The following is a 117,445-nucleotide window of genomic DNA, read 5'->3' on the forward strand; positions in this document are numbered from 1 at the left end:
CTCTTTCAATTACAAATATTAGATTACCTAATAAAAATATATTATTTTGTTTTAAGAATGGAATGATAAGTATTTTTTATATTCATTCATATTTTAAAGCATGATTCATCATCACTCTTTTCAAGTATTTACTTGCAAGTAAAAATAATAATGTACGATATTAAAAGAGAATCGAAACTGTTTTAAAAGAGCAAATGTACATGTATTATGTTGTTGTTTGTTAGAGAAATAAGCAGGTCAATAGTTTGATTTGATTCAAGCGAGAGTTAAAGATGATGTGATGATTTCTTTTAATGAAATGGTTTATTATATTTAATCAACGTAATTGTTTGCATTAACGTGTTCGACAAAAAAGAACATACATTCAATGAACTATATTGTCTTATTTCTGCTAAAAAAAATTCATCGATCGATTTTATATTCAAGGTCATTCACTTTTTGTATGTATTATGTCACAGGAAAAAGGCTCATTATAAGTTAGTTCACGTACTTTTTCTTTTGATGCAACCCAACATGTAAAATATTTGTTTAAACGTGTGACATGTAACAGATATTGATCAATTTCCATTTCGCTCTTCAATGTGGTCAAGAAGCTTGTTCATTTTTAAAAATGACACAAAATGTAAAAATTACTTAGACTTATTGAATAGTTATGGCGATTTCCAAGTTTTTATCGGTTTTTATAATTAAATGGAAAAAGGTTTCGCTTGATTACAAATCTTTCTTTAAATGTAATGTAAAGCAACAAGACACAATTGAAAGAGAATAATATAAACATTTTAAGTGAAAAGCTAAATCGATTTTTTTTTATAAATTATCAGTTAGTAATTAATACATTCTAAATATTAAAACAAATAATAATGTTATTTATCAAGACTTTACAGTTTTCAATATTTATGAATATGACTCAATTCGAAGATTTTATGGTTAAATTGAAGGTAATTTGTGTATATGTATTTGAATATTAATTTATAGGAATGTGATGAACAGATAACCCAAAGATATTGATTTGCTCATCTGTACATTACATTCTTTGTAAAATTTGACTTCGATGAGACGAATCGTCAAAAATTTTTTCTATAAAAATTAAATTTTGATGCTTGTTGAATGAACTCGCACTCATAAAGACATTTAAGCTTGCACAACATTTATTACTCACTCATACTATAAAATATTTAAAAGGACATATAAATGCACCCTTCTTGCATTTTCTCTTTAAACCTATTCACAAGTCATATTATATATACCCAAAAAAATAAAGCAAAAATAACAAAAATGTTAGGGTGTTCTAATGAAAGTCTACAAAGGGGAATGGCCTTCAAAATATAAATATTGTATTTTTTGGCTGTAAATTTTGCTTTCAGTTTGAAAGAATAAAAATGCGTTCGTCAGTAAATTTTTTTTTCTTGATTTGATTAAAATAAATAGCATGATAATAAGTTAAATTTTACATATTTTTTTTTAAATTAAAACCGACAAAAATAAATCCTCTAATAGCTTTGCGTCTCAAAAATGTTTATCAAGTACAACGAACTAAATATAAAATTTTGTTATGCTTTGGTAGGTTACATAATAAGTGCACTGCAAGAGAAAAACGATGAGAAAAGAAAATAACACACCTGTGTCAATTCAAAAACAAAAAAAAAGAAAGCAAGAGTTCATTCTCGTCAGAATAAAATTGTATTTTATTGTTCTTTCGGTTGAGTAAAATGATACACAATAACTAAAATTACGTTAAAAATACCAAATAAAAAAAAGAAGCAACAAAAATTTCATAGCGAGTAATAAATTTAGTTACACACAGTTTTTTTTTTTGTATTTAGTATTGTAGTCATTATGATTGTACTTTTTATGTGAAGCGACAAGTTTATTAAAGAAGCATGAGCAACAACGAAGATATTATAAAAAGCAACTGTAGACTTTTTCATTCACGTTTCATACTGTATCTCTTGTGTTTTTATAACTTAACTATATTACATTGTTAATTTATAATAAAATTTTAAAATATGTAGGAAAATCAGTTTGAAATAATTTGTAATATTTTTTCTACATTTTGCTTATGGTAAGATTTTTTTTAAATATTTGTTTTTAAAAAGAGGTAAATATGCTAAAAATTAAAATTTTTGACAATAATAATTAGTAAATTAATATTATAAACTATAATTGTAATTATAAGACGGATATAACTTGTGTACTATTTCTATCATATTCGATTTGGTAGAACGATCAAAAAACGCTTTGTGAAATAATAGCGTTTATTCCATCTATTTTTGTTCCCAGAAAATGTATCTTACTGTTATTTTATTTTACATTCGTTTGTATTTCCCTAAAGCTAGATAGTTGGAGAGTAACGTTCTTCCCAATTATGTGTATGTGTTCAATATTTTGTGAGTAAAATGAACTTTGCCAACCGGCATCCATGTATTTACACAGCGATCAAACAACAAGACAAGAGCGTAGGTAGAAACTCGAAAGTAAAAATAGACCCGCGCGTTGTTAAGTTACATGCATGAATGGAACATTGCTGTTACAACAAATTAAATATACTATGTGAATCATGTTGGAATACGAAAACGCATAGAAGCACGTTAATACTTACTTACCTTAGTCTATAAACCGACATGGAGAATATTAACCAACGTTCGTTCTCAGCTGCTTGTGCTCTTTAGAATACAAAATGAACTCGTCGACGTTGTGCGTTTGCGTTGGAAAAATAAAGGGGAGAAACTCGGGAGTTGATACTTTTCAAAATAAAATTATTCATTCAATTTGAGTACGCATTTTGAACCGTCAACAACTACTTCGTTTGCAGCTGAATGTTAATATTATTAAATACAAAGTGTAGGAGAAAAAAAAAGTATATTAAATTCGGGAACGTGCGACGCGATAGTGTTTTTTTTTCTCTTTTTAAAAATAAGAAAACGAAGTGCTTAATTACCTTTTCACGTTTTATACACATTAAAAATAAGAAAAATATATTTATACAAAATTATAGTTAAAAATAGAGGAAAAAAAGTATATTTAAGAACAAATTATTTATAAACAAACCTTAAAAAAATATTTTGAACCGCGCCTTTACTGATCCATTTACTATTTTTGAAAAAAAAACAGAAGAAAGTTATATCTTTATACATTTTTATTGCCAAAGAAAGAAGTCAAAAGGTTGTACCTGTAAATTGATTTACCAAAACACTATCAAAAGTAACAACTATGGAGCAATCAAAGAAATTTTTGTGAGTATCGTTGGCTTCTGATGATTTTGTGAATATTTGCTGTACTGTACTATAAATAGAAATAATGGTGAAAATAATGATTGATATATAACGTTGAGTAAAATTGTTTGATTAAAAAAATGAAAAATCAACAAATATTTTTAAAAATTTTCTTACGTATTTATTGTAAAAAAAAATAAAAATAGAAAATATATGTTTAAAAAAATGCCCACAATTCATTCAAGTGTCGTACATAAATTTATAACACACTTCAAATCATGATAATATGTATTCATCAAACGACACACAGGCGCCCTGGTTTCTGTTCATGTTATTGTATTTACGAGACCAATGCTTTATAGTAGAAATATAGGACAGACAACTAAAATAGTAACAACAATTGGGGCTTTTCTTCGGGATAATCGCTGTGTGCTGTTTGCAAATTATTATTATTATTGAATGTTTTTTCTTTTCAATATTAATTTGTTCGTTTTTGCTTTCTCTGTTTCAGTACCTTTTTGATGATCTTCATACAACTTTTACACACAATCACAAGCAGTACAAACGACGTTTTGCGTTGCACCAAAGTACATAATGACAATTACTATTTGGGACAAGTTTGCATATTGATTGACAAACAAATTGATCGGAGCACGGATTGGAATGCACAACGTGTCGAAAATAATGCACGTCCCGAGCAAATTCGCACAGTTGTTTTTCAGGAATCGACGGTTACATATGTTCCAACCCAACTTTTTGAGAAATTTACACATGTAGATCGCGTTTACTTGAATGCAACGGAATTGGAAAGCATTGACAGTGATTCGTTTGATCGTGCGACAAATTTAAAGGAAATTTATCTAAACCAAAATAAACTTGCTGAATTAGGAGCTCGTTCTTTTAGTAAAGCTAAAGCTTGTCACATTTTGGATTTGTCGCAAAATAAGTTACAGCATTTAGACGATGCAGCATTTGAAGGATTGTCATCAGTGCGGAAGCTGTTGTTGAACTTGAATCGCATTAGCAGCCTTTCAGAAGACGTTTTTGCTCCGCTTATTCAGCTAAATCATCTTGATTTGTCCAATAATAACATAGAAATGTTTGCTGACAATGTTTTCGAACACAATCGTGCATTGCAATTTGTCGACCTCTCATATAACTCTATTAAAGTACTTAACATCAATTTGAAAAACAATCCGTTGTTGACGAAATTCCATGTATCCAGCAACGTTATTGAAAATGCAACAATTCTCCGCAAACCTAATGTTACAAATTCATTAGTTATTTACGCAGAAGACAACAATTGGCAATGCGATGTCTTGAATGCTACAGCAAAGGAGCTTGAACCACTGAATGTTCGCTTTACAGCCCTCCAAATGGAACGTGTCATCCGTGAAAACTCATTTGTAAATGGTATCGATTGCCATGCAACTTCATTCTTCGATTCGGCAAACGTTAATTGGCCAATTGTTGCTTTTGTCGTAACAGCTGCGATTGTATTCATTATCGGTGCTTTTGTAGCAATCTTCTGTTGCAGACGTAGAAGTAGATTATACAATTATATTCATGTGCTAGCTAAATAAACTGATGTCAATTTTTTTTGCTTGATTTTTTTTGCTTTTTATTTTTATTTCTTTTTCTTTAGGACGGCGTGGATCATGGTCCTCCGCCACACAATCCCATGCTACAGTAATTAGCGCAACATCGTAAATAGATTTTGAAAAATTTTGCAAATATATATAAACCACCGAAATTCGCTCATCCTATATGCACAATGAAGAAAAGAATTATAGAAATGCGTTATTGGATGGTAATCGCAGGCACAGACGTAATTATAATTATAATTGTTTTTTTTGTCTGTATAGTGTCAATAAATAATATGCGCTAACCATAATATTCTTAATTTCTCTCAAAATTGATACTAATTCTTCTTTAATATTTTTGTGTATTTAACAAAAAAAAAAAAAATATATATATATATATATATATATATATATTTATATATATTATAACAGTGCCTGAAATCCAAATGTTTAATTTGCACCTCACCTTCATCTTCAAATATTATTTCAAACAATTGCATACAAAGATAAAATTGTTGTCCGCTTTTTTCTTCTCAATGTGTCTTACAAAACGCTTTTATGTTGAAATTTAATACATCAAACATACTAAATAAAAATATTTATACTATATATAAATAAATAACTTAATAAAATTCAAATTATTAAAATTAAAACCCATTTATTTTCAATAAAAAAAATTAAAAATATTGTACTTTCCAATGTTAATTTTCTTGATATACATAAATCAACAAATCAGCTAAATAAAAGTTCTATTTTTTTAAGAAATTAATTAATTTTTTTTAAACATTATTCGATTATCATGTCGCGTAGTTTTTAACTTTTTTAGTAAATATATTTAAACAAATATTTGTACAAAAATAATTTATGATAAAAATATAATTATAATAACTTGAAGAAAAAAAGAAGAAATAAATATAAAAAGTGATTCTTGGTTCATTATATTATTATCAACATTAACAATTTCGTTACACAGTTAACTCATTGATCACACGAAAATGTTATTTGGTAAGTAAATTATAATTTCGTTGTAGCAAAGTGGTTTTTATCATTAGATCCGTTCAAAGAAAACTGTTCTTCACAAAAGTGAAAATATTTATTTGATTCTTATTACATTTTCAATGATCATTACATAATAAGTCATATATTTTTTTATGTACTTTGGATTAAAAAAAAGTTGGGCTCAAAAGTTACAATCATAAGCCGTAAAGTTTTTCAACTATCGCACTTATTTCTTCCATTTTCATTTCAGTATCCAATTAAAAATTAAAATGTTAAAGAATTTAAACATTTATAGAGCTTTATGAACTTTCAGTCTGATATTAAATTTTCTTGTATCGTATTTTTATAGTTTGAAATTTTTTTCTAAATAACATAAAAAGATTTTTAGTATTTGTTTCATTTACAAACCAACAGAAACATTTATAAATATAAACAAATCAAAATAATATTCATTATGAAAATTGTTATGCATGTTTTCGACATGTCTTTTATTATTCATAATACGGAAGGAAATTCGTGTTTACATTTTTATGAATATTATTCATTAATATCTTATATCAAGTTTTTCGTTTGATCAAAGTAGCATCTGCCGCGATTTCTATCGAAGAATAACTTTTAGATTTTCATCAACATGATTTAGATTTGTTTATTTTTATTCCGAAATATATGAGATTACCTCCGAAAGATGTAAGTATATCTGATTTGATCTAGTAGTTTGAAAATTCATAATTATAAAATAGTTTTAGGAAAATATACGATACATTCATTTTCTTTAAATGATTACTTAACAATGAAATAAAATGTTGTCTTCATGGAAAAAATTATTCGATCAGAAAAAAATCGTTTCTCTTGTATGATAAATAAAAAAGGAAACATACTTAATTTATAACATTAGGTTACATGTAAATGAAAAAAAAAAGAAATTATATTTTAAATTTTTTGACGAAAAATATTTGTATTTTTATTCTCAGCACACATTTGGAGCCTTAATGTGCGTGTAAATGAATCGACGACTTTTACAAAATAAAAAAAAGTATTTAACTGTAAGGGTTTTTATTTTATTCAATTTAATACTCTTTTTTTACAAATGTACTCATATTTTTTTTCTGAAATTAATGGGGGAGGAGGCAAGATACAGACCTCGACGTCGTTAATGGATGGCGTCGGAACATGAAAAACAATCGATCTGGAAGTCATGAAGAAATCCAAATGATTGCATCACTTTTATTCGTCTCATTGATGTATTTGTTTAGTTGAATTGGGTTGGCTGAAATCGATAAAATAACTCAAATATTTACAAAAATTATCCAAATACGTTCAAGTCTTCGTTTTTGTAAAGCTGCGAGAAAAATTGCAAAAAAAAGAGGAAAATTCAAGATAAAAAGCCAAATAAATGGCTTTAGTGACTGTGCAACGTACTCCTAATGGTGTTAGTTCTCCTCAAAGCTCGGCATCAGTAAGTAGTTCATAAAAAAAGAGTGAAATAAAAATCTGTGCTGTCGATTTCCCAATACTCGACAAAAAAAAAATAGAGAAACGTACAGCACTCCATTTATAGCCGTAAAATCAGTACAACGCGAATACACAACCAACACACAAAGACGAATAATGTACGAAAAAACCTTATTTTCCTACCAAATTAAGAAATTCTCTGTGGCCTATTAATTTTTAGGTTGTTGTACAAAGTACTTTTACTTGATATTTTTTTTAAATCCACGGACAATTCTTGACTCTCGTTGTCGTTCGAATGGAGAACAAAGTAATATAATAAAATGAATAGGAAATTGTGCAAAAAAAGTAGCATATAAATTATACGCAAGTAAGAGACACAGATGATGATGATGATGAAACAAATAAATAGGCACAAATGTACATATTGCAAAAACCTTGTTCAACATATATAAAGTATATATTTGAACATAAACGAAAAACAAAAGTTCAAGAAGTGAAAATTATAATTATGACAACAAATGTGTAGTAAAGAATCAAAATGAATGAATGCAAGTGCGTATCTATAAAAAGAAAAAGGGATTATTTTTAGCAGTTTCTCTATTTTTGTGCAAATTTTGAGAGACGACACCATGACTGGGTCATTTCTCTTTGAGTTAAAGCAAATAAATTTCGTTCTGTAGGTTTAGACTTCATGATAATTTTTTTTAGAGAGGGACAATAATTAGAGAGGGACTATGATTCAATTTTACTTACACACGCATATAATAATTTACAAGAAAACAATTCCATCCTAACATTACATTGCATTATTCTTCGCTCCCGACGAGATGTGAAAATAGCTCATACATGAGTTTTCCATCTCTTTTAACGTTCTCATGGTTGAATTTTCAGTTCGTCGTGAGATTTTGAATTGTGCAGATTGTATTTGCATGTTAAATCAATCTATTGCTGTGTGACAACCGATAAAAATTTTGTTACAAAAAAAAAAAAAAAAATAGACCGAAATTGTTGATATCTCAATGAAATTAATTTATTATGTAGTACGAACAAAACGCCTACACATAGACACAGCAAAATTACAGACTGCGATACAAACAAATATCGTCTGGCCAATATTCCGTTTGAAATTTGTGCATGTTTAATAATTTTATGCACTTTTATTAATCCAAGTAGCAAAATACCAAATACAGACATAAAAAAAAGTTATTAAACTAAAATAAACAAAAATAAAAAATTTCGTTTGTAAGATTGTTCGTTGTTTTTTTTTCAATATAGTTGTAAAAAGTTGTCAAATGAAAAAGTGCAATTTCGTACTATGATAAATATTTATCAATTAAAACAACAACAGAAAAAAAAGATATTAGGGAAATCAAGAAAAATAGACTTAAAATTGAAGTGATGCCAATGCACAAGCTGTAAAACAAAAAAAAAAAAACACATACAAAGAGTTCTTTATATAAGAATGGATTCGATATCAATAACGAATCCTCCATCCGTATATGTTCCTATGCGACGATGTCCTGTACGAAAATTTAAAAGAACTATTTCGAATACAACTGCAAATATTAGTGACACCCAAACACGGACTAAAAAGATAATTATGCAATTTAAGAGTAATAGCATTGATATTATGTCACAGCAAGAAAAACGATTGTCACAAATAATATTGAATGATAAGCCAAATAATGCTGTAATAAAAAGTCGTAGACGAGGTGTCTCCGTAAGTCGATTATTAAATACAAAGTTGGATAACCGTAAGAATATGTTTCGAAAACCATACTTTGTTTTCAGTCAGTTGCCAAGCAAGTTGAAACGTCAAATTACTTAAATTTAAGCAAAAAATTACGGAAAATGTTATTATTGGCATTAGTTTGTTTATACTTCAAGAAAACTGTAAGAAACGCGCAAAAATTTTCTTTCTCGTGTTCTTTTTTTTGTAATTGCGCCGAAAATATATTTGTTTAAAATACATACATATATATAACAGAAGCACATGGAAATTCTTTTAAATATTTATTTAATTATTTATTTTGTACATTTTTTCTATTTTTACAGGAATCTGGAGGACCTGAAGAAGAAGATCGAAATAAATCAGGTATACGAAGGTATGAATACTTTTCTTTTTTTTTTTAAATTTCATCCTAAAAAGGAGAGGTGAAAGCAAACAATGCATCAAAAACAAACAAAGGACCTAAATATGTACAAATCTGATAAAGAAAGAATGTTTATTTATGAAATTTACATACAAAATTATCCGAATAAGAGCAGAGAAAATAAATGAAAATGTAATTTTTAATTGATACAGTATTGACTTAAAATTCATACGTTTATTATAATTATTAAACGAAATTTATTATAAATTATAAAACGAAAAAGTTGAAACATTAGGAAAACACCTAATACTAATGTAAAATTAAAAATGATCAACGTGTGTGTTTTGTTTTGAAAAGTACTACATAGGTCTTTAGGTCAATCTATCTTTGTATTGTTTTTTTTTATTATCACAAAACACAGTAACAAAAATATCGACACAAGTGTAGTATTGTAAAATGTGAATGTGTTATATATATTTTTAGAAAATGACTTATCCTTAGTATAATGTATAATGAATCAACAAAAGGGATGGAAATGGTGTAGTTTTCATTCAACTCTTTAATAATACTCAAAATCGCATATGAATGTCACTGCTTGTGATAAAATAAATTATGATTACATTCGCTTTCCTGTGTTTTTAATGACTTGAACGATGCTTTTTTATATTTTTACTGTACTTCATATATTTATATATATACTCTATTTTCTTGTTACAGTTTAAGTGAATGTTACTTTGCGGGAAAAGGCACAGTTTTGATGCTCGGTTCTAATGAACGCCTTGTTAGACCAAACAGCTCTGCATCATCTTCAAAATTAACAGAATCCTCACAGAAGAGAAGTAACAGCAATATGTCACAGTCAAGTGACTCAATTACAAATGTTACTCCAACTCGATCCGCATCTTCCGCAAGTCAAAGAACAGAAGACATGGCAGATGATAGTAATGGGATGGAAGAAACAAACAATACGAGCACAAACAGTGGAAATGACATACAAAAACATTTACAATCGATGTTTTATCTATTACGCCCTGAGGAAACGCTAAAAATGGTAGGTCATTTCGAAAGTAGCAAACATCTGTTCTTACTCGTGTCACACACCATAAAAGTCCCGAATCACGCATACTGTTTGTGTGTGTGTGTTTTTGTCAATTGGCAGCAAGCCAAGAGATTTGCTCAGTTTTTGAAACGACTTTTCCGCGTCACGATCTTGAACAATTTGGATTGCATTGAACGATGTTACTCGTTTTACGATAAATTTGTAAAATTTGTGTTTTTGTTTTCGTTATTTGACAATTTTTTCGTCAAAAGACCTTCATATTACGAGTTTTTTTTTGTTTTACTTTTAGGCCGTGAAATTAGAATCTATTCGCGCAGGTCGCACACGATATTTAGTTGTTGTTTCTCGTCCCGTAAAACGTAAAAAGCACACAACATCAACTTCACATCACATTAACAGTCAACAAAATACGCTTCATAAGCAACCATCTCCTGCAAATAATCAAAATGAAGAAACGTGTTCATGCAGGAAACATGGAAATGAAACTAATTGTGATAGTACTAACAACAACAAAAACTTCAAACCACCTTTCACACTGCCACTCGAAACTACAACTGATCAAAAGTCTTCGTTATCGTCAAATATTGCAGATGATAATGTAACGTGTTTAAATTGTCAAAAAAGCAATATTTTGGCGGATGAATTGAAGACAAAGGTAGATACCGAAGAAGAAGTTGAAGAATCTTGCTTATTAGGAATCGATTGTAATGAGGTTACGACAGTTGGTTTAGTTTTGAGAGTACTTGCAGACACAACAATTAGATTAGATGGAGATGGGTTAGTTTAAATCTTTATTTTATTTCTAATACAAATGTACTTTAACAAAAACTTTCCATTGTATTTTTAGCGGGTTCAGTGTTAGCGTTTGCAATAGAACTCACATCTTTAAACCAGTATCTGTTCAAGCAATGTGGTAAGTTAAATATATCATACTTCTTTAATAACTATATACATAATTCAAATTCGAATTAAACAAGTTATTCGCGAATCCCATCTAGAACACTTCTTTGTTAGTTTTTCCGACGAACTCATAAGAATCATCTACAACTGTGTGTCTCCTTTGAACTTTTGATTTTGTCAACAAATGTTTTAAATGCCCATTTGCTTCCAGTTGATGAATTATCATATTTACTTTGCTTCCATTATTGTTATTAACTTTTGTAGTTACTAATTTGGGTAGCTCTTCATTTTTCACATCATTAACTGAGTGTACTAACGTCTCTGATGTTGATTTTCGCTTTTCTTTCGTATCATTTTTATTGTTCAATTTTGTCTTAAACCAATTTTTTATGGTATATCGATTTATGTCTTTAGTAGGCGATAATGCAAATTTACTTGTTTTTGTTGTTATTTGATGCATTTTAATTGGAGTGAGAACTATGCCTTGTTGGCGAAGCTTTTCCTTTATTTCTTCCGTGTTTTGAACTGAAGAGCAAGAATCATTTTTAGAATTCGATCGACTATGGGATGGAGATGAGACATTCTGAACCAATAATGTTTTTTCCTTTTCTTCAGACTTTTTCTCTTCCTTCTTTGAGGGTTCATTTTTTTTCGTGTCATTCATAGAAACAAGACGATTATTCTTGGGGACATCATAATTTGGACAGACAACAATTTCAGAAGTTTTAAATATAGTTGTTTTAACAGGAATGAGAGGCATATCTTTTACGATGATCCTTTCTGATGTATGTTCTGAATGATGATCTACATTATCGTATGTCAAATCAAGTTTTTCTTTTTCTTCTTGAATTTCCATTTTTATTAAAGCTTGGCTAATATTATTGTCACGTGTGTTCAAAATATTATCTGGTTCTTCGTATATATCGTCACTCTTGTTTGACTTTCGATAAGTGATTGCGGGCGGCGTTGGTAATTTTCGTATGTTAACATTAACATTCACATAACCATGACTTTTATTTTTTAATGCATCTTCAATAACATTTATCCAGTTATCAGTTTGTTTTGAAGTCGAACATTGAAAATCTGTCGGCTTTTCTTCTTTTACTGAATAAATTCTGAATGCATTTACGTGATTTTTTTCCGGAATACGTTCAACTTTCTGGATTTTTATCCATTGATTCGGTTTCTTATCTGTTTTTGATCTATAGATGAGTATCCATTTTTCCACAAATATTGCAAAAATCTCCTTTGGCTTTCCAAAAAAGGATCGCCGTTCAATTTGCACTAATTCTCCATCAATTTTAATTCCTTTTACTTCCATTACTTCCTTTACAGTCATTTCCGTAAATGGACAACATTCGTTTTGAAAGTCTGTTTCGAATGAGCAATAGTCATAAGTTTGATCATGTTCATCTTTCTTTGAAGCTTCCATATTTAAATACGATGCGGATTCTTCATTTACAATTGACATGTTAAATAGTTTCCACAAATGATTACTTTTTACATAAAGTGATTTTCGTTGTTCATTCAACTTTTGTCTGTATTCTGACGTCAAAGTTGTTTCGTTGAAGAGATCATTTCCCAAAAACTGATTAACTCCCTCAAGAAACGACAAAATTTCCAAAAATAATTCACTTTTTGAAAGATCCATTGCTAAATATGTGATATCACTCTGTATTTGCTCCATTTAATTTTTACACTTTCATATATTCAGATTGACAAAAAAAAAAATATGTTTAGTGTTTTAACATTTGAACAAGACTGCTGATGACCGATTCCAGTTGATCTTTAAAATTAAATATGAGACCTTTAAATGAGTTAAATGTTTGTTAAAAGCCGTTTCAAGATGTCATAACGATTGTTAAACTTATGGCATTTGAATGGTTATAGAGATACCAAATTGCCCCCATATAGACCAACAGATGAGATATTTATGTTAGAGTGCGAACAATTACGTTCAATGATAGATATTTTCAATATAAAAAACTTAAAGAATGAGTAGAAACGCCTTTTTTTAAAAACTTATATAAAAATTGACCCTTTCTGATCTACATTTCTATACGAAAACGTGTGTTTAACTTATATGATCCGTTCATACACATACAAACTTTGTCACATATCTCCTGCGTTGCAATAATTAAATTTAACTCAACGCATCTAAATACGGCATATAAACACATCGAAAATTCTACATATAGATAATTTTAAGTTCCTGATATGAAAATACGATTATTGTCTTCTGAACCACATCTATTTATGCGTATTCCTCTTCATATTATAATTTTGAAGTGTGAATTATACTATCTTGCTTTATGATAAGATTGTTTCAAGAACTACTTTTTTTTTCATTAAAAACCATTATTAGTGAAATTCTCAAAAGGGATATCTAATATCGTGTGCCTTAAATTTAAGAAAATTGGTTCAAGTATAAGGAATCATTTTTAAGAATTTAATTTTCATTAAAGATTGTTAAAATCGAAAATGATGAATTAAAATCGAAAATAATGAATGAAAAATTGATGATCCTTAAGCTTGAAATTAAAAAAAAAAGTTATGAAAAATGCCTTTGGATGTCTTTTGGAAGGTTTTTAAGCTTGAATACTGACAAATAAAAAATACGTAAAAAAATACGTAAAAAATACGTAAATTTTATCTTGAAGGTATATTTGATGATCCTTAATGATCCGATAATTTTTATTTTGATGATTTATTTTGATGATCCTTAAGCTTTGAATACTGACAAATAAAAAATACGTAAAAAAAATACGTAAAAAATACGTAAAAAAATACGTAAAAAAATACGTAAAAAATACGTAAATTTTATCTTGAAGGTATATTTGATGATCCTTAATTGATCCTTAAGCTTTGAATATGACAAATAAAAAATACGTTTATAAAAAAATACGTAAAAAAAATACGTAAAAAATACTTAAATTTTATCTTGAAGGTATATTTGATGATCCTTAAGCTTGAAATTAAAAAAAAAGTTATGAAAAATGCCTTTGGATGTCCTTTTGAATATTGACAAATAAAAAATACGGTATATTTGATGATCCTTAAGCTTGAAATTAAAAAAAAGTTATGAAAAATGCCTTTGGATGTCTTTTGGATGGTTCTTAAGCTTAAATATTGACAAATAAAAAATACGTAAAAAAAATACGTAACAAAATACGTAAATTTTATCTTGAAGGTATATTTGATGATCCTTAATGATCCGATAATTTTTATTTTGAAGGTATATTTGATGATCCTTAAGCTTGAAATTAAAAAAAAGTTATGAAAAATGCCTTTGGATGTCTTTTGGAAGGTTTTTAAGCTTGAATACTGACAAATAAAAAATACGTAAAAAATATGTAAAAAAATATGTAAAAAATACGTAAAAAAATACGTTAAAAAATACGTAAATTTTATCTTGAAGGTATATTTGATGATCCTTAATGATCTGACAATTTTTATTTTGAAGGTATATTTGATGATCCTTAAGCTTGAAATTAAAAAAAAAGTTATGAAAAATGCCTTTGGATGTCTTTTGGAAGGTTTTTAAGCTTGAATACTGACAAATAAAAAATACGTAAAAAAAAATACGTAAAAAATACGTAAAAAAATACGTAAAAAAAATACGTAAAAAATACGTAAATTTTATCTTGAAGGTATATTTGATGATCCTTAAGCTTGAAATTAAAAAAAAGTTATGAAAAATGCCTTTGGATGTCTTTTGGATGGTTCTTAAGCTTGAATATTGACAAATAAAAAATACGCAAAAAATACGTAATTTTCATTTTGAAAGCATATTTGATGATTCTTAAGCTTGAAATTGAACAAAAGTTATGAAAAATGCCTTTGGATGTCTTTTGGATGGTTCTTAAGCTTGAATATTGACAAATAAAAAATACGTAATTTTCACTTTGAAAGCATATTTGATGATTCTTAAGCTTGAAATTGAACAAAAGTTATGAAAAATGCCTTTGGATGTCTTTTGGATGGTTCTTAAACATTTGAAAAATTTTATCTTCTTTAAATTTTTTTTTCGACAGTTTTTATAAAGTAACATTTTCAAAATGAATGAAAATTAATCAATACAATCTTTTTAATTAACATTTAGGTCCGCATTACAGACACTTCACAAAGTTTCTGGCAAAGCTCGCACTCAAAATTTATTTGCTGGAGGATCTTCGCATCAATGGGCACAGTATTATGAAGAAAATATAGGATCTGATCGTTCATGTTTGAACGAATGGCATACAATGGATTCGATTGAGAGTCGCAGACCTGCATCCCCAGATTCAATAAGATCAAAGTAATTTTATAATTTTTAATTAAAAAAATGATTCGTTATCGATTTTTGTTTTAATTATTACAGACCAACAGAACGTGAAGAAACAAAGAGAATTATTCGCGCACAACTGAAAGAAATAATCATGAGCGTTGATTTGGATGAAGTAACTTCCAAATATATAAGAAGTCGCCTCGAAAGTCAACTCAATATGGATTTTAGTGAATACAAGTCTTTTATCGATGAGGAAATGTTAGTTATATTAGGACAAATGGATGCACCCACTGAAATATTTGATCATGTATATTTAGGATCTGAATGGAATGCAAGTAACTTGGATGAATTACAGAAAAATGGGTAAGTGTTGTCTTGGCGCTTTGCTCTGAAGATTTTATTAAATCTTTGTATTCTTACCCCTTTTAGTGTTGGTCATATTCTTAACGTTACACGTGAGATAGATAATTTCTTTCCCGGATGCTTCGATTACTTTAATGTTCGTGTCTATGATGATGATAAAACAAATTTGTTGCGACATTGGGACGATACGTATAAATATATCTCACATGCCAAAGAAACACACTCCAAAGTGTTGGTTCACTGTAAAATGGGAATTAGTCGTTCAGCATCCGTTGTTATTGCGTATGCCATGAAGGCATATAATTGGGACTTTGAGACTGCATTGCATCATGTTAAGGATAAACGAAGTTGTATCAAACCGAATCGAAATTTCATAACACAACTTGAGACATATCAAGGAATGTTGGATGCAATGAAGAATAAGGAAAAGTTACAACGTAGCAAAAGTGATACAAATTTAAAGAGCACTAAAGATGCGAGACTTTTGCCGGGTAGCGAACCAACTCCGTTAATTCAAGCACTTACGGGAGATAAAGGAAAACGAGGAGGAACAACAATCAGTCAAACGGATGGAAGAGATCGAAAACAACGTAAATCATCAGAGAAAAAAGTAAAAAAACGACCACGAAGTTGTAGTCCGGAAAATAGAAAATCGACATGTACTCGAATGCACAAACCACATTCGATCTCATTAGAGCATTTGGCTGATCCAACTCGAAGCATTACGTGTAGTAGTGTGCATTGTAATTGGAATAAAACTGTGTTAATGCCGTGTGACAACGGACAAAATTATAGTGTAAGTCAAAACCAGATTGTTTATTTGGAGCAACAACGTGAAGAGAGTCCTGCATCAATTGTGCCATCTGTTAAATTGATTGTCAGCGAATTGGAGTCCAATGATCGAAAGGCAAAGGAAATCAAACGCAGTGCAAGTGTTCGAAGTAATGCAAGTGAATCGCAAAGTGCAGTAAAAGAAAATCTGGATCCGAGTGATGAAAGTGTTGTAAGTCAAAAACCTCCAAGTCCTATGTGGTCTGCATCATCACACGTTATTCAATCAAAATCGACTGTTGATGATAGGGAGCAAGTAAGTTTCGGTATCAAAATTTGTATGAATTACAATCTAACTTCTTTTTCCCTTTTTTGTAGGTCCTAATTAAATCCCCATCAGCTTCAGTTGTTACATTACGAAATCCAAATGATCTATTTTCCGCACAAGTTGATCGTGTCTTTGATCGTGAAGAGCGAAAACAACAACGTTTATCTCATATTCCTCCAAATGTTTTGGCAGAGTTGTCGGGTGTTGATGTATCTCGCAACAATTCATGGAGTAGCGTTGATTCTGCTGTCGTTATGGGCGAAACGCCTCGAGATATTCCAAGCCGTCACTCTTCATGGGGCTCGGGCGATAATAGTAGAAACACACCTTCACGAAACAGTTCTTGGGGATCATATGATATGCGAAATGCTATTGTCGGAAGTAATATAGATTCCGGAAATGTCAGTAGACAACATTCTTCCATAACAACTGAAAAGACGTCGGAAAAAGAAGATGTGCCATGGACTATATCGGGAACTGTAAAACGAACAAAACAAAAGATCGAAGAACAAACGACAGCATCTCTCGTAAAACGAATTTGTAATGATGAGGCGTTATCTAGTAATTCTGTATCGAACAAATCAAAGAAAAATAATAACAATAATGCTCGTAATCGTTGTTTAAGTGAAGAGGTTTTGTCAAATACGAAGTTAGATTCCAATGTCTATAGGATTCGAGGACTTTCAGCATCTGCACCTGAAACAGTTTCCGTTGGATTTCCATCAATATCGCCAGCATTTAGACAGAAAACGTTTGGTTCTGTCGATGAAACAGACGAATTGATTCAACAACAGCAATCTAAGACTGAAAATAAGAAGGGAAGTCGCCACGCTGGCATGGTAAAAAATCTAAAGATGAACTTCGAAGCGAAAGTCAGAGCTCCCAATGCACAAATGACACAATCAGCAGATAATAATACTTCCACAGATATTTCTACTTGCTGTAATAAAAAAGGACGTTCTTTGCCATCATCTCCTGTTCACACAGATGCAAATCAAAATAAAAGTACTCTATGTGAATCTAAACAGGAAGCTGAAGAAAATAATTTGGAAGATATAAACGTTCGCAATCTTGTCGATCGTTATGAGGAAACAAAGATGCGATCTACTTTGTATCGTAATTCATTTCCGTCATCTAAACGCAATTCCAGTATTGATCAACAACAAACACGTCATATAACACGACAACGCCCAATGTCTGTCCTCGAAAACACAAGACTGAATATTAACAACACATCTATAAATTCTGCAGCAAATATTACAACTACAAAGCCATTAATGATTAATCATGCGACAATTTTTTTAAAGGATGAACCACGAAGACCTCCGATGCCAAAATCTGGCTCGACAACGGGCAAATCATTATCTGTTCTGAATAAATCGAACAACAATAATGGAAATTCGGGAAACTCCGCAGCAGGAGGTTGCAAAAAGTTTTTACAACATGGAAGAACACATCCACTCGCAAAGCTTGAAAAGCAAAAACTTAACACAACAACCCCGTTCAATACGATGTAGTTTGGATGGCTCCTTATCAATCTCTCAGATTTTTATTTAAATTTTATTACTTGTACCAAAAATTATTTTGTAAACAAATCTGTAATATCTGCAGAAATAAACAATTACTTTTTCAATATTATTTAGTGTAGTAGGTATATTGCACATAATGCCTCTGATTTTTTTTTATAATGCTTTTCCCAATTTTTGAAATCTTTACTACTGAATACATTTATATGATCCATTTATAGTAATTGCTTACGATATAGCTAAAACTCTGATTTATTAATAAAACTATGAATTGTGTAAAGCAACCTTTGCACAAGTGAAACGTTAATAAAGGAAAATCAATATGTACATCAAAAAACGAAGAATAATTGTTTCAATTCTATATATTTATGAATTTGTTTGCTTTTTTTTTTTAATTATTTTGTAATACTGTCTTTTTAGTTAAAGTTTAAAATGATTCTTATTTTCTATATCTAAACATAATTCATTTTTAAATATTTATTATTCTGATTCTCTACTATTTTCGCCGCTGCCTCCTTGTGAGGATGATGTAATCAACGTTGGATTAGGTGAACTACAGGAACTTGCTTCTATTGGAACAAGCCCTTCTTTTATTCGTTTCTTTTGTTTCATTCGGCGATTCTGAAACCATATTTTTACCTGCGTAAAAAAATGTTCATATTTACAACAAAATTTCGGCAATACATATCTACTAAATGAAAAAAAAACTTACTTGCGTCTCATTCAATTGCAAAGCATTTGCAATTTCAATTCTTCTTGCTCTCGTTAGGTATTTATTAAAATGGAATTCTTTTTCCAACTCCGTTAATTGCTTATTTGTAAAGTTAGTACGACCTGTATTGTTGTTATTGTTCATGAGAACAGCATTTGTAGCATTACCTTTGTAAAGTTATCAAAGAAAATAAAACAAATAAGAAAAAACACGATTGATAAGGTAAACTCACTTAATAACGAATTAGGATATCCTTTGCACATTTCAAGTTGATGTACTGGAAGAACGTAATCTTGCATTACGGGTGATTTGGAACCTAAAAGAGAAAAACATTTTTTGAGGTTTGTAGCTTATTGATGCATTGAATGTTGATAAAAGTTGAATTGATTTTATCGAATTTCTAAAGAAGACTCAATAATAAAGAAAAAAAATCAATAATCTTTCTTGCTATTTGATTTTAAGTTTTTTTTTTATATATTAAAATATAGTATATATAAACCAGCATATGAAGACATTTGCAAGTTCGTAAATAAATAAATTTATATTTTACGAAAATTCGTTTTGTCGTTTTTTCCTTCATTTTTGTATGTATGTGTTTTCTATGAGGTACGAAACCCCATATGAAATGTTGTTTAGAAAAGATATTAAATATTACAACAAGAGAGAGAAAGTATATAATGCAATGTGTCTGTCAGAATGACTGATCACCAAAATTTATTTTTTTTATCATCATAAGTCACCACTGTTCACATGTAAGTTATTCGCATTTTGAGTGAATGAAATAGAGATGTTTAATTTTATATTTGTATGTGAGGATTTTTGCGAGTGTTGTCAATCTGAATTACGAAAAATTTTGAGCTTTAATGCAAGATGAATGTCAAAAATAATGGAGATGTTCATGAAATTCAAATTGTGAGTGATGATTAACTAATGTACTTGAAGGACATTAAACCCTTTTAGATATGACTCCAGTTTGACCACCCATTGAGAATTTGAAGCGCATTACTTGAGCAAACAATTACGTAATCTAATCTATGATATACTTAATATCATCAAATATATATTTACTCATTCTAAATGACGTAGGCTACATGGAATATTTTTTATTTGCATAATATAACGTGATACTCTTATAATAATTGTAGTATCTGTTTTATATACTACTTTGTTTTTTATACGAAAAACAATTTTTGATTCCCTATCGAAAAAACATCTAAAACTTGTCAAAATTATCAACAAGTAGGTGCTAAACGACAGTAAACTTTGAATGACTATTTGATGGTTGTAAAGCTTGAAAATTAAAAATATGTTTAAAACCCAAATTAAAAGAGAGCATTTAGACTTTCAGCATATGCTACAATTCGAATTTTCTTGCTAATTCAAGGTATGTTTTGATTGAATTTTTAGATTCTTTGGCAAGATAACGTACATCTTCTTTCCTCTGTACTTATCATTCTTTCGTTTGTAAGCCATTAAATATCTATATAGTTCAATAATTTTTAAAACTGACGTTAGAATCTACAAAGTATTTATTTTCTGATTTATTTTTGTTTGTTCATAAATTTGATATTATTTTTATTTATATTTGTTTGTGATGTAACCGCAAAACACATTTTTATATGATATAAAATATGAAGAGGACAATCACATTTTTTTTTTTGATAAGAATCAAATTTCAGTTCAACTTTTGTTTTGAATTTTTTTTTTAACTTCCTAATGTTATGTTCAAAATGAGTCATATGTCAAATAAGTCTCGTTCGTAAACATAAGTAGCATTACAAAAAACGTTCATATACCTATACTGATTCATTACTTAATTGTTGTAATGCAAGTAATGTTTTCCATATCTAAACTTCAGATCAGGAATAAATTAATCAGAAAAAATTGAATGAAAAAGGGGAGTCTTTATGGATGACTTTGAATGTGAGTTTCAATAAAATTTGGATTAAATGATTTTCGTTTAGTTCCTGTAAACTCTTTAAACACTAAAATTTTATTATAAATCCCCTTAATATTTTTCAATGATACCAACATTTTTCTTAATCCTTTAATTTGACTTCCGTAATATTGCTTTTCATTCTAAGTTGACTTGAATTGAATGATTGGCATTTGTTTCGTGCTAATTAAGTTCTCCGTCTTGAATAAACGAATGAAAAAAAGGTTATAAATTTGTCACCCGAAATTACAAAAAGATTAATAAAGTTAAGAAGCGAACAAATTGATTACAAAGTTATTTATTTAATAAACAAACGTTTAAGAAATTCAGAATGAGTTTAAGCGACATGAATAAATAAATGCGATTAAATTGATTATTTGGCTTACACTTTTTGACAGGTTTTCATTGATAAACATTTTTAACACTTGTTGAAAATATTTTAACAGAATTACAGGATTTTTTTTTTCATTTTATCTTTGAAGAATTGAATTTATTAAATTTGAGCTATAAAAATATTAACAAAGAGAAACTTTTAGATAAAGCAAAAGTTAAATGAAGTACATAAATGACTGAAAAATGTTTGTTTTGTTGAACATTTTTTAATTTCTATTTTTTCACAATTCTATAAAATACGAAATTCAATTTAAACTGTTCATCAATCATTTTTCATGTTATTTTACACTCAATTACGGTTTATCAGACGTTGTTAATTAATTTAATCATAATTACGGCAATCACAAATATACATAGGTATATGAATAAAATTAACATGAACTTGCTCGTACATTACAAACCCTAAAATGAATTATGAATAAAAGGAAAAGTTAAAGCAAAAATCGATAAAGTCAACTTAATTATTTCATTTTCTTTTTGTTTTATATTATGATGAGTGCCGTCGGTGACGATCATTATTATATTATTTTCTATTAAAGATAAGATTTTTTTAAAAAGGAGCATCGGAAATGGCTCTTTAAATGTTTGGCAGTTTGTTTGAAAAATATTTCAATTTTGTTTTCTGAATCACTTATTATATAGAATCACTTAGACACAATATTATGAACGCTTTTTGTCAAAGCAAAAATAAGCGATTAAATAAATAATGGAAATAAATAAGTACCTAATAATAACTTGCTTTAATTCAGTAAACCAAACTGTTTTTTAGGCATGAACACAGTCAGGTACTTACAGTAAAATTTATATGTATATTCAAATTCAAGTTGGGGGTGCAAATGACCGACCAATGTTGTGCGATTCTTATCAGTTTTTTTTTTTGAATGAACGTACTTATAGTTAAATAAATACAAGTATAAAATGCTGTTTGAGTGACATCGACATTTATTAGCATTGCATTGTGTTCGAGTGTAAATGTCGTATCACGAAATGATATTAGCATAAAAAATTCAAGAATAATCCACGATATTAATTTGTGAACATTCTACTATGTATACACATAAAAATAAAACAATATCTAAGAACTCACTTTGAGGCTTTGGCACATTTCGTTTGACTTGCATCCATTTATACGTTGGCGCTTGTTGTTGTGTTGTATTAGGAACTGAAGTTGTCTCATTCAAGACATCATTTTGTTTAATAATACCCGTTGTTTGTGTCGTTGTTGGTATTGTGTTTGTCATTCCATATCCTTGACTTGAAGAGGCATACTTTCGTTGATCCATTTTGACATCAACTACATCACCCATTGACGAAACTGCTTCTGATGCGGAGAAAGAAGACATCGACGGATGATGATGATGCCAGGTTTGTGAATTTGTGTAACTCGAACATTGTGATATACTTGCGTGATGTTGATCATATTGTGAATTTGGCATGCGTAAGCGATCTTCATAACTATATCCTGCCGTTCCTGTAGTTGAATACATGTAATCTAAATTTGTGTAACTCAGTCCGTTATCTGAACTGATAATATGATGATCGGGAGATGGAAGCGACGCATTGTAAGAAACTGGATTATTTTGACTATTGTTACTGTTACTACTATTGTAGGAGTTTTCATAGTACGATTCGCTAATTACGGGACTATTTGATGTTGTTATTCCATATTCCAAGAGATGAGAGTGATGATGATACAAAAGACCCGATGCATGGTTGGGAGTTTCATGCAAATGAGACGAAGTTGTTGGGTAATGCATAATATCGCTTGTCGCTGGAGCAGATGCCATACATGCATTACGATACGTACTTTCATGATCGCTGCTATAAGGATTTGCACTAATATTCATCATTTTTTATGTAAAAAAAAATTTTAGCCAAAAATATAATTTAAATAATTTTCATTATATCTATTTAGGTATGTATTTTTTTTAAATTTGGCTTTTTATCACTTTTTTTTTTTTGTTTGAATTATGTCACTAAAATATGATTTTTCAATTTTTTCTGCTTTAAACACGACTTGTTCAATGGAGTTTTCGCTAAGCACTGCCTATTCGTTCAACAAAATAACAGTCGAATAGCTTATTTTTGTATAAAAGTTACTAAAGGAAGCTCTGACACACAAATTTCATTCAAAAGTACATCGACACACGATTCCATGCAACGTCTATATCTGTTTCACTCATTCTTCATTGAATACTGTGAGTGTGCATGAAATAAACTGTCGAGTTCAGTGTTTCATTAAATCAAAGGGGCGTTCTTCTACCAGCATCAAATACGAACCAATGTTTATTCAAGAATAAAATCAGTGGTCCACAAGGAATAGATGACATGGATCTCTGTGCGTTTTTTCTACGGTACGCCTTTTTATTACAGAATTACATACAATATTTCGTTAGAGACAAAGAATAATGGTCGAAATGCAACCATGTTACATGTGAAAATACTAAAAGGAATAAAGGATACGCTTTAAATTAGTTAGTTACAGCACGTCTATGATTTTTTGAACATATTTTATGTTTCTGTTGATTATATAAATTAATATTATAACAGTATGAAATGCTTTTCAAAAAAGGCAAAATTATTATGTGACAAGTCCCTATGGGATGAAGATGATGAAATAAATGAAACAGTGTGAATAATTACGTGATGATGAGCTTTTTTTGTAAATGGGTCATACATTAAATTTCAGAATATGAAAGAATAATAAGTAAAATATGTGTAAGATTAAAGACTTTTTTCGTTTCGTTTATTTTTTTCGATATTATACAGAAAAATTTTCTTGTATTAGGCATATTGTAACCACTTTTGTTTGTTTATCGAGAAACCACACAGCAATTGTTTATTTAAGATATTGTGACACAACATTCTATCACTTTGAAATCTTATCTAAAACATGTTTTTTTGGAGACAACTTTTACGCCAAATAACATGTTCCCGTAGAATTAGATCGCGTCACACAGATATCTTCTCTGATAAATTGAATGTTACCAGAAGCCTAATTGAAAATGACAGAAATACCTTTGGTGTCATTTTTAGACAAGAAAATGATTAATCATCACGTCGATATACAATTTTTCCATGTGAACAGAAGCTATTTGTTCTTGTGATTTACTATGATTGAAAAGAATTTCAGTTCAATTTTCGGCAAAGTCCTTCAAGCAGCAATAGCTTCAAGTCGCCAAATCGAACGTTGTTTTTTTTTTATCTCCAATATCGAATTTTTTGATTGACACAGATTATGACTCAGCCACAATTTAAATATTTTTGGTGCAATCGAGCAAGTAGTCAAAGACGAACAAATATATAAAGGAAAAACAATGATTATTATGAACAGAAAATAAAATGTATATCGAATATGAAGAGATCGTGTAACAAAAAGATAAAAGATTGATATGTGATACGACAAGTAATACAGACATCATCAGACAGCAAAACGATTTGAATGATTTTATGTCTTTACTACTTATACAGTTTTTATGATCTTGATGTTTGTAACATGCTCATTTCAGTTGTTATTTGTTTTTTTTTTTATTTCAAAAACAAGCAACCGCAGTCATACTGTCTTCTTAAGACATCAACTAAGCGGGTGAAAAAGAAACACGATGACGATGTGCTATGATCTTTAAGAATAAAATTCAAAAAGGAACGTACGATACAATGATTTGGAATTATTTTGATTTGCTCAATGATTTTACGGTCTCTTTCTTTAAATATTATCTAATCATATTAAAACTACACCCGATGGTAAAAAATGCGAAGAAAATTCTCTGAACAAATACATATATATATATAACTCTACATTCAATACAAACTCAAAATGCGCTTTATTATTATTTTTTAAATGTTTTTCAAAAAACATTTACGACTTGATACCAACAACTGCGTGATATTCGATTGTCTTAACATGATTTTCAATTTGTATTTTTTTTTGTCTGTAAAAAAAAACAACAAGTCACAAATAAATGAATGACAGGCTCTGCTTGATGAAGAAGCAATTTTTAATCACGACTTCGTAAACGATCAGAAAGAAAGTTATCATTTAAAATGGTTAGTCATGGAAAAGCTATTCTTGCATAAAACAAACAATAAGTACAAATCAAATGTCAAATCATTTTTTGATAATTTCTTATCGATTTTTAACACAAATACGAGTAAATCAAAGTTTTCAATCAGCTGATAACTCGCTCTTGCCTTGATATAGGTACTTATTACACAATTATTTTTAACGTTTTTTAAGCTTAGCAGATTAGATTTCGGAAGAGATGAAAGCTTTAATTCAATCATTTTTTACAGTATGTTTCTGAAAAAGTCGAACAAATGATAAGAACAAGATAGAAAACTTTTGACTTGAAACTTGATGACATATTTAATGATATTAGAAATGCATAAAAATCTCGTCAATATAACCAGATTAATATACAAAAATAAAATAAAAGGTCCTTCATGCATGTACATAGTAGTGAAATAAAGTACATATATATACGAAATATCATAATTTCATATGGAACCGAAAAAGTCTTCAATCAAATCGATTGACATTTTTGTTGAAAGCGAATGTATTTGAGTATTTTAGGCAGAATTTCTTCAATTTGTTCATTGAAAGAAAATGTATGTACATAAATAAATACATGAAGAAGAGCACATATGGCATATATAACCGTTGATGTAAATAATGCAAAAACGCTGAAAAGAAATCCATAGATGATTTATGTGATCTCCTCTATAACTTTGTATTGAACTAAAACTGCTATTTTATCTAGATGATGTAATTGCAAAATACTGATATCCAAAAATCTAAAAATATCACACTGTGAATGCTGTCACTCAAATAAAAACTGAAACATTGATGAGCATCAAACGTCAATCGTCTTATTCTGTGTATTTATTTTTTCAAAATGAGATAAAAAGAGATATTTAGCCATCAAAAAATTTGTTGACTTGTGACAAGAAAGATGTGTATCTCTTATTATTCTTCTTTTTCTTGTAAAAATTTATTAAATTATATTATTAGCTGTTCAAGTGACATATATTTAAAAAGAGATTTTTTATTTTAGCATTGCATGACGTCCTATTGGTATACCATACAAGAAGAATACATAAATAAGGGTCTGACATTTCCTCATATTTGTGTTCATTATGAGAAGATTTTGTATATGACATGTGTAAAAGGCTAGTTATTAAAACTTAAAACTTGAAGAAGAATCAGAAGACCCCCAATATGGAATTTTAAGCCAAAAATTGTCAAATTAGACACATTTAGTACATGATTTCTGTTGTTTCTCCTGAGGGACTTGTTAGTCTTTATCTTTTTATATCAACCTTACAAAAAGTAGAGAATACCTAATCTCTGTGGAATAGTGTTTATTCTTAAAAATCAAGATTTTAAAGATATAAGGATTATTGTTAACAATAAAAAACATATGTCAAATATGTTACACTAAAGGCCAAAAAAAATATTTAAATTGGAAAATTTGTTTGGAAAGTTGTTTTGTCACAATAATTTTTGTTAATATTTATGGATTTTAATAAGTAACCAATCTCTGCAACATTGTATCATTTCTTCAAATAACATCTTTTTTTTTTATCTCTCACTGCGATTAGTTTAAATAATAATCTTTTCATGTTTGCAGAATTTACGTGACTTAAATCTTGTTGTTTGTTGATTGCTTGAAGAACACTTGTTATCATTCATATTGATTTTACATATTCTTTTTGTTGGTGTGGTTTGACTTCTCTTTTCTTTGAAATTTGTTCTTCGTATTACTTATTGTTTAGTAAAGGGATTAACAATTATGTTTGATAACAATATAATTTTGTACTAAGTCTCTCAATGTGATGCCAAGGGGCGTAAAATATTGCAAAAGCACAAATTTTATAAAAAAAAGTATCTTGTCAAAACAATGACGACAAAAAATCGCATGGGACATTATTCAAAACTTTTTAAAAATTGATAAAGACATTTTTCGTGTTCGCATGTCAAGTCAACTTATTTCGATATTATTCATGATGTTGAGGTAAGCGTACATTTTCTTGAAAGCTAATCGTGTAGTTGTTTTACAACCCTTGTTTCATGATGGCAGCTTATTTAAGAGTAACGAAGAAAATAAAAAGTCCAAAAGAACAACTTTATCAGCTCCATTGAGAGACATAGTGTAGAACGACTATTATATTAAACATGTTCACAAACAAAAACAACAACAATACAAGGAGAGAAGGAAAAAATGTACAAACCCATATGTATCTCGGACAGCTCATCGATCTTCCTGTCACCTACCGCTCGCTCTTTCAATAAGCATTAAATCTAGATACGAGAGTTGAAAATATGGTACTTTAATAAATATGTTAGAATAAAGGGAGATCTGTTAGTTTAGATGTTTGGAAATTTTATGGAAAAGCAAAATCATATATATTTCAAGAGAAATTTCAAATAAAAAAACTTTAAGAATTATTTTTTTCAATTCTTACTTCAAATTATAAATAGGTATATATATATAGATAGCTAAGTAAATACCATGGAGACAGAGAGACAGACATTGACATGAACATCAGTTATTAGAACAAATTGGATTGATTTTGTTCGTGAACAACAAGTAATAGAGACATGAGGAAAAAAAAGTATATAAATGAAATGAGAAGAAGATTGATGTCCAAAAATGTTTGTGCATTATTATATGAGTGGTCCAATTAAGAAAATGTCTGTTGGTTGTTAGAAAAAGTTTTAAGCAAACAGTGTGATCAATAATTATGTGACGAAATAATAAATTAAATTGTTTGTCGGATACGTTTTACAAGATATGAATGATGTTTTGTTTGATTTTTTTGTGTTTCGCAGATCTTAAAAGTACACATATAAATGTATTTTCATAAAGTATATAACGAAAAAGAATCAATTTTTTAATGTAGCCATTTTTTATTAGTTAGATATTTTTGCTTAATAATAATATATTCAATAAAAAAACAAAACGAAGGAAAATAATTTGATATTAAACAGGAATAGTACAAGCAAAATTATCAACAGTAAATATTCTATTAGAAATATAAATTTTCTTGATTGAAATACAACATCTTTGAAATAAACATAAAAAATCAATCATGGAATATTTTGTGTTAAGAAAATAAGTTATCATCTCATTATATGATGTTTATTTAGTAGGTGTTGAGAATTCTTCATATCCTGTTTTCGAAGAAGATGTTTTAGGTTTTGATCCTTTCTTAAGCTTGTCGTGTTTGTGTTTTTTCTTGTTTGATTCAGACTTTGTTTTAAAAGAAGCGTCTTCGACATGGTTTTCTTTTGTTGTTGCTGTATTTGCATCAAATAAGTTATCGTGTGTTTTCTCCTTGTTTTTACTTTCTTTATCTTTTTTATGCTTTTTCTTTTTTTCTTTTTCATTTTTTTCATGAGATTTCTTCTTATCACTGCCTTTTACTTTAGCTGGTTTTGTTTCTACCATCATTGGAATGTCTAAATCGATATTTAGCGATTTATGAGGATCGTTTTCATCCTTTTGATCATTATCACTATCAGATAACGTAGCGCCTTCAGGAATTTCAACAACAGTACTTACTTGTACCGGCAATATTTCGTCATAATCGGATTCGCTACTACTGTAACTGAGTTTGTTCTTGTTTTTCTTGGATGACTTCTTGCTTGCGCGTTTTGTTTTTGTCGCCTTGTTATCTTGCTGCAAGTATTTGTCTGATCTCTTTGTTGAATGTACTTTTAGTGGTATATCTAATGCAATTTCTGCAATTGGAATCTCTTCGATGTCATCTTCGACGGGTGTTGATTTTTTCGACTTTTTAGAAGACTTTAAATAATTTGGATTGTGACTTTGTTCCAATTCACGTGAACGACGCGCTCGTTCAACATCTTCTTTACTAATTTCCGGACTGCTTTTGCGACTTCCGTCAATCTTTTCGCCGTCATAATTTTGGTTAGCGACAAAGAGAAAATCTCCTTTTTCATCGTCGCTCGATGAGGCATTGTCACTTAGCGGAGAATTAATCCATTCTTCTATATCGAGTCCCTCGGGCAAGAGAACTTTCTTTTGCGCTTTAGGAGCAACAGGATTCAAGTCTCCTTTGAATAACAACGTCATTTCATTGATAATTGTGTCAATCAGATTGTTTTTTTCAATTGGAATAGTTGTTTCATTCATCATATCATCGATTCCTTGTTGTTTCTCCTTATCAAGCTCTGACTTTAGATATTGTATTAAGGCATATGCAGAGCTTGATCGTTCTTGAACTTCAATATCGCCTGAGCTAATGAAAACAGGCAAACGTTCAAGTAACATTGTCACCGTTTCCCGTACGGTTTGGCGATCATCATTGTCACATGCCGTTTTCATAATATGCGTTGCTAGTTTGAGAGCATTTTGAATGTAGACAGCTTGAATGTGCCCCGGCAATGAATTATCTCGTAATAATACCAAAAGTGCTGTACTTGGGCTTTGCAAATGCGCTGCGTATTCCCCGACAATCCATGATGCTGCGTAAAGAACTTCACACATTGTATTGTTTTGCGAATTAACAACAAACGTATCAAGAAGTGTAACCATTTCATTTACGGCAAACTCGCGGATTGCTTGAACTCGCACAACAACATCAAGTAATTGAGCAGCGATAACAGCGCCATGTTTGCTATTTGATGCAAGTTGAATGAGTTCAACGAGAACAGTTACAAACCATTCGAAATTCGTTATGTATTGATACGAGCCTTGACTACAAATTTCAACAATTTTATACAGGAGTTCGTCACGATATGCTGTGCCTTCCGCTAATTCTATATGCTCTAATAATTGACGTACAATTTCCATAAGATTCTTTTTAGACACCATTCCATAGAGTAAGTCTAATGCGCGTAAACGAATCGATTCGTCTTGATCGTCGAGACAGTCAAGAATGAGGTCTTTGTGTGCTTGAACACTTTTGGGATGTGTTTTCAAAATCTTGCTCATCGCCAAGAGTCCCAAATATTTAAGGTTTTGATCCGTATCCTCAATTAGAATCCTTAACTTTTGCACACAAAGTTGAATCGATGCGTTATGATTCGGCATACCGCTACTGATAGATATCAAAACAGCAATTACGGTATTTATGCATTCGTATAACAAGCTCATCGCAGATGTGCTATGAATCAAATTAGTCAATGGCTCTATAAGTTTCTTTCCGAGACGAGGTTCTAAGGGCGTTAATGCACCAAAAAGTTTGATAATTTTAATGAGCATCCAATTGTTCGTTGAAGTTGTCATGAGTTTGAAGAAAATTGGCGCAAGCGATAAATAATTTTTCGGATTTTTACGAGCAAGCTCACAAATTACATTAACAGCTGCTGACTGAACTCCCGGATCAGGATCTTCTAACTTTTCCTTCAATTTGGGAAAGGCAATTCTTAAGGCTTCTGGATATCGTAGAAAAACTTTGTACATCATTAGAACAGCTTTCATACGCAAATATGGTTTTGTTGAGCTCATCAATGTCATAATATCACCTACTAAATCTCGCGAAAGATCCGATGAAATGAAACAAGCCAAACCGCTCATTGCAACTCCTGCATCATATTGATTCGTACTATTTAAATCCTTGCGAATCATATTTGTTGTTAGCATTAACAACTCTGTGTCTGGATGAAAACTTTGGCTTGCAGCCAAATAACCAACACGTTTGGCAGTGAATTTTCCCGAACTCATTACCTCGATTATATTAAAACCGGCCCAACTGATGTCATATCCGAGCATCTGTATAAAAGGGAGATAAGAAAATCATGGATTAAGTGCTTATTTTGTGTGCGAGAATGGACACGTACCTGAATATAAGTCAATTTTGCTACTGCATTACATTTTGTACTTATATTATCTTGTCGCAATTCACATTTGATTTCCTCGATACATTGTGCGATATATTTGCTTTCTAAAAATAAAAAGAATCATGCATTTGAATTTTACTTAACAAAAGTCACTAAAATATGTTTCGAATACGCTTTCAATGGAGAATATGAGATAAACATGAAATTCGGAAGCGAAAAATTTTTTTTCCTCCATTGTAAATGAATAGTTCTTACCATTGTCCTTGTTGTTTCGAATGCCCCGAACGAGGTCAGTGAGATTTTTGTCGAACATTCGTTCTAAATTTCCTTTAAATTGTTTCATATTCATCGTTTCAATCTTTATTTTGCACTTTTCCTTTTTCAATTGACTGACAGCAAAACTTGACAAACAAATCGTTCGTTGTGCCATAGGTAACGATTTCGAATAATAATTTCGGAGAAAAAACGTTAAAATTCATTTTTGATTTTTTTGAATTTTATATGATTTGTTTATTTTTATTTCATTTTCTCAATTATACAATTTTTTGTCTTGTGTTCAATTAGTTTTTTTTTTCAAAAAATGGTAATTATTTTTTTCCTTCAAAAGTTAATTTTACTACAAATGTTTTGTTTTCAATACAAAAAACAGTTCATTGAATGGCTGTAAGGCTTCAAAATTCAAAGATATAAATTTCTTTGGATGTCTTTTGGAGTATTCATACAATAATAATAATTCATATTCATAATATTCATATAATAAAAAATACGTATTTTTCATTTTGAAAGCATATTTGATGATTTGTAAGCTTGAAATTAAACAAAAGTTTTGAAAAATGCCTTTGGATGTCTTTTAAATGGTTTTTAAGCTTGAATATGGACAAACAAAATATACGTAAAAAATACGTAATTTTCATGATTTTACGTAATTTGGATGGTTCTTAAGCTTGAATATTGACAAATAAAAAATACGTAATTTTCATGATTTTACGTAATTTGGATGGTTCTTAAGCTTGAATATTGACAAATAAAAAATACGTAAAAAATACGTATTTTTCATTTTGAAAGCATATTTGATGATTTTAAGCTTGAAATTAAACAAAAGTTATGAAAAATGCCTTTGGATGTCTTTCAAATGGTTCTTAAGCTTGAATATAGTAAAATAAAAAATACGTAATTTTCATTTTGAAAGCATATTTGATGATGAAGCTTGAATATTGACAAATAAAAAATACGTAATTTTCATGATTTTACGTAATTTGGATGGTTCTTAAGCTTGAATATTGACAAATAAAAAATACGTCAAAAATACGTAAAAAATAAGTATTTTTCATTTTGAAAGCATATTTGATGATTTGTAAGCTTGAAATTAAACAAAAGTTATGAAAAATACCTTTGAATGTCTTTTAAATGGTTCTTAAGCTTGAATATGGACAAACAAAATATACGTAAAAAATACGTAATTTTCATGATTTTACGTAATTTGGATGGTTCTTAAGCTTGAATATTGACAAATAAAAAATACGTAATTTTCATGATTTTACGTAATTTGGATGGTTCTTAAGCTTGAATATTAATACGTAAACAATACGTATTTTTCATTTTGAAAGCATATTTGATGATTTGTAAGCTTGAAATTAAACAAAAGTTATAAAAAATGCCTTTGGATGTCTTTTAAATGGTTCTTAAGCTTAAATATTGAAAAAATAAAAAAAAATACGTAATTTTCATGATTTTACGTAATTTGGATGGTTTTTAAGCTTAAATATGGACAAATAAAAAATACGTAATTTTCATTTTGAAAGCATATTTGATGATGAAGCTTGAATATTGACAAATAAAAAATACGTAAAAAATACGTAATTTTCATTTTGAAAGCATATTTGATGATTTGTAAGCTTGAAATTAAACAAAAGTTATAAAAAATGCCTTTGGATGTCTTTTAAATGGTTCTTAAGCTTGAATATGGACAAACAAAATATACGTAAAAAATACGTAATTTTCATGATTTTACGTAATTTGGATGGTTCTTAAGCTTGAATATTGACAAATAAAAAATACGTAATTTTCATGATTTTACGTAATTTGGATGGTTCTTAAGCTTGAATATTGACAAATAAAAAATACGTAAAAAATACGTATTTTTCATTTTGAAAGCATATTTGATGATTTGTAAGCTTGAAATTAAACAAAAGTTATGAAAAATACCTTTGAATGTCTTTTAAATGGTTCTTAAGCTTGAATATGGACAAACAAAATATACGTAAAAAAATACGTAATTTTCATGATTTTACGTAATTTGGATGGTTCTTAAGCTTGAATATTGACAAATAAAAAATACGTAATTTTCATGATTTTACGTAATTTGGATGGTTCTTAAGCTTGAATATTGAAAAAATAAAAAAAAATACGTAATTTTCATGATTTTACGTAATTTGGATGGTTCTTAAGCTTGAATATTAATACGTAAACAATACGTATTTTTCATTTTGAAAGCATATTTGATGATTTGTAAGCTTGAAATTGAACAAAAGTTATAAAAAATGCCTTTGGATGTCTTTTAAATGGTTCTTAAGCTTGAATATGGACAAACAAAATATACGTAAAAAATACGTAATTTTCATTATTTTACGTAATTTAGATGGTTCTTAAGCTTGAATATTGACAAATAAAAAATACGTAAAAAATACGTAATTTTCATTTTGAAAGCATATTTGATGATTTGTAAGCTTGAAATTAAACAAAAGTTATGAAAAATGCCTTTGGATGTCCATTAAATTGTTCTTAAGCTTGAATATGGACAAATAAAAAATACGTAATTTTCATGATTTTACGTAATTTGGATGGTTCTTAAGCTTGACAAATAAAAAATACGTAAAAAATACGTAAAAATTTACGTAATTTTCATTTTGAAAGCATATTTGATGATTTTTCAGCTTGAAATTAAACAAAAGTTATGAAAAATGCCTTTGGATGTCTTTTAAATGGTTCTTAAGCTTGAATATGGACAAACAAAATATACGTAAAAAATACGTAATTTTCATTATTTTACGTAATTTAGATGGTTCTTAAGCTTGAATATTGACAAATAAAAAATACGTAAAAAATACGTAATTTTCATTTTGAAAGCATATTTGATGATTTGTAAGCTTGAAATTAAACAAAAGTTATGAAAAATGCCTTTGGATGTCCATTAAATTGTTCTTAAGCTTGAATATGGACAAATAAAAAATACGTAATTTTCATGATTTTACGTAATTTGGATGGTTCTTAAGCTTGACAAATAAAAAATACGTAAAAAATACGTAAAAATTTACGTAATTTTCATTTTGAAAGCATATTTGATGATTTTTCAGCTTGAAATTAAACAAAAGTTATGAAAAATGCCTTTGGATGTCTTTTAAATGGTTCTTAAGCTTGAATATGGACAAATAAAAAATACGTAATTTTCATAATTTTACGTAATTTAGATGGTTCTTAAGCTCGAATATGGACAAATAAAAAATACGTAAAAATTTACGTAATTCTCATTTTGAAAGCATATTTGATGATTTTAAAGCTTCAAATTGAAGAAGTTATGAAAAATGCCTTTGGATTTCTTTTAAATGGTTCTTAATCTTGAATATTGACAGATAAAATATACGAAAAAAATACGTAAATAATACGTAATTTTCATTTTGAAAGCATATTTGATGATTTTTGAGCTTGAAATTAAACAAAAGTTATGAAAAATGCCTTTGGATTTCTTTTAAATTAATCAAAAGCTATGGAAATGTTTATTTCAAATAGGCTTTGATGGTTGTTAAGCTTTAAAGTATTCGTAATGAATAGGTAAACAAAAATAAATAGCCAACTGAATGTTTATATTAGTTTATTTACAGAAATTTGATCATTCTTTACGGACAAAATTCTAAATTAGGTAGTATGCGTTTTTTTTTATAAATTAAAATTGAAAAATCTTACAACTTATTGCAATTACTATCAAAATTGGAATTGTTTTTCTTACATGTAAGTAAATAAAAGTTCCAACTAAATATTTTTTTATTATTACAGCTACAGTCTACTTTTCGATGGTTTTTTTACAGTTCATCATGAACTTCATCTTCTTCGTTTGCGTCTTCTTTTGAGTTGTCTGTTGCTTCATCAACTTCTTCATCAAGGAATGGTTCTTCTTCAGGCTGTTCATTGAGATCAACACCAAGTGTTTGTCGCATCATCTTGTCAATACTATCGGCAAAGTCTGCTGTCTCTTGTAGCATATATCCCGAACGCAATGTTGCAGTACGGAATAACATTAAAGCTGTTTCCTTCGCAGTTGCATCTTCGGGATCGGCTTCAATTCGATTCAATAAGTTACGAATCACAGGATGTCGGGGATTAATTTCGAGTGTTTTCTTTTGATTCAAATAATACGTTCTTTGTGGATCGTCTGTCTTTTGATGAGCCGATGACAAAGCAAGACGTTCCATATTTCCGGTCCATCCGAATAAACTTGCAACTAGGGCACATGGAGTGTCTGTTAAACGATCGGAGACTTCAGCTTTGGAAATTCTATCTTTCAATCCGTTGTCATTTAACCATTTTACAAGCGGCTCAAACTGTCCCTTCAATTCTTCGAAACGTTCTTTACTCTTTTCAGACCCGGGAATTTCCATGCCTTCTTTGGCGACATTTTGGAATTTCTTTCCATCAAATTCGGGCAAAGCACTGATGCAATATTCATCGACAGCTTCTACCAAATACAAAACTTCGTATCCACGTTTGAGAAGTGCTTCGGCAAATGGAGATTTTTCAGCTTCTTGACGACTTGATGCGGCAATATAATAAATCTTTTCTTGATTCTTCTTCATACGTGTCACGTAATCGGCTAAGGAGGTTAAAACTTTCTTATCTGCATTGTTGGATGACTGAAATTGCAACAATTTTGCGAGACGACTTCTGTTGCTTGCATCTTCCATTATACCGAGTTTGATATTTGTCGAATATTCTTTCCAAAATTTGTCGTATGATTCTTTGTCGAGCTTCTTCAACATATCCAAAGCCTTACGGATGAGTTTCTTCTTGATGACTTTGATAAGTTTGTGCTGTTGCAACGTTTCACGAGACACATTTAATGGCAAATCATCGGAATCGACAACGCCACGCAAGAAAGACAAATAATTGGGAATCATGTCGTTGAATTCATCTGTGATAAAGACACGACGTACGAAAAGTTTGATATTGTCAGATTTGGTGCCATATTTGTTAAATGACTCGGAGGGTTGAACTTTAGGTACAAAAAGGAGTGATTTGAATGTTACTTCTCCCTCAGCAACAAAATGTGTGTAGGCAAGAGGCTCAGAAGTGTCTGTTGTGAGAGTTTTGTAAAATTCGTGATATTCTTTTTCTTCAACTTCTGTAGGTTTGCGAGTCCAAATTGGTTTGCTGTCATTCATGAGTTCCCAATCCCAAACAGTTTTGGAGACTTTTTTTGTTTTAGGTTTATCGTCTTCAGTTTCTTCCTCGACTTTTCCATCTTCTTCGTCAGTACTCTCTGGCTTGTCAGATTCCTTTTTCTCCTCCTCTTCAACGGGTACTTCTTCTTCGACAGTTTTGCTTGTCCACATATAGATTGGGAAATTGATGAATTGTGAGTATTTCTTTATCAATTGCTTGATGGTGTCTTCTTCCAAGAAATCTTGAGCTTCTTCCTTCAAATGCAACGAAACTGTTGATCCACGTTTGAGCGTATCGCCGCGGGGATCTTCAATGATGTTGAAACTGTTTGCGTCGCTTTCCCAAATGTATTGTTTGTCGTCGTTGTGTTTCGTTGTAACGGTAACACGATCAGCAACAAGAAAAGCCGAGTAGAAACCAACTCCAAATTGACCGATCATATCATTGATATCTTGATCGCCTTGTGTGTCTTGCATCTTTGACAAAAAGTCAGCAGTTCCTGATTTTGCTATTGTTCCCAAATTATTAATCAAATCTTGACGTGTCATGCCAATACCGCTATCAGTAATGTGCAAAATACGATTTTCCTTATCCGCTTTGATTTTTATATGCATATCGGGATTCGAGTCGAGAACTTCTCGCACCGTAAGAGACATCAAACGGATCTTGTCGAGAGCATCGGAAGCATTTGAAATAAGTTCTCGCAAGAAAATCTCCTTGTTTCTGTACAACGAGTTAATAATGAGTTTCATCATACGATTTACTTCAGTTTGAAACGTGAATTTCTCAGCTTTATCTCGCAGCTCCTTCATTTGGGCAACATTTAGGCCATCCAACTTAATTGCCTCCTCTTCTCGTGCAACTGTCTCTGCATCTGTAATTTATCAGTTAGATGTCAATGTATGTATAACGTGTATGTATACAGTGCTATACCTGTTCGAGAACCTTCTTTATTTGCTCCCAAGTCAGTGTCAACTGTTCCAACTGTAGCATGGGCATCTTCGTTTTCAGCACGAACAAAATTGGATCCTGATAAACGAAAAAAATTGAAAAGTTTCTGTCAGAAATTTAATACAAAATCAACAATAACGCATCATCATTCCAAAAGTACACGTCAGTTCAAACTTTTAGCACACCGGTTTTATAAATTTTTTACGTAAAATTACCTGATAGCAGGAACAAAACCACAATGGCTGATAAAAGATACTTCATCTTTTACCGATTTTCTTCTTTTTTCCTTTTTTTTATTTTATTTTTCCAAAATTTTATGATACAAAACAGAGGAAGACCTCCAAACTGGTTAAGAGTTGAAAAACGAATGAGCATTCGATTACCATTTCATTCCGTTTATATTTTTCATGCCTTGGAACAATAAGTGTATCATACAATATTTACATTCATTGCTCATGATGGCTTCTCACAAAAAAAGGAAAAAGTATTAAAAAATTCGTTGTTTTTTCTTGTAAACTCTTATTTCTTTTGTTTTTTTTCAATAATATTTAATATTATGGGTAATAACTAATAAGTAAATAGCTTTACAAAACATAAAAAAAAACAAATATATTCTATAATTTTATATGTATTTGTACATGCTATATGTTATAATTAATATAACTTCATTATTATATAATTATATAATTTCATAATTTACAACTTTTATAAATTTATGATTGAAATATAAATTTCAATATAAATAAATATTGTACTTTCAATATTATTTTCAAAGCACTGTTTTTCATATTATATTTGGTCGATGTTGATTGGATCATTGAATTTCGAAATCGATTTGGACCAATCGTAACAAAATCCGACATCACAGAACTTGGAACAATAAACCCATGTATAACTCTATATATTGCAATTAATTTATATTACTGAAATGTTCTAAATAATCATAAGAAGATTAAAATTTAGAAAGAATTCAATTTGAAACGAAATCAAATGTCAATTGACTTTTTCTATAATTGAAAAGAAAGCCTAAAAGTTTTAATTTGCGAAAGCAAAAATTTAAATATAAAAGTAAGATAAAATATTTTATAGGTAAGTTGAATAACTGTTAAAAAAATATATTGTTCTCAGGTATTTATATATTTACATTTTAATAAATACTTGTACTCTTTTCCTCCGAAAAACTAAAAGTTTTGTTTTGGAAAGCCTTACATCACGATTCTCGTGAAAATGAGTTTTCTCAGAGCTTTGACGCGGATTCCGACTTCTTCAGTGGCAAAAAATGCATTTTTACGTTATTTGGCAACAGAAGCGGCGGAAATCGACAAAATGGTGAAGAATAACAAAGTCGTCATCTTCATGAAGGGCACGCCGCAAGAACCAAGATGTGGATTTTCAAATGCAGTAGTTCAGATTCTGAGCATGCACGGAGTCAAATATGATAGTCATAATGTATTGGAAAATGAGGATTTGAGACAAGGTAGAGAAATATCATAAAACCCCGAAAAATAAACTTACATAGAATTTTTTTTTTCATTTCAAGGAATCAAAACTTTTTCGAATTGGCCGACAATCCCTCAAGTCTTTATCAATGGGGAGTTTGTTGGAGGTTGCGATATTCTGCTGTCAATGCATCAAAACGGAGAGCTTGTTGATGAACTCAAAAAAGCCGGAATTGAGAGTGCTTTGAAAGATGCAGAAGGAACGAAAAAATAACATAATATTACTCTAACATAGATATCAAATAAATAAATAACGTTTTATTTAATTATTGTTTTATATAAAATTATAATTTCGAAAGCTCATATTTGAAAGATATTGGGGCAAGAAAATAAAAATAAAATCATTGTGTTTATACAAATTGATACTGAACTGTATTGTATCATATAAATTTTAAAAATATTATTATAACATTTTTAAATTATTTATGAATAATTCTTTAAAGGAAATTTGTTTTCGAACTTTTATCCCACAAACTTTTTTTCCGAGTAAGAAGAGACAAAAAAAAATATTTTAATCCTTTTTTATTCGATATGATATTGGTTTAAACTACTGAAGCCTTTGATTATTTCAGACAAATTGAATCAAAAATTCCTAAACATAGAAAACTTTTATAAAAGATAATTTTAAAATTTCAAATTTTTTTTTCTTATTATATTTTATAAAAATATTGTACCTAATCATAATAATATTATTAATAAATATTTTTTTTTTAACTTTTTTCATATTTTTGATTTAAAAAATAAGAAATATTAAAAATAAAACTTGCAAAAATAAAATAAAATTAAAAAAAAAATAATAATACATAATAAGGTTTTGATTTAAAAAAAATAATTTTTGATTTTGCAAAATTTACCTAATAATAAAAATTCAAAAATTACCTTAAAATTTTAAAAAACTAAATGAAAAAAATAAATTATTAATTAAAATTTTATGTTTTTTCTTCCAGTCTCGACTTCCATTACTTCCAATATCGCTTCCATTATTCCATGCTGGATGCCTGTTTCTATACGCGTATACGGTACGGCTTCTGAGACGAATGAAAATGATAAGCCGTCAGATGGCGCTGCATGTCAATATCCTGTTTTAGCTACCAAAGCGGAAATGCGGCAGAAAATGGAACTAATTTTGAGACGAATGGAAATGATTTTCCCATAACTCGTGTCAACAACAACAAATTGATTTTACTAAATTAAATAAATAATTCAAAATAAGCATTTAAGAGACATTTCATATCGAATTGACAAAGCGTAATGGGAGTTCCAGCTTTTTTTAGATGGTTATCGCGGAAATATCCGAGTGTAATAATAGAATGTGTAGAAAAAAAGGTACATTTTCTGAGTTGGTTTTTGTGCAAATAATTTTTCAATAAATAAAACTTTTTTCTTTTTTTTTACCTCGGATAGCACGAAGATGCCGATGGAAAAACAATTCACGAAGATGCTACTTTGCCGAATCCGAATGGAGTAGAATTTGATAATTTATATCTGGATATGAATGGAATTATTCATCCTTGCACTCATCCGGAAGATAAACCAGCGCCGAAAAATGAAGACGAAATGATGATTGCCATTTTCGAGTGTATTGATCGCCTCTTTAATATTGTTCGTCCTCGAAAGCTACTTTATATGGCTATCGATGGAGTTGCGCCTCGCGCTAAAATGAATCAACAACGTTCCCGTCGTTTTCGTGCTTCGAAAGAAGCTGTTGAAAAAGCTGCCGAAGTCGAAAGAATTCGTGAAGAGTTGAAACAAAAGGGTGCAATTTTGCCTCCGGAAAAGCCAAAAGGAGAACATTTTGACTCAAATTGCATTACGCCAGGCACGCCCTTCATGGATCGTCTAAGCAAATGTCTTCAATACTATATTCACGATCGTCTAAATAACGATCCTGCATGGAAAGGTATCAAAGTCATTTTGTCAGATGCGAATGTTCCCGGCGAAGGAGAACACAAAATTATGGATTACATTCGAAAACAACGCTCGCAACCCGAACACGATCCCAATACGCATCACGTTTTGTGCGGAGCTGATGCGGATTTGATCATGCTTGGTCTTGCAACGCATGAAGCAAATTTTACTATCATTCGAGAGGAATTTTTGCCAAATAAACCTCGCCCTTGTGATGTTTGCAACTGTTTGGGACACGATTCCAAAGATTGTCAAGGCCTTGCAACTGTAGGAGGCGAGCCTGATGTTCCAGTTTTTGGAAAAGAAACACAATACATCTTCGTTCGACTTTCCGTGTTACGAGAATATCTCGAACGAGAATTGGAAATGCCGAATCTACCTTTCGAATATAACTTTGATCGTGTATTGGATGATTGGGTTTTCATGTGTTTCTTCGTTGGTAATGATTTCTTACCGCATTTACCAAGTTTGGAGATTCGTGAGAACGCCATAGATCGACTCATTAATTTGTATAAAAAATGTGTTTATAAGACAGGCGGATATTTGACAGACTCAGGAGAAGTTGCTTTGGAAAGAGTCGAAATGATAATGACAGATTTGGGTTATATGGAAGATCAAATTTTTAAAGAAAGACAAAAATCTGAATTACGATACAAAGAAAATGCAAAAAGACGAAAGCTTCAAGAACAAGCAAAACAACAAAGACCCGATTTCTCTGCAATGATGAACTCTCAATTCGCTCCAACGGCACTCGGCAAAGGTTTTACGCCAAGTGCATTGACAAATGTTCGTCAAGAAGCAGCTAATTTTCGAATTATTGGAATGCAACGTGAAAACTCGTCAAATCAATCTTCAAAGAACTCGAGTCTAAATTCAAGTAGTCAAAATAGCAGCTTTGAAGAAGATCGTCGAGGAACAAAACGTAAAGTAGATGATGTTGAAAAAGAAGAAGAAGAAGATGATCAAGCACATGATGAGGTTCGTCTATGGGAGTCTGGATTCAAAGATCGTTATTATGAATCAAAGTTTGATGTTCAGCCGGAAAATATTCAATTTAGACAAACAGTTGCTTTGGAATATGTTCGAGGACTTTGTTGGGTATTAAAATACTATTATCAAGGATGCGCATCTTGGGGATGGTATTTTCCTTATCATTACGCGCCATTTGCTTCTGACTTCATGAATATCTCAGGTTTGAGTACAAAATTTGACAAAGGACAACCTTTTAAACCGTTGGAGCAATTAATGGGAGTCTTTCCAGCTGCAAGTAAGAAACATATTCCTGATGTTTTTGCCGAATTGATGGTAGATCCTGTAAGTGTACTTAATTTTTTATGTTCATTATTATATTTCATTGTTCATATTTTTATTTTAGAAATCAGTTATAATTGACTTTTATCCGGAGGACTTTAAGATTGATTTAAATGGAAAGAAGTTTGCGTGGCAAGGTGTTGCGTTGCTACCTTTTGTTGATGAGCAACGGTTATTCAAAGCTTTAGCTCCATTTAGAGAAAAATTGTCTGAAGAAGAAAGTAAGTTGGTTAAAACATTAAAACTGTTCAAGCTGTTTACCAATTTTTCTTGTCTTTGTTAGAAAAACGAAACACAACGGGCGAAGAACGATTGTATATCGGTACTGGATGTTCTAATTACAAACTCATATCGAAGTATTATGAGGAAAAAATGGAGCATAACAAAGAAATTCCCATTACAATTGATGGAATGCAAGGTTTCATCTTATTGACAAATGAATGTATCGAAATTGGAGAAACAGTTTTTTCACCCCTAAAGAGCCTTCATGCAATTGAGGATAATAGAGTTTTGACCGTTTACTTTCGCAATCCAGTGTATGATATAGATTTTATTTTTCCTGCGAGAAAATTAGATGGGGCTATTATGCCCAAAAGGGTATTGAAATCGCACGATAATAATGATCCGAATTATAAACCACAAATAGGTATGATATATTTTACACGGTTTTTACGATATATTCATTAAAATATTTTCTGACATTTTTGTTATATAGGCTTTGGAAATCGCACACAACAAGGTTACCTGGATCAATCAGGGCATCGAATGTTGAACCATTATACAAATAACAATTATAATAGTGTTGGAAACGGCAATCAATATCAACAAAGACAAGACAGAGGAGGAACTTATAGTTCTGTTGGTCCTCCAGCATACCAATCAAGTAAGTACATAGGCTCAAAATGATATGGTATTTGGTAACGTGTGATTTTCAAACAATTTATAATAGATTGATAAAACTTGTTTAAAAATAATATCGCTGAAGATTCAAATGTTTTGCAATTTTAATGTATTATTACTGCAAACATATAGTCTAAATATTCAGCCTATATTCACAAGAAGAACGTAAATGACGCACGTGAAAATTTTCCATTTTAAGGAAATCTTTTCCGCACGTTTTGTTCTCGTTAAAAAATCATCTTTAATCTGTTATGATTGATAATCGCCTTGACCTCTTAACATTTGCAAGTATTGACGTAGTTTTTGTCGTAACCTTTCTCGGTTTTTGTTTTCTTTAGTATCGTAAAATATTTAAGCCGTAATCCATCCAATTATCCTCAAATTCAATGAAATAGTCAATCGGAGAATTCAAACATAAATTAAGATTTTTTTATCAATTTTTTCATGAAGAATATTGTTCAAAAGCAAAAACACGTCAGAGAATTCTCGTCATTGTTGCCAAGTTGTTATGATGTTGAAGTGCTTAGCAAAATACTTTTTGACGTAATCAAAACAATAACAAGTTGTTTGTTGAAATCAATTCAAAAGTGAAAAAAAAAATTTAAAAGAGAGAGAAATTTTTTATGGAAATAATGAAGATGGTCAAAATTTACGAAACTCGTATTATCTGCATCTTTACTTAAAAGAACGTGATTAATAATTATTATGATATTACAGGATCTGTCATTTTTAATTAGCTTTACGTGCTGTTTGTCATGTTTTTGAAAGAAAATCGTATGTTTGGAAAACGGGTGAAAAATGTAATGGGAAGTGACGCAATATAATGATGAAAAAGTTTAAATTGTGTTTTGTGGAAAAGTTTCATAAATAAATATTTCATTTATTCACATGTTTGTTTTAAACAACTTTCTTACTTCCATAACGGAAGCAAAAACTTTTTAAAAGCAAGTTTATTATTATTTTTTTTGTCTTATAATTATAAATGCGCTGTATATTTATGAGAAAATGTGATTTTTCTTTATTTGTTATGAAACCAAATCTTCCATAAGATTCTCTTCTTGGATTGCACCACTCAAACGCATAGAATGTGAGCTTTTTTTGGTTTTTAAGTAACGCCCCAACTTTATACCGAAGAAAATCAAGTTAATTAGTAACAAAGTAAAAACCATGATCTTGATGGCTTTAACGTCGGCACTTGAACCCTCATCTTTCACTCGAGCATCTGAATCTATCGTTCGTGTTTCTTTTCTTCCGCTAATTTTAGCAAGGCGTGCTTTTGTTTCTTGAATATCATTTATGTCTTGAATTTGTTTCTCTGTATGTAAAACTGCGGGTGTGTTGTGGCAAGAAATTCCTTTAAGATTTTGTCCCATTAAATGATTTTCCTTGTAAGGATCTTCGAGCAGTCGAATGTTTTGTTTGTTCAAATACTTTAATATATTTGCCAAATTTTTACATTCAAAGTTATTATTAGAAATGCCAATAAATCGAAGTTTTGGAAATAGCTCTATTAATCCATTGTACTCCAATTTCGTCAAATTATTACCTATTAATGATATTTCCTCTAAGGATGAAAGTGCAGCTAACATATCTAAATCAATTTCATCCAAATTATTGTAAGAAATATCCAAACTTCTAAGTTTTGTCGTTTGTGAGAATGTTCCGAAATCCAAACGACCTAAATTTGTGTGTTCCAAGTTGAGAGACAATAAGCTTGTCATATTTTCGAAAACATTCAAAGGCAATTCACCAATATCAGGATTAAAAGCAAGGCTTAATTCAATTATTGTGGACATTTTGCTAATGTTTTTGATGTCACTCAGATTGTTTTGTGTCAAATCAACGTATGTTAAGATAAAATCCGTATGTACATCAAAACTATTGATTGAATTGTTGTTTGCAATGAACCTAAGGAGTTCTCTGAGATCTATATTTGTACGATTGTGAATCGGTTCGATGAAAATGTCTTCAATACGATTGTCGGAAAAATCTAAACTACGCACTGTGAATGGCAGTGTAAGTGCAATATGTTTCAAATGATTGCCCTGTAAATTTAAATTTTGCAACTTCTTACAGTTTATGAAGAGATGTCTTTCTATGTCTCTTAATTTATTATACGATAAATCTATCATGGAAATATTTTGTACTTTGTTAAAAATTTCGTTAGGTAAACTTTCAAGTAAGTTTTGTGATAAAGTTAAACGTCTTAAATTTGTTGTTTCAAACGCCAAGACGTCAACTTTTGATATTGAATTATATGATAAATCGATGATTTGTATTTTTTTTGCTTCAGAAAAGGTATGTTTTTCCACAGCTGTCAAATTATTTTTCATGAGATTTAGTATGATTAAAGCATTCGCCTTTTCAAATGAATACTTGTGCAATTCATCTATTAGTCCAACGTTGCTCATTGTAAGATTTTCCAAATTTGGTAATTTTTGAAAAATTGTACGTGGTAGTTCAGATATAGTTGAATTTTCAAATATCACTGTTCTAATGTATTGATTCGAGCGCATTTCGAAAGCTGCATTTTGTATTGTATTGTTTCTTCTGATGTTTACAAAAGTGCAAACTATTTGAAATTTTCTATAACCCTCTTTACATTCGTGCAAATAATGTGCCTTTAAGACTGATGGCAATAACAAAAACCATAAGCAAAGCCATTTATTCATTTTTTCGGATGTTTAGCACTCGATGGATGGTCAAATTTGTTTTCAACAAACGCGATACGATGCAAAAATGCACTTTTATTCACAGCTTGTAGAAGTGTTCAACTAACGATGCAAACGTATACTAAAAAGACACATTCAAATTTGTGCAGGTAGTCCAAAAAAGTTTTAATTGATTGTTTTTTTTACATGTATTAAATTACGTAGGTCTGTTAAATATGACTTTATGCTGATGTATGCAAACTTTTTCTCAAAATACAAGTGCAATGTTATGACGACGATAAATATTATTATGAAAAAAATATTTACTTGTTTGCCCTTTGGTACGACACTTGTTCAATATCATTAGGTTTTTTTTATTTCAATTTTCATTTGTTTTAAATGATAAAAAAATCAGTATAGTTCTTGAAAAAGTACTGTTAATGACTAATTCTCTTTTCCATTCTCATTAAGTTATTCAAATTCAAAATAAAAAAATATATGTGTCTTTTTTTCTTCATCTTTTGTTATCACAACTCCTCTTAATACACATTTAACTAAATTGTATGGCATTTGAAAGCCGACGAATGCCCATTGAATGCTGTAATTTTATTCATAATTTATGTATCAAAAAGTTTAATGGATGCACTTTATTGGTATGTTGCATCTTATGGCGCTTCTTACACTTACCTGATGTAACGACGGAAACGATGATGATGATGAGACTGTCAATGAGTAGGCCACTTGAATCTGTGTATATGAGTCGAGAAGAAGCACACAATTGTGAATAAATGCAGATGATAAGACAAGTGGTTACTGTACACGTTATTTTTCATTTTACTTTGTTGAATGAAAATGAATGAAAGATTTGAATAGAAATTGTACAAAATGCAGAATGCTCTTTTTATTAAAAAGTAAATTTGTGCCGTCACTGATAACACTCTGCACTTGAAAAAATAAAAAAAATCAGACGTCTTTTTTATCAAGTGCTCTTTAAAAAAAAAATTAAAAAATAATCATATTGAAGTGAGATGAATAAACAATTTTTTAACACTTTTCAGATCCTACCGACCGTCGCAACAACTATCAACAACAACAACGCTCTTACGGGAGAGATTATAGCACAGGAAGTTATCAATCCGGAAATAATGCACATAGATATAATAACCAACAACAACGGCATCCTCCATCATATCCATCGCAAACGGGCTCTGATCGCGGTTACAATCCACGAAGTCAAGGAGGATCGTATCAAAATATGTACCCTTCAAATCAAGCATCTCAAGGGCGATACAATAATTCTGGACAAAATCAAGGACAAAACTTTAATAATTATCATCAAAGTCGGGGCGGAAGCTGGAAACGATATTAAATAAATTTTTCATGATCTTTGCATGTGCAACGTAATTGTATATATTTATATACTACTTTTATATTCTTTTAGTACAGAAAGTAAATAAGAGACATGAACTTCTATTAAAAATATTAACTTTAAATTTATCACGTAAAAACATTAACTTTAAATTTAGGATTGTTAGGTTAAAAAAATTGATAAGCCTCTTGAATGTTTAACGAAATTACAAAATATATGTATATTCAATATATTGGCTAATCACAAAAATTAGTTTTATAATTTATATTACATAATTATCTAAAAATGCAGAATATTAATGATTGAGGTTTCAAGTAATAACGGTTATAACATTTCATCTCTACTAAGAAATTCAATTGTCGTTAGATTACTCTTCACATTTTATTCTGTCAATATATATATTTCAAAAAAAAATAGTTAGCGGGTAACCACTTGAAAATTTACTGCTCGCCATCTACACATTATAATTTTTCATAAATAAATGAAGTCATGGTTTTTTTTATTTTTATTTAGCGAAATTTCAGTTGATATAAAGACCATATTGTGAATGTAGTAAGTATACCAAAAATAAAACATTATAAAAGGGCATAAAATCCGTTGAACTTATTGATAAGTTTGATGCGAACAATGGTGAATGTATGTCTTTATTATTATTTTTGTAGTATATGTTCTGTTGAGTATCAAATGCTATTGTTTTTCAGTTTTTTAAAGGATCGTTGGATTATATTGTATTATATACATTATGAATTGATGAGTGGGTACTTATGATTTTTTTTTTGTGTATGGTAGCGAGTGACATGTGAAACAAAAATTTATTGATGAACTGCTATATCAATCTATTCATGTTTCCTTAACACAAGTATTTTAACTTATCATTTCAAACACACAGCTTTTTTAAGCCTTAATTTCTTTAATTTTGACATCCGAAACGAAAGTTGCAAGTAAAACTAAATTTTACATTATTTTCTTTTTGAAAATATAGAAATTATCTTGAATGTTAATGGTTGTAAAGCTTGAAAATGGACAAATATAAAAAAATGGGGAAATAATACGTCTTTACGTAAAAAATATGGAATTTTCTTTTTTCGCAGTCTCTTCAATGGTTGATGGATTTCAAAAATGTAAAAATAAAGACTAAAACTTTAAAAAATGTTTAGAAAACAAATTGTGAGAGCATTTAGACTTTAAGCATTTATTTAAGCCTCCATTTGCTTCATTTAACATTCGAAACGAAAATCATCGTTAAAAAATATCTAACTTAAAATCAAGTTTTAGCGTAATTTGCAACGAAAAAAAAAACATAATTGGTAGTCAAATATTGTTTTCATTTTAATTTAGAATCATTCAAAACTGGCAAACTACAATCCCCTACTTTGTGTTTAATCGCTGGTTTACTAAAAATTGCGATGGCAACCATCGTTATTCTAGATATTCATTGCACGTGTTTGAACCCACTTGATTTGTTTTTGTCTTTAACGATCTCATTCTTCGAGATATCCAATAAAAATAATATATTAAATTACCAACATCCGAAATTCTACTTAAATACGGAATACGAGACCCGCATATTTAACCATCATTAGCCATATCACATTCTTGTAAGAATCTCGTACCTTGCCCACACACCAAAAAACAATTGGAATGGCTTTTATTGTAAGACTAATTGCGTAAATATACGTTTCATTCACACATATCATGTTTCATGGGCCACATAAAATCACAACATATCTATATTTTTACTTTAACATCACAATACATTCTTGTTTTCCCCCAAGCAGTATTTGTGTGCGTGTGTATTTCATTTTATTTTTTGCCTTTTCGTTCGACCAATCGTGAAAGAGGCGCATGCGTTAAATATAATAAAAACGTTACAGTTGCATGCACATAAGGTTGAAACAAAAGTATATATATATATATATACAAGAAAGATGAGAAAGAAAACACGTATCTACGTTCATAGTCGGATCTGTGTTTGATTGATAAATGTGATAAAATGCCTCCATTAAAAAAGTTTGGAGTTACAATTTTTTCACTTTCTTTCATTATAAAAGCATTTAGAAACAAATCTAACTATTCGTTATTTAAAACATTTCAAATTATGTAAACATATTACAAATAGTGTAAAGCCTGATTAACATAATATATGATATATATTTAATATAATCTTGTTTTTTCATTGATTATTCAAGGTACTATGTATAATGTTTATGATGATTTGAAACAAAAACAAATGGAATTTTTTGTTAGCTTAAATATGTAAGGTTTTCTATCTCACTTTAATTTTTGTTTTATTTGAACTAAAACACGCGTAAGATCTAACAAATGTCATTTATGTTATCATTAAAGAAAATATACAATGAAAAATGCTGTCATATGCAGAAAATTATTCAATTATTATATCATTGTTAGTTTATTGTTGTGTTGAGAAGGAAAATAGAAGGCGTTTTAAAGTGACGAGGGGAGTTTGAACTTGTTAGTATTTATTATTATTGCAAAGTTAACGTAATTTAACGTGTTCAGTCGTAATAATGATTGACACCCTCTATTTAGATAATAATTGTATGATGTTTGTCACAAACAACGGAGGAGAGAAATAATTCGCGAAGGGCGTGAATATTATCTTTTTTAATTTATATAAACATCGCATTATTTTGATATTCAACCCAAAAACACTCTTTTATTATGTTGAGATCAACTTATAATTGATTGTAAATAATTTAAAGGATTTTTAGAATTTCAAGTCATTTTTCATGTGAACTTATCGTTACACTCTTATGATTTGTAATTAGTTTATTATAATTAATAGTTAATGCTTTGTTCTTTTCCTATATTGAATAAATTATTGTAAAACCTATTATTTGTTCATATTTTGGAAAAGTAATTAATATTATGATAAAAATGCGTAGACATTTGTTTCATACTATTATAATACTTCTCTTGCAGCGTGATTTGAAAAGAAAAAAAAATAACATCCGCCTCTATATCCTTTCTTCCTTTTCATATCAAATTTATTATCATCATACGTGAAACGTGACTGAACAATCAAAATATGTTTCTTGACTATTGTTTTAAGTTGAAACAGATGAAAATGATGCGGTGTCTGGCAAATACAAGTGTTCCATTATAATTACATGACAAAGTACAAAGGGACGAAATGATTTAAAGTCGTGCGAATGTCGACGTTTTTTAAAATACCGTTCAATGTCACGTTTCAGATAAGTCACAGAAAATATTCAGACAATACCAAAGTAAAAAATGACATGTTACAAGTGCCGTTTCCTCATTAAAATAAGCATAGAAAGAGAAAAATTCCCAATTATAAACGATTTTTCTCAATTAAAAGATATTATTTGAGAGATTTAACAAATGCATAATTCAAAACGAAACGAAAGAAAGAAAAAAATTGTCAATGAAAAATTTAGTTTCGTTTTTTTCCAAATGTACTTTTTATTGCTAATATATTTTTCAAGCTCACCAAAAAATTTACTCTTTTGGATTCGTATTGGTACATATATTTAATACATATAGTATATATATAGTATTTTACAACAAAAACAGATTTTTCTATATAAAAACAAGACAGGCGTATGCTGTCCTGGATAAATTATATTTGGTCAGTTTAACATGTCAGTAACAGATTAATGAAAAATGTTTTATGTTTATAATTGAATTTTTTCTTTGTGTAAATAAAATAAAATAGGCACCTCATATGTATGTACAAATGAAAATAACTATAGATGAACCAACAGGCGATATAAAACGATTCTTTGTGTGATACTTTTTCGGACAAAAAGGGCGTTATATAAACTTTCGGCAGATTATAATAAAGTTGTGTTATCTTTAGGGGCAGATTGCCATAATTTACATTATAATAGTACTAACTTACATGTTGTATGGATCCAATTATATGGTCAGTGATTTTTAACTTCTAAAATTTTAGTTTTTGAGTTGAATTAAATTTGCAATTTTATGAGGTTTTATTCATCACTCATCCGTCAATTGTAGGCAGACACCTGAAGAGGATACGATTGAAACAAGAAATAAGACATGAAATAATATTATGCAAGTCACGTTTTAGTAAGAAAAATTCCAATGCACGAACGCGAATATAAACAAAAAAAAGCATTTTTTTTATTTTTTCATATTCATGTTTCGTATGTCTCGAGCACTTCATCAAAAATAAAAAAAACTATCCATTGGGTGGCCTTATAGCATAGAATTTATGTTGTTTATATGTGTCTGACAGCCATTTTAGAGATTACAATAGTCCATCTTTTGTTCGCTTTTTATGGTTACTCACCTTTCTTGAAATGAAAGACACTGACTTTTATTTGTTTGTTTATATTTTCAAACTTATCTATTGAAAGTTTTTTTTTAATTTAACCAAAATGGTATATCTGTCTTGTCTTTTATATCAAGGCATTTGAATTAACGTATTTCAAAGATTAATTATAAATATAAAATTTCTCTTGAATTTGAAAGTCTCATAGTCATGATGGTTGTTGCGTGAGAATGTGCTGAGAAGTTTGCTTTTAAGCTTTTGTCACCATTTGAAAGAAAAAGATGAAAGAAACGTCAAAAGTGGAAAAAAGCTAATTTACTGCATTACTGCCTGATGTAAGAATCAACGTAGAACAAAAGAAAGTTGTTCAAACTGACGAGCAAAAGGATTTCCGTAAATGGTATATTGCATTTTAATAGCAATGAAATTTATTTAAGTAAAACGATGAAGCATTACATCAAAAAAAAAAAACGTGTTCAAAAAATTTAGATGAATTGTTCCCATAGCGATTCACACGAAAATCGTCCTGATGGAAATTTCTTGCACACCTAAATGACTTCTGAAGCACCTTCACATTTTTTCTTGTAAATAATAATTATTTATGATTGATCACTCACATAAAACCAATTGCCCGCTTTTCTATTGAAATAGTAGATGAGCATCAGTGCACCCTGTGTCGTTTTCTCTAATTTTATTCCTCAATAAATTATTGAAGAAATAATTTGTTCATTTAATATTTATTTTGCTGTTTTAAGACGCGCCCTTCCCCTATGTTCATATTCATTGACGATAGATTCCTGTCGCGCGTCATCAAAGGTGGTCTCATGTAAATTTAGTGTGTTGGCATTTCTGATGAAAACAAAAATTACTATAAATTTACTTTTGCGGAAGGATAAATGCAAGATATCTCGGAAAAAGTCTCACCCGAATCAATCAACTGTCCATAATGCTTCAAGATGTAAAAAATCAAACAAGTCAAATGCAAGAAATAATACTTGCGGGCATTTAATTGACTTTGATTTTTCGAAAGGATGCATTTTCTCATACAATTGAAAATCAACTTAATTTCTACTGAAAAAGAAGAAAGTAAGGGAGAAATTCAGAGTTGGTGGTCTTTCACTTTATAAATTTAGTAAAGAAAAGTTGCAATCTCATCTATTTAGATAGCAGATTAATTTTTTTTTACTAAATGTGTGATTCTTGGTCCATTCTTTTTTTTCTATTTTTAATGAGATTGTCGTTCCTTTTTGTAGTTCTTAAATAAATAAAAATACAATCAACAGATGAACATTTTTGGGTTTTTCATAGTAAGTATCTAAATGTGAGAGACAAGTCTTTTTTGTCTTCGTCTCCCCTTTTTGAACAATAATAATAAATAAAAAAAGGGAAAACCAACAAAAGTCGTCTTAAAAAGAAAAACAATTTTAACGTACTTCCTTGTGCAAAGTAAAATAAGAATAAGGAATTGTTAAGAATATAAAATAAGAACGAATATAAAAGTCGTAAAAAATCAAGAAAACAATATTTTTAGTATTCATGAGACTTGTTGTTTCGCCTTTTCTTCTTAACGCGTTTTTGAATCCATATTTTTTTTTATCAATACAACCTTTTCCCTCATAATAATAAGCTTTTGGAAAAGTGAGTTAAAATTAATCAATTTAGGATTACTGATCACTTGTGTGTGACGAAATTGAGCATGAAATAAATCCTCTTAATTAAAATAACTGTAACGGATTTATTGATAGTGAATTATTTGTGATATACTCTCTTCAGGAATCGCACATGCAAAGCACTTGTACCAACAATTATGTTCAAGGATTAAATTTTATTACGTGCTTGTTACCCTTGTTACCAAAATCATCACAAAGAGGTAAAGTAAGCGGAAGACACATGTAACAAAAAAAAGATACCTGGAATTCGTTTAATCTTTCGCTCGTGTTTCCAATCGCTTTATCCAAGAAACATTTTTCGATGAATTGTTTTTTTTTCGTGAAAGTGCTCGTTAAATTACATTTTTGATAAAAGTTTGTCTTTCTCAAATTCAGTAACGTTTTTTTTGCTGTTACAATCATCGAAATAATTGTGAAGCGTGTTCGAACGAAATTTGTATTTAAACGAGGGAATACTTTACACAACTCTATTCTCACCAACTTCTATCCCCATAAATAATCAAACAATCAAGAAAAACTTTATAAATTGATTCGTTGCTGTGCTCGTTGGCAGAAACGTTTGCCGGGCGTGTAACTAATCATCGGTTAATTTTAATTCCTAACAACACAAACGGGAGACATAAAGTTTTAAACAAGTACGTTATTAAAATAAATTTGATTGTTTCTGTCATCAAGTTTGAGCGAAGAACCTGACTCTCGCACGTGTGACTCACGTGCATCTTATTTGGGATTTATGATTTGTTTATATTGGAATAGTAATAATAAAAGATTTTTATTGTTAGTGAGAATTTGAATTTAATTGTGTGTTGATTTTGCAGCGATGCGACAAATTTTACGGAGGGTAATGTTATCTCGGAAAATCTTTATGTGTTTTTGACGCTTATGACATTGCGTGATTTATGTTTAATTAATTCTTTGATTTCTTTTTTTTTTGTAATTTCATACGCAAAAAATATTAAAATATGAAAAATCTTACCTCAAATTTTTAAAGGACGATATGTTTTTCAACAAAAGTTTTCTGATAATGATTTTTTCTTTCTTTATTTAATTTACTTTTGCAAAAATTTCCTTTTACATCAATTTTTTTTTATATATATATTCACTATGTTTTTTTTTGTGTTTGTTACTTACTAAAACTGTTTATGATGAAATTACTATTAATTAATATACTTTTTAAATTAATTTTTATTACAATTTCATTTCCTAAATATCTTAAATCTATAATAAGTAAATCAATAACATTTTTGTGGGTTTTTTTTAGTTTATAATATGTATATTTTTATTTAATATAATATATATAATTTGTTACAACGATTTTCCATGACTTTTTGTCCTTACAAATTTATTTTTAAATCATCTCTAATTTAAATTAATTTTAATCATTTTGCATTAATTCCTAAGTATTTCTAAAGTACATTTTTCGTCCTCAATTTTATGTGTTATATAAGAATCATTATTTAATTAGTTTTAATTGATAATCTCTGTTGTTATAAGTTTTTATAAATGTTTTATATTCAGTCACTATCGGATTTTAAATGAAAAAAAAAAAAAAACAAAACATTTCCATATTGAATGAAGGACTTGACTTAAAAGTCAAAATATTTTTATGAAAATTACTTCTAAAAGCTAAAAATGTCAAGAAAAACTTAAGTTCTTGACTCATACTTGAACCTTTTGGAATAAGAATAATATGTTTTATTTACAGAGACTGTATAATTGATTTTCCATTAAAATTAAATTATTTAAGGTACATTTTATTCACAAGGTTAGTGTTTTATTTTATCGATAACTTGTTTTTATAAATAAATTCCCTAACACTGTTTTTAGTTTTCCTGTACAAACATCACCAACAAATAGCAGATAAATTGAAAGGAAATAAACTTACTGATAATAGAAGTCCTGATAGTTGTACTCATCATCAAAAGCATTCTCTGTGGCAGGTTCTTGTTTAATATTCACTTTTTGGGATTTTTGTTGATTATGGGTGTTATCGTTATAATTGTTGTTGTTATTTCCCCGCATTATCCCTAATTTATCTACGTAATATTACCAAGCTCTCCCCTGCAGTGGCAAATAACTTCCGCATTGTTGTTGATTACTCATAAAGTTATTTTGATTTCTGTATGCCATTGCCAAGCTATTTGACATAAGTGCATTATTGCATGGTTGTTGTAGCATTTGTGTTTGATGCCCACTCGTATTGTAGCTTGGCAAAATTGAGGATGGCGTATCGGGTGAATGATTATTGGCGTCACTATTAGCAAGGAGATTTGTATTTCCGCCGCCCGAACCAATTGATCCGCTCGATAAAGCCGTTGCAGCTACACTACTTATATTGTTAAGATTTTGTTGAGAATGTGAAGAACCGGAATGCGTATTGCCTGTATTTGAGCTGCCTGAACATGGCTTTCCATCTTTAACTAATACGGGAACGGCAACTCGACGTGGTGAACTTGCTGACTAACGGAAGAAAATTAGTTAAAGCCAAAAAATTAATACCATGATGAAAACAATGCTAAGAGAATTTAAAAATAACTTCTCTTAACGAAAATCAAAGTCTAAATTCGTTCTCCTAACATTTTTACTTTCAAATTCTTACTTTTGATAATTTTTGATTGAAAATTTTGAAATTCATCATAAATTGTATTTTTATATATTCTTATTTTTAAATTATCCATTTTAGTGTCAAAAACAAATTTAAAATTATTAAAATTTATATAAAAAAACGTCAAAAATTGAAGAGAATTTTTTAAATTTTAAAGTTAGCATCCTCTTAACTCATCTACATTTTTTCGTTTAATTTGAATTTTAAAAAATTTGAATTTTAACGATTTTTTTCTCTTAGCATTATCTACAATACGGTATTAAAAAAACCTACCTGATTATGTTGATTTTGCTCAGCCATTGCTTTTTCTTTTGCTTGTCGCTTACATTTGTATCGATGATTTTGAAACCAAATTTTCACCTATAAGAAAAATAAAATAAAATGAAAACTTTAATTTCATTGAAAACTTCTCCAAAAACCACACTCAAAGAAAAGGATTATTTTACAAACACATTTTTTTTCTTCTTGTTATATTCAGATAATGTTTTTAACAAATACGTCAAAATGAAAAAAATGAGTCCTCTCAAAAGATTTTCAACACTCCTAAATCTTTCAATTGTTATTTATATATGATGGTTATGATCAATTCGCACTTAAAATCAATTGAAAGAAAAAAAAAATAAGGCGATTATAAAAAGTAACTCGACTCATTGAAACAGTAAATAATAAATAAGTTGTGCAATAATGCGTTTTTTTGTGGTATAAAGGAGCTGCTTTAATTTTATATTTAAATTATTATTATTCATAAAATACTAAAAAATAAAATATTAAATATATGTAAAATATTTTATACCTATATATATTTTTATATAAATTTAAATCATGTTTAGAAAAAAAAGTGTATAATTTCGCATAAATTTTTAAATAACAGAAATCAAATTTTATATAAATAAAAAATATTGAGGTTTCAGGTTATTTTGTTTTTCCAAGAAACTTATTCATACAAATTATATTAAAGCTCAATAAACGTTATCGTAACAATTATGGTATTAGTCCCAAATCCAATCTGTCTAAAACTAATAAAAACTGGTGGTTTCTTTTCATGTTTTTTTTTTCAAAAATACACCCAGACAAAGAGATCTTCGGATAAAAGTTTGAATTAACCTTTATTTACTCTCTATTAACAACCAACCAACATGATTTTAAACAGTAGCCTGCCTAACATAATACACCGGGGATACATATCAGCAGTTAAAAAATAATAATCTTGATTCTCCTGTGTTGTTCAAAATTAAATGAGGCGTAAACTATTGTTATTCTCACTCACTTACAAAACAACCGGGACACCAGACAATGAATTACCTTCAGGCAAAGTTTTTTCGTCGTGAACATTGTGTCAAACATTGTTACTCTCTGTGAAGTGCGTGGAAGGATGAAGTTATGCGGCGGGGAAATGCAAAGTTCACTCAAAAGGAAGATAAATGTTATTTTAAACAAACACAAAAGAAATAAGAAACAGGATGTCATAACGATTAATTGAAGGGGGGAAGTGTTTTGATTGGATACAACAAAAATAAATGCCGTAAAACGATCTATATGTATGAAACACAAAATAAAAAATTTATCAGTCCTGCATAATCTCGACTTCTTTATCATCATTATTATGCAATCAACGATTTACTTCTTCCAACAAAAAAAAAAAAAAGAAAACAATTTAGTCAAAAATGTCATGAATGAAAAAATCAAATTAAATATCTATAATGAATGGGATTTTCCATAGATTAGTTGAGATACATTTTAACTTTAATCCCATTTAACTGTATAAATAATATTGCAAAATGCTGAAATGAAATGAAAACAACAAGAAATATTTCAGTGTCCTTAAGATAATTATCGTTTACATTTCATTGTTCTCGTTAAAAAAAAAAGAAAAAAGGAAGCAAAATATTAGTTTTAATTTTATTTTTCTTTTATACTCTTTTAGCATTTGGGTATTTTGCTCAGATATTCACTTGTTACGAAACGGATGAGAAACAAAATTCTATCCTAGTTTCATTCTTTGTTTAGGATATTCCATTATACAAAGGCCCGAGATGTCAATCTTCTTGTTATTCTTTCATTCCTTATCCTGTACCAAAGTCAATAAGGGATTTTGCTACAAAAACTTTTTCCATTCATACATTAACTAACGAACAAATGAAAAAACTCAATTAATAAAAAATACGTAGTTATATGTCAAAACAACATGTTTTGAAATTGTAAATATTTTATAAAACTTTTTCTACTTGATTAGATACTTATAAATTTATGTTGTCTAAAAGTATCATATTTCAAAATAATAATCGATGTGAATGCTAATTGAATTAAGATTTTTGGAAAATTAATCGATTTATTAGAGCTCATATGATTACCACAAATCTGCGTGAGATACCTAATTTGTAGAATTTAAAATATTTGTATATATATTTATATATTGATTTAAAATTAAAACTGAAATTTTGGTACAATAAACAAAAGTTCAAAAATGGCACATTTGATTTTGAATTTTAACCTTTTATTTCACATAATTCAACTTTATATAATGCCATTTTTTAAATGCATCAACAAATTTCATAAATATAAATGATGTTCAAGTACCATCAAACATCTGGCTGGCTTGTTACATTCTACATTTTACCATTCAACGTTCTTCGGTAAAAAAGTAAATACATGATAAAATTATATACGCAATGAAAACATTATGGTGCCTTTAAAGGAACAAAAAAGAACACAAATGTAGAAACCATATAAAAGAAATAATGAAATAACGGGTCGCGGAATAAAATCATAAGTAGAAAAATATTTTAGTGCATTTTTGCGTAAAATCATTATATTAAAAAATGAAATAATGAGTATAAAATATTGTTATTTTATTATGAAAATTCTTCTCTTTCAAACAGTAATAGAAAAAGTAGATGCGGGTGAGAATTTGTTCCGTCGGTAAATCTGAACTTTATTGCAACCATACAAATTGACACGCGTCGTCATGCGTTGTCTTGTTTGCAATATTATCCGGCTTAAGGAACAAATACGATACATATTGTTTTTAAAATACACAATAAATTTATCTGGTTTATATGCGCTCTGTTCGTTTGACACACTTTTCATCATTTCTCAAGGAAGGTTTTAATGTGAGCACACTAAAGTGTGTAGCAGACGTTAATTCTAAATTACTTTTTCCTGCTTTTCAAAATCAAATATCCCATGAAGAATCAAAACAAGTCCTCAAAATATTCTGCATGAGACAGACATCAAAATTCGCATTTGTTTTGCTTATTTATAAGAGAATCTATGTTGTTTGTAAAAAGGAAAGCTGGATAAATATCGATGGATTGAATCGACGATCGAGTAAATAACATCAGAAATTCATAATAATAATAATAAAAAGAAAGAAAAATGAAATGAAAATCAATATTTTTATTTCAAGTACAAATTTATGTGCATGAACGAACAACAATCGTCGTCATCTTTCTCGACTCGTCATAATATTTATGGAAATGATTAAGCATAAAAGTGGGACAAAAATTCAACTTAGAAAAAATCAATGTTGTGTGCGTCTCTGCTCCAAAGCAATAAGGTATGCAAATACATGAGAAAATTTTATACGAAATAAGTTTTTATTTTTTTTAGTGTTGAACGAGTTAAGAAAATAAATAAATAAACATTGAAGCAACAAAGCAGTACAATTAGCATTTTGAACGATCAACGTGACGTGATAGAAAAAGAGCGATAACAAATATTTTATATATGTATTTACTTATTTAAATCATTCTCAATTTTTGTTGTTATTATCTATATATATATTTCCTGATTGATATTTTTATGAATTCATTATGGAAAGAATGCAGGTTGTACTCTGAATATTTTTGTCTTTGACTTTTGTGGAAGTCGTTTTATGAAATATGAATTTGAGATGCATGAGAAAACGATGCATGAAACAGAAAATGTTTATTATATTAAAGTTGCATCGCGTTTTGTCAACAAGTAACAAACAATTAGATTATTTGCGGGTTTCGACAAACTTTGAGTATATAAGGAAATGCTTGATAATCTCACCTGCGTTGGCGTCAAATGAATTAAACTTGCTAAATGTTCTCTTTCGGGTGCTGAAAGGTATTTTTGCTGTTTGAATCTTCTCTCCAATTCATATACCTGAAATATACATAAAAAAATATTTAAGTAAAAGTCTTTAATTTTAAGTGAAAAGGGAAAAGCTATTCTCTCTGTTTTGTCTTTTTATCAGTCAAATATTATTATTCTAATGATTATTGCATTACTGTTAAAAAGGGGGCAAATCATGCCAAATTGTGGCGTAGCACTGTCATCATGCCTGTCAGAGCGAACGATGTATCAAATATTTAGAGAAGAACCACTTGAACATTTTATTGCTTTGCTCTTTACTTACATTACATTGGAAATGTGTACGCTCACACAAATGTTCATATTCATAGTAAAGGCTTTTTTGTGAAAATGTAACCAGATGAACATTTACTTGTATAAATATACGCTCGCACACATACCAAAAAGTAAAATGTTTGTGTTCAACTTGAATAAATATTTATCAATACTTTAAGCGGTGTGCTTCTGCTTCTAAATTTAATATTTGTGTTATATCCAAAATAAAATATAATCTATAAAGTGAATGCAAATAAATTATTTGTTTATGCGCGCAGGTTGATGAAATTTTGAATTATTTGAGACAGTGCTAAACAACAGAAAGTTTTTATACCGAGCTTATTTTTTGTGTAATCTACTTTTCAAATACATACTATATTTAACTGAAGGAACGAAATGCACACTTCTTCTTTTCGTAATAACGAAATTCCTTTGAAAATCCTATTACGGTGTCTTAGCAACAAAAAAAAAACTTCACGTTTCTCGTTTATTATTTTTCATTACTACACAAATGTTTGAATCGCATTTTGTTCCGGTAATTAAAAGTTGAAATGAAATTTTTCCATCGTTTTATACCATAGTAATAGTCGTATAATGGCGCCTCGACAAATGCAACCCTGACTTTTTTCAGTTAATACAACACATTTAGTTTTAAGAGCATGTTACAAATGAATTACAATTGATATGTCAGACGAAACAAATATTTATTTTGAACGTTGAAATTTTTCCATGAAAGTGAAACAAGAAAAAATCAAAGATAAACAGTAGCTAAAATAAATCTCGAGAAGTATATTGTCTCAATTATTAGCAAGTGTTTGTTTGTTATTCTACGTTTTCAACATAAAACAGCTAATATAAAAACACATAGATGACAAACAGACAAACCACATTAAAAATTGTTGACTTACATAAAAAAATTATTTTGTGTTCAAATACAAGGCTTTAAAATGACTCGTTCTGCTTGTATATTGACGTCAAATATAAATATATATAGTAGCCTCAAAGGAGACTTAAACAACTGATTTGAAAGAATAACAACAACAAATTAATGAATTCGTATTTTTTCTCCCGCATTCATAACATCTCAGCTAAGCTTAATGTTAAAAATTTTTTTTTACTTATTCTTGTACAGACTTTATATTGAGTAATCAATATAGAGACAGGTAGCGAGGTACGTCATATTGATAAATATTTGTTCTGATTTTAATTTTATTTGTCATGATTCCTATATAGAATTTTTTGTTTTAAATTTTACTGATAAACCGAGAAACAAATGGACTTGATGTTTTTCTTAAATTGTTAGACAGAACGTTTCTCAAATTTAATATTTTTATTTCATACAAATACATACATCAAGTCTGAAATTGACTATTTACCAAGCACTTAAAATGCCAAGTTTAACTGCCATACCGTCAAAACAGAAGCAAGCTTTTTGTTTGAATTCCCTTTCTTTCGTTTTTTTCATTACACTAACGTTTGATAAAGTATTTTGCTCCCCATTTTTATTATTTTTAGCGTTTATGTGGATTGTTTGTCCTTCAAATGTGTGCTTCATATAAACAAAAACATGTTTTTGGTTTTTTCTTTGCAAACATGATGCGGAAAAAAGTCACCTTATCCAACACAATTAAAAGGATATATTTTTACGAACCTGCGCTTGTGTAAATAAAACTCTCCGTTTTCTTCGTTGTGCCAAAGGAAATTGCATCGGTTTCGAATCAGTTACGCTACACGCAGCTAAACTTCCCATATTTGTCATGTGTCCCATAGAGCCGCCCGTTGATCCACTCATTAGTCGTGAAACTGTAAAAGATGTGTTTTAAGTATTATTTTTCAATCAAAATGTAAAAAAGATTATTGCGCACAAGCAACTCCCATCCAAACACGCTTTTCAAATACGATTGCCATGTGAGCAAAGAAGATACTTAGAATGAAGAAGATGAAGAAGAGAAGACAAACGTGATAAAGCATTATTTCATGCCTTTTGTACCAGAATAATGTAATAAACAATAAATTCAATTTAATTTAGTTGCTCTTATTATTTGTTTCTGTATATATCATGTCATCATCGTAAAATACGATTAAGTAATAAAGAATAAAAGATTCTTAAATACAAAATTGATATGAGTTATTTACATGAACTTTCTTATATATATCTTTTGAGAATGTTTTAGTTTATAAATGGTAATGGAGATGACAAATTTTTTAAGAAACAATATTTTTTTATTCTCTGTAAATAACATATGTATTCAAAAAATAAAAAAATATACATATGTAAAAATAATTACTTCAGTATAGCTTAAAACTGATTTTTGTTAATTTTTTTCTAAATTTACTACTTTTCGAAATTTAATTTAATATATGTATTTATTATTATTGAAAAAAGTTTTCTTTGAATAAAAGGCATAATAAATCACGGTCATGCGATTATTCAAGTAGTCTCGCAAAGAAGAAATTGACGAACAGGCAAGGAAATAGATGAAAATAATAAATATTTTTTATAAAACGTAATAATAATGCGACTTATATAAAAATTGAAATAGGGAAAAAGGTTAAAAACGTTCAAGCTACTTGAACTTTTTATTGTACTATAAGAGAAAATATAATCTGATTTTTTATATTGCTACTTCAGTAGGCAGACAGAACCCATTTTGATTTCTTTTCTTTTCTTTATTTTTATTTTATTATTTGATATTCGTCTGGTTTGTACCTGACGTAATGCGCAAAATTTTATTTAAAAATTAAAGTTGATAACCTATTTTTACGTTTTTCAAAGTTTATATTTCATTGCTGCCTGATAAGTTTTATTGCGTAAAACCGTAAATAAAATACTTTAAATCATAAAAATGCTTGATTTTTAGATCTCTTCTCATCTTCTTTTCCTGTCTTCGCAACACACATGCACCAATTTAATTTATGTTAAATTATACAAAATTGTTGTGAGATTGCTGTTTACAATTCACTTGAAACTTAATTTAATTTATGCCTGATGTCGTCAACATCGTCGGCATGGGCGTTCATTGAAAAAAAAAAGACTAAACTCAGCAAAAAATTTACATGTGAAAATTTAGCTTTTGTTACCATTTCATCGTGAGGATGAGAAAGAAAACGTGACAAATCAATTTTTATATTTTTCTTTTGAATAAATTACATCAAAAATAGACAATAATTGTGATATTATATGAGGAAAATTATTTTTTCATGTTTCAGACAAGCTATTTCAACTTGAACATTTAAAACTATTTAAAAACATTTAAAGAGTATCCTAATATTTTGTTTCTTTCTTTTTGCAAGTTTTTTTTTTCTATATCATGTGACACATGAGCCGAAAATCAATATTCTATTCTACTTATAGTTTAAAAACAACTAATGTCAATAATGTTATTAGTTGTAGTTTTTTTGGAAAAGAGTTTTTTTTCTGACACAGAAAACAAAAAAAAATCTCAAATTTCATTGGAATTTATTATACACCCCAAATACAAGGGTATTTTTTGTGTTATTTTGATACCACATTGTAGTTTTAGCGCCAATTTGATCTTTTTTCTTTATTTTAGCCACAACGTACTTATTGGTTGGAAATTTTACTTTAAGAGAATCTATGAAACGTTTTTTAAAGCTTCCTTAAACTTTCTATAACTGTCATCAAATGCCCAACCATATTCGTTTTATTCAATTTGAACATGACAGTGCTATTTCTTGTTTTTTTTTTGTATCATAAAAGAAAGCATAAAACGATACTGGACACATTTCAGAGAAAAATAAATATTTGTTTAGTAAAATGCCAGTAAAATCTAATATTTATTATTTTTTCGCTCCTCTATCTTTCTGCACATACACATAGTATAGAAGTTGAAAATATATGTATGTGAGTTAATGCAAATAAAGTTTTGCTTTTTTCTATCGTTGAATAAACAGTCTGTCTGTGAGAATATGTTGAATGGTCCTGAAAGTGCATTTATTATTATGCATTTCTCATCACAAGTGTTGTGTTAGGGACATTTTAATGTAAAAATAACAAGAAAAGAAAATCACACAAATGTTCAGAAGATATCAAATTAGAAAACGAAAGACACGTAGTTTCGTCATTATAAATATTATTGATATCAAAGAGAAAAGGTAGGTATTAGTTTTTCAGTCATTAAGACTCAAGTTCATGATTAATCAACATTACACAGTATTAACTCCAATATTTGTCTGATGCACACAAAGTTCTCCACATTTCATTAACTTAACAAAACAAATAATAAAATTGCAAACATTCAGTAACAAACATTTGAAAGAATGCAGAAGTAATGAACATTTATTTTATAGATTTTTGCAAATATTTGAACGTTACATAGATCGCTTCTTCGTCATGCAAAAGGGGGTACATTGACTTCTGCATAAATTTAACAAATCTCACACTTTTCATTGTCAATGCCGTGCTCAAACATCATTACTTACTTGCAAATCTCGGATCATTCGCCGTTGAACCATACCATCCTGCTGCAGATCGACTCATATCCGTATAATGGCCTGCTAACGATAGATTATCTGTTGGTGTACAGTAACTCTGTACTCCTGGACTGTGATAAAGAGGACCCATTGTGTATGGATTGGCCATGCTTGTTCCGTGACTTAAAGTGCCGGGTGAATTGACACTACTGCCACTGGAATTAGACCTAAAAAAGGTAAAATATAAAGAAAAATTAATGAAAAAGGTAAGTCTTATCATAAAATCGTTAATTAAATAAAAGATATCAAGTGTAATATTTTTTACAATGCAATAAGTACATATTGCATTTTTACGAAATGCATTGATAAGAATTACATTGAGTTTTTCGCAATTTAAGTAGTTCATCAATGTTTGCAATGACAAAACTTGAGTATCTTAGATAAAAAGCCAATTTATTTCTTTTAAAATGTGATAAATATTGATATTTATGTCTTCAACTTGAGTGTTGGTAGCCACATTTTTGCACTAATTTCTCATTATTACCGCTTATCAAAATAAATTTTTTGTAACAAATAAAATTTGTTTTATGATAATGCAATTATATTACAAAACATCATTAAACAAAGAAATGATAAGATTACGAAGTTACTTAAATGTGGCGCAATTTTCGATTATGAACAATTGCATGCATTTTGTTCAGAGCAAAAATATATATATAAATTTTATATTTTTATATATAATATTATTTATTAATTTTAAAAATAAAAAGTTAAAACTTGATGAATTGCACGGAAAACATATTCATGATAGAAAAAGAGTTGAAGAAAAAAAATCATGATGCAAACGATGCGCGTTTTTAAATGCACCCATTGAATTTTTAAAAAAAGCCAAATACAAAAATATACCTGTAAGGCGACGGAGGATTTGCGTTAAGTTCCAGTTTTCGGTATTCTTCAATTGGACTCAGGATATCAGTAACACTGAAGGGTGTTGAATGATTGTGTAAAGTGCTGTTATGTAAGTTCTGTAATTGCTGTAAGCTAGTTAGGTTGTTATTTGTGGTAATTGTTGTTGTAGTGCCTTTTGGCGAAAGGCTCATAACCAAATCGACGCCATTTAATTCTGGCAATTGCAAAACGGTATCGTGCTCAGTTGTATCTTCTTGTCCGTGCTCTTGCTCTGGATAATCTCCAGTTGAATCTTGATGCAATATGGTTGTCATGAACCACAAATAAATACAACAAAAGCTTGTAAAGTTTCTGTTTTCTTAATTAATTTTTTAAATCATGAGACTTTTATCACATGACATTTATTTTAATTTGTTATTTTTTTTTCGATTTTTTTTTCGTTTGCTGAACTTCTTTTAATTATGTTGGAACACTTCTTTTAAAAGTTCTTTTAAATATCACTTTCTGATCTCCTTTATTATTTTTTTTGTAATTATTATTGTCAATTTTTTTCCGAAAAAAATTATAACGAAATTTTCAATTATTTTTTATTCATTCAATTGCAACACTTTTCCAAATTTTATTTACTTATTTTTTTGTTAATTATTAAAGAGTGTTTCTTATTCTTATTACTGCTCTTCAATCATTCAAATATAATACAAATTGGTTTTCTATGAGAGATGCGGACGATATTCCACTCGACACGATTCCGTCAAATGAATCAAGAGGTCTACAATAAACTAACGAATGCTTTTCAAAATACTTGTCGCATTGCTGCCTTGTTTGCCGTTTTCCATCACAACACTTTTACTTTGTTGTTCGTTCGTAGCTGTCGACGTACTGCGTGCTCGAGAGTGATTTATGAATGCAACATAGCCAGCAAGCGAAGCTAATGTGAATGAATGAGACAAACGCGCACTCTCGTTCACACACATTCATAAATGCTCATACGTAACACAATCGTTTCCTCCTTCTATTTTATTTTTACTCATCTGTCGGTTTACATTAAAACCATTCGATTGGATTTAAAGAACCCTTCATATTGTACAAGGGCGGAGTCAAAATAGAATATTTGAATAGCAATTGGATTATAATATGGTATAAAAAAATGTGTTGGAACACTGTTACCCGCAATTGTATGGCGTTGTTTTGTGTAGATGATGATGATAAAGGTTTCATTGTGTTTGTTTTTGTTATATTGGAGACAGAACAGAAAAAATGAGTACGTCGCGTCACACGACATTCCTTCATTTTCACCTTTCGTTTTTTTTTCGTTGCTTTTTATTACATATAGAATCTAGACATTCGTTCATCCAAGCTATATTCCTAATTATTACTACATCAACAAACGTTTGGTCTTATAAAAAATCACGTTCCTTTGATTTCCATCTCAAATCTTAAAAGTAAAGTTAATTGCAAGCACAAAGGTAGAAGCCTATAGAAATTATTTGTGAGTGTCTACTTCAAGCATTTGTGTCTTTTGTTCGGTTTATCCTCATACATTTATCACATTGAAAAACACGAGACATTTTTTTTTCGCATAGAATTGCTTTTTTTCAATAGAAAATCAAATTTGCATTCATCGGTTGTCGTTCGGAATAATAAAAAAATCCTTCTATATAGAAGTAAATATGTACACACATACAAAAATAGAAAGAAAAGTGATTTTAAAGTTTTTCCTGCTTGCACCAATACAAGTACCATCTTGACTTATAGCTTTTTGTGCGTGCAAAGCCGTAAAAAGTACCTATAGTAAAATAGTTACATACAAGCTATTTGAGGAAGTTCAATGCATAAAAAAAATAAAATCGTAAAAAAACTAAAAGTTTGGAATAGGATGACAATAATTCCTTATAATATGAACATATATTATATTTTGCTTTCTTAAAAAGTGAAGCAATTTTTAGTTTTAAATTTGAGAGTTTTTTTTTTGCTATATCTTAAAATATTTTTTTGTCTGTATAACTTAGTTGAATATAAATTGGGCATATGATTCGGTTAATGCGCAGTAGAGTTTCAATATTTTTTAGATTCTCTTTTTCTATATTCATACATTTCGTATAGTTTGTAATTATCGACATCGATATTGCCAACCAGAGAATAAAAGAGTGAGAGAAGAAAAAAAAACAAAGCACAGGTAAATTGAAGGTGTCAAAAGAAGAACGCTCGAACGCGGTCTGAGGAGGTTTTTGAGTTTTGTTGGAGAGTCTTTTGTATTATATTTACTACAAATACTATAATATAAATACTAAAGTTTGTTTGTGTACCTACCCATATATACTTATTTTTGAACGTTTGATGAGAACAGTTTTATTGCAAGCAGCCCATTTATCGAGCAAAGCCAAAACATATACGGAAAAGTCTTTGAAGTAGGCACTTGAAATCATTCAGATTGAGATCGTATATTCTCTAAAGGTCTTATTGATATACATTCAATTTAAATCGCTTATAGTTTTTTTTTCTTTTATTTATATAAATAGTGCGTTACTAAAACAATTCTTTAAATAATTTTTAATTATCTTAAATTTCAATCTGGTTCCTTATATTCAAAATAAAATTAACATATATTAGAAAGGCAAAAATTTAAGTAAATTAACACCTCTGTATTTTATGTTCGTTATTTTAAAGCAAAATAATGAAATTTATTTAAAAAGGTAATAATGCTTATTATTTTAATAAACAAATAAATAAATAGGCTGGTGTAGCTTTTAAAGTGTCTACTTTCAATAATAAAAAATAATAATAATATTTAACACTTTTGAATTATTTTTTTTTGTTAAAATATAAAAACCGCACTGAGAATAGATGAGTGTGAATGGTTGTCATCGAGTGCTTGATACTATATTTATTATTATTATCAAATTAAATATTAAAGACTCTCCAATATATGTACCTATATTTTAGCAGCATGTAGATAAAAAGGTGTGAAATAAGCCAGCCTTGTTGAGTTTTTTCATAGCTGTGCATGAATGTTTTGTTATGATTTTGATGGAAATTGTATTTCATGCTATGTGCATTGTATGTGTCATGAGACACTTGAAAATATGAATTCAAAACCATACATTATAATAAAACATGGTATATATGTATTTTGCGGAGTATGTTGAATATAATTTTGAATTTTGAGTGGAAATTATTGTTGTGAAGAATTAGTTTTTGTGATGGGAATTGTGTCATTATTGTTCAAATATTTTAAATTTCAAAAAAATTATAGAGTTGAAAACGATATATAGTAATGTTGAAATTTTAAATTTAAATTTTATAGACAAGACGATTTTGCCGCCGGCACAAAATTACAGAGTCCTGTAATAACGAACATTAAAGATCATTAAATCCTGAAATGTTACAATGTTTATATTTATCACACCAACAATTTTATATGCCATGCAAACGCATGAAGATTGATGCGATTATAAATTTTGAGTGAGAGATTTAATCCCATTTACTATTCATAATGTCTAATAAAACTTCGTATGATGCGATATTTTGGGGGCGGGTGATATGATTTATGTCTCTTTTAGGATTACAAAAGGATTATGTATGATTATATAATAATGGGTAATAATGTGATGTAATGTAGAGTGTATTATCTGTAATAAGAAAGAAACTTATGACAAGTGACTTGAATTTTTTAAACACATAAACTCACCTGGAAAATTACTTCGTTAAAAAAGTGTTTTTTTTTTCTCTGTGTTCTCCATTATTTTATTATTATAAATCCTTGCTTGCTCACTGTGATTTATACAAGATAAATTAAGCAAAAAATAGAAAGCCCCTTGAAATTTTAACAGAGAATAACTGTAACAATATAGATTTAAATCACCCTATTAATGATAATTCATTTCATACGTATTGCTTCCTATTTTTTTACTGTCGTTTGTCTGTATATATCTGTATGAAATCTTGAATATACAATAAAAAAAAATAATTTTTCATGAATTTATTCTTAAGTGGCTTCACATTCATCAATTGTGCTTTGATGACATGTTTCCTAAATGTCTATTGTTATGCAATAAAGTATTTTGAAGTGCATTCGGGGCGAAAATTCTGAAAACCTCTGTTTTGTCACTATAATGCTATTTGAAACATTTTTTTCATTTCCTATAAAACATTAACGGTCAGCTTGTGATAAAAGTATATATATGTATTGTAATGTAATTTAAAAATTCAGTAATTGACCTTGACTATCTACAGCCATTTTCTATTGACTTAATGATCATAATTTTCTCAGTTTCACAAAAGGTATAAAAAGCTAAATATTACTACAAATACAAAGTATTTCAAGCGATATATGATATTTCATTATGTTTCTGAATTGGTAATAGTGGTAATGAAGGTTCTCTCTTAAAGAGTATCGTGTGTCAAACATATAGTATTTATTATTCGGAAGGGCAAAATCCGCAAGAGTGTGCTTCAATGTTTTTTCCTTAGTTTTTTTTATCACTGCATGTTCATTGAACGTTATATTATGAAGATCAGCAAAGTGTGCTTGTCATTATATTATTTTATTGTTATTTTTTGGCCTCTCAATCCTGTATAAAAAAATTGACTCGTCAATATGGTTTTTAGCATTTAAAAGAGAACAGCAACTTGGAATTTTTCCTTTTTCTCTTTTATTCATCTTTCTTTTCATACATCTCGTTAAAATTGATTTTATTTTAATAAAAATGAATTCTTACATATTTTGACATCAAGAAAAGTAATTTTTTCATTTCAACTGTAAAAATAAAAAAATTTGAACACATAATTTAATGTAATGAAAATACGGAAATGTTCTTTGAATGTCTATTTAATGATTCTTAACCTTGAAAATATAAAAATACGTAAAAAACATAACTTTTTTGAAATTTTATATAATGGTTGTAAAGCTTAAAAATTGAAAGATACAAAAATACGTAAAAAAAATACGTAATTTTTGTCGAGAAAACTCTTATTTGAGTTTTTTCAGCTTGAAATTCATAAAACATTAAGAAAATTTCGTTTGAATGTCAATTTGATGGTTGTAAAGCTTCAGAATTGAAAATTAGAAAAATACGTAATTTTTGTTGAATGTCTTATTTGAATTTTTCAGCTCAAAGATTACGAACATTTTCGTAAGCTTCAAAATTGATAAATATGAAAATACATAAAAATTAATTGTTTTGAGCAAAAGTTTTATTTTTCAATTTTCTAAAATTTTTGAGTTAATTTTTAAATAAAATAATCAAGAAAGTAAGGAAACCTCAACTTTTCTTCAAAAAGATTCATACTAAATGTTTTTTTTTTTCATGTATAATGCAACAATTTTTTTTGAAAAATTTATTATATATCAATATGTTGACGTCTAAAAATGTTATATCAACTTATATCAACTTTTGAATTTTAAGCTTGCAATTCTTTAAATGAAGCATTAAATACTTTCACAGGCATTCACGTGGTGTGATTTAATGAACGACATTTTTATTCAAACATATCACAAATTAATACTCCCCATACAAAGACAATGATTGAGAAATAAAACAAATTTTTCTTTTGTATCAGCCTTAAATGTCATAGCAGAAAAATGTCTTTGCTGCTCCGTTCGGTGAATATTTTATCGAATTCCTACAAAATTTTGCCTGCCAGTAATGCAAGATTTGTTCCAATCAACAGTGTCATCATCAACAAATATGCTCCTTTGTTAGAATTTGTGCGACAAGTTGGATTTTTCAGCAGAGGTAAGTTTTTTTTGCACCATAAGGTTATGTATTATCATGTTGATTTTCATTTTTTGTTTTGTGTTTCAGTGCCTGCTTCTCAACTATGGAAAGGCGTTAGTTCTGTCAGTAACGCAGGAAAGAAACGAGGCCGTGGAAAATCTGTAATGCGCCCTCGTGATTTGAATCGAGGACAAATTATTGGAGTAGGAAAAGAAAATATTATTTGGCCTGGATTAAATGCGCCCATCATACAAGGCAAGGAATTGGTACATCAACAAAGACTTCCGCCTAATCCAAATCACGAATCCAAAATATTGGAGATACGTGACAATGCGCCGCAAGGTAATCGGATGAAAATAGATGCTTTGGATCGAGGATGGTCCGGAAAACGATTGCCTGGAAGAAGTATTGGGCCTCCAGATCCAATTGGTGAAGATAATTTTGAGGGATTTGATACAAAAGTCATCGAGCACAAACAAGTTTTTACCATGAAAGGAAATATGGGTAGAAAACGTCGTTGGTCAGTGTTTGTTGTTACGGGAAACAAAAACGGACTTGCCGGATTCGCTCAAGGAAAATCTAACGATCCGAGAGCGGCGATGAGAAAAGCGAAAAATCGTGCGGGACAGCATTTGATTCATTTTGAACTCTATAATGGACATACAATAATCCACGATTTTTTTGCACAATTTAGCAAAACCAAGATTTTTGCCAAAAGAATGCACGAAGGTTATGGATTAGTATGTCATCGTGCTATCAAAGTGTGTTGCGAATTGTTGGGCATAAAGGATTTACATGCTAAAGTTGAAGGTTCGACCTGCGTTCATCACGTCGTCAAAGCATTCTTCATTGGAATTTTACAACAAAAAAATTTGCAACAGTTGGCGGAAGAAAAAGGATTGCTCGTTGTTGAGAATCGGAAAACAGATGGAAGCCTTCCAAAGGTTGTTGCTCGGCCATCTCGTTGTCGTAAAGAAGAGGAAATTGATATCGACGAAGTTACAGACTTTAAGTTGTATGCGATGAATAATCGTGTTCCGTTGAAACGTAAAAAACATCCTCCATTCTATACACGATTGCCTTATTGGCCAATCTACTTGAAGAAACAAGAAACAATTCGAAACAAGGATAAAGTTCGCCTAAATATGCTTGTAGAACACGGAGAATTGCGAAGTTTTCTCACTGACAACTATCCAGAGTGCAAACCCGGAAGACCAAAAAGAAAACCCGAAGAAGCTGAAGCTTAATAAACAATAAATCTGTAGCCTCTTTAAAAACTTTTCAGTCAATAAAAAGTCTTATAGTTGTTATAAATTCTTATCAAATTACATATGTAGTAGTTACCCATGTTACAAACAAGTAAATAAGGATGATACAATAGTCAGAAATGTTTTGAATTTTTTCATCTTAATAATTTTTTCAGTTTTAAAATTTGGAGGAAAAAAATATCAAAATTTCTGTCAAAAGTAGATAAAAAATATTCTTCGAACTTTAGGGAAAAATTTTCAATTTGATACAGGAAAATAATCATTGAGAATTTATTGAAATAAGTACATTTTGTCTTTCAAAAGTCTATGAAAGGCAAAACATTTTTGACTGCTGTATCACCCTAATGAAGAAATTTCAAAAGTGCCTTAGGTATACAATAGCATTTGTCACAATTTTATCCGCCTCGCTTAACTAAAATCAGACGTAGTTTTTGAAAAGAGAAGTAAGAAACAAAAAAATATTTTAAAAAAACGAGGCAATAAACTCGCGAATAGAAGTAGAGACAAACGAAAAGATGCCGTGGTTTGACTTTAAATTGCCGTGGTCAGATACAATTAAGAAAAAAGTTTGCAGATATTTGTTACAACGATACTTGGGACAGTTTTTGGAGGAAAAACTAAAGTTGGAACAGTTAAATGTTGATTTCACAAATGGAAAAGGCAACGTCGAAAATGTAACACTATCGAGTGAGGTAAGAAATATGCTATTTTGACATTTTCGATGGATTCCTAAAGAGCATATTTGAATCAGGAAATTGCGATATTTTCTGTATGGTTGTTTATGACACAGTACAAGGCCATTTTATGGCAATCAGCTGAGTTTTGTATATGCGTTCAATTTTAATTCACCTTATATTTTGTCATTTTGGATTCTATAATTAATTCAAATTGTGTAACAAAGTGATTTAAAAGGTTATTGTGTCAATATGCAGAAAGAGTGACTCACGATTTGGAATGTAGAACAAAAATATTCTTGTGTGAGCCATTTTGTTGGAGACAACAAAGAAAAAGCTCCATACACAGCAGCTGTCTTTACGTATGTGTATTAGTTTCTCTAAATCATTGTGTTTGTGAGTGAGTTTTTTTGTCGGTTGATGTTATGCTGGTCAAGCGAATGCAAAAGCAACAGTTGATAAACATATTTTCGAACCAACTCTTTTATGATAGGCAATATGGCAATTTGTTTTTTCGAAACGAAAAAAGCTTTCTCAAAATCACTTTTTTTATAATTATTTCAATATTATCGAAATAAATTTATGAAAATATGTTCCTGAGAAAAAATATTGATGAGTAAAAGATTCGATAATTTATGTTTATGTCAATTATTTTAAGAGAGGTTTCTTATTACTTACACCTTGCTAATTTATCAATATTTTTTTTTTATTTTTAGGCATTAAATGAAATATGCGAGAGTCAAGGATGGGATGTAGAAGTAACAGGAGGAAGAATTGGTTCTGTTACTGTCAATGTACCATGGAAAGCTCCAATGGCTCAAGATAGTTACATTGAGATAGGTAATTTGTTTATCTCACTTAGACCAATGGCAAGGCAGAAGCATGGTAAGCATTTTTTATTTATAAATAATTATTCATAATAACATTAATAACACGTTTCTTCACTAAAAAGACGAAACTGGCATGCTTGAATCTATGTGGAGTTCAATGAGTAGCTCGATGCAACTTGCACAAGAATGTTTGGAACGTGAAGGCGATGTACCGCTTGTTCCATCTAATACTATTGATGGGTTAGAACGATTTGCACAATTGATAGATAATGGTAAGTCTTTAAACTAACAACTCAAAAAAAATTGAAATGCGGTAAAAAAAAAATAAAGAATAATAATACATAATTCGAAAGAGAAATTTCAGAACAATTCAATATATTTCGATAAATTAAATTAGTTTGCTTTAGACACATTTGTTACATGCAGAAAAATGCTATTTAATTTAATTTTTTTTTAATTTCTTGAAAAAATAAAAAAGGCCAAAAAACGGTAAATTTTGATGAAATTTTCAACTTTTTTTTTTATTTTGCCCCATTAGATTTTTGGCTTTTGAAATGGGACAGGGGACAAAAATATAGATAAAAATTTAAAATGGCCTTAATTGAAAATTAAATATAATTTAAAATTTTACATTTAAATAATATTTTTCATTTTTAATATATCAAAGAAAAGTTTGCAATTGATTAAATATTAAGGAAAATGTATTTGGATGTCTTTTGGATGATTCTAAAGTTTGAATATTGACAAATAAAAAATACGTAAAAAATACGTAAAAAAATACGTAAAAAATACGTAATTTTTATTTTGAGAGCCCATTTCTTTTTGATGGCTCTTAAGCTTGAAAATTGAAAAATAAAAAATACGTAATTTTTATTTTGAAAGCATATTTGATGATTTTTAAGCTTGAAATTAAACAAAAATTATGAAAAATGCCTTTGGATGTCTTTTAAATGGTTCTTAAGCTTGAATATGGACAAATAAAAAATACGTAATTTTCATGATTTTACGTAATTTAGATGGATCTTAAACTTGAATATGGACAAATAAAAAATACGTAATTTTCATGATTTTACGTAATTTAGATGGTTTATAAGCTTGAATATTGACAAATAAAAAATACGTAAAAAATACGTAAAAAAATACGTAAAAAATACGTAAAAAAATACGTAAAAAATACGTAATTTTCATTTTGAGAGCCCATTTTTTTTTGATGGCTTTTAAGCTTGAAAATTGAAAGATAAAAAATACGTAATTTTTATTTTGAAAGCATATTTGATGATTTTTAAGCTTAAAATTGAACAAAAGTTATGAATAAAAAATACGTAAAAAATACGTAATTTGAATTTTGAAAGCCCATTTGATGATTTTTAAGCTTAAAATTGAACAAAAGTTATGAAAATTGCCTTTGGATGTCTTTTGGATGATTCTAAAGCTTGAATATTGACAAATAAAAAATACGTAAAAAATACGTAAAAAAATACGTAAAAAAATACGTAAAAAATACGTAATTTTCATTTTGAGAGCCCATTTCTTTTTGATTTCTCTTAAGCTTGAAAATTGAAAAATAAAAAATACGTAATTTTTATTTTGAAAGCATATTTGATGATTTTTAAGCTTGAAATTAAACAAAAGTTATGAAAAATGCCTTTGGATGTCTTTTAAATGGTTCTGAAGCTTGAATATTGACAAATAAAAAATACGTAAAAAATACGTAAGCTTGAAAATTGAAAAATAAAAAATACGTAATTTTTATTTTGAAAGCATATTTGATTTTTAAGCTTAAAATTGAACAAAAGTTATGAATAAAAAATACGTAAAAAATACGTAATTTGAATTTTGAAAGCCCATTTGATGATTTTTAAGCTTAAAATTGAACAAAAATTATGAAAAATGCCTTTGGATGTCTTTTGGATGATTCTAAAGCTTGAATATTGACAAATAAAAAATACGTAAAAAATACGTAAAAAAATACGTAAAAAATACGTAATTTTCATTTTGAGAATATCTTTTTGATGGCTCTTAAGCTTGAAAATTGAAAAATAAAAAATACGTAATTTTTATTTTGAAAGCATATTTGATGATTTTTTGCCTTTGGATGTCTTTTGGATGATTCTAAAGCTTGAATATTGACAAATAAAAAATACGTAAAAAATACGTAAAAAAATACGTAAAAAATACGTAATTTTCATTTTGAGAGCCCATTTCTTTTTGATGGCTCTTAAGCTTGAAAATTGAAAAATAAAAAATACGTAATTTTTATTTTGAAAGCATATTTGATGATTTTTAAGCTTGAAATTAAACAAAAGTTATGAAAAATGCCTTTGGATGTCTTTTGGATGATTCTAAAGCTTGAATATTGACAAATAAAAAATACGTAATTTTCATTTTGAGAGCCCATTTCTTTTTGATGGCTCTTAAGCTTGAAAATTGAAAGATAAAAAATACGTAATTCTCATTTTGAGAGCCCATTTCTTTTTGATGGCTCTTAAGCTTGAAAATTGAAAAATAAAAAATACGTAATTTTTATTTTGAAAGCATATTTGATGATTTTTAAGCTTAAAATTGAACAAAAGTTATGAAAATTGCCTTTGGATGTCTTTTGGATGATTCTAAAGCTTGAATATTGACAAATAAAAAATACGTAAAAAATACGTAAAAAAATACGTAAAAAATACGTAATTTTCATTTTGAGAGCCCATATCTTTTTGATGGCTCTTAAGCTTGAAAATTGAAAAATAAAAAATACGTAATTTTTATTTTGAAAGCATATTTGATGATTTTTAAGCTTGAAATTAAACAAAAATTATGAAAAATGCCTTTGGATGTCTTTTAAATGGTTCTTAAGCTTGAATATTGACAAATAAAAAATACGTAAAAAATACGTAATTTTCATTTTGAAAGTAAAAAATACGTGAACAAAAGACAAATAAAAAATACGTAATTTTCATTTTGAGAGCCCATTTCTTTTTGATGGCTCTTAAGCTTGAAAATTGAAAAAAACGTAATTTTTATTTTGAAAGCATATTTGATGATTTTTAAGCTTGAAATTAAACAAAAATTATGAAAATTGCCTTTGGATGTCTTTTGGATGATTCTAAAGCTTAAATATTGACAAATAAAAAATACGTAAAAAAAACGTAATTTTCATTTTGAGAGCCCATTTCTTTTTGATGGCTCTTAACCTTGAAAATTGAAAAAATAAAAAATACATAATTTTCATTTTGAAAGCATATTTGATAGTTTTCAAGCTTGAAATTGATCAAAAGTTATGGAATATTTGTTTGGATGTTTTTTTGATGGCTCTTAAGCTTGAAAATTGAAAAATAAAAAATACGTAATTTTCATTTTGTGAGCTCATTTGATGGTTTTCAAGCTTGAAATTGATCAAAAGTTATTTTTGATGGCTCTTAAGCTTGAAAACTGAAAAATAAAAAATACGTAATTTTTCATTTTGATAAAATTTTTAGAAATTAATACTTTTTCATACAAAATGGCAAAATTTTAACGATTTTTGATCATTAATGAATATTTTAGTTGTTGGTAAAAATATTGAGATTTGAAACTTTAAAATTGATCTCAGAATATTAAAAATAAAAAATTTAGAGAAAAAAAATTAAAAAAAATAAGCTTCAAAAAATTTTGTAGAAAATTCATGTCAAATTTCGTTTTTCAATACAAATATTCTTTTAAATCGAAAATATTTTAAAAACTTTTTCAAAATTTCTTGAAAAAATATGAAAAAAGGCCAAAAAACGGTAAAATTTGATGAAATTTTCAATTTTTTTTTATTTTGCCCCATTGGATTTTCGACTTTTGAAATGGGGCAGGGGACAAAAACATAGAAAAAAATTGAAACGGCCTTATTTTGTTTTCATAAAAATAAATAAATATTTTCTATACTTTTAGTTTTGAATCGAATCAAGGCCAAATTTGTAAACACAACACTTAGATTAGAGTACTTGTGTCCCGAAAATGATTATGGAGTTGCCATCATTATAAAAATTGACAAGTAATATTTGAAATCTTTTTACATATTTTTATCTGAAGTAAAAAAGCTATTATTTATTGCAGTGTTGAATATGAAAATGAGGCAGGCGGCGATCCTCCTGATAAAGAAGATTGTTCAAAAAATGACAATGAAGAATATGAAGAACGTGAACATGAGAGTCAAGGAAAACAAAAGTCATTTTTACTTTCGACCTATTCGTCACATCATTTGAAAATGCATGGTATTACTTTTTACACAGAAGAATTCCGAATTTATAACCCAAGAAAGCATGTAGGTTATTTTTTATTTGCAATATTTTTAGAACTTTTTAAATTATTCATAGTTTTCTTTTACGATTTTCAGACGATTCCAAAGTCGGATACATTGTTGAATACAAGTGAATTATCGCCTGATCAGTTTTTGAGTGCAATTAACGAAATTCCGGGAAACTTATCTGCTTATTTGAGCCCTGAAGATCAAAGTCATTATGAAGATGCGACGGATGAACAACATGCATTCGAAGGCGATGAAATTTACAAGCCAGAAATTGAAATTTTGTCAACTGAACCTATTTTGTTGGGAAAATTAACAAACACACAGGAAATTCGCATAAAAATGAAACAAGTTGAAAATTTGCCAGGACCAAAAGTTGAATTAGAAATGACTTTAGGCTCATTTGTCATATTAATGTCACCAAGGCAATTGCACTTAATCAGTTATATAGTTGAAGTTTTGCTGTATTTAACCCCGATTCCCAAAAAACCAACTGAAACACCCGTTGTAGAACGAGAGAATACTCGTGAAAAATCGCGTGAATCTGATATCGACTTTTACAATCAAAAGTTTAGTGCAATGTCAGGAGTAATTGGCATGACGTCTCAGCAAGGATGGTCTTCTACAGTAACCGATCTTGATGATCAACTTTACAAGTCAACAGAGACATCCTCTCATGTTTATGCGGGAATCAGTGAATCAGTTATGTCATCCAACAGTTCGATGACAAGCTCAATAAGTAGTTCAGCGACAAGTGCAGGAAGTAAATCACGAAAACGTGGCATTGAAGCAGATCCAAATGCAGATATTTCACATTTCAAGTTAAGAATTGCTTGCATTGTTTTTGTATTGTTGCATGATGACATTCTTGTAGAAGCAGATACAATGTCTCATGAAGCTCCATTGACGGAAGACAGTGTTGCGAAATTAAAAATTAAGTCAGATTCATTTTTTGACACGCTTGAAAGTGTAACGGGCAGTGTGCGGATTGGATCAAATGACATCACAAAAATCGCAAAAACTATTGAAAATGCCTTGGAATATCACAATTTACGATTAATTCTTACTCCAATAATTGTTGAAGGCGAAGAGCAGCGTAACACGAGCGGTACAATGCTGAAATGCAATGTCTCAATTGCACGTGCTGATTTTAGTGAGCATTTAAATGACATTATCATTCCTTTGTTGAAATTCATACGAGAAGGAAATTCCCCTGGTTTGCCTTCGAGACCCGAAATAATGGTGAATTACAAACAAACGAGAGCAATTCAAAATACAGCTTCAGGCAAACGTCTTGCTCCGCCTAAAAGTGAATTTAATGTATCTTTGGCACAATCTGCAATGGAGCTTGATATTTCAATAATAGATCGTATAAGTGCTGTGTTGTATAAAGAACCATTCAGCATAGCACATATTATAACTAATACAATAGAAAATGAAAGTAAAACAAAAAGCTTTGGCGACTCAAAAACAGAGCTAAAAATCGATTGTTCTCAATTTGATGTGAAACTCAGATTTCCAATTGCTGATTTAAGACCAATTCACGATCCGCAGCGTGTTCCTTTTTGGAGTCGAAATGTTCGTCAAGATTTTTTGCAATTGCATCTGCAACAATTGAATTTTACGTATAATATTCCATCATGGATTGGTTTGCAAGCGAATCAAATGGATTTATCTTATTATGTGAGTATTTTACACATTTTTTATTTATTAGTACAAAATAGAATAACTTGAGTAAAGAAAATTTCGGAGTTAATTCTACTTTCTGTTTTTCTTCTTTTTGTCTTTCAGGAACATGAGAACGCACAGCCTGTTGAACTCGCAAGAACTGTGATACGAGAACTTCCTAATACAAGATATTCTGCAGCCTCTGTAGAGTATCCAAAAATAGGTATTTCAATTCCATCAACAAAATCTTTGCAAGATTTACAGGAAAGAATTTGTGTTGCAAGTGCAGAAGAAACGGATAGTGATCCTACATCAGGAGACAGCATAAAATTGGGAAAAACAAACAAATGTGAGCCTTCGCCATTTAGTTCTAAACGAGTGCTGCGAGAAAGTGAAACACGTCACTCAAAAGACGAATCAAGCAATGCAAATACAAGTGATCCAGAATCTTTTATAATTCCGGGGGATAACGCGGAAATGAGTGATTTTTGTGACAAAACAATGAAGTTGTCAAAAATTCAAATTGAAGTCGACTTTCCGACAATTAGTTTGCAACTCAAATCTAAACAATTTTATGAGGTTTTGTACAACCGTTTGAACTCTGACTTATTAATGTGGATGCCAGGAGCTCCATATGCTACAAATTTAGCAGGAACAACGTCAACGAGTACGTTAACCGCTGCTATGGATCATGCAAAATTAGTAATTGCGGAGAGCTCTCTGAATGTTGGGATGATGGATTCAATTTATGCTCCATTTATAATGTGCAAAAGTAAGATAAATTTAGAATCGAGCACAAGTGCATCAAACTCCGAATCAGAAGCTGAATCAGATAACGTTTTCTATTCCACGTATGGGCGCTCTCGACCAACACGAAAGCCAATTTCTCAAGCAAAAAAGCCATTTATCGATTTGAGTAGTACATCATCTTTTAAGATGAATATTCGAAAAGGAGTTGTAACAGTTTATGCTCCGGTTAGAGACTCTCAAAATCACGTTATTCCCGGTCAATTAGGCGAGTTTGTTATTAAACTTAGCTCGTGTTATCTCTTTTCCGTTAATGGATATCGTAATAATCCAAATCTTGCTTATTTGTGTTTCAATGGCAAATCTGCTGAAGTTTATCATTGTGGTCTTACTCCATCGCCGTCATCGAATCCTCCATTACGATTAATAGGCAGTATGTTGCCTACTCACATGAAAAGTACGTTGTATCCAACACCAAAAGATTTGACACAACAACAAAACAAAGGAAGTCCAAATCGCGAAATGATATCTTTGGCAATTCAAATTAAAAAAATGCCCGAACAAAATATCAAAAGAATTCGCGTTTCCGCTGGAATTCAATTAACGACGCTTCGACATTACTCTGCTCGTCCTCAACACATTTGGTTAACGCAATTAATGGATATGTTTGACGTAAATGATTATCCAATTCAAGGTTATAAATCTACGAGTGCCATCACAGAGTTGCATCTTCATTTGTGGGATTGTGCAATCGATTATAGACCCTTATCTCTACCATATCGAGCAGTTGTGACATTAGGTACATTTATGATCAGTAGTAACATTGCATCACAAAATACTGGATGCACATTTCGATTTATAGCTGAAGACTGTACTTTGTCTTTAGCACCGCAAATTCTTCCTGAAGTTAGTCAAGAAGCAAAAAATAAAGAAAAATATCAACCGATAGAGAATAAAATTACTGTTCTTCCCTCTGCTGAACTTGTATGTGTTCTCGAATTAGGCCTTTTTGAAATTTCTTTACGGCTAAGTGAGAAAGTAACAGCTTCTTTCCCGAAATTCGATTTGAGAGCAGCAATTAACGATGTTCATATACGCACCTGTTCAGATTCTGCCCAAGCTTTGGCACGTTTAATTGGATATTTGGCAGCAGAAGGCGATTTGGAAGATAAATTAGACGCAGAACATGAAGATGATACGAGAATGTCAACGACGAGTTTGAATGCTACCGATAAAGAAGAAGATTTACTTTCTGTTAAAGCACAACAACAGGTTGTTACTGTACCAGAAGAACAACAGAATTTCGTAAATACTCTATTAACAGATGCCATGGAAGAACATGTGACACGTAAGCATTTTTAAAAATAAAAAAAAAAAAAACATTTTAAATTCTAAACAAATATTTTTTTCAGATGATTCAACGTTAGATAACGAATCATCCTCCGGCGTGGAATTATTTTTTTTTCCTAATGAAACAAAACAGCCTTGTACGAAGAATCGTCAAACATCAATCTCAAGTGAAGGAACTGTTTCTTGTATTCGTTCAGACTCAATTAAACGTCGTTTTGCATCAGATGATAGCATAAGTGATGCATTTAGCCTTCAAGGAAATTCTTACAAGGATGATCATCATTCATCTACATCTGATCGACCATATGACACGGAGAGTGTAAACACAGAATTGGGTGAATTGTTAGATTTTGAAAGATCTGTAATGGTTGGATTGAAACATGAGGAAACAGAGTCAGAAGCTTTACCACAAGTTCGCGATGAGCTTGGAGATACAATAAAGGTTGCAATAGAAGTTGGAAAAACCGGCATTTCAAATGAGTATGAAAAAAAGAAAGAAAAGATATCAGCTCCAAGACGAAAAATAAGCTCTGATACAGATGAAGATTTTTGTTTTATATCAGAAGAAGAAAGGGTAAGAGAAATTTGATAAATTTTATTTAATACCTACTTATAATATTATTTATCTTTTAGCCATATTTCTACGAGCAAGATATCTTGTCGGATAATGATCCAATACGAATTGTTGATAATCATTTCTATTTACCATCTGGTAAGCCAGATCTTTTGAAAGCTCCTGCAGAGTTTCCAATGGCTGTAATGCGATATACTTTATGTGAAATGTCGCTAATTTGGCATATTTATGGGGGAAATGATTTTCCTGATCCAGATGTTGAAAGAGAATTACAGAAGGAGAAAAAACGTGGAGTAACAAATAGTCCTACAGTAACGTTTTCAAATAAAAACATGTCGGATGCTTATCGAATGGGTGTATCTTATTCTAAAGGATCGCCGACGATGCAATTAGGAGCTTCTCCATGGTCGAAACTCACATGGCGAACTCGCGGAGGACCTGGGCGTAAACATGACGTGTTAATGGAAGCTATAATAAACAAAGTTCGTTTTTCTCATGAGCAATATCCAAACAATACGGAACAAGCGAGTCGTCAAGTATTGTTGATTACCGAATTGGAAATTCGTGATCGTTTAGCTGCATCAAATATCAATAAATTTCTATATCATCCATTAATAGGTCCAAAATCTAAAGGAACGCCTCATATGATAGTCATTAAGGCATTACATTTGCGCCCGAATCCTCAATTGACTTCACAAGAATGTTGTCTTCGCATAAGCATGCTTCCATTACGATTAAACATTGATCAAGATTCTCTTTTGTTTTTGGTAAAATTTTTCAATGAAATGGCTGGCAGTCATGATACATCAGATATCGCTTCTTCCTCGATCTCTGAAACAACAAAACAACAATTACAAACGCAACAAAACCAACAAATTACGCCTTATCATCCGCCAATAATGATGGTTGAAATTCCAGATGCTACACAAGAATTGCAAGCACGCAAAATGGTAAATGAGAATTTAATGTTACTTTTGGATAAAGATCAAGAGAATCAGGATAACGAAAGTAATATCGAGACATCCAGTGAGTGTGAAGATAATGCACCAATTTATTTCCGAAGCATTATTTTTGGACCAGATGTTCCAATTCGTTTAGACTATCAAGGAAAAAGAGTTGAAATGAGTCATGGGCCGATTGCTGGCTTGTTAATGGGTTTAGGACAACTTCAATGTTCTGAATTAGTTCTAAAACGAATAACTTATAGGCGTGGAATCCTCGGAATTGATAAATTGGTTAAGTTTTTAATACAAGAATGGTTACATGACATAAAGAAACGTCAATTACCAAAAATTTTAGGAGGAGTTGGACCAATGTATTCGTTCATTCAATTATGTAAGATTTTTATTTTAAAATATGTAACTAAAAATAAAATTTTTACTCTTACATATTTTAAGTTCAAGGAATATTCGATCTGTTTTGGCTTCCAATTGAGCAATATCAGAAAGATGGTCGAATTGTTCGTGGCTTACAACGAGGTGCTCAATCTTTTACAGCAAGAACAGCACTTGCAGCTTTAGAAATAACGACACGCCTCATACATTTATTACAAGTAAGTTTATCTTTAAATACAATTTTTGTAGTATGTATTAATCTTGTTACTGAATAGATAACTGCCGAAACTGCTTATGATATGCTTTCGCCAGGACCATCTGTTCGTCATCGAGGAAGGCGTGATCGTAAGGGCAAACGTAAACGTCTTCATCCTCCTCCGCAAGATATTCGCGAAGGCGTTGCACGAGCTTATGAAGTTGTTAAAGAGGTAATTTTAAGAAATTTTACAAGTAAAATCGCTTTACATTTGTCTATTTCAGGGTTTGGGAGACACTGCAATTCAAATTTGTGAAATGGCGGCTTTAGAACACGATCAAAAAGGAGCTGTTGGAGCGGTTGGTGCTGTTTTACGTCAGATTCCGCCGACAGCTGTTCGCCCAATCGTTTTGGCAACACAAGCAACGTCAAACGTTTTGAGTGGTGTTAAAAATCAGCTAGTTCCTGATGCCAGAATGGAGGCTAAAGAGAAATGGAAAGACGAAGAAGAGTAGTAATTTAACAAAGTTTTGTTGAGGTTTATTTTTATATGATATTTGTCTGCTTATTTGTGTAAAAGTATATTAACAATATTTTTACAATACATATGTTGTCATATTTAAGTTAGTCAAAAGTATGATGATAATTTATTAAATAGAAAATTAGTTTAATCAGGTCTCATAGAGTCACTTTTGTTGTTTGTCATTTTATAGGAAAACATTTACAAAATTTTTGATTGTGTAACAACGACTGTTCAATGTATAAAGTTAAAAGATAATGTGATCAAACAGGAAATATATTTTTTTTTAAATTTATCTCTAAAAAGTTTTATTTTTATATAAAAAAAAAACAAAATTTTAAATTTTTATGCATAATACTTACAATTGAATAATTTGAATTAATAGATAGATTTTTTTACAATAAATAAATATATAGTGAAAAGCAGAAATTTATCATTGACATAGAGAAAGAACAAGAATACGACTTTTTTTTAAATTTTATTAAAATATAAATAAATGAGCATGTAGTTTAACTTGTAACTTAAATTAGAAATAAAAGTTTTACAGAAATGAATGATGATAAACTGAGTAATGCAGAATAAAATTTATTGATAATTATAATTTAATCTAATAAAACAAATATTTTAAAAAATAACATTTATTTTAGTGTATTACAACAACAGTTTGATATTAATAGACTTTCTTCGCATGTGTTAGCAAACAAAAAACTACAATCTTGAAATCTACATTGATATCCGATTTCACCTAAAATGTCATAATTAGAAGTTCCAAATTGATTATTAAAAGGAAAAGATGAGCAACAACAGACATCATGTAATTGTTTCTCATAGCAATAAGAAAAAACAGTTGGCTCGCAAAAAGGACATTCGCCATGAAGTGTCGGAGGATAAGGTATATGCGGAAAAGGCGATTGAAACGTTGGAAGATAATGCTGATGAGGGTCTTTTTGTATATTTTGCTCTCTTTCGGAAGCTGAGATTAAGTCGTCTAATTCTGTTACGGCTGAAAATTAAAAAAAATTAAACATGTAATTGAGATTTTATTACTTTGTTTCATTACAAAAAAAAAAAAAAAATTACCTGATTTGATTAAATTTTGTGTAGAAGATTTTGTGTTAAATATTAAAATTATGGAAAATAACAAACAAAAATTTAAAAACATTTTCTTATGAGTTTGAATTGACGAAGTTTACTTCAGAACAGTTACAGTACGAATATAAGTTTAAGTATCAAGAAGAAAGAGTTAAAGTGTTTGATTTGAATTAAATGATATAAAAGAGAAATAAATAAAAAGTGCCTTTCACTTGACTATTCGGAATTGGATTTATTTAGCATATTATATATCGCGTTGCTTTTTTACGTCATAAAATGTAGACCAAGACATTGGTTATTGATTTGAAGAACTCAACACATTTAATAGTAACAGGAGAAAGACTTTCATTTTTATACTGTAAAAATTCGTCGGATTTCAATTTTACAAATTTAAATATTTACAAAATATGACGATACGACAAATAAGACAAAGTTACAACAAATTTGTCAAGAATTTCATTTTTGAGCAAAATAATAAAATTGGAATAATAAAAGAGAACAAAACTAATATTTTGAGATTGATATTGGCTCCCAATCTTATCGCCTTGTTTCTTACTGTTTCATATCTTTTTTTTCTTCCTGAAAAAGCGCATCCAAAGCCATTCGTTGTCATTCAATTTACACCGAAAATTTTGCTTGTTTTACAATAGAAGAGTAGAAAGTTTGACATATTTTTGTGAGCAAAAGTTTTTCTCAAGAAAATTTGTATGTTTCCTCTTTGCGGAAATCTTGTATTTGCATTTGCAATTTCCCCTTAATTTTTAGTTCAAATTCCTTGTCAGTCCTTTTTAAGCTCAATTACAGATATGAAACTTTCGCAATAGATAGGGAAATTTTTTCTCACTGTTTTTGATTAAAAATAATTTTGAAAGAACAGCGGCCTTACTAAAAATGTTTTATTTTTGTCATGTTTTAGTTTTTCTTTTGCACTGTTTCGTGGAAATTTTAAACTTTTTTTGATGAAATTTTATTTTTTTTTTGGTTTGTTGATGGAACGATTGCCTTTAAAAGTTGTAAATAAATGAAAGATAACCATGATTCCCACAAATGAGCTTATGTTTGTATTGTAGAAAAACGGTGTCATTTTGGCTCTGTTTTTTGTTCGGTATAAAAAACTTAACTTTTTTTGCGGTGTCAAAAGTTGACATAGAAATGGCAACGTTTGAATTATATCGTTTGTTTAATTATATTTTAAAAATATTTTTAAAGGAAACAAAAATTACAGTTTATGAAAATTATATGTTAATTTTAGCGTTCTGAATTAGTGTAAAATAATAATAATTTTCCAGATTAAAAAAAGAACTCGTATATTGGTAGGTAAATGTGTTTTGTAATATGCAACATTTTTTCTCATTAACATCTGAACGAAGAAGAAAATATCTTCACAACTTGCTATCCATAATATAAGACACACAAGAAAAAGTTTAATTAAAAAAGCGCAACCGTACATAGAGCTATAAATTGTTGTATGTTTCTTACAACACGTTCCTTTTTATTTCTCTTTCTCCTACTCAAATATTAATTAACGATGGCAGCATTTTTTTTGCCTAAAAGTATGCACTTTCACATAATAATGTTTTTGTTGTTCCCTTTTATTTTGTTTCTTTGCTTGTATCACTTATTTTTTCGGATCCTGAGAATATTATTTTTCAATTTATTTTCCTTTTTTCTATAGATATTTGCGTTAACGTGACATATTGGTTTGGGCAAACAACACGAAATAAATGCAGATCCAAATGGTTTTTTAAGTGACCCAATTTTATTTTAATGTATTTTTTCTGTTCTCAAAGAAATACCTTTTTTCGTCTTTTGTTATAAACAGGGGCTATAAAATATATGTTAGTATACAGAATATTGCAGTACCTAATATTTTACAAAAACTAAAAATAAGATAATTTTTAAAAAAATTATAAAAAAGTATCTCAACATAATTTAAATAAACAAATAAAAAATTATTAAATTTTAATGATTTTATAAAGATCAAAATTTATTTTGAAATGCAGAATTTGTCTAAAGTTTTTTAAAAATTTTCAGAAATTTTATTGAAATATTGAAAAAAATTGATTCTATTCAAATATGTGAAACGAAACGTGTTAAATATGTAAAAAAATATTTATTTAAATATTTTTTTGTCCCTGGTTATTAATATCTCTTTCACGCGTTCGCTTGTTGAAATGTACTAATAGAGAGAAAGTGATAAAAACGACCATTTTTGGGAAGCTTTTATTGCCTATAAAAGGTGTTTCTTTTGATGTTGTGGTTTGCTATCGATCATTTCAGTACTGATGTGTGTTCAAAATAAATTAACTATCTTCTTTGAGATTTTATAATGTTAATTTGATTAACTATTGGACTGGCGTCTCCATTATACGTACTTATTGTATGAAAAACAGGTAAATTCTCCATAATGACGAAGTAAATTACATTACAAAAGGAAATACAATACATTATTGCAAAAAAGACAGAAGTAATTTTACATGTTAAGAAGTGAAAAAGGTCATAAAATAAAAGGTAACACAATATTTTGTGTGTATGTATGTTTTTGTGTTTGAAATTGGAGAAGAATACCAAAAAAACGGTAGAAAAAGGCTTAAAAAGGGTTGACATTTGATTATTACGAGTAAAGCCTAAACAATACAATGCCATGTGTCATGTTTTCATCATCGTATTATTATTATTATTAACAGCAAAAACTTGCTTAAACATATTTATTTTATATTTTCAATAAAACTTGCATTAACTGTAAAAGCTAAAATCTCTGCGGAATTTCATAACTTAGGTATTTTTTTGTTAAACTAATTGGCTAAAGCATGAATTTACGTTGATCTAATATTTTTATCATCTAAAAGACAACGAAGAAATGAATGTGCTTAATTTTAGCCCGTCACGTTTTATATTACAATATAATCCTACTTGTTGAAAGCTGACGCCCAACACAGGATTTATATATGTACAAATATGAATAGAGGTGAATAACTGTATATTCGTAAAGTTCAAAATAATTGCATTCAAAAGATTGATTTGACAGTAAAAGTATGTTAGATGATTTTTTGAACTTTTAAAAACATTAATTTATTGCATTGCGTTAATAAATGTACTTTAGTCAAAAAATTCAAAAAATTTAACAAAACTACTACAAGATAGATTAGAGCCAACAATATACATGTTGTGATATTTGTCAATCTTAAACATTGTAAACATATAAAATAAATAAAAACCAAAATTATTAATTAATGAAAAACAGCAAACGTTGCAGTTTTATGTAAAATGTGTGTATTGCCAGAAGAGATCATTTCGTTCGTATTAAAATGATTCCTTTATCTTTTGAATGTCGATAAGCCTTTCGTATTTGAATTTCAAATTTCATAAAACAATTTTTTTAATTAAATTTACATCGTTTTTGGGTTATTAGCCGCCATATAACATTTTCCATTTTTGTTTCGTTATTATATTTTCAATGAATAATAAGAAAAATAAAAAGGAAATGGATTGATTGATAGACTTCACTTTATCAACAATGATCAGAGTTCAAACTTTGAAAGGGATTATTTGTTTTTTCTCGTTTTTATTAAAACTGCTTTATGACTGATGACAAATTTTTTTTGTTAAAAATGACGGAGTGTGTACATTAATTTTTAAGTGTATAAGAATATCAAAGTGATGAAAATAAATCAGTTTTTGCGTGGTTTTTGAACTATCGGAGTCTATGAGCTACATATAATATTTTTTTTATTTTCGTTATGTATGTATTATGTGTACATCACTTAAATAATATCTAAACAAAAAACGCAATATTTGATAAATTAATATTCATTCATCATATATATAAGTTACATAATCTCCATATTATATGAAAGGTCACATTCACAACATAAGATAATAGAATAATAGATACAAGATAGAAATAAAAAATATCGAATCAAGTATTATTTTTGTTTATTTATTCATAAGAAAAAATAGCTTTGGAACTTTTTTAGTAGAAGTATCTAATATGAAGATAAAATCTATGTTATGTATATTTTTGTACTTCTGTTAAAATATGTAGTGCAAAAAATTAAATAAAATTTGTAGAAAAAAATCGTTCAGTATGTATCTCATTCCTAAAGTTTTCAGAAATCAAAAACATTATTAATTTATTTATCAGTCTTAAGTAAATAAATGATTAAAACTAAAGACAAAGCAAATTATTTGAAAGCAGCTGATTTAACTTTTGACCAATTTGTTCTTTGAGAAGTACAACATACAATGTGTTTTAATGGACAAATTGTGTACAAACACTAATTTAATTGAATTTAATGCCTACTGTTGGTCTTAGAAGTTACAGTTTATCCTATTATTATTTGTGTGCGGGGAAAATCTCTGAACTATGTTTACACAGATAATTGTGTAAAAGTTTTATAATGCACGACCAAACTAGATGAAACATTTTGCATCATACTGAAGCACTTTTGAAGGAAACAAAGTCGAATATACATTGACACTCTAATTCATTTGGTACATGTACGAAATATTTGTATATTATTAGACTAAGATCTCTTTTCCATGCCAATTAATATCTGTTGATGTTCGAGTACATCCGTAATGTGTTAATAAAGAACGTCAATTTGTTTGGAAATGTTCCGGTATTTTACTTGACTATTGTACGACAAAATAAATTGTTTAAAAGCTAAAGTTAATTTATTTTGCAAGATTTATGTAGATACATACACGAATGTTACAAATAATTTGGGATGAATAAATCGTTTCTGAACAACAACAACGCGTTGATGATGACTTTTGTGTATCTAAGTGTGAGCTGCAAGCATACGCGAGGGATATGTTGTGCAAACATAAACAAACATTTGCCAAATATTTTACTAAGAGAATTCAAATTCACACAAATACTCATTTAAAAGCTTTTGTTAATTAAGGTGAATTTAATTGTAGCCAAATATTGTACAAAATTAATTTGGAAATTAATTTTTGTTAGAAATTTGCTCGTTCCCTCAGCTCTTGTCGATGAATATATGTACATGTACAAAATGTTTTTCACTCACTGAAGATAAAGTTTGATGAAAATTACTTCATATGAAGAGTTTGTTTCACATTTGACTAATTAAGCGACTGCACCATTACTTCAAAAACACATTTTTATTTAATTAGTGAAATTTGGATTTACAATTGTTGTAGTTACATAGCTTATTTATTTCAAGCCTTATTAATGTTTTAAATAATTTTGATTGATTAATTCTTGTAGTTTGCACAATAAACGAAATATCATTATGTCCAAAAATGCTAAACTTTTTTTTATTACATCTTTATTTGCTTTTGTTTGACATCTCTCTAATGCAACCATTTTTTATATGTTAAATTTTATGGATTGGTCAATCCCTTTTTGTGTCAATTTTTTTTCAAAATAGTATCTATACATGAATTCTTTTTATTTTATTTTAGTTTTTGTACATTAAATCTGTTAGGTACTGTAGTCTATACTAAATATATGCATAAGCTTTTTGAAAAGGGGACTGACATGTCACCAATTTTATCAATTTAAATGCGTCACTTTTACAATTCAAGTACTTGTATCCTCTTGTATGAATACACAGGACAATATGACACAGTATAAAAACAATTTATATATTGAGTGAATAGATCATAAAAAGGGCAAAAGTTTTATTTCAGTGTGGTTTATTTAATGATATGGAACATTTTTTAGTACATTTAAAGTTTGCATGATATTCTATGAATTTCCAATATTTTTTTTCACAAATATTCTTTAAAATTTTTAATAATAATAATCAACTCATCCATTATTCATTTATTATTAATTTAAACTCAATTCAAAGCGTGGATCTGAAAATCCGATTTTATTGTTTTTTTCATTCTCACATATTGGTAAAAAAATATATATGAATGTTTCAAAGTTAAAAAGGCAAAAAATTAAATGTAAATAAACCATTTGGAATATATTTGCGCACTAACCGTTTTTTATACAATTTTTTTGGTTAAAATTCACACAAATAACGGCCAAAATAAACAGATTTTAATAAATAATAAAATTTATAAGCAACAACGTAAATAAAGTAAATCTATATGTGAAAGAAAATGAACATAAACGAAATTCTATGTCATAATAAGTATAGCCTTTTTATTGATTTTGAACAATCAAGCATAAATGAATTAATATAATGACAGACAAATAATAGAAAAGAAACTAAGTTAAATAATCAAATCATATGCTAATTTAAAACAAATATAAAATATACTTAAAATACTTTTTCGATGCATTTGTTTTCAAGCTTAATTTGTGGTTGTATCTATCTACATTATTTTAGAATATTTTCCGTGGTTCAAGTCTTGGAACTCGATATTTTATTGTAGTATGAACTCGTAACATGAAGTCAGAATCTCTGATGTTTTTTTATCATGAAAAAAAAAATAGAAATAACAACGTAACGATATTATATAACATTTAAGTGAACATTTAGGAGTCATTTTATTCAACTGTTATTTTTATATTATTTTCCTTGGACCTTTGTATCTTACTATTTCGTATTACAAACATATGTATTGTCACTGCCTGCTGTATTTCCTATAACTTTATTTTTCTTTGTTCAAGCTTTTCTCCCATTTTTCCGTCAGTGTTATTGATTGTTGTATGTAAAGTCCGTTTTTGGATATTTTCCAACAGCAGGCAAGTAAAACAACTCATGTAGAAGTTAATATTTTTATTATTATTGTTTCTTTCTTTATATGCGTTTTTGTAAACATAAAAGCATTGGAATAACAGGACAATGTGATATTTATATATAAAAACTGCAGCGTATCATTACTCGTTTTTTTTCGTTGGAGAAACAAAATTTGAAAAATATTAATATTAAATCAATTGCACTTTGCGTGTGTCAATTTAAGTACATGTACAATTTTGTATCATTTATTTTCTACATAAATGTTAAATGTTATTGATAGAACGTCGTAAATAAGGTCAAATGTCAGAACAAAAACGAAAACAGGAAGACATTAAGTCCTTTAAGAATCCTTTTTCCTTCCTGTCTCTTCAAACCGCATTTTTTGTATGGCATCATCATCATCATCACAGTTATCCGGCGAGTGCAGCAAGTTGTTAAAATGACACAACAACAACTAAAGCAACACACACATTTAAAATTAACATCATTATGTACACTTTCACACTTTTGCTTTGCTTTTTTGCCTAAGTTGAAATAAATGTGAAAATAATATCGCATTTACCTCCGGTATTATAATAATAGCTCATATCATGCACAATCCGCATCGCATGTATATTAGGTACTTATGAGATGAAATAACAAGTCTAGCAATGAGCGAACGAGCTGAAGTAGTAAAGTGCTGCAATATTTTTTTGCTTTGTCATATATACATACATAACACAGACTCATAATAAAATATATGTAAGCTTTTTAAATACTAAAGAAGAAACAAAGTTGAGAAAAATTATTATAAAATGTGGAATAGTTGTTTTGGAGTTAAAAAGAGGCTTAAAAGTTTTTCTTTTATTTTATTTTGTAATTTCTGTCGTAATGATACTCTTTAAATAAAAAATAGAAATCACAACATTTTTTTCGTTAATAATATTATATTATTTTTTCTTATGTAATTACATGTAATAAGGTAGATCTTAAAATATTTGATGAGAATATTTTATAATTTAGAAGAGAATATTATAACTTCAACATGTATCCAAATATTTCAGAGTGCTTAATATTTTGTGTTGGAAATGGACCAAAAAAAAGTTTCCAATAATTTGTCAACACATATGACAAAAACGAAACGACGACGAAAAAACCCAAACAAATAATAAGGCGTCGTCGTTTCTGTAAAAACATTGTTTTTAATCAAATAAATGGATGATGTGTGCGTATAAATTAAAGTATGTTTTTGTGCCATAATTTTCCGCTAGTATGAGCATGTTGTTTCTCATTTTAAATGAAAAACACAGTATGTTTGTATGTGGTTCTTGTTGTTGTGCTGTTTTGTTAGTGCTGATGTTGCCATTGTTTGAAAAGAGAGTCTGCTGATCTTAATATATGAACACAGAGTAGAGAGAGAGAGATATGTTGTCGAGTTGTAAACAGCATGATATTGTCGCGCAATGAATGCTTATTTTCTCATAAATATGCCTCAAATGTTGTTTTATATTTTTGTATGTTCCGTTTTTTTTTGTTTATATATAGTAATCGTTATTGTCGACGCGCTATATAAACTTTTATTTAAATTATGATATGGTAACTGTATTTATTACTTCACATTTTCCGTTTGTATTGTTTAGAACAAAATGAGTGGTTTTCTTTTCTTTGAATATGAACAATATTTTTTTTTTAAAATGAGATATTCATGAGATTTGGCCATAGGATAAATTGGTTCCTTTTATTTAAATTTAGATGCGAACATATTTGGTTGGAATATGGTGAAATAAATTTACTTTATTGCGTTGCGTTTGTGTATGCGAAATCGTTTAGTGTCCTTGTTTGAGTACTTGCAAGGTATATTGCTTGAAGATATTGGGATTTCACTTGTGCGCTTTGGGAAGGGAAACAGAAAAAAATGAAGAGAAAAAAATAAGAAAAGCAGGAAAATGATGATTGTCCCAAAAGACGACTGTGTTGTATGGAGATATATTGCCTGTGAAAAAGATATTATGCAAAATATGGTTAAAAAAATAAAACGGAGAAAAAGCCTATCCAGGAGTCATGGGCACATGTTTATAGTTTAGAAAAGTATCTGTACGTCACGAAAATGCTTTTCACCTTATATTACAAAAAGTTATATAATAATCCTCACAATAAACGAAAATCGGCAATGTGCTACATATACTCATATACCTCTATTCTCGTTTTTTCAAGCAGTAAGAAAAGTTTTTGCATAAATATCACATACATTTTCACTTTTCTACATATAAGGTGTAAAATTATTATAATTTTATAGTTTTTTTTGCTTCATCATTTCAACAGAAAAATTCTATTTGTGTGAAAGAAGAGTTTTTCTTCATATTAAAAAATTGACATAATTTTGAGTTTTTAAGATAAAATCATTTTTATTTCAAACACCTATGGTAGAATTGCCTAAAAGCCTCTTCGTAATTTTATTACTTTCTTTTTCGTAAAAAATCGGCATTTTTTATGTTTTGTCATTTTTGAACTTTATTTTTGTAAACTTTTTACATTGTTTTAACTTTGAACTTTTTAACTATTCATGTAAAAAATACAGGGAAAAAGAGAAATTAGACACGAAGAGTTTTCAAGGCAGCAATTTTTTTGAAGGACTCTTGTTTAGTTGAAAGAGTTCTTAAAAACAAATATTTTTAGTTGCTACTGAACAGCAAATGTGATAATATAACATTAATATGGCCTCAAGCAAAATTGTTTCTACATGAGTTTTAATGGAGATTTCCTTCAGAGTTACTTGTAGGTTTGTAAGAGCTTATGTTTTTACTTTTTCATAAAAAATAACTAAATTTGCATTTTTTTCGTGTTTGTCTTAAGATGTGAAGGAGTTTGAACTATTATAACATGAAAAGTTTCACTTTTGGCCATGATAAATACTTGTCGGAGATTTATGAGAGCAATTAAAGTACAATATACAGAACTGCTTAAAACGTTTTTTTACTCTTGTTTATTTCTTAACTAAAATTGTTGGCACGTTGCGCATTCATTTAGGTTAGAAAGAAGTGGTTTTTTAAATTTTTGGAGCTCAGTGATTTCTTCTTTGTAATTTATGATGCTGAATAAATTTCTGTAAATTAATTAATAAGAAAATAATCAGTTATCGAGGAGTGTTTTTAACGAGTCTTACTACATTTAAATGAGATGTTAAATTTTCGTTCGTTAGTATTCGATTGCTCTTTGATTTTCATATTATTTGAAGTTATAGTCAATCCAATATTTATTTATGTTTCATAAGCAGCTTTTCACATCGTTTTCATTATATAAATTAATATTCTCTTATGGAGTAAGACAATTTGCTTAATTATGTTACAATTAATTTAATTTTTAATATGAGACATGTTAACCATGCATTTCATTTGCATTGATAAATGTGTACGTAGATGATTGGCAGACAAATTGTCGTGTTCACTTGGCAACATGAGTGATTGATAGACGTTTATACTTTATCCTGAGTCTCATGGGATGTAATATTATACATATAATAACGATGCTGCTTATGATTTTATAACTAATTAGCATATAATATGTTTTGTGAATATGCGCAATTTTCCAATTATGATACAAAGGGTTTTTAAAAAATACTATTTAACAAATGATAGTACTATTTCCTGTTAGGTATACATAAATGTATTTGCCGATACTTTTTTTAAACAAAAAAAAACCACAAGAAAGATCAGGGTGTTAAATGAACTTTTGTTGTCTCAAAGTCCTTCTTCTTGAACACTATTAAAGTTTATTTTGCCTTGTTTTTAGATATTACGAAGGATTTGCTTTTCTTGTCTTTCATCTACTTAGCAAGTAAGTGTTTAGCTACGTTAATGTTAAAGGAGACGCAAAAATTTGTAACCAACTTTTGCCTGTCTTTGTCTCGACAAAAAGGAAACTTTGTGGCTAGAATGATGAATAGAGAAAAGGTATTTATCTATATTGTCTTTGGTCACACACAAACGATATCATCTTTTTGTTGTTCAACATGAACTTTACAACACCACAGATGAGAACAACGAGAAACTCAATAAACACAAGAACTTTTAAAAAGATGCATTATAGACGAATACATAGTGAATTTGAGTGCCTTCCTCTTTTGTTTAATGGTGTTATGCGAAATTTAAAAAGCTTCATCATTAAATAGACGTTCATACACGAAAAGTGTAGTTGAGTAGAAAAGTTTTCTTGTCAAAGGATTAAACTACAGTCAGGCTTCTGTGGCGAATTCTCTTGTACAATAGAAATTTGTGGTTACAGTTTACACACATATTGTTCTATTTTATTGTTTTTAGTTTTACAATATCCGATTATCTCTTTGCTTTTTCTAAGAACATCCTCTGTATGTGTGTCTAAAAATAACGACATCACATAAAAAGGAGGTATAAGAACAAGTTTTACCTTTATTCATCCTCTATTGTTCTTGTTTTTAATGGTTTGGTCAGTCTACCGTATTGTTTTATTTAGTTGTATGCCAAAAAATGTTCTTATTTTGCAACTGAAAATCTCTCATGACCTCTATAATTTTTACCCTGATTCGAGAATGTTATTAGTTTCCTATACACATAACATACTTACATATATTTTTACCGTAGCTCTTCTTTTATATTTTTCTCATCGTTTGTGGCAAAACATGTGAGAGTTGCTATTATATATCAAATTTGCCATTGTTGTTTTACTTTTATTGTATTTGCTTATGTAACAATAATATGTTTCCGGTTTATTGGGCTCCTTTTTATTTTAATGCAGTGAATAAAGCAACTATAAGTAGATAAAATGCAGAGCAATAGATCAGAACTAAAAATAAATTAAAACATATGATGTTTATATTTGTAACAAAAGTCAAATTTTATAGTTCATCTGTTAAAAAGTCTTTACTTTAAGCTTTTGGTTTTGACGAAAAACTTCTTGACCTAACTCAAAAATGACATCTTAATTCGTCTTCTCAGTATGGAATCATTTCCAATATCTTTAATCCACACAGTAAAAAGTTACTTTTCTTCTGTGATGATACTGTTAATCAATCATCATGTATTCATACATATGTCCGAATCAAACCAAAGAAAAGCCATGTAGGTTTAACAATAAGATTATGTTTATTCTTTTTTTGACTAAATATTTACTTTTCCTTTTTTGCTTTGCGTATCGTATAGTTGCGTAAGAGAATTGAGAAACCAGAAAAAGTTGATGTTCTTATTTTTACTTATTTAATAAGATAGACAAATAATTCGACCATATAATCTGATATCCATTCCGCTCCATTCGAAGCAAAGAAAGTTTCATGGGATAAGAAATAGGCAAATATCAGATCAATCATTCAATGAATATTGGAGAAAGAAAGTGAAACTTGTGACGTGTGAGTCTTCATTGCTGAAGTAAATATGATGGATTACCTGTTTGTAATAAAAAAATTATCGAAGTAAACACTGAATTCTTCTTCATAACAAACCAAACGAAATATTTTAAAATGGAATCAAAAGAGAAAAATTTGAAGACGGCTGATTTTCAAAGAGCTATTAAATCTATGCTGATTAAAAGAAACGATTATAGTAAAATACGGGCAGAGTTATTATCCAAAATTATTGAAATTCTTCACTCAAATGATCAAAATACATTGACTCCGACTATAAAAACGTTTGACTCTCATGAAAAGATAAAACCACATATTGTTTTGAATAAATTGATCTTGCAATATTTCAATTGGTTCGGATACAAATACACAACAGAAGTCTTTTCTATGGAATCTGAAGTTGATCAGATAAATGAGGATTGTTCAGATATCATTTCACTGCTAAACTTGAACCAAAATCCCATTCAAGACTTGCCAATCTTGATGAATATCATTATTAGCATGATGATTGATAAATAAAGAGAATGTTCTACTCTGTTCAATTTGAATAAAAAAGAAAGGCAATGAACATGTTTAATTACAGTCATGACAATTCAGGCGTTATATGAGCGTGTGCTCTTAACGAATGCGAAACGTAGCCAATCAAGGTAAACTTTTTTCATGTTTATTTAGTAGAAAGAAAAATAAATACAAAAAGAGAAACTTTATCTATGTGTTTGAAGAGATTGAGATGTGAAGTAAGCGCCTTTGTCATTTGATCACTCGTTTCATTCAAAGTTTGTTGGAATTGAAGCTTTTTTCGTTACTTAAAACAAAGTGTCACGTAGTATGTTAGTTCGAAACAAACAATGTATCTTATTTTTTTTCTTGATTGTTACTCACCTGTCTTTTCATTTAATTTTAACTGCGTCAACAGAATGATTCTTTTTTTGTAATTCACGCATAAAATTGACAATAACATGTCATGGCAGTTGGATATAATCGATTTAATTGTAGCATTACATATTAGAAGCATATAGTCATGCCAAGGTAGTATCTAATGTCACTGAAAATAACGGCAATTGTCCAAATGTATTGACAGTTTTTGGTCAGTCCAACTGTCAAATACAAAATTGAATTTTATGTTAGCTGAAACATCAAACTCACGCAACATAAAACTATGTACGAACAATTATATGTTTTAAAGCTACATCGATGTCTATGCATATTTAACAAAGTCTTTTGCTCGCATATTATTTAAAAATATTTTAAACACATACAGTTTTCTCGTAGATTTATGATAAAAGCACGCACAATGTGTCACCACAAAGTCACATGCAATTACTCAGCCACAACTGTTCATAATTCGATTGGTTTAATTTTGACTTGTTTTGATGCACCAAACATTCGCTTGCTGTTTTTCTGTGCACTGCTCTCTCTCATTCTCATCCTCTGAAAATAACTATACGTAGCGAATTTTAAAAAACAAAATATAAAACATTGTCGAAGTGTGCTCTATACCGCAAAACATTGTATAAAACACCCCGAAAGTGACACATTTCTATGGTAAATCGATAAGATTTTTTGGTTTTGTTTGAATCGGTTTTGCCTTTCACATCTGCATAATTGAGAAGCTAGCATGCTGGATGAACATTGGATATCAACATTGCTCATGTTTCGTTTTTACCTATAATACAGTTAGTGCTTGATAACAACTAATTGAGTAAACTTTGTTGTGAAGTCGACAGGTATTTTACTTTCGAGAACTTAAAGCTTTCTCATTATTACGCCAAAAAGTCATTTTAGAATTTTTCAAACATATGTTATAAATTGAAAGTTTCTTCCTATAAAATCGACACACTGGATTAATATATCGATATCAATTACATGAAAAAACATACAAACTCTTTGAAAAGTATATAAGGACGATTGAAACTTTTTCCTCTACGTATTTTTGGTCATAGAATTCAGGAGAGGAGGAAAAAGAAAGATTCTTCTTCTTATAAATTTCTATGAAATATTGCACAAGATATGGTTGAACAAACTTTTAATAAATTATCTTTATATTTTCTTTGTTTTTAGCTTTTCAATGCATTTCAATGTGTTACGTGTGTGAGCGATTGAATTTATGAGTATTATTTGTTCATTGAATTGATAAATCTTTGTTTCGCATTAAAATTTATGTCTGTTCCTTTTGACTTGTTGTTCGTTGAAAAGACTGCTTTCTCTTTTAAGCATATATTCGCTTAATCCTTTATTTTTACAAACACTTGACATTTTAAGCTCCTTTTCCTTGTTTTCCTGTTCGGTAACATTGTTAAAATTTCCATAAATCAGTTATTTACAATTCGATTTGAAAGCAATTGGAAATAATTGTAATTTAAAACACTAAAAGGGATTCGAACAGGTTTTGAATATTGAAAACAGCTTATCCATGCTTATGTTTTTATTACCTTTTCTTTCATTTTTTCGCTATAGAAATTTAAAAAAGGTAGAAAAACTATAGAAACGCGCCCGTAAATCCAAATATGTCATCAAGCACATTTTCGTTGTTGTCTTTAGTGTAAGGTCCTTGGCTTGTTATAACAAATATTTTTCTAATTTAATCCGCAAAGGTCCTTTTTTGATCCTTTTTCATCCATTTTTTTTTATTTTTTTTTTAAACCAATAGTAGAAAGACTGTCTGCACCTTTGAGAACCTCGTGTATTCGCGTCATGTCCTTCTGATCATATTTAAACTAAAGCTGACAAAGACACAAAGAAATGAAGAAAAAACGGTCCAAAGTTATTTTTGCTTCCATGCACATCCGAATCCGACAAATATGCATTAAAAGCATTCTCTTTACATCTCTCCTCTAAGTCTAAAAAAAGGCACAGAAGGAAAGAAAGTCGTCTTCCGTCTGTATGATTGTGTGAGTTGGTGCATGATACCATGAAATAAAAAAGGGAAATGGAAAAAATTAGGAGTGGATTTCTTTTCTCTTATTTGCGCCATCTTGTAATATATATTTGTCCTTTTTCATACATACAAATTTCCATGATACCTTTGTTGCTCACATTTTCTTTGATCATATGTATACTTGAAAATAAAAATCGAGAATTCCTTTTCACTCTCGAATAAACATCTGAAAACTGCGGATGAACTGTCTGTTTTTCGTTATTTGTAGTATAAGCAATATTCTAATTTGTCAATCATCATTCATGCAAACACACATACTAACAGAACATCTAAAATAAAATGAATAAACTGTGAATAGACAGCAACGTTTTATTTTCAATAATAAATCAATTTAATTTTTTATTTCAGAATGCCGATTTTTTTGTTGTTGTTGTTCAGATGATGATGAGATAAATTTCGTTGTATTATAAATATTTCAACATACGAATATATTTTTGCTGATTTACTGCTCTCGATACCCGTGAAACAAACAATGAAAACGGAATTTATGATAAAAATATGTTTTACTTCTGCGTTACGCCATGTTATGCGTGATGAACATGATTTCTTTATATATTATTATGGTACAGCTTAATATAAACAAGCCAATTTTTGAGACATAAATACTCAAGATGCATTTTTATCCGTAATTAAAAGTAAACAAACTTTAATAGTATTTCTCGCCACAGGACTTCTTTTGCAGATATAACATTTTTGAACATGCCTTATAACAGCTATCAATGTTCTCTTAACAACATAAATTGAATTTGTAACTTTTTTAAAAGCTTGTTGACATTGGTTAACTGATCATTACATTTTGTATATTGAAAAAAAAGAAATACATATCAGAAACTCACCCTTTGCAATTGTGCTTGATAACAATGATTTAATTAATTTGCACAAAACAATTACCTGTGTTGATTGAATTTTTCTCTTGTTGACACTTTTACAAGAATGAAAGTATTATAAAGTTGTTGAATACGTGAAAATATATCGCCATTAGAACGTTTTTATAACTAATTAATTAACATGAATATGCAAGAGTTTTTGTTCAAGTTTTAACGTTTTGGTTTTCTTTAGATACATATTTGAAATATTCAATTTTTAATGTTTTAAATAAAAAATTGAAAGATTAAAATGTAAAAAAGGTTAAATATCATTAATTGCTCAAGGTATGTGAAAATAGTTTTTAATCAATGAAATTACCACGTATGTATTTTTTTTACCTTTTCTCATAACAACAAAAACTGATCAATCTTCTTTTCAATAGAAATATATTTTTACATACATTACGTGAATGTTTCTCTCAGATGTGTGCAAAAAATAATATTTTATTACCTTCATGTTAAAGAAGAAGAAAATCAAAAAACAATTTTAACAAGAAATTGGCATCATAGAAGACACTGAAAAATTACCTTGAAATTTTCTTGTGAAATTGAACAAGTTCAAGTAAAAATTGTTTTGCTTCTTCGCAACCACAAAGTTGAACAATATCAATATATTTATCTATCCATACATTACTGTAACAAGCATCGTCGCTGTTGAGCACATAATGTAAATAGAATAAGAAAAGGATTGTGATATATTATGATCAGGCCTGATGTATTTTTTTTTGTACCTGTTTTATAATTTTAATATGTATCGCAGCTTATGTATGTAGACTAAGCGGTTGTCGAGTGAAATTATACAATAAACTGTTGACTGTGTAAAATAGCTAAGATAAATGTTGTTGCCTTTTTAATTTAATTTTGTTGTTTCTTGCTTGTCAGACTTTATCACACGTACAACAAAAGAAAAAAGGTCAAACATTTGTTGGATTAACTGAAAATCTTGCCATACATATTTTTCAAAAAAAAAAAAAAAAAAAAAAAAAAAATTAACTGCAAATTTATTAGAAAAAAATCAAATTCAAGCTACGTCTCAAAAATAAACTCAATTTGTTTAAACTTTACACATACTCAATTCAACAAGGACTTATCCAAAATAATATGAATTTTCTCGAGGCGTTCACTGCATTTTGTATCTGTGCTAATGTAGATGCATGAAAAAAGATTTTTTTTTTTTGCAAAAAATGCATATAAAATATTGAATATGCTCTCCTTTCTATACTTTTGTTGCATTATCTAATAATAATATTTCTTTATACAAAAAAATATATAAATAAATGTTTTATATGTATCCTCTCGTTCAGTTCCATTCGTTGTTCATAAGCTAAAAGGAAATTTTTCTTGGCGAACCTTTTGTTGTTTCTATTTTGTATGACAAAAAATGCACTTAACTTAGAGAGTTACCTGTTATTTTCCGTCATTATATTATATTCTTATACAAGATATTTTATTCAAATAAAAATAAAACGAGTCATGCTCGTTTTTATTTTATATCTTTTTTTTATCCACACACATATATTTTTAAAGCACATTTTTATCGCATAAAACAGAAAAAATTGCATAATGCGTCCTTTGACTTTTTTTATATCATTCCATTTAAAAATATATTCTCGTCTTTTTGTTGGTTTGCACACATATCATACATGTATTGTGTGGTTGACGAGAAAATATGTTTTTTTTTTTGCTTTATGTTTTATTTTTCTTTTCAGTTTTCTATGAGAATGTGATGATGAGACATGTATCAAAAACAGTGACAGTTCAGCTTTTCGTTTTTCTACTGTTTTTGGCTAACATCAGGTCACGTCAACCAATATACAAAATTTAAATCGTTGGATAAATTAATATTAAATTACATTATAATGATTTCCATTAAATTTTATTAGGGTGAGTCTTGTTCACAGCATGAAAAAAGTTACAAAACCGCACGTCGCTCTTCTCATCGTCGATGATACGCTGGATTTTTTCTCTGGATATTTTTTTTGATGAATATTATAGGTGTATATTACACAAAAAGAGAGAGAAAAAAATGAGACGATGATGTGCTTTATTAAATTTTCCACAGTTTAATTTGGAACAACGATATTTTAATAATGGTGTTATTTTTTATTTGAAAGGTAATGAAAAAATCTCTTGTTGTTGATACTGTAATAAAAAGAAATTACATTCCTAATAAAATACATATATTTTCTTTTTTATTGAAAGATAAAGGCTTTGTTGTAATTCTTATTGTTAGGGTTCGTAGTTTTTGGAATTTGCTTCAAGTGTACTTTAATTATTTTTGAGCGTGCTTTAAGTTTAAAAAAACTTAAAATTTTGAAATACAAATAAAATTTGGGGCTTAAAACATTTTTTCATTTAAATTTTGTATCATTGAAAATTACAACTTTTGAAAAATTTTGTGAATTTTTTCTAATGCATGATTTTTGTATCGTATAAAAGTGTATAAAAATCTAAGTTTCAAAATATTTATGTAACTTTGTACATTTCATACAACATTATTCATTAAAAGTAATTCTAAAAGATTATTTTTTAAGAAAATGATACAAATTTCTGAAAACAGTAATTTGTACATATTCATTTAACGTGTTTTATAAATTTAATATTTAAAGATGACTAAATGTATATAAATGAGTTTTTTGGGTTCGTCTGACAAACTTCTAAAGTTAAGTAGGTACCTAACTCTTTTTTACATGTCATATGAACCTTAACCAAGTGAAGAGACATATCAAAGACTTTTGAAAAGTACGATGAAATTTCAATTTTGCATCTATGTAATATTAAACATCACAGGAATGTCATGTTATCAACATTGTGTGTTATCAATTTTCAATAAAATTTGTATGGAAAATGCAGACATTTAAAATTAGTACGAATTGTTTGACAATGTTATAATTGGTATATGGAGAGCTTAATTATTGTTCTTTAGAATCGTTTTCACAAGAAATACATAATTTCCGCTGTTCGAAAGGGTGAACAGCAGGCAATAATTTAAATTTCAAATTTTCTTTTTCATTTAGATAAATTGTACAAAATGTTGAATAATTTCACAACAACCGTATGCGTACTCGTAAGCTACAAAAATATGAGTAGTTGTTTATCTATAATAGTCGATTCACACTCAATTTAAGTAAAACAACTAGGATTAAATTAAATTTGTCTTTTCGGGCATATTATAACGAACGAAATATGTTACTAAACGTTGAGTAACGAGACAAAAGAGTTAAGGTATTATGAAAGGGTGTATTTGTGCGTTAATATACACACAATTTAAGGATTTTCAACAACAGTCATTAAGATGCTCTGATGCCTTCATTCAAGCTAAATATTATTGAGTCAACGTAGTGAATGAGAAACCTGGCGGTAATTTAAACAATACATAATCAAATATTTAGTCGAGGGTAGTTGATTTTAATGGAAAAGCAAAATTTTATAAAACGCTGAAAATTGACTAATTTACAAGGCTTGCTTCGACACGCAACACCTCAATGAATAAAAATAAATCTTAATGATTATGTTCCGGATCAGTAAACTGTATAGAAAATATACGGAATGGATTGAATAAGAATATTTTTGTGAAGTCTTTTGATTTGATGGTATTAGATGTTGATCCGCTTCATTCACTAAAAATTGATAATTTGTACCTATATTTAAAATTTTCGAGTTTTGATCAGATTTTGTTTGAATTATTTTATTTTTATTATTATATATTTTTTTTTTTGATAAGTTATTTTATATAATAATTAGTTTACTGTCCTTTTTTAGGATTTTCAAGACAAAAAATCATTTAATTCATTAATATATCTCTTCCATGAAATTATATTCTCTTTCCGCTTCCTTTTCATTTACAATTTCACCGAACAATATCCACACACAGTTTCATGACTTAGACTAATGTGAATACAATCATAAACAATTTCAGAAGCAAGCACAATTTCCATTTTCCGATTAAAGTTCTGCATATAACGAGCTAAGCTCATGTTACGAATACTATACATCAAATCATTACAAAGTGTGTATACAACTCTCATACAAACAATATTCACATACTTAAGTAATTACAAAGTTTCCTCTGTAATTAAACTTTACATTTTATTATCGTCATACGTTATTTCGGTACGATGGGAGATAAACTGCATATGTATATGAACGAAGAGAATTTCCTTCATTCGTTCATTCAGAATATTTATTGTATATATTGTACCTATAGAGGATACAAATGCTTTTGCAAATTGCAAATTACAAGGATACATACTTGAAAACTAAAATAAACTAATAGGATGTTAATGTTATGCAGATTTTCTGTACAAATGATACGAACAACGTGTATTGATATTTTAATAAGTCGGGGTACAATATACATATAGTTATCGAGATAAGGAATAAAGTTGCGTTGAATGCCATTACCATTTTTGTTGATACTGTTAAACTTCATTCACTTTAATTTACATCAACTGTGCACTAAAACATGGATCCCATAGGTGCAACATATTATTCATTAAAAAGAGAAGATGAAAATAAATATGAAAACTTTCTTTATATTTTTCAATTCATTCAACTTTTTGCAATTGGCTCTTTGTATCATTTTTCGAACAACTGCAATGTCTTTCCGGCAGTGACAGACATTTGAAAAAAAATTGTTTATTTTAGTTTTAAGTTTTACAACCGTCAAATAGACATTTTGTGGAATTTCAAGCTAAAAAACGACGTTAAAAAATCTTTTTCAAAAATTTTGTTTCACTCGAAAATCCGTCACTGCTTTCCGGTTAAAACAAAAGTATAAAATATATTGAAAAACTTTATAAAAAAAATATTTCTGTATAAAAGTTCTAATCTATAGGTTTGACTTAAAAAATTTGAATAAAATAGTTATAAAAGGTATGTAAGTTTTCAGGACAATTGAAATAAATGGCAAACTCTGAATCATCAAACTGATTTATACTAAAGTTCACATTATGATTCTTATAATCTTCTTTTACCAAATTATTCAAAAATTTGTATGACTCACGTCACAGGTTTATTGAATTAAAAATTATATGTAGGAACATAATAATATTCAATTAGAATGGTTAGGCGTGTGTTGTTATTGCGATTTATAGATACATAGAATAAGGACTGACATTCAATTTCGGAGAGAGAGTCAAGTTCTTTTTTCTAAAATAATAATCAGAATCTGCAGTGACAAAAGAAAACTTTTTCGTTTAGATGCGAGCAAAATTTCGCAATATGCTCCTTATATGCTTTTGTTTTTAGATATTTTATCGTTTATATATATATATAATATTTTATGCTTCATATATTTTGAGTTACGACAGGATTGTAAAACTTTTCCTCTCCTACTTAAAATGAATAGATAGAAAAAAAAACAATAAAATACTGAAAAATGCACCTTGAAATTTTTGTTTCTATTTTTTTTATGACGGCGCGTATTGAAATGAAGATTGAGTTTTGATCAAAGTCAGAAAAAATAGAATGTAATTAAATGCGCAAGTTCGCTTTTAAAAAATATTTTTGTGAAGTGAGTTTTATTTACATCAAAAATATATTTTTCTATTCGAAACACATACAAACTTATGTATAATATGATCATATTAAATCGTGCATAAAAATTGTTGAATCTGCAACTCTCATTCCTCATTCATTCAAACTTACTTATTCATTCAATTGCACGCGAATATATTTCATACGTTACATCATCATTTGTTTGCATTCTATTTGGTCTTCTTGCTCGCGCTGCGCGTCATCATAGCATTAAATACATTTATTCATTGCAAAAAGTAACAGAATCAGGAGCAACAAGAGGAAAAATAGAAAAGATAGTAAAATTTATAAAGTGGAAAATAATTTTACATTGCTTGCATAAATGTTACAGCAAAGGAAAAAATCACCGTAAATATATCAAAAAAGCAGCTATAAAAAAGTGTTCACAAAGAAGGTAAAATATATACAATTTTCTTTTTATTCCATACGATATGTGCGTCTAACTGAATAATGTGTCATGTAGTATAAACAGAAGCAGTAAGTAACGCTTCCTTTCTTATTTATAAATTGCATGAAATTCCATTTTAAAGACACCAATTTCAAATTGTCTCAAGAGCTTTCGTAGAACAATGTACCTAAGTTTTTTTTAGTTTGTATGTGTGATTTGTATCTCAAAGATAAATGTGCATCGGAGGAAGCATTTCGTGTTTCAAAAAAATATATGCAAAAGAATACAAGGACTTAGCTCTTGTTTTAGTTTTGCAATATAGTACTTGCTGTACTGCTAAAAAAAGAAATGAACGTGAACTCTAAAATAATTTCGCTAAACCTTAACCATGTTTCACGATATCGAATTCAATTTCACAACGTTTCGTTTGGTATCTAAAACTATGGAGTTAAGATGACGAACTTGTCTTTTTGGCAACACTTAAAATACACTTTTATTATTTCAATTGCGATGACAATTTTTTTGTGATATCCTTATTTATTCAAATTCCCTTACAGTGTTTCCCCATTTCATTCTCTCACTTCAATAAATACAGACTTTAACAATACATTCGCTGTAGCTAACTAAATTTATTTATATAAGTCAATATCAATTGGGTCCGCATTTATTCTTCTCCTTATGGGAAATTCTCGTTTATTTTTTCCTATTCGTCGCTTGTGTGAGTGTGGCTAAATCGACGCGTCTAAAATAAATACTTTTGTAAACACATTTATGGCTTGTTAGTTTTAAATTGATTACACAACACTTTATGCTCTCACCTACATAAATATCTTCATTGATGCGCAAGCTTTACTTTGGTTTTGTATATGCAAACAGTCTCTCGAATGATAATGCATGTGAGGATGAAATGAAAATTGAAAAAAAAAAATAACAAAAAAAGTAATGGAAAATGTGTATCAACATGTGGTTATATGATGTTACATTTTCCATTAAATCCTTTTCTCGGTTTTCTGTATATTTTTTCCATTAAGAGAATGAAGAATTAAAAATTAATACAATGTGAAATGTGTTGTTAGCACATTACTTGTAAAACAGACACTGTTTTCATTTATTTTAAAAAATGTAAACGTTTTAATTTTATTTTTTTTTTAAAGGAAAAAAAAAGAATTGCAGGGAAAATTAATAATAACAAAGTAATTACTTACTAAAAAAATATATATATAACAAACGATTATTCTTGGTTTTCTCTTTTTATTTCTATTTTCATTGAAAACAGGTCAATTTTTAATAAAAGAAACAATGTTGTACAACTGACGATAAATAATAGATATTACAAGCATGCCGGAACATAACAAATTAATACAAATCCGCGTATTGTGTTTTGGTTGGTTTCAGTTTCAAAAGTTGATTCACAAACCTGATAAGTCACTGGCTATGGATATTATTAGTAGAAAAATGTGGTTATTACTTTCGTGCTCTTTCTCATTTTTCATTACCTGAGATTTTTGCTGAAACTAATTTTTCATCTCTGTTTTGATATTAAAAAAGTAATGCCGTACAAAAATGAAAAAAAAAAAAAAATTAATGATTTGAAGACATTGTATGTGAAATCTATTGAAGTTACAGTTTAGAAACTTTAAGACACTGTCATCGATAAAATTATAACGTAATTTTAAACATTTGTGTTTGCTATGATTTATTATTTACATATTTTTTTTAAATTACTTTAATAAAAATTAACTCAAATATGAATCATTCTTCTCTGCGATAGAATGAGAAAACTTAATTTTGGAAATTATATTAATAAACTGGTATGTTTAAATGGTTTTTTTTCTTGAATTTTTTATTTGTCAAAGGGATTGTCGTGTCACAGTAATTTGAGAAGATCAATAACGAAATGTGTTGACGGTTATCCGAATCAATTTTTAAATAACGAGATATGCGACGAAACCCAAAATAACCGTCAATTGTTGGCTATATGCTTCATTTCAGTAGAGTTTGTTTATTTGTCTACAGAATGAGCAACGTTAAGGACTTGTGCAAAAACGATAAAGTATTTGCCAGTGAAATGCTTGATTGCACATCCTCAGTCAATATTTTTTCAAATCCTTTTACATTATAAAAATATCATAAAATGTACACAAACATGTATTTATTTTTCTTCCTTCCGACTTACTAAAATAAATATTATTAATTTCCTATAAAAACATTTTCCCTTTTTTTCTTCTTTTTTTTCATCTATCTAATACAATAGCTACGAAGAAGAAATAAGAGAAAAACAAGAAAATCTTATGTTCTCACTATCAATGCGAAATCTTTCATGCGTTTCACAGAAAATGGAAGGATGCCAGAATGATTTGTTTTTGTATTTGATTTTTTTTTTGAAATGTAACAACAACTCTTTTGGAAATCAATGTGAATTTTAGTCATTTGGTCAAGCAGCGCTCAAAATGCATCATTTAAACAAGCAACTTAAATACAAAAAAGTCTCTTTAATTGTTAAATATCTCTAAACAAAGTTTTTTTTATTAATATTATCCTCTTATCTATAAATTTGAAGCCCGTTCTTGTTACACTTCATAGAATTTATGACAAACAATTTTTTCGCAATCTCAATTTTATATCGAGACATGTTCGAGGTTGTAAACAGGAATTGTTTTTCTTGATATAAGAAAACGATGACAAAATGAGTAATTGAAATATTATTTTCTTCAATTTTATTTGTAGGTTTTTTCTATATTAAATTAGTTACACAAATATTTTCTTTTACAAGATCAGAATGGAGACGCCTAATGCTTTTTAAACTCAAAATTTTCTTAAGAAATGTTAATCATACAGCACAAATTAAGTGTTCATTAAAAAAAATCTGTAATAGTATTTTAATTTTTCAAACATTTTGCTCTCTGCTCTTTGTTACTTTCAGGGTTTGGCTTTATATCTCACATACATAACGTGAGATCTGTAAATTAAATTCATAAAGCTTTAATTTATTATTTGGTATTGATTGAAATATTAGTAATCCGAAATATAAATATAATTTTGACTTAATTAATTTGATCCATATTCTTTGTACTTGAACTTATACTGATCTTATTTTTAGCTAAAGACAAAAACAGAGAGAAAATTTATAAATTGCATGTGTGAATTTATTATGCCATGAATTTTTTTTTAAAACGAGATATTTGACCTTTTTCATTTTATCTCACTCGTTGAGATTTCTTTTACAATTGAATATTATTATTATCATGAGCTGACATCTTCATGGCTTTTATTTTCTCGTACTTTTATGATTATGATTATTGTAATTTCGTGTTCTTGCAGTTAACCTGTCTTTCGTAAAATTTTAATAAAATGGCATTTGATGCAATTTGAAAGAAGAGTGTTTCGCAAATTATTTTTGTTTCTATCATTATCTTTAGTTCTTTGAGCAAATGTTCATCCTATTAGATTTAAAAAAAGCATACAAATGGAACAAAACACTGTTACTATTTGCATATACATTCGCCTATTTGTATTTATCTTGACTCTTCATGTGATGCATTTTGTGTGTTTAGTAGACGAACAAAATTTTTTTAATATGTAAAACTAATTTTAATATTTAATATTCTCTTTTTTCACAAACAGACAAACGTAATGTCAGTCATTTAACTTGAAAATTGTAAGCTTTGGAAAATATGTAAAATTTATTTTTTTTTCTCCTTTTTTGCAGTATGACATATAATATATTTTTTTGGCATGAAAAAGACCCGTTTTGTGTATTAATTTAATTAATTTGTAATTTAATTTCTTTTGCTTAATTTAACGTTTTCTATCAGTTTAAGATGAACTTCAAATTTATTCGATGATAAGAAATTACAAAGGATAACAATCAAACAAAAAAATTCCAAAATGTTTTTTTGGCATAAAAATTACTTAAAAAAAAAATTAGACATAGTAATGAAAGTAAGGCAGTATAAAAAATGATTTTTGACATACTTTGCTCTAATTTAAAAGTTTAATTCAAAAAAGCTCTAAATTGTTACTTTAATCAATTTGTTCATAATAATATATCATACACATGTCTACAAAATTTTTATGGAAAATCTCTCAATATCGCAACAAATCACTTGATCACTCAATCAATATTGAAAATATATTGGTATATCATTCTGATATTTCATCAATTGTACCAATCTGTTAGAATGGCAGCTAACTTAACTTGAACAGAAGAGACATTTTTTTGTTATCATCGTGATGATATTGATGTACTCCCAAAAACTTATTTATGTTTCATTTATATTTTGTTATTCAATACATACATATAGCAATCGATTGCGTTGTCACAAATTCTACCCCTTTCACGTCATATTTGATCAGATCACACACACACGAGAAAATATCAACGAAAAATTACAAATGTATGACAATCGTAACATACGAATGTACATTTATCATATATCTGAGTCTGTTCATATCAGCAATCTACATACACATGGAGAAAAGAACCATATCACATATGGTTGAGAACTGGCAGACGATTTTCTATTATAGTTCATACAGAATTTTTGGTGCAATATTTCAAAAAAGAAAACCATTTTCTACCAAATTTGGAGTTAACGCAATGTGGATTAGAAAATTTGTCACTGCGAATGATAGTTCCAATTTGTCATTTTATTCCAATTTTTGATAAAAATAAAGAATCTGTTTTATAACATTGAACATTAACATTTAACAGTGTAGGGTACTCTGTGTAATTTGAGATTTATTAAATCTCAAGAGTTCAATTATTTGACCGTTAATATCAATTTTTTTTTCATCATATTGAAACATTTTATTTTTTTAGCATATGAGCAAAGAAGAGAAGTTATTTTATGTTATAATAAATATGTCTTTCACAATTGATATGATTTGTGTTGTTGTGTCATACGAATGAAAGGCTTTCTATATACCAATAACAACAGCGTTATGATGTTTTTGTAATAAGTTGTGTCAAAAAATAGATTACAAATCGTGAATAGAATTGAATTCATTCATCGGATCCCATTTTGTATGAAAGCATGAGAGTGAACTTCAATGTGTGTGTTTTGGTATTCATAATAAATATAACATTAAGAGTTTTTTTTTGACATATGTTTGAATATTTTGTACATTTCAACAGTTTTTTTGTGTTTTGATTAAGAAAATCAAAAGTATATCATTTTACTTATCGAAAAAAAATAAACAAAAAAAAGAAATATATTTTTTTGTCATTATCATTTCGAATAATTTTCATTCAGCAACCATTATATAATATAATAATTTATAATAATTTTTAAAACATATAATATTTATATAATACAATATTTTGCTTGATATCGTTGCTTATTATTTTTTTTAAAAAAAGCTTTACAAACTTTAGTTTTTGTTTTTAAATATTTTATTAAATATTGCTTTCTTAATCAATTCAAACCTAAATTAAATCAAAACAAAAGAATTGGTCAACATATATCATTGCTAATCCATATTTTTTGCATAACAAATGTTATTTTAGAGATTCAATTTATTTTGTGCATGTACAAAAAATATTTTCGTTACATTGTTAATCCTTGTGACACATATATATTTTTTTATTTATTCGCAAAAATTTTTAATTTCCTGTAGGTAGAGAGTCATATTATTGCTGATGGGATTAATTTAGACAATTGATTTTCAAATAGTTTTGACTTTCCCTTGACCAGATTCTTGCTAAAACATATTGTGTTCTTTAACAGATAATCCAAAGGATTCCAAAAGCGTATATTTTTTCTTTGCATCTTTAGAAAAATACTATGGAGAAAAATATATGAAAGAATAGTTCAAGAAATGATTCGAATTAATAGAGTGTAAATTTTTCTTAAAGCTTATTCTATTTGCAAGTGTGTTTGCTGACACAAAGTCTATCAATTTGGTGCATTACAGAGATATAAGGTAAAATTAGACAGAAATAGGGTAGCATTATTGAAAAAGAAAATTTTCACACTTTTTATAACAGGCACAGAAAATTTATTCTAAATCAATTCAAACCCATTTACACACTTTTTGCAAAGGTTTTTCTTTTTAATGGAAAGTGGTAGTTGTTATTAGAAACCTTAAGTTAAAAACAGAGAGAGATGGAGAATAAAAGAGTCAACAATGCGATGATGATGATGATTCTTCAAGCTTTTTACGTGCCCATTAGTACAGCTTCACACACCAGCTGCTCATGAACATTATTAAAAACTATTAAGGAACGTGATGTGAATAACTAATTAGCTATGGCATTCAATTTTTCATCGTCATGCACAAATACACACACATATACACACATAAAGGCGAGTGATTGTAGATGGATAGATGGAATTTGAGAGAAGCACATGCTAAGAGGAGTTAAAAATAAAATAAAATATTGTTAAAGCAAATGAAGCGTTTAGCAATTTCATTTTATTATTTTCCCTTGTGTATGTAAGCATACATATATGAATAACATAAGGCAATCTTACGTTACCTGTGCAGTTACAGTGAAAAGAGAGACACCGCCGTTGGAAATAATTTGAAATTCCGATGTTCTGCTCAATTATATGAGTGTGAAATCTTTGCCTAATTCGTGGTTTGTTTCAGAATTTAAATAAGCATGATTTTTTTTTCACTTAGAATAATAATGAACGCCCTCAGTTCTCGAAAAATCTTAAACATTTCAAATCAAAAAAAATCACGAGTTTTTTTAAAAACAAAATATATAGACTATTAAATTGTACACCTGTGTTCAGTTTCTTTTCGTTATTCTCAGAGAGTTATTTGCATTATTAACAAAGCATTTTTTTCCTTTCCGTTTTTGACAAATTTTTATTTCATTTTTTTGAATTAAATGTTTAACATAAACATTACACGCATTTCACAGAAGAAATAGAATCGAGTTGAATTTTATTGTAAAGAGGATAATAAATGAACATTTTTCTATTTATTTGTTGTTTTCATACTACTTTTCACAAATTATTAATATATTCTTGTTGTTTGGATTTTGTTTATAAGAATAAAAAAACATGTATTTTTGATTCAAATCAACATATTTTCGATACAATCGCCTTTTTTGTTTAACGTAAAATAATTTTCCGTTTTATTATAAAAACTATATATGTATTATTTATAAGCTCAAGTCACAATTGAATAAATTTACGTTCATATACATAATGTATAATTGCATGGTTCAATCTGTTCATTAGAGTGTTAAATAATTTTAAAACTACTGCACATGAATTAAAGTGTCAAATAAAATAATAATTTTATTTTAATTAAAACATAACGGAACTATTTTATATGAAAATTTTACACATTAAATGTAAAATGGTATTCAAAGGCATAATGTATACAAAAGAAAATAAAAAGATACTATCATGTATCATATCAAAAAAAAAACTTAATCTTAATTTTTATAAATCTTTTAGTACTCAAACTTGTATAAAATAAAATATACAATAAGTTTAAACATTTCTTTTAAAGTTATTTTTTGACAAAAGTGTTTATTTTTTGTTTAATGATATATGGAAATAAAGATGAAACAAAACGCAATTATTAAAGCAATAAGATTTTTAATTGATTTAATTTTGTTCAACAAAGAAAACGCATTTTTACTTTTCTGTTTTATTGCTTTTCTACAAGCGCAAAAAACTATTTTCTCTTGAAATTAAATTAGAGGAGCAAAAACATATTATTAATAAAATGATAAAAAATGTTTACAAAGAAATTCTTTCTTTTTGCAGAATTTTTCTTTTATCTTCAACTGTTTAGTTTTACTTTTTGCACATACAACATACTATAATAAAATTATACAATTTATAATTTTTCATTGAAAAATATTACTATTTGAGATGCTTTTTACTGTTTTTACATGTATTTTTATACAAACAAGGGATGCTAAGCAGGCATAGAGGGCACGTTAAAAACTGGAAACATCATAATTGTATTTTTAATTAGAAAAGAGTACAAAAAATGTACAATTTTTATGATTAAAAATAATGAAAAACTGAAAATGAACTAAGTAGACTGAAAAAGGATGAAGAACATCAGCCAAGTTTTTAAATTTGAAAATTGTGATGCATGTTGTAATGATGATGTGTTCTGAGAGTTATCTAATGATTAAAGATCCTTATTAAAAAAATAACTTTATTTTCTGTAAAAACATAAAAATATGTCTAGTTTTTGTCTTGTCTTGTTTTATTATTAAAATATTACGTTTTTTTTATCACTCTTGCGTAGTCATTGCGCAAAAGAGAACAATTTTTCATCACTGCCATCCTTGACATTTTTACTTTTCTTTTAATAATTCAACGAAAAAGAGTGCTTTTATACAGAAGAAAGCGTCCAGCTATAAAAAACGATACCTCAAGTCATTATTTTTATGTTCACACATTTATAATTGACAAACCATATTTTATCATTCGTTCAATATTTTAAGAGCCTTTCCTTTTTTCTTTCTTTTCATTCTAAGAAGATGATTGTCATTTCAGTTCACCAAACAAGAGATACAAACTTTGTCATTTTCATCATCATCATGATTGCCGTTCCTCATCAAATATATCAAAAATATTAACAAATATATTTTGCCTGTTAGTTTATTTCATTTTTAAAATGGGTTAGACATACAATAACAACATGTTGTTAAAGCTTGTACATAACGTAAATGAAAGAGAAGCCGAGGGTTTTTATTATTATTATTAATTTTGTATAACATTTTAAGCTTTTTTTCGCGTTGAAAATATACCTTCATTTTGTTTAAAGAACGATAATGGAAAATAACTTTAATTATCATGTTTTAATTAAGGTTATTTTATTTTATGGATTTTATCGAAAATTTGTCAATTTTTTGACACATTTTCTAAAAATATTGATAAGGGGTTGTTTAACAATCTCAAAATTGTACTTACCATTTTACTTACAATTATCAAATAGAACTAATAAAAACTAATCTTTTCAGTTTTTTTTATATGTTTTGGAATTAATCTTTTATATTTTCTTGTTTTTTTCTATAGTTCTGTATAGTAACTATATATATAATATATATTTTAATATAATAATTTAAGGTAAATTTTTTTTATATTACAAGTATTTTTTATTTCACTGTACAAAGAAGAAAAGCAGGAGAACAGTCAATTTTATTATAATATTCATCTGCTTCAATTTAATTATCATATTTTATGTACCTATCCTATGCTAAGTATAAATATATATTTAAATAACTAATTCATATTACCTTATAACAAAATGTATGTAAAATAATCAATATGTTCTTTTGTTACACTATTTCTGTAGATATTACATAAACTTCAACTCTCATTTAAAATATGAAGTTTTCAAAAAATTCTTTGGTTCTTGCTTTACGAATGGAATGAGCTTCCTTTGGTTGAAAGGTAAGAAAAGGAAAATAATAATAATAGAAAAAAGAAAAAAACAACAAGAAAGGAATATAAAAAGAGAAGAGAAAATTATATCTCACATAATCCAATATAATCGTCTTCATTGTTTGAAGTTATTATTTATTGATATTTACATTCAATATAATATTATTATTACATGTATATGAAAATTGGAAACTTGTTATGAAAGAAACACAAATAGTTTGATTATGAGTAAGCTCATGAATATGATTTGCAGATAATACAAATTCGGAGGAAGAGGTAATTTAAACTATAATTTTACGAGGATATTTCTCAATATACAAAATATTACTATCGTACAAGTCTAAAATTGCTTCTTGTATGATAAGATATAAATTTTTAAAAAAGTAATAATTTCAG

The 117,445-nt window shown here is 28.7% G+C and overlaps 10 protein-coding genes across 13 annotated transcripts; 5 read left to right on the plus strand and 5 right to left on the minus strand.

Annotated features, from left to right (window-relative positions):
* Window positions 1-2,855: 2,855 nt before the first annotated feature.
* Window positions 2,856-5,144, plus strand: LOC134834960 (toll-like receptor 13). 2 transcript variants are annotated; one of them, XM_063849796.1, is made up of 3 exons: window positions 2,856-3,233; window positions 3,724-4,757; window positions 4,858-5,144. In XM_063849796.1, the coding sequence occupies exons 1-3, from the start codon at window positions 3,211-3,213 to the stop codon at window positions 4,920-4,922; spliced, it is 1,122 nt and encodes a 373-aa protein (XP_063705866.1). In that variant the 5' UTR covers window positions 2,856-3,210; the 3' UTR covers window positions 4,923-5,144. The 2 variants fall into 2 exon arrangements, with proteins under 2 accessions (XP_063705866.1, XP_063705867.1); XM_063849797.1 differs by lacking the exon at window positions 4,858-5,144 and having other exon boundaries at window positions 3,724-4,820.
* A 1,971-nt stretch (window positions 5,145-7,115) lies between these two features.
* Window positions 7,116-18,661, plus strand: LOC134833572 (protein phosphatase Slingshot). Of its 3 annotated transcripts, none has more exons than XM_063847935.1 (9): window positions 7,116-7,250; window positions 9,302-9,351; window positions 10,057-10,390; window positions 10,689-11,176; window positions 11,247-11,312; window positions 15,402-15,596; window positions 15,660-15,929; window positions 15,996-17,016; window positions 17,079-18,661. In XM_063847935.1, exons 1-9 carry the CDS (start codon window positions 7,188-7,190, stop codon window positions 18,543-18,545), a joined length of 3,954 nt encoding a protein of 1,317 aa, XP_063704005.1. In that variant the 5' UTR covers window positions 7,116-7,187; the 3' UTR covers window positions 18,546-18,661. The 3 variants fall into 3 exon arrangements, with proteins under 3 accessions (XP_063704005.1, XP_063704006.1, XP_063704004.1); XM_063847936.1 differs by lacking the exon at window positions 7,116-7,250 and adding an exon at window positions 7,571-7,798; XM_063847934.1 differs by lacking the exon at window positions 7,116-7,250 and adding an exon at window positions 8,717-8,966.
* A 309-nt stretch (window positions 18,662-18,970) lies between these two features.
* On the minus strand, window positions 18,971-23,445 carry LOC134833449 (homeotic protein labial-like). The gene is made up of 4 exons (XM_063847765.1): window positions 22,683-23,445; window positions 19,499-19,582; window positions 19,267-19,433; window positions 18,971-19,193 (listed from the first exon to the last, which is right to left on the minus strand). Exons 1-4 carry the CDS (start codon window positions 23,443-23,445, stop codon window positions 19,035-19,037), a joined length of 1,173 nt encoding a protein of 390 aa, XP_063703835.1. The 3' UTR covers window positions 18,971-19,034.
* A 5,058-nt stretch (window positions 23,446-28,503) lies between these two features.
* On the minus strand, window positions 28,504-31,775 carry LOC134834011 (AP-3 complex subunit delta). The gene is made up of 3 exons (XM_063848526.1): window positions 31,659-31,775; window positions 31,404-31,507; window positions 28,504-31,335 (listed from the first exon to the last, which is right to left on the minus strand). The coding sequence occupies exons 1-3, from the start codon at window positions 31,750-31,752 to the stop codon at window positions 28,738-28,740; spliced, it is 2,796 nt and encodes a 931-aa protein (XP_063704596.1). The 5' UTR covers window positions 31,753-31,775; the 3' UTR covers window positions 28,504-28,737.
* A 3,490-nt stretch (window positions 31,776-35,265) lies between these two features.
* LOC134836181 (endoplasmin) lies at window positions 35,266-38,143 on the minus strand. The gene is made up of 3 exons (XM_063851447.1): window positions 38,003-38,143; window positions 37,770-37,865; window positions 35,266-37,710 (listed from the first exon to the last, which is right to left on the minus strand). The coding sequence occupies exons 1-3, from the start codon at window positions 38,046-38,048 to the stop codon at window positions 35,480-35,482; spliced, it is 2,373 nt and encodes a 790-aa protein (XP_063707517.1). The 5' UTR covers window positions 38,049-38,143; the 3' UTR covers window positions 35,266-35,479.
* A 2,305-nt stretch (window positions 38,144-40,448) lies between these two features.
* Window positions 40,449-47,674, plus strand: LOC134834224 (5'-3' exoribonuclease 2 homolog). The gene is made up of 6 exons (XM_063848808.1): window positions 40,449-40,612; window positions 40,691-42,508; window positions 42,570-42,726; window positions 42,789-43,151; window positions 43,221-43,388; window positions 47,115-47,674. Exons 1-6 carry the CDS (start codon window positions 40,538-40,540, stop codon window positions 47,423-47,425), a joined length of 2,892 nt encoding a protein of 963 aa, XP_063704878.1. The 5' UTR covers window positions 40,449-40,537; the 3' UTR covers window positions 47,426-47,674.
* On the minus strand, window positions 44,382-46,228 carry LOC134834918 (leucine-rich repeat-containing protein 15-like). Its single transcript, XM_063849724.1, has one exon. It carries the CDS (start codon window positions 46,075-46,077, stop codon window positions 44,431-44,433), a length of 1,647 nt encoding a protein of 548 aa, XP_063705794.1. The 5' UTR covers window positions 46,078-46,228; the 3' UTR covers window positions 44,382-44,430.
* A 6,957-nt stretch (window positions 47,675-54,631) lies between the features above and the next one.
* LOC134833715 (homeobox protein Nkx-2.1) lies at window positions 54,632-66,561 on the minus strand. Its single transcript, XM_063848135.1, has 6 exons — window positions 65,697-66,561; window positions 64,800-65,017; window positions 62,008-62,159; window positions 60,018-60,113; window positions 56,256-56,342; window positions 54,632-55,837 (listed from the first exon to the last, which is right to left on the minus strand). Exons 1-6 carry the CDS (start codon window positions 66,011-66,013, stop codon window positions 55,424-55,426), a joined length of 1,284 nt encoding a protein of 427 aa, XP_063704205.1. The 5' UTR covers window positions 66,014-66,561; the 3' UTR covers window positions 54,632-55,423.
* Window positions 66,562-71,263: 4,702 nt separating this feature from the next.
* On the plus strand, window positions 71,264-72,791 carry LOC134834769 (small ribosomal subunit protein uS5m). The gene is made up of 2 exons (XM_063849543.1): window positions 71,264-71,434; window positions 71,504-72,791. The coding sequence occupies exons 1-2, from the start codon at window positions 71,281-71,283 to the stop codon at window positions 72,661-72,663; spliced, it is 1,314 nt and encodes a 437-aa protein (XP_063705613.1). The 5' UTR covers window positions 71,264-71,280; the 3' UTR covers window positions 72,664-72,791.
* Window positions 72,792-73,109: 318 nt separating this feature from the next.
* Window positions 73,110-85,333, plus strand: LOC134835987 (autophagy-related protein 2 homolog B). The gene is made up of 12 exons (XM_063851073.1): window positions 73,110-73,376; window positions 74,075-74,243; window positions 74,311-74,460; window positions 78,095-78,197; window positions 78,260-78,467; window positions 78,540-80,132; window positions 80,241-82,212; window positions 82,277-82,788; window positions 82,848-84,123; window positions 84,186-84,340; window positions 84,398-84,550; window positions 84,603-85,333. The coding sequence occupies exons 1-12, from the start codon at window positions 73,200-73,202 to the stop codon at window positions 84,831-84,833; spliced, it is 6,699 nt and encodes a 2,232-aa protein (XP_063707143.1). The 5' UTR covers window positions 73,110-73,199; the 3' UTR covers window positions 84,834-85,333.
* The last annotated feature ends 32,112 nt before the right edge of the window (window positions 85,334-117,445 follow it).

This window comes from Culicoides brevitarsis, chromosome 3, assembly GCF_036172545.1.
Source record: "Culicoides brevitarsis isolate CSIRO-B50_1 chromosome 3, AGI_CSIRO_Cbre_v1, whole genome shotgun sequence".
Lineage (NCBI taxonomy): Eukaryota > Metazoa > Arthropoda > Insecta > Diptera > Ceratopogonidae > Culicoides > Culicoides brevitarsis.

Excerpts from the sequence above, each read along its gene's own strand:
- LOC134834960 (XM_063849796.1), top strand. The coding sequence starts at position 3,211 with ATGGAGCAATCAAAGAAATTTTT. Across the intron at positions 3,234-3,723 it reads GAGCAATCAAAGAAATTTTT|TACCTTTTTGATGATCTTCA; the intron begins GTGAGTATCGTT and ends TCTCTGTTTCAG. Across the intron at positions 4,758-4,857 it reads CTTCTGTTGCAGACGTAGAA|GACGGCGTGGATCATGGTCC; the intron begins GTAGATTATACA and ends CTTTTTCTTTAG.
- LOC134833572 (XM_063847934.1), top strand. The coding sequence starts at position 8,754 with ATGCGACGATGTCCTGTACGAAAATTTAAAAGAACTATTTCGAATACA. Across the intron at positions 10,391-10,688 it reads CTGAGGAAACGCTAAAAATG|GCCGTGAAATTAGAATCTAT; the intron begins GTAGGTCATTTC and ends TTTTACTTTTAG. Across the intron at positions 11,177-11,246 it reads ATTAGATTAGATGGAGATGG|CGGGTTCAGTGTTAGCGTTT; the intron begins GTTAGTTTAAAT and ends TTGTATTTTTAG.
- LOC134833449 (XM_063847765.1), bottom strand. The coding sequence starts at position 23,445 with ATGATGAATATTAGTGCAAATCCTTATAGCAGCGATCATGAAAGTACG. Across the intron at positions 19,583-22,682 it reads AAATGTGCCAAAGCCTCAAA|GTTCCAAATCACCCGTAATG; the intron begins GTGAGTTCTTAG and ends TTTCTCTTTTAG. Across the intron at positions 19,194-19,266 it reads TGCAATTGAATGAGACGCAA|GTAAAAATATGGTTTCAGAA; the intron begins GTAAGTTTTTTT and ends TTTTTTACGCAG.
- LOC134834011 (XM_063848526.1), bottom strand. The coding sequence starts at position 31,752 with ATGAATATGAAACAATTTAAAGGAAATTTAGAACGAATGTTCGACAAA. Across the intron at positions 31,508-31,658 it reads TCGAAACAACAAGGACAATG|AAAGCAAATATATCGCACAA; the intron begins GTAAGAACTATT and ends TTTTATTTTTAG. Across the intron at positions 31,336-31,403 it reads CAAAATTGACTTATATTCAG|ATGCTCGGATATGACATCAG; the intron begins GTACGTGTCCAT and ends CCTTTTATACAG.
- LOC134836181 (XM_063851447.1), bottom strand. The coding sequence starts at position 38,048 with ATGAAGTATCTTTTATCAGCCATTGTGGTTTTGTTCCTGCTATCAG. Across the intron at positions 37,866-38,002 it reads GGTTTTGTTCCTGCTATCAG|GATCCAATTTTGTTCGTGCT; the intron begins GTAATTTTACGT and ends TTCGTTTATCAG. Across the intron at positions 37,711-37,769 it reads TAAAGAAGGTTCTCGAACAG|ATGCAGAGACAGTTGCACGA; the intron begins GTATAGCACTGT and ends GATAAATTACAG.
- LOC134834224 (XM_063848808.1), top strand. The coding sequence starts at position 40,538 with ATGGGAGTTCCAGCTTTTTTTAGATGGTTATCGCGGAAATATCCGAGT. Across the intron at positions 42,509-42,569 it reads CCGAATTGATGGTAGATCCT|AAATCAGTTATAATTGACTT; the intron begins GTAAGTGTACTT and ends TTTTTATTTTAG. Across the intron at positions 43,389-47,114 it reads TCCTCCAGCATACCAATCAA|ATCCTACCGACCGTCGCAAC; the intron begins GTAAGTACATAG and ends AACACTTTTCAG.
- LOC134834918 (XM_063849724.1), bottom strand. The coding sequence starts at position 46,077 with ATGAATAAATGGCTTTGCTTATGGTTTTTGTTATTGCCATCAGTCTTA.
- LOC134833715 (XM_063848135.1), bottom strand. The coding sequence starts at position 66,013 with ATGACAACCATATTGCATCAAGATTCAACTGGAGATTATCCAGAGCAA. Across the intron at positions 65,018-65,696 it reads AATCCTCCGTCGCCTTACAG|GTCTAATTCCAGTGGCAGTA; the intron begins GTATATTTTTGT and ends TACCTTTTTTAG. Across the intron at positions 55,838-56,255 it reads AGCAAAATCAACATAATCAG|TCAGCAAGTTCACCACGTCG; the intron begins GTAGGTTTTTTT and ends TTCTTCCGTTAG.
- LOC134834769 (XM_063849543.1), top strand. The coding sequence starts at position 71,281 with ATGTCTTTGCTGCTCCGTTCGGTGAATATTTTATCGAATTCCTACAAA. Across the intron at positions 71,435-71,503 it reads AGTTGGATTTTTCAGCAGAG|TGCCTGCTTCTCAACTATGG; the intron begins GTAAGTTTTTTT and ends TTTGTGTTTCAG.
- LOC134835987 (XM_063851073.1), top strand. The coding sequence starts at position 73,200 with ATGCCGTGGTTTGACTTTAAATTGCCGTGGTCAGATACAATTAAGAAA. Across the intron at positions 80,133-80,240 it reads AAATGGATTTATCTTATTAT|GAACATGAGAACGCACAGCC; the intron begins GTGAGTATTTTA and ends TTTGTCTTTCAG. Across the intron at positions 84,124-84,185 it reads GTATTCGTTCATTCAATTAT|TTCAAGGAATATTCGATCTG; the intron begins GTAAGATTTTTA and ends ACATATTTTAAG.